Raw genomic sequence first — 144,179 nt, 5'->3', positions numbered from 1 at the left:
AATTGTGTGAAAATGTCCATCTTTAATTGAAAGTTGAGCTTTTGGATTGGGGAGCCCACAGAGAAGGCCAGGTTCAAATCCTTACTCTGCCTGATTGAGTGATAAAAGCTGAAAACCTCACAACCCAGGCCATCTGCAACAGTTTCTCTTTCTTTCCCCTCTTGCCTATCTCCTGCAAGCACTCCTTAATGACTGTGTCTTCTAAACCTATTTTGGAAAATTTTCTTTTGCACATAATATAATCTTCCGTATTCACAGGAGTTGTGCAACATGACAAAATGTCAGGAAATCTAGGCCCAATCCAATATATTTCAGAGAGACCTTCTTCCAGATCCGCCACCTTGTCCACAAGATTAATTTCCAAAGTCATCTTTCACAAGAGCCACATACAAACTACTTCTGAAGAGTATGTGCTAAACATCATGGTCCTGGAATAAACAGTCTCCAGCTGATCTGAAACGAATGCCATTTAGAGGCAGATGCTGGTGGTAAGTAGAGCTGGTTGCAAAATTTGATGGAACAGTTTCCCGTGGCAAATGCTGTATTTGAATTTAAATGTTTTGCAGGAATGTGTCAATTTTGACAATTGCTGATGAAATGGTTTTTGAAACAATTTTGGAATTGAAATGGAGTGTTTTGTTCTGACTTTTTTGTTTAGTTGATTATATTTACATTTTTATTATAAGATTTCACCCTTGTCAAAAATGATACGTTTTGAAAAGGTCATTTCGATGTTTCCAAAACACAATATTTTAGTATATCTTGTTCCATGAAATATTTCAAGAATTTGATTTTTCAGTCCTAGTTCATGATGATAACATTAGAATTTCTTATGGACTGCAAATGCCATTTCCTGATCACTTGTAGTGTCAGATATAAGTAGGCTTGGCAGAACTTGATTTTTTTTAAAATAATTTCAACAAAATGATTTTAAAGCATCTTTTATCAATTTAAATGTTTACAGTTGTGGGAAATTATGGGGTATAATTATTTAATGACAGTAGACCTTAATTAAAAATATTAAAGCTTTATTACCATTAACACACTTTTTCAATATCCTATGTCAAAATATATGAAGTAAATACCCTTAAACTCTTAAATTTTGCTTGAAAACTTTTCATACTTTGCCTATCATAGAATCATATCATAGAATCATAGAATATCAGGGTTGGAAGGGACCCCAGAAGGTCATCTAGTCCAACCCCCTGCTCAAAGCAGGACCAAGTCCCAGTTCATTTCTGTTCATATCATATCATATCTGTTCATTTCTATTATCGGTGGAAATACTTTTTCGTTGGTGTGTGTACAGTGAAATCAACATTTGCTGACATTTGTCAGTAGAAACAAAATCTTTCCAAGCATAGGGATAAGTTAAAGAAGGCAAGTTTAAGAATGAGTGATGGATACAATTTAACGTGTCTGTGCTATCACTATAGATATCTCAAAAGTTCATAGACCCAAAGCATGCTTAATGGAGAGCCTAAAAGATCAATATAAAGACAATTAGTCCTGCTGGTACCTTCCCCTCTTCCTTCTGATGTTGATTTTGTTTTTAGTTTATGGGATGTAAATAATCTTAATGAAAAATGAAGAAAATGGGTAGCAAGAATGCATCACCTAAAGCTGATACTCAAACTGTGGCTTGCGAGTCGCAGTTGGCTCTTTAATGTGTCTCCTGCAGCTCTTTGAAGCACATGATATTAAAACATGGTGTGATTTAATTGTTAATTAGGATGCTTTTACTACATTATTAACCAATTAAGTTATCAACTTGCACTAGGTTATTAACTTATTTGAGAGAATAATATATATATATTTCCCATCAGACTTTTAAAATATGAATAGCACTATAGTAAATGAAACAATGAATTCACACGACTGTGGCTTTTTGGGTAATGTTGTTGGCTAATTTGGCTTCTGGATCACTGAGGTCTGAGTATCGCTGATCTAAAGTGTATAGGGTTAGATTTGGTGTTTGAAATACAAAAAGTTACTACCGTGCAATAGCCGTGGTGAATAGACAACATCTAGCTGAGTTATAGTAAAGCAGCGGATGGTTATTTTGTATTTCTATAATGGTGCCTTTGTGATGCTTCGCCTAGAGAATTGAGTCCCAGTCTCTTCCCTATCGCGCTTTGGATCTAGGCCCTCGATCCTGTAATTGGAGCCACATGAGGAGACCGTGCGCCCACACACAGGGCAGCCCAAGTGTCACGCATCTCCCGGGACAGCCCTTATGCATTCCAGCGGAGCTGCCGGAAAGCAGCAATCACTTGGCTGCAACTGCACCTTCGGGTCACAGGAGACCGCTGAGCAGCCGTTCTGCCTCCCCTTTCGGCAACCACTGTGAGATCCCAGCCAGGAAGGGAGTAGCCGGGAGAAGGCGGCAGCAGCAGGAGACGGCAGCAATACAAGCTGCGGGGCCCAAGATATAGGCTCCCACAGCCAACAGAGAGCTGCACCAGACCGCAGGCTGCCAGCTACAACCTACCCAGCCTCTGCAAACAACCCCATGTACCCCACAGGCAACCAGCAACCCTCTCCCCTCCTTGCCTAGCAACTTCAGCCAACACAGCTACCCTGCACTCACAGGTATCCCAGCTCCCCCGACTTCTCCCCCCAAGCCACTCCCCAGTTCATCATCGGTGCTGGGCTCTCCTCAGCAACTACCCACTCCACAGCTGCTGAGTTTTGTGCAGCTCCTCATCCTACTCCTCCACTGGTTGCACCAAGGTGTATTGACCACAGACTGAAGTTCATGGTGATTTGTAAATATGCAAATCAGCTCATTAACCAGTTGCATGAAGTGTCAGGCAGGGAGCTGGCCAAAGCTTGTCAGCTGTAAGTACAGAGTACCACTGGCTTCCATGTGTCCACGTGGGCCAAGGGTCCTGCCACACAGATCTGACTGCAGGATGGGGGCCGAAGGGGAGTATGACACAGAACATGTGGGAAATAAAGACCAGAGAAAGGGGAACGAGGGGCATAAATAAAGCCCAGGGCTTGCTGAGGTGTCAGTGTGTATTATGGGCCTGGTTCAGCAAAGCATTTAAGCATGCACTTAATTTCTACTGGCATAAGCACACGTTTAGTGCTTGCTGAACTGGGGCCTCTGTTAGTTCAGAGCAATTTCTCTTTTCTATCGTGTACAGGTGTTGAATGAAATCCTGCTCACAATTATTAGCCATTGGCTGGGGCTTGCCATTGTCCTGTAGACTAAACTGGCTGACAGGCCCCAAATGAAGAGAGAACCCAGCTGTCTCCCTAAGGATGATGTCTCACCTGGGAAGCCTTTTCCCCCAAGGGAAACTCCATTGCTTGGGGCTTCTGGACAGCAGGGAATGAACTGGGTGGGACTTGGAAGGTCACCTCTGTCTCTCCACTTTTACAATTCATCAGCATTCTTTGAAGGGAAGATTGACACTGGGATGAGTCTAGACACCTTTTTCTAAAGCCCTTGGTGGTGGCTCTCACGGAGTTCAATGGGAGTTTTACCACCAATTTCCATAGGAGCAGAGCTAGGCCAGTGCCAAGCGCCTGCAGGATCTTAACCAAGCTTTCCGTCTGCGCTGTGATTATCCGCTGAGCCGCTTTAGCAGCACCAAAGGGTCCATCGGAAAACAGGCGTGTGAACCAGTCATCTGGACTGGAGCCTGGGAGAAGGGAGACGGCAGAGAATCCCAGGGCACAGGAGTGGAGAAGGCTAGTGATTAGTGAAAGGGGAGGGACCAGACATGAAAACTGTTCCCAGTGAGGAGAGACGGACCTTATTTCTGAGCAAAATAATGGCCATTCCCCAGCCCATCATTCAGGAAATCTCCAGCAGGAGCCAGTGGCATTAAAAAGTGCTTCCTTCCCCTGCACCCACCCTTGCGGGTCCCTTGATTGATCAGATCTCGGTTAGGAGAGAAACCAGGAGGATGAGCAACATGCCATATACCTTTGCCAGTGACCGAGACAACTTCCAGAAGAACCTGGTGAGGTGCTAAGAAGGGGTTGGAGCAAAGGGACATCCAACCCACTACGCAAAGAGACGAAAATGGAAAACAGCGAGAGAGAGAGAGAATAGGGAAGAGACCAATGAAGCCCCACCCAGTTCATCTCCCTGCCAGGACAGGGTGGTATCTTATTGTACATTTGCTAGAGTTTTGTGCTAGTCTATCTTTAAATATCCCAGTGAATGGGATGTCCCTTGGGAAACATTCACAGTCTGATGTGAAAGCTTTAATATTGCCCTTTCCTAGTTCCATCCCATTTGTCGTCCTCATGTTCCTGGGCAGCCCCCTGAACGCTTCCACTCCTTCCTTAATGTTTCCATCTTTCGCTTACTGGTAGACTTGTGTCCCCTGCTGCTGTAGTCGCTGCTCAGTCAAGCCACACAGCTCTACCGCCTTCATCCACCCTGATAATGTATTTGTTCCACCCTAATTGTTTTTGTTACTCTTTTCTGAACTCCCTCGCAAATGTCTTCACGGCAAATGGTGCCCAGAACTGAACCCAATATCCTGTGTGTCACACAGAAAGGATCAGTTACCTCCCTGCTTTGTGATGCCTCTGCAGCCCAAAAAGACATTGGCCATAGCCCCTGTTCCAATGATTGTTGAAGCCAATGGGAGTCTCTTCATTGACTTCAGTATGCTGTAATTGGGCCCATGATGTATTGCAAACTCATGTCTAGTTTTGTCTTCGTTGTTCTAAAGTGTCAGTTGCTCCTGCTTCCCAAGTTCCCCTCTTGCATTGTCTGTGTGTTTCAAATTATTTTCCCCAAAGGCACCGAGACAGTATTTTTCCAAATTGAATCTCATTTATTTTCTGCCCATGTTTCCATCTCTCTGGGGCCTTCTGTACTAGTTCTCAGTCCTTACTGCTGTTTACAATATCTCCTCATTTAGTATCATCTGTGAATTATATTAACATGCCCGTTAGTTCCTCTTTTGTTAATGAAGCAAAAAAAATTACAACTTAAACTGTTCATTAAAGCATGGGGCGGGGAAGTCTTAAAAATTCCTTTGTGTCTTTCCAATATGTGGCTTAAAAAAAGTTGGAGTTTTTTTGTTTAAGTTGAAATTGTTCAAACATCAAAAGTTGGTAAATGTATAAATGCAGAGCTGGTCTCTGTTAGACTTAAAGCTGTTCCCAGATGCAAGCTACACAGTGCATTGGCTGTGTATTGTGGAGATTATGAATATTTTCTGCAGTATTTTCCCAGCTTCGAACATATGTTTGAGTTCTTTCCAATGAATTTGTTCACTTTCCCTTTCTGACCTTTTGCATTTGCTTTCTGTGGCTGTTGTAGCAAATGTGTACTGGCAGGAATGATGCTGAAACAGCAAATTTAATGCAAATGGTCATAATAGTAACAGGAAGAAATTTTTTTCCCCATTCATAATCGTGAATCTTTGCACTGTAACTTTGATTGTCCAGATTTATTTTTGTTACACATCTCCATATGTTGGTCCAAGATTCTAAGAGTGATGGACCTAGACAAAGAATGGAACATACTATGGAAGCTTTGTGTCCTCTCAGAACAGTTCAAATTTCAAATTGAGATGATGGAAACAATGCTGGCAGCAAGCAGTTTGCTGGAAATTATGCAGCAAATATTGCAGTGCGTGAATTTCAGCAATGAGCAATTTCATGGAAACAACAATCTACTTGTGAATCGAAATAAAGCCCTGACTTGGATGAATAAATTGTTCTCTGAAAATAGTTCTAGTTCTCTTCTCGGGCAAGTACCACAGCTTGCTGGCATCTTCAGTCCTGGGTGTATCAGTGGTCGGGCCACACCCGCTGGTGCTGGCTAGAGACATCTTAAACCGCATATACTTTGGGAGTTCATACTCAGATTTTACTAGCCTACAGAGGCCCTTGCCTTGAAATCTGTCCCCTCTGATTTATATGGCTAGGTTTGCATAGCTGGACTGTGGACACTGCAGGTGGCAGCTCCTGTTCTACTGTAATTACAAGAACAACTGTGCCATAGGGATCTGTGCAGATCCACTATAAACAGTGAATTTGGTAAAACTATAAATCTTCATACCCTTGAGGAGGGAATTTGGTTAAAAAATGGCTGTAGGAAGACTTGAATCACTGATGGTAAGCTACACCTGGGCTCATTAGCTATTGGGAAACTTAGCTGCATGTATTTCTTTAATCCATCATTTAAAATGATTTTGCTTTGTTTAGATGTAACCAGCTTAGTCCTTGGCCCTGTTGTAGCTGCTGAGTATTCCACCCAGTCCAGGGAATGCTCAGGTGGTGCAAAGCTGGTGTATCTAGTTCTACATTATGTGACCACTGCCTCCGCGGAAGGGACAAGCTAAGGGTGGAGCTTGCAGTACTTTGCCTGATCCTCCACTGGCCCAGTGGTTGGCTGCAGCCACAGTAACTCTGAGCAGCCCTAAGGCTGCTCTAAATAACACCAGGGATGTTTTGCAGCCTGAAAAGGTGGGAGTGGAAAGCTGGCTTACAGCCACCTTCCCCGCCTCTCTGTACAATTCTCAGTGCAAATGCAGAGCAGCTGAGGACTGAACCTCATCAGTTTTTAAATAGCCCACTAACAGATAATAAGAGGCCACAGAAGTTCTGTAAAGACGTGGAACCAAGCAGAAGACTGACTAATCTGGAAAGGTTCTCACCCTGATGCCAAGGAAGGGCACTGCCAAACAGCCTGTGATGGAGGCAGCATGGGAAGGTTATAATCAGTCTTGCTTGTGGCACTCAGCTAGCATGCATGCCAGGCCTTTCAGTTAATTGTCAAAGCCACAGGGTACAGCATCTCCTTGTCGTGTGCCAGAGAAACTATTTCTAATGCGTTACGTCCATGGGGTTCAAAGCTAGTTAAAATAAAACCTTTCCCAGTTTGCCATTCTCTTGTGAAACTTCAGAGCCCTGGAGAGCAGTGTGCTCAGCCCATCTCTGTTTCTGGGCTAAGCATCAGGAGAGGTGCTCGGCTTCAGAAATGTCTGCTGATCTCATGGAAATGGGCATGGCTCCCTTTTAAAAATGCTGAAGTAGATGAGAGCAGGCTTACTTGTCCCTTGGTGCTAATTCTTTTCTTTTGGGGAATGGAAACCTTCCAGAAAGAGTGTCTCAAATCCGTAGAATGTGAAGCGCTAATGTTTGCTCTGGGACTCGGACATTAGTAGAGACAGTTGTGGAAATACATAAATCCAGTCGTCTCCTTAGCTTCTTGTCTGATGAGGCTCCACATTGGCTATTCCACCTCGGGCCAGGAGTCTTTTTTTTTTTTTTCACCTGAACCAGCTTTTGTTTTATGTCCATGTCCAAATGGAAGAATCCAACTTAGTGGGAGGCATTGTATTAAACATGCTACAGCTTCCTTTGGTGGTATCCCGCAGGCCCAGCGCAGAGCGTGGGAGAATTCCAGGAATCCCTGGTTTATCGGAGATCTGTCCTCCAGAGCTGCTGAGAGAATTTGGCTACGGACCTTGGGCTGAGGTTCCTTATATAGAAAAACACAGATGCTGTACGTGGCACGTGACACCCGCTCCAGCAATAGCAGCCACTAATAGTTTTCATTATAAAGGATGGATGCTCTGACTCTGCAGGGAGATTTGGATCCTTGCAACCTCCATGGAGGGCCATTGCCTTCACTGGGTGTCTGCAGGTGTGGAACTCACTGTGGGATCAAGTCTTTGCACAAGTATTTGGAGGACAACTACTCTTGGGTCCAATTGTGGATTCACCCAAGGGACAGACCAGCAGGTCCCACCTGCTCCAGTGCTGTGAGCCAAATAGCTGGTTCTTTGGTAGACCATCCTTTCTCCTCCCTTATCAACAGTTTTAATCATTTTCATAACGATCCCTAGCACAGCTAGGATTACAATTAGAAAATGTCAGAGCCTCGTTATCATCTAATTAGACTCACATTTCAGTGCAATAGAAAGAAAATCTTCAAGTGCTGCTTTGTGCAATGAAAGGAGAAGAAAGTGATGATTTAAACCAGCTGCAAGTGGCTGCATTCCCATTCCAGGCCTACATGGCCCCAGCATTGGACACAATAAAGGAAGAGCCTATGGGCTCCGGTCAGAGCCCTCAGCAACAATCAGTGCAAAACAGCTTCCAAATCAGTTTTGCAAGACTAAAAACTCCTATGTAGTCCAGTAAAAACAATCACACTGTCACGCTTGCCTTCTAACAGCTGAGGGGGTCACAGCAGCAACACAACACAAACCAAAATAAACTCACTCTCGCGCTGCCAAAAGGCCTTTATCGCTCTTCTGGGAGGGAGGGGAAGGCCTTTGCAAAGGGCCTTAACTTTTCCCTTTTTTTGTTTTGTTTTAAATTTGAGCAGAGAGCTGGAATCTTTCTCCTTCCCCAGATGCCATTACTGCACAGACTTGGGTTTGCTTAGGGGACCCATTTATTTTCCTTTATGAGAACTGAGGTAGGAAATGCAACAGGAATATAATGACTTCAGTCCCAAATGAACACAACTGCTTAACCCTTTGGTTAACTGGGCCCCCAAGTGCAAGTCGCCTGGAACTAGCTAATTTCCTGGGTTTGGTGACAAGCTGGTAGGGTGTGCTGGGCTGAGAGGGAGAGACTGTGGTCGTTATGGAAATAGGGCTTTTCTGGGATTCTGGAGAGGAACATGTCCTGCTCTGCCCCACTTCCCTGTGGGAAATTCTTGCCTGGTCCCTGCAAGCCAGCTTAACCTGCCCCCCCCTCCGTTTTTGGTCCCCAACCCCTACTTGGGGCTGGAGAAGCAGCAAGGGGCAGGCTCAACACTGGAGGGAAAGGGCCATGCCATACCTGTGCTGAACACGTGTCCCTCTCCTGCTGACAGCAGTTCAGTGCTTTACCTGCCTTAACGTTGGGTGCCCTAGTGAAGACAAGCCACCAGCAGCCACTGGAGCACTAGGTACTTTTTCTTTTAGTCCTGCTCTGAAAAGGTCTAATCAATACAGTTCTTCAAATGCCAGTGGCAGCCATCATCCAGCAAACGCTACTCCCAGCCATGCTAGCAACAGCGGAGCGGCAGTAGGGTGTCGTGGGAAGCAGAGGGATGGGCAGATTCTCTTCAACCCCCTCCTACCTGGATTCCATGCTAGCGAGCCTCTGCAGGGCCCTAGAAATCAGCTGCTTGTCCGTGCTTAGCCCCTGGGGACCTAGCCAGTTTCCTAATGGTTAAATATCAGCCATAGTCCACCCTGAACTGAAGCCATAGCCTCCTTGGGTGTGAGGAGAGTGGAGTCTGTGGTCCCACTCACTCGTACCTTACGTACTCTGCCGAGTTTGCAGCAATGACCTTTATGGTGCAACGTGAACACTTGTACTGGGAGCTGGACTGAGATGCAAACGAAATGTCCTGTAAATAATCATGATAAATACTTATCGCATATGTTGTGCTTTTCCATCTTCAAAGAGCTGTCAAAACCTTAACTGATTGATCACAGGCCAGTTGCTCGGTGTTTACAGTGAACTGGAATTTTTGGTCTATGACAAAAATTCATTTCCTGGTGCCAAAAGCTACAAAAGGCTCCGTTACCAGGCCTGTTGGGAAAGCAGGGTAGGGTTTCTTCTGAGGCGATTAAGGCTCATGTGACACTCCAGTAAATTAAAGGGAGTAGGCCCGTTTCCCTAGCCAGGAGGATGATACTGCCTGATACCATGAGGGGGAGTACGGTGGTTTTCTCACATTTCCTTTATTTCCTATTCTTCGTCCTATTGAGACTCTCTTTGAAATTCTCCTGGCATTTCATGCAGGAATACAGGAATTGCTAACCAGCTATTCTAGTACCAAATGCTTCAGTGGAGGGCCCACCCCCCACCCCAATGCTCTCTGCCAGTTGCAATACTGCTATGTGGGAAAAATCCTTCCCTCCACAGTTAGGGGTCATCTTATGAAACACGAGGCCTGCGAGTGCTTGTAATATTACATGAGAGAGCATCACTGAAGGTGCTGGCTAAAATTTTCAAAAGAGCTTAAGTAACTTAGGCCAGAGCAGAAGACTCCATTGAGGTGGGGCCGGGCTGGAGTTCTGTGTTTAAGTGAATCCAGTGACCTCAGTGCCCTTAGCAACAAGTGTGGAGGGACTGCAGCCTTTATTCTGGCCCAGAGGCTGGATTGCCATATGTAGGAGGAGTACACCGTCTTCCCATGCCCTGAGTCAAGGTTGGTTAATGTGGACTTTACCTCCCCAGCTGGTATGCATGCTAGTGGTGTAGACCACAAATAAGAGCAGAGTCCGCTCTTTGGGACCTTCACTCTGCATCAAGCAATCAATGGAAAGGCAAAAACTTTACTAAAATTGTGCAGGTCTAGGTCTCTTTGTGCAAAAACTTTTGCTCCCTGCACATTGCCGAGCAGGTCCTTTTGAAGCGGTGATTCATCATGGAAAATATATTTGGAGTGAGACTTGCTTTCTCTCTGATGTTACTTCACTACACTAAATGTTTTCTTTTCTGCTTCCTAGAAACCCAATGTAATGCTTGTCCTTGCAGAGACTCCTCTGACGGCTTGGCAAGTTCAAACAAAGAGGTGTTTAGGACGTGGACGTTGTATCTTAGAAAGTGAATGTCATGGACTCCGGTCCCGAGATGAATTGGGAGACGTTCCTATCTCAGACCTCCACCAGCCACCTAAAAGTTCATGGCAGTTTGAGACATTTAAAGAGACCCTGAGTCCACCGCTGACTAAGAGCACCAGCGTCTCCTCCAGCAAGGGGGATCTGCCAGCCACCACGAAGAGCATAAGTTGGATCTGTGCTCAAGAAGCCCTCACTTGACACCAGCTATCCTGCCAGTCACCATCCAGCTTCTCCTATTGAGAAGGTAACTCCAGCAACGCCTGAGCGCTCTCACTATCCTAGACTGCTCACAGTCAGTACTGGAACATAACCTAGAAACAGCTCTGCTGGCACTCATGGCCCAGGCCAGAGAGCTTATCTAGCTTACAGTAGCACAAAGTGTGTTTCTGCCCCTCCTAGTGGTTGGTCTAACTAACAGGATAAGAGTTTATTCCTGCCACCAGCTGGAAGAGTGACTTGACTCCTTTAGCTCAAGTGGGGATGCTTTTAGCTGTATGGGTCCAGGGGTCAAACCCCATTGCCAGCCCAGGCAAGGTCATTATTCAGCCATCCAAATTCATTCTGTAATATTGCTCATCGGCCTTTGACACTGATGCCTCACAAACTAGTCTGGCAGGAGTGGGCAATGTAATGCTAAATTGGCTTCATTGTGCCAATCCCATAACCTTATGAGTAGTAACTGTTCCTGCTAGTAGTGTGTTTGCCCATACGCGAGTGTGAGACCAAAGAGCACAGAAAGGGAATACAAGTTTGGGGGAAAAAATTGGGGATGCAAGGGGGTAGAGAAGGAGGGAGAAAATATGAGGAAAGGAAGAGAGAAAAGCAGGAGGGGTGGAGGGGAGAAAATAGAGGGGAAAATGGTCACTAAAGAGATAGAGGAAGACCACTATTGCATATGGTAAAGGAAAGAGAAACAAGGGAAGGAGCAGAATGGGAAAGACAAGCCAGGGAGAGACAGTAAGTCACTTTTCTATTTTAATGTTAATACCAACATGTGACAATAGATAGACTTTTTTTTATATAAAGTATGCAATCTTGAGTGGCCAAAAAATTCTGCCATAAACTCCTGCCAGACTCAGTCATCTGTGCATAATGGAGCTCTGTGTTTTACTAATGCAAACATGTGCGCGTGCGCGCAAAAAAAAAGTTAGTTGCAAATGACAAGAGTGTAATTTACTCCCTCCCACCCCCCCTCTGGCCTGCATCACTAAAACCTGGGCAGATGCCATGTAGGCCTGGTTCTGGCTGCAGCTTGGCTATTCTGTACAGCCCACTCCCAGAATTCACAAAAGCAGGCGTGGAATAGCCATCCAGATACAGAAGCAGCTCACACTTGAGTATATTCACCTCAACTATGAGTCCACCTAGAAATCCTGCCAATCCAGACCTTCAGTCACAGTGAAAGGTTGCCTGAAGAGCTGTCTGACACGGTGGTGGTGATCTCACGCTTATCAACCCAAGACGCTTCAACATCTGCCCTGACTACACTTCTGACCCATGGCCAAAAATCTCCTAACTGCCCTCTTTACCGTGAGATCTCGTGTGTACTCACAAGACCTTTGCACTCTACTGGTCACACCTACACTTGATCTTTTGTCTAGGAATGCATCTGGGTGGCATAAGATGCACCCTCTTATCCTTGTCAGATCACTGCCTCCTCCGCAGAGATGACACCTGAACTACCCAAGCACGGAGACAGCTCTGCTACCATTATCCTCCCCACATAACCTCAACTGAAACCAAGAGCACGCTCAGCAAAAACTGTACCCAACCAAAGGACCAAAGAGTGGAGGATTTTGAGATCGGCACCCTAAATCTGCATTAGGCCTTGCAGATCCCCATGATTCTGATGACTTGCCCCGGATAAAGCAGGAGAGAAGGAAACTCAGTTTGATGACACTGACCATAGCGTAGTACTATCTCCCCTCCGGAATGCAGGTGGGTTTACTGAGATGGCTCCAGTCCTTTTGAGACTTTGCAGGAAGTGGTGACGGACGTTGCCTGTCCCTCCAGAGCTGCCTGCCTTTTGGAGGCTTATCCATGAAGCCATGGGGGTTGGTGGAGAGGGAGATCATGAAATAACAGGCTCTAATGGATACAATACCCAGTGCGCTCTCTCCACACTCCCCCAGTGCCTGGCTGAGATCAGCTCCTGGATGAAGGACAGCTGGCTGACGCTGAACCTATCCAAGATGAAGGCAATGCTGCTGGGAAGAAGGAAACACTTTGGAGACTTAGCAACCAGCAAGAGAGATTTCCCTTGGATTGTCAGATCAGCCTGCAGCTGTGGGGGCCATCTGGCCCCCTTGTTGATGCCAGATACCACAGCACACTCGTCTATTGCTGCATATTAAATCCAATTTGCAATTGTGTTTTTCTGATTCCCATCGAACGAAGATTGCAACAGATAAAACTTTATCAGGACAGCTGGAAAACGGACCACATAGCAGCTAAGTGCTGTAATGCAGCACTTTTGTAAAGAGGCATCGACAGCAGAACAGGGTAACATCCATCAGCCACTCTTGCAGACTTTTACCTGAGTTAGCAGGCCAAAGGGACGTGGTAGCAGGCGGCAATATTATACCAACTGCCCACGCTGCGTACATCCACCCTTTATTTATATCAAATGGCATTTCAACCACTGTGTCCCTTTACTGCGATTAAACCCAGGCTGTGGGCATGTCTTCTCACCCTTGGCTTGCAGTAAGTCCAGCCCTTAGCGGCTGTTCTGTGTTAACCTGCCTGGGTTCCTACATTCAAATGTCAGAAAGCATCACTGTGATCATCTAGTCTGACCTCCTGGACAGTACAGGCCACATACATGGGTGTATTTTCTTCACTCAAATGATGAAAGGTCAGTGCTCGCTTGGAGGCGCTCAGAACAAGGCGCCTTGGGGAGAATGGCATTTGCATCCTGCCTCTCTGAGGCTGAAAGACTCACTAACCATTTCATGAACTCTTTGAAGGTAATTTCTTGGCTCTCTTCCTTTATCACTCAAATTCCGGGCCAGGTCCTGTAGCCTGGCTAAGTTCCTGGACTCAAGACCAGAGGGACATGATGGGCAAAAGTAGCTTTAAGATCTTGGACTATCTGGGGATTTGCCCAGGCCCCAGAAGGTTGCTACAATTTCTGTCCAGCTGTCCATGGTCTGGCAGTCAATAAGTCACATGTCTCATACTCAGGAAAGACAGGTCCACTTTAGTCTGGCTAAGGCATGATATTTTGATTGGTCCTTTGGGCTGCCAGTCTGCACTCTTCAGTTCCTTGCTAAGGGCTAGATACGGCTTTTGCTCAGTGCCATGAGTAGGGGGCACTGTGTGGCTGCACTGCTTGTGAAGGAATTGTTACTCATAGGGTCACAATTTCTCCCCCCATTGCTCCTTGAGCGGGTGGGAAGTAGAATAATTTGCTATAGCTTTTTTACCAATTGTGGCCCACTGTCCTCCTTCCTGCTGGCTCAGCTCTGCTCATCTTCTCTCTAGTCCCCCGTAGGGGTGAGCAATAGATCTGTACTCCTCTGCCCTGTGCCAAGGCCCTGGGAGTTCTAACACCGAGACAGGGTCTTATTCCCCCACAGCCTCCTGTATGGGTGCCTTACAGCCAGACTCAATCTTACCCTACGTTTATTGCACTTCTTACTCGTTGGCTCTTGCGGCTGAAATTGTCAGACCTCCATACAGTACCTATGAGCCTGTACGCTTTTGCATGCATCTGGTCTACGCAGTTGCATGTGCTCATACCTATATGCAAGCGTGAAAGCCTTGTCATTAGAAGCGTGCACGCTCACTCAGATGTACGTACCTTTTAAGAGTCACAGCCAATTTATCTAGGGAAAATTCCAGCACAGCAAGAATCTCATTTCCATCTTCTTTCCAGGTGGTCATGTTGCCACGGGGACAGTGTCTTAGCAGGTAATTTCTTTACACAGACTATCATCAGCCTTGGAAGTCAAGACCTCAGGAGGCTGGAGCTGGATTTCAAAAGGAGCTGGATAGTTACATAAATAATCAAATGTTCTGGCTACTCCATGTGCTAAGGTAGCTGTATTCGCATCCCATGCTGCAGAGTGTGAACTGATTGCTACTGGAATCTGGTGCAGGTTCAGTACTGCACAATTTAGCAGGTGTATTATACTTTGTTTTACCGTCCTGGAATCACAGAAATTAAAGATGGAAAAAGACCTACAGAATTAGGTCTCATCTAGTCAATCCCTTGTTTGTTCTCGAGGATTGTTCTCAGGTACAGCTGCAGGAGGCAGGGTATTGGACGAAGTGTCTGATTGGTAAGGCAAATCTAAGTTCCCATGTATAGTAATTTTCTTTAGCTGGATTCTGATTGTGAGTTAAACAAAGAGGTTAAAAGTGTTAATTATGTGGATACATCCCTCCTGGATTAAACAACAGAATAAGTACACTACAGAGTGTTTTTTAACAAGGGAAAGGAGGCAGTGGGCTGAGAATCTTTGGCAGCTGTCACATGTTTGGCTTTGATGATGTCAGTTTCGTCTGTTAGGAGCTGCTCCTCTTGCTACTGTCAGCTTTTCCTGGGGAGGATGAATTCATTGATACACTCTGTTTGCTGTCCACATACTCACAGTTCATGTGTTACATTTTACATAAAGTAAACTTAGCAAGAGGAAAACTCATCCGGCTGTTCTTCAAAGCTAATGCACAGTAAATATATTCTGACACTGACAGGTATTTCTTATTAAATAGCTCTGAACAGCTGTACTAGGTTTTGCTTAAGTGGCATTATTCTTTCTGAGCAGAGACAGTTCATTTATTAGTCATCCTAAAAGTCAAATAACAAATATTATTCTCTAAACCAACTAAACAAACCAGTTAAAAGAGGCTTGTCTGAAATGATTCAAGTGCAGTGTTTGAAAAGCAGCTGACGTTTTAGTGTCAAAATACCATATGGAGACTTGAGTGCTTTATTAGCATGCTTTGACCCAAGCTGTGAACTCTCCCAACACCTTCGAACAGGAAGGTAATATTCTTCCTCGGGTGCATGGGAGAATTCAGGAGCACATCTCTCTGCCAACTCTAAAGATGTCATTCTGGCATCGCTAAGAGTGAGCTGCAGTAATTGAGGGGGCTGAATAAAAATGCTGGCAGACTTTTCGATTTCTGCTGGAGATACATTTATGAAATAACTCAGCAAAGCTAGAGCTTCCCATTTACACAGTTAAAAATAAATAAAAATGGTTGTCTTGTTTTCACAGTGACTTTCTGCCCTAACAAAATATTTCCTTTCTTACAACCATTGGATTGGCTTCATTCATGTCTAATAAGGATGTGCCTACATTTTTCTGTGTGGGTGTGCATGTATGTGGGAGTTTGTGCATCTGTATCTTAGCCTTGGCATATCAGGACAGAAAATACCTCATTGCAGAAAGTCCACAAGGAGGCAAACGATTGTCAGACTAATTGATTTAATAGCTTACAGATTTTTCCCTTCACTGCAGAATCTTACTTGACTACAGTTCTATAAGATAAAGGCTGTTGGCCCAGAGTGGGACAGTAAAGACATCATTAACCACTCTAATGGATCATGGGTCTGAATTAGGTGCCAGGAAATTGGCCTGAGGAGTTGTGAAATGCAGCTACTCGGTGTTGTGATGGGACATTCACTGGAAGAGCCATTCAAATTATTCATTGCAAATAATTTATACAGCTGCTTTGGGCCTCTTTTTGGTTCACAAAATATTTGTGCTCTTACCCAGTTTGTACAAATGTTCTCATTATTCACAAGAAGTTTGGACAAACAAATTTTTGCCTTTAGATCATTCATGGAAAGTCTTCTGAATATACAGCCCTTTCGGTGTCTGGGCATGACAAGATCTGAAGCAGAGAATCACTGATCTGTGATGGTAAAGATGGAAAAGTAAAGAATTTAGCTTTGAGGTGGTGGGTCATTATTGAACATACAGAACTGATGGATATTGTGAACTCCCATGAACAGTCAGGCATCCTACAGTTGGTCTTCTACAGTATGAGGTAGCTCTCAGTAAATGAGGAAGCAGTGGTACAGGTTTGCTTTCTTTTAGTGTTGTCTCAATGACAGATGATCACTCAGCTATGGAGATTAATGTGAGAGGGGCAATGGTCTCGCTATTGTGGGGAACTTTTCTGGCTTATGAATTACCCCAGTGAAATGGGCTAGCGAAAGGGTCTGAGTCCTCATGCCCATGCCCTTTACCCAGAGGCCGGCCTGACCTCGAGGGCTCCCCTTCCACTCTCCTGTGTGGCAGAGTCCTCGGAACCCCAACAAGGCTGGGCCCAGGATTCCTGGGGGGCTCGACCCCCAACCTTGTCGTGGTCACTTAGGGCAGGGGCTAGGATGTCCCCACTGCGGGGTGCTCTCTCTGCACTGAATGCATCCCTGACCTGCTGATCATTACATATAGTTCAGAGCAAATACAATTTATTAAACAGCTGCCAATTAAAAAAAGTAAGGAAAAAATGGGAAAGGTTAAAGGAGAACACGTAACCCCGGCACGGGGACGTCACCACCAGCGTCTCTGGAATGTCAGGGAAGTTCAGTCTGTTCTTCACAAGTCCCAGGCCTCCTGTCCAGGCCCTGGCTGTGCTGCAGGGACGCTGCGGATCAGACATTTGCTCTGGTGGTGGCCACACGCCTCTGGCTTTAGGTGGCAGGACCCTTCTTCCCAGCGTTGCCCCAGCCCTGTTGGGGTTACGATCCCCCTCCAAGTCTGGCCTGCCAGGCCTCTTGGCTGGGGGGGTGGTGTCTCCCTGCGCTGGGCCCACTGCCCAGGGTCCCCCTCCCTCTCCCCAGCTGCTCCAGCCCCGGCTCCGGACTGCTCCAGCCCCACTCTGCCTCAGTGCTGCTGCTCTGCCTCCAGCTCCCTGGGCTGCTTCTCTGGCTCTGGTTGCTGCAGCTCTGCTCCCAGGTCAGGTCTGCTCTGCAGGCTTCTTATGTGACTCTGCTCCCAGCACTGACCTACTTCCCGGCCTGCTTTTCTGGCCCCTCTGGATCTGGCACAGCTCTGCTCCCCAGCTTAGCTCGGGCCCCTGCTCTCTCCTTAGCTCAGCCCCACTCTGTCTGACCCAGGCAATTCCAGCTCACACAGCGGACAGGACCCCCTCAGCCTCCTATCTCCCTGCTTAGCCTGCCCACCCCGTCAGTCAGGCTGACCTGGAGCATTAGCCTCTCCCCATTGACCCTGGGGACTGTCAGTCTCAGGGTCCTGATTCCCCATTGACCCTTTCCCTTACTTTTAGTACTGGGAGCTACCCAACCAAAACACCCTCCCTGAGTGTTCATAAGGGGACAAAATCTCCTTACATTAAGATGCTGATGCTGCATCTCAAGGGTAACAATTTACATGCTGATGTAATTCAGGACACTGGGTTGAATCAAGCGTTTCCTGCGTGAACTGATGTTTCCTCCCGTTTGTGAACGTTCTTGGGTTGTTGATCCTGCTGAGCCAAATGCAACTCTCTCTAACTGGGTATATTTTAAATCAGCTACTCTTTCTCCTCTTGAAATGGGTGTCTGAGCCCTCTGATCATGTCATTTGCATCTTGCAACGGAGAACACACATAGACTCTCTTTCATGGTAGGGCTTCAGCAAATGCTGTATGATATTGGAAATGCCAGCAGTTCCTTCATGGACATATCAGCGGTTCAATGTAATATACTAACCAATTCTGCTTCAGAGAGAGGGGGTCAGGGAGGCACTTTGGTTAGGTTGTTAGTGTTGTATAGTCTTGTTCTCTGCGTAATGATATGAATACTGCACTGGATTCCTAGTCTCAAAGATGCTTCTACTGCTGATAACTTGCATTAGGGAAAATGAAAGCTGGTATGTTCTTAGAACAGAATGATGAGGTAGAGGGAACTAGACAGCTGTGGTTCTGGAGAATAAAATTGGGGTCCAGCTAAAATGCAGAAAAATGGGTTTGGATAAACAAGCTGCATAATGTTGCACGTCCACCATTTCATTCTTTTCATGGGTGGAGCTGAATTCATGCAGACAGTTCGCCTGGAATTATTTTCACTTTCTTCAGCTGCGTAGCAGATAACAGGCAAAATAAAAGACTGCTCTGAAGAGACACACAAGTGTAACTTGAAGAGGCTCAACAATCCTCCATCAAGGCAGCATTAAAAAGGAGACCTTTTTCTTAAATCTGACACTGAGGCCAAATCTTGCTAATGAGGAACCCAGACTTGTGTTACCATGACAACTTGCTTGGTTTGCATGTATTGAAAGATAAGTTAAAGGTCCAACGCTGCCACCCTAGCTTCTGCTGAGTGGTACCTTGCTCCAGGAGTAGTGGAATTGCAATCAATGTGATTTGTTGAGGAGTGAAGGGCTAATCCGCAGGAATAAGGGATGCAGAAGCAGGCCCCTTGAGCATTATAGCTGAAGAAAATGAAAGTAAGTGCAGAAGCCTGCTCATCTGAATTTCACGGAATGGGACCAGTAGCACCCTAAGGCAGGGGTGGGCAAACTTTTTGGCCCGAGGGCCACATCGGGGTTGCAAAACTGCATGTAGGGCTGGGTAGGGAAGGCTGTGACTCCCCAAACAGCCTGGTCCCCTTCCCCTATCCGCTCCCTCCCACTTCCCGCCCCCTGACTGCCCCCATCAGAATCCCCCTGCTCCTTGCCCCTGACTTCCCCCTCCCGGGACCACTGCCCCCCCAGGACCCCACCCCCTATCCAATCACCCCTTCTCCCTGTCCCCTGACTGCCCTGACCCCTATCTGCACCCCTGACCCCTAACAGGTCCCCCAGGACTCCTACACCTATCCAGCCCCCTGGTCCCTGACCACCGCCTCCCAGAACCTCTGTCCCATGCAACTGCTCCCTGTCCCTTGACTGTCCCTAAAGACCCCCTGCCCCCTTACCATGCCAGAGCCAGCCACGCCTTTGTGCTGCCTGGCAGGAGCGGTGGGCCAGAGCACTGGCAGCGCAGTGCACTGAGACTGCATGAGAGGGGGAACAGCAGGGGAGGGGCCGGGGGCTAGCCTCCCCAGCCAGGAGCTCAGGGGCCGGGCAGGATGGTCCCGCAGGCCAGATGTGGCCCACGGGTCATAGTTTACCCACCTCTGCCCTAAGGAGTTCTCGGGACCTAGTACCGCGGCTTCTGTGACTCCCACTGAATTACGGAAAAGTTGGGGGACAACACCACCACTGAAACCTAGTAGTGCAGTTCAGAGCTACACATCAACCCTACTAGTCCCATGTCCACATCTGTCCCTTGTCCCCACTGCATATTTGCTCACCCTGCAACGGGGGATTCATCATCTCCCCCTCCCAGGCCTGTGGAGCAACTGCAGCCAGGTGCATCTCCCTCTTTCCAGGCCTGGTGTTGCAGGGAGGGAGGGGGGAGCGGAGCCACTCCTAGCTGGTGGGCTCTTTCTGCCCCCTCCTTGTTTCCTGTGATAACGGTGTCCGCCCCTGAGGGAGCTCTGATTGGCTGCTCTTCCCCACGCAGTGGGGAAGTGGGGAGGGGAGCCAATCAAAGGGGCTCCAATCAAAGGGGCTCTCCCCTGGACAGGGAGACTGGCTCCAGCACAGGCTAAAATTCCATCATTTGTGATGATCTTGAGTTGAAACCATGAAAATCTCACTCTAGCACCGTGATCTCATGTTGAATGAAAAATTGGTGGTGGGGGGGGAGGGGGAGGTGTTTTTGACGTTTTTGGAACTGTTTTTTGATTTTTTTTCCATTGAGAAATTGCTTTCAATTTTTTTAAAATTATATTTTAAAATATAGCCATGTGTTAAGTCTCACAATTAGAACAAACTGTTTCAGTCTTGCCCAGTTGAAATGTTTCTTTTTTTTTTTTAAATTGCACTTTGAGGGATATTTATACTTTTGTTTTCCTTTTGGTTTAGAAGAGGAAAATATCTTAAAATCGTGGGTTTCTGAACCGTGGTTGCACAACACACAGAGGCTCAGTGCATGCTTGTATGCGCTGGGAGTTTCCAGCTAGGGGCTGTAGCAGTGGAGCATTTTAAGGCACTCAGGGTCACAGGCTAAGCAGCGATACAACCTCTTACTGGTCTGGGTTGCACCCCAAACAGTGGGAACTAATGAGCTGGCAGTTGAGGAAGGGCCAAACTTTAGAAATATGGTGAGGGAATCATAGAATAGCATATCAGGGTTGGAAGGGACACCTCAGGAGGTCATCTAGTCCAATCCGCTGCGGGACAAATCCCCAATGTTTTCCCCAGATCCCTAAATGGCCCCCTCAAGGATTGAACTCACCTGAGTTTAACAGGCCAACGCTCATGCCACTGAGCTATCCCTCCCCGCAGACTGCACCAGGTCTCAGATTGCCGTCTGGATGCATGGTGACAGAGAGGGAGGAGCACCTGCTAGCAGGATGATATAAAGCTGTTTGGTGAAAGGGAGACCAAGATGTGCTTGCGAGTCTCTTTGCAGGCGCCCCCAGAAGTGAAGAACTGGAGGAAGCCGAAGCGATGGCCTGGGAGGGGACCCACAGGGGCAGCTAAAGGGCTGGGGAAATTACCCCAAGAAAGGGAGCAAGAGAGATTTAGGTTAGATATTAGGAAAAAACCTTTTAACTCTAAGGGTAGCTAAGCTCTGGAACAGGCTTCCAAGGGAGGTGGCAGAATCCCCGTCATTGGAGGTTTTCGTGGGCAGTGTGTGACTCCTGCATTTGGGACGCTTGGCATGAGCGTCGTAAGCTCCCTACAAGTGTGTGTGTGTGTGGGGGGGACCGGCAACTGGATTGTGGCCCCGTCCCCCTGCTCTGCACCAGGCCCCACTCCCACTCTGCCCCATTGCCCGAAGCCCCATCGCCCGCCGCTTGTGCCTCTCTGCCCCCGCACCCTTCCCCAAGTACCCCAATCCGCACCTCTCTGCCCTCTACCTGGAAGCCCCCCCCCACGCCACTCACACCTCTCCGTCCTCTCCCCTGAGGTTGCCCCGCCCGCTGCTCATGCCTCTCCACCCCCGGCAGGTGGGGGCCCATCGGGGAAGGGAGCAGAGTGGAGATGGGAAGAGGCGGAGCGAGGGCAGGCCCGGGGAAGAAGCGGATGAGAGAGAGCAGGGCCTCGGGGCAGAACATGGGTGGGGCCATGGCTCGGGCACCCTTTCGGGGGCAGCACCCCAAAGGCGAGGGGCCAGCGTGCCTTCAAAGGGAGGTGGGCTGCATCCAGTTTGGGGAGGCTTAGCCTCCCTGACCTCTCATACCTGCCACCCATGGGGGGGTTTTAAGAACTGGCTGGACAAACACCCATCAGGGATGGTCTAGGGCAGTGCTACTCAAAGTGGTGGTTCACGGACTGGTGCCGGTCCGCGAGCCATCGGCTGCCAGTCTGCGCTCATGTTGGGAAAAAAAAAAATTGCCAGTCCCCCACATCAGAGAGCTTGAGAAGCACTGGTCTAGGGTTACTTGGTCCTGTCTCGGCACTGGGGGCTGCGAGGTCCCTTCCCGCCCTACATTGCTATGACTCTAAGCAGTGATGTTAGGGCTGAAGCCCAGAGATAAAGGGCTGCTCTGTGCACAAAGGGGAGGGTGCCCCTGCATTGAGCTGCTGTTCTGGTGACGTTTTAAACCTGCCAGGAGCGGGCGAAAGACTACTTGGCCTGGGTATTTGGAGCATTTTGGGCCTGAGGCCTAGTCAGTGGTGCAACTGCTCTTCTTATAGGTGTCCCGGGCTGGTACTTCCAGAGGGAGGGGCGCAAGCGTCCCTGAGGGGCTCAGCCCATGAGTATGGGCAGCTTTCTGGGTTTGCTGGACTCTTTTGCTTAGCTTGGAAAGGAATTTCTCTGGCGTGGTCAGAGGGCTAAATCGGCCCAGCAGCTGGAGGGATGCTGGACAGCAAGAGGACACTGAAGCATGGCACACCTGATGTGGGTCCAGGTAAGAGGAGCCTTCAATATTCTTCTTAACTCCTTTGGTAAAAGTACCTTATCCTTTTTGGCTCTGCTTGGCTGCCTCCCCCATCCCTTTATCCCGTATTGTGTTTGGGATTTCTTCCCCTGTATAAGTTTTAGGAGCTACCTGAGAGACTGATTCAGAGTGGGATTGTGATCAGGTCAGAGCCTGATAAATTTTTGAGGACTGTTTAGAAGAAAGACACCATTATTTTATGTTAAAACTAAGCAGCAGGGAATCTGATTGCAATCTCTTCGGGGCAAGGACTGTCCTTCTACTGTGTGGTCCTGATTCTCTGTGGCTGGGGAATGGGGGAGAGCACAAAAGGTAGGGTTAAGCCACTTTTGTGCTCCCTATATTTGGGAGCTTTGCAGGGACCTGCTGGAATCTAGTGCAAGTTTAGAGCAGCCCTAGGGCTGCTCTAACCTACACTGTACTTCCCCATACCCTCTATGGGCTCTGGCAAGTAGAGAGCAGCTCTAATGCAGCACATTCTGATCATAAGCTGGCACAGAGGGCATATCGTGGGTATGAGCTTTCATGCCAGCTTTGCAGCAGTTGAAGAGATTCTCTGCACAGGGGATGTTCTTAGGAGATTATTTGCACCTACCCCAAGGCTCCTTTCCGTTGCTAGTATAAAGGGACTTCAGTGTACCTGAAAACTGGCCCCTGTGTTTGTGCAGTGCTCAGTATGATGGAGTCACAACCCTGGCTGGTGTTTCTAGGAACTGGTACTAATGAGTCAGAAGATGCAAGAGAGAAGAGATGTGCAGATAGTAAATCTGTCCATGGAAATAACTGAAATAATCATGCCTTTGTTCTGAAGTGCTTTGTTCCAGTGGATGCTGTTTAGATGATTATGAGGAGGTCCTTAGCTGTGCTGCCTTCCTTTGGTATTGCCAAGTACTTCATAATGCATCATGGTGTATGTGTTTCTCCTTAAACCGTGGGACAGCTCATCATTCATTATTACCCACTCATTCAGATGTTGAGATACAAGGTGAGTTTTTGACTGCATGCAGCTTTCTGCAGGAGGCTTTTAGGCTGATGGTGGCAAATTGTTACAATCTAATCACTTGCACAAGTTAAGTGCAATTAGTACTAAGCTTTTGGCACACCTTGGTTCATCCTTATTTAAAAGAGCACGACCCCTCTTCACACAGAATCCCCTAGGAGCTGCTTCATGAAACCGTTATATCAAAAGCCAGTAAAAAGAAATAGGTCTGTGTTCTCTAATTGTCTTCCCCGCCTGCTTTGGAGTTGCATCTTGTCCATGTCTCTGTCACCCGTGCAAAATAGGCCTCCTGTTCCCTTCTCATCACTGACAGCAGCATCCTGTGCCCACAGCCCTCTGCCTTGAGCAGAATCCTGTCCTTATCCCGCCTTGTGCTTCGGAGTAACATGCTGTTCCATCTCCCCTCTCACAATCCATACACCCCTTTCCCATCCTAGAGCAAGGTTTTGAGTGCTCTAGACGTCAGGGCTGGAAGGCTCCACCAGTTGCCCCCCTACTGTAACAATAACTGTTACTCTGTTTGTATTTTGCTTTAAATAAGTACTTTTTTTTTTGAGAACTGGTGAAATATCACAGAAGCTGGGCAGCAAGTGCATCGTACCCCAATGCGCTTGTAAACTGCTCTTCTCTTTGCTCCATTCTGGAAGTCAGTCCTCAGCAAACCCTGCGCTCAGCTCCAAGAACTGATTTCCTCAAACGCCAGCATAATTAATTTTTTAAATACCGTCTCAGCAGATCTATGTCCCTTGATAACCGAGTCGCAACAAGCTCGGGCCACGGTGCCACTTGGACAGCTTCCCGGATCTCATGGTAATTTCAAGATGATTCATCAGACTTTTACAAAGCAATCCTCCGTCCATTAATGAGTCCTGGAGCCTGTCATCCTAAGGGCACTGCTGCTTCTGCTCCTCAGAGGTAAGAGTCTGCAAGGTCTGCCATATGTCCCGTTGCCTGTGCCTAGAGCTTGTTACGGTCTGTAGCATAGTTTTCTTTCTTAAGCCTTTGCTTGTTGCTTAAAGACTTATCTACATAGGAACATCCAGAAAAATTAATCCAAATTAACAAAACGTGAATTTGAACTAGATTAGTTAAACCACATTTAATCCCCGTGTGGACGCTGTTATTCAGCATTAAAGAGTCTCTAATTTGGTTCAATTTAATTCACTTTGGAAGTGAATTAAACTAAACTGAATTAAGGACACTTTAATTCTGAGGATAGGTCTACATTTAAAATGCTGCAGCGGTGCAGCTGTGCCACTGTAGCGCTTTGAAGATGCTCTGTGCCAACGGGAGCCGAGCTCTCCCATTGGCATAGTTAATCCTCCTCTATGGGGAGGCGGTAGCTATGGCAGCGGGAGAAGCACTCCTGTCGACATAGTGCTGTCTACACTGGCACTTAGGTTAGTATAACAGTCACTCAGGGGTGTGCATTTTCACAATGTGGTTATACCGAAGTAATTTTATAGTATAGCCCTGCACTGAGTGAGGGTGTTCACACAGGGGTTTAATGCGGTTTAATAATCCACTTTAAATGCACACCTTTATTTAATGCATATTAACTTTCTGGATTGTCCTTGTGTAGACCAGCCCTAATTCTTTCCTGAGACCTCAGCTGAATATTGAACTTCCTCTCCCCCCCGCCACCCCATCTAGAGCATCTACTTATTACATTTTTAATTTGATTACTTTTGGAGTTTTTTGTTTGGGGAAATTGAGGAAAAAGGAATGGAGGTTGAGAGTGATAATCCATATTTAGGCACTTAAATAAATGGTGTTTTTTTTTTTTAAATGAGGTCTCCACTCCCACTTAAATTGAAGTTAACCCTGTTGGCCAATTTTCAATGAACATCAAAGACCATTAGAGCCATTTGTGGCTAGGCAGCTGGCCAGCAGGAATTTGGAGATCACTCATCTATCGTGTCTTAATACTTTTAATAAAACCACCCCCTGCCATTGTGCAGTCTATCCCGTGGTGTTCCCATCACTGCTCCCCTTGTCTCCCCACCTTTCTCCAGCTGTTTGTTGCATCACTCATGGCATTTTGTCTTAATCCAGGTGGTAAGGTCTTTGGGACAGCATCTCACTGTTTGCAGGCAACGCTCAAGCACGATGGGACCCTGCTCCAAACTGGGACCCCGGTCACCACCGTAATGACGATCCTACTCCCCAGTCCCTCCTTCTGCAAGAAGAGTTCCCACCATTGGCCATGGTAGGTGGACCCTTTCTTTGCCCTAAATGCAGCTGGGACAACAACCTCATCGTCACGCTTTACCCTTCTCTTTCAGTGTCCAATCAGAGTTCTCGATGGATATTCAGGTACTCGATGGTACTTTGTGAGGCAGAGAGGTGGCTTCTGCACAGGAGAACTGACACACAATAAAACTAGGGGGTTGCACAGTCTGGAGCTTCTGGTGGCCAAGTTCATTACACACACCAGAGACTCCATGCATCCCTCCATCGCCCCTTTCCCCCTGCAGCGTCCTCCCATCCCTCTATATCAGGGAAGCCCTGAAATTCCCCTGTGCCCTCCTTCTCCCCATCCCCCCATGCCAGGGGCTGTGTGACCCCATCTCCCCTGTGATACAGCATGGCCAGAGGGCAGCAGGAGAGTGATAGAGGGGAGATATGTAAGCCCCAGGATGATGAGAGCCTTATTCCCTGTAGAGGGAAGAAAGGTTGCTATAGATCAATTAGAGCACCTGAAGCCAATCACCTGATAAAAAAAAAAAAGTCCTGCTTCAAGCAGATAGTTGGAGGAGTTGAAGCAGAGTGGTTTGGTGTTGGAACAGAGAGCAATTTGGAGGATTTGAAGCAGAGTGGTTTGGTGTTGGAGCAGAGAGCAGTTTAGAGGAAAGTTTGGAGAAATGCTGTGGCGGGTCAGAAGACCAAGACTCTAGGTAAAGGGAAACCCAGCTTGTGCAGAGCAGAGGGACTCCACAGACAAGGGGTTGGGAGAAACCTGGCCCAAGTAGAGAGAAGGCAGGAAACCCCACAAGCTGAAGGGCCAGAGAGGGAAGTAGCCCAGGGTAAGGAATCACTAGTTCAAGTGGTTTGCTGCTATCCCTAGGGCCCCTGGGCTGGGACCTAGAGTAGTGGGTGGGTCCGGGTCCCTCCCCTTCTCTGGAATACTAGTGGGACAGTTGATACCCCAGATTAGGGGCGAGAAACGGTGCCCTGAACCCCCCACAAGGAGAGAGTGCAGGACCCATCATACTAGTGCCGGCAAAATTGCAACACCCCTTTCCCCCATACTTGCATCCTCTATTCTCCACCCATGCCATGGGCTCTGTGTGCACCCCCATGCCTCTCATCCTTCTATCACCAGGGCTCTGTGTGCCCCCACATTCCCTGTTCCCCACCATTGTTGTTTCATAGAATCATAGAATATCAGGGTTGGAAGGGACCTCAGGAGGTCATCTAGTCCAACCCCCTGCTCAAAGCAGGACCAATCCCCAACTAAATCATCCCAGCCAGGGCTTTGTCAAGCCTGATCTTAAAAACTTCTAAGGAAGGAGATTCCACCACCTCCCTAGGTAACCCATTCCAGTGCTTCACCACCCTCCTCGTGGAAAAAGTTTTTCCTAATATCCAACCTAAACCTCCCCCACTGCAACTTGAGACCATTACTCCTGGTTCTGTCATCTGCCACCACTGAGAACAGTCTAGATCCATCCTCTTTGGAACCCCCTTTCAGGTAGTTGAAAACAGCTATCAAATCCCCCCTCATTCTTCTCTTCCGCAGACTAAACAATCCCAGTTCCCTCAGCCTCTCCTCATAAGTCATGTGTTCCAGTCCCCTAATCATTTTTGTTGCCCTCCGCTGTACTCTTTCCAATTTTTCCACATCCTTCTTGTGGTGTGGGGCCCAAAACTGGACACAGTACTCCAGATGAGGCCTCACCAATGTCGAATAGAGGGGAACGATCACGTCCCTCGATCTGCTGACAATGCCCCAACTTATACATCCCAAAATGCCACTGGCCTTATTGGCAACAAGGGCACACTGTTGACTCATATCCAGCTTCTCGTCCACTGTAAGCCCAGGGTCCTTTTCTGCAGATCTGCTGCCGAGCCATTTGGTCCCTAGTCTGTAGCGGTGCATGGGATTCTTCCTCCCTAAGTGCAGGACTCTGCACTTGTCCTTGTTGAACCTCATCAGATTTCTTTTGGCCCAATCCTCTAATTTGTCTAGGGCCCTCTGTATCCTATCCCTACGCTCCAGCATATCTACCTCTCTTCCCAGTTTAGTGTCATCTGCAAACTTGCTGAGGTTGCAATCCACACCATCGTCCAGATCATTTATGAAGGTATTGAACAAAATTTGCTCGAGGACCGACCCTTGGGGCACTCCACTTGATACCGGCTGCCAACTAGACATGGAGCCATTGATCACTACCCGTTGAGCCCGACAATCTAGCCAACTTTCTATCCACCTTATAGTCCATTCATCCAGCCTGTATTTCTTTAACTTGCTGGCAAGAATACTGTGGGAGACCATGTCAAAAGCTTTGCTAAAGTCAAGGAACAATATGTCCACTGCTTTCCCCTCATCCACAGAGCCAGTTATCTCGTCATAGAAGGCAACTAGATTAGTCAGGCATGACTTGCCCTTAGTGAGTCCATGCTGACTGTTCCTGATCACTTTCCTTTCCTCTAAGTGCTTCAGAATTGATTCCTTGAGGACCTGCTCCATGATTTTTCCAGGGACTGAGGCTGACTGGCCTGTAGTTCCCAGTTTCTTTCCTTTCTGTCCGGGAGGTAAATCATTCATGCTAGCAATGTGTTAAACTCCATTGGGATGATGGGCAGAGCTGAGATGGGGGCTGCTTTGCTGGAATGGGTGCCATAAACCAGTACTTTGATCTATAGACAAGATAGGGGCTCCAAGTAGCCCCCATTTCCCTCTTCTGTTTGTCCAATTTTCACCCAGATCAATAGGATTCTGCCCACTGTTGCCTACAACATTCCCTGAAATTTTGAAACTGATTGGATGCTGTCAAGGCTGATTCCCCACTCTGGCACTTTGAGTGCAGAAGGTGGGGGCCTGCAAGGATTCTAAAAAGTAATACTGGCCACTTCAGGATTGTATTAAACTCCCAAGGTTACAGCTTCTCTCTGACCTTGGATTGGTAGATGCTGCCACCACCCAAGTGCAGAACTCCTTGGAGAGCCCAGGAAGGCGCACTTGGGAATTCCTTTCTGTGGGGTACCCTCAAGCCCTTTCACTCCCCTCCAGGGAAAAGCTGAGAGAGAAAGAAAAAGAAGAAAGGAAATCAGCTGTTATCACCAGCTAATTAAACAACATGCGCACAAACCTCATAAAACACAAAAATCCAATTCTGTTCTTTTAAAAAAGGTAAATTTTATTAATAAAAAAATATATATCTTGGAACTCAGATTTTAAAAGAGCAACTACAAGAATTAAACACCAAGAATCGCTTTCTTGAGGTCCAGCTTAAGGGTTACAAGCAAAACAAAAGCACCTGGGATTAGAACAGAGGAATCTACAAGCCATAACAAAATAAAAGGGATAAACCTAATCACGTCTTCCTAGACGTTTCCTGATCGACTTGCATATCTGGGGTTTTAAATGAGTAGTTTCTAGGTATGATATTGATGATTTTTTTCATACCTGGCCCAAGCTTCTTACAGCATAGCTGTTTGTCTGTCTGCCTCTCCCCGGGAGAACAACAGACAGACAAAAGGGGAGTTCTTTTTCAATTTCAAAAAGTTCTAGCCTTCCCATTGGCTCTTTTGGACAAGTGCCCACTCACTTTCTTTTACCTATGCATAGCAGTGAGACTTTTTAACCCTAGAGTAATTAGAGAATAGCTACGAAGAGGGATTTTATAGCTGCTGGCTGGCTGGGTATCCATAAAAGGGAGATACCCCCGTCCCTTCATTTATCACAGATGCAGTGCTCCAGAGTTATTGTGTTGCATCCACATAGAGACATGCCCTCCACTTGTCTGCAGGGCCTCACTTTGATCCAGCAATTAAGTGATTTGCCCAAGCCGCACACAGTGAGCAAGTGGCAGAGCAGGGAATTAGAACAGAGCTCTCCTGAGTCCCAGTCCAGTGCCTCCAATGAAGTGTGGTTCAGCCCTGAAAAGGGACTGCAAACAATGGCAGAGGTCTCTGTGGTTGTTTGCATCTCAGGGGTCCAGAGCAAACTTGCTCAGTTTACAAGGTTGGAGGGGGGAAAAAGCGTTTGCCAGTGCCACACGGGTGAGTCACCCTAGGCTCTGAGAGTCAGGCTGGGTTCTTTCTGGCCCATACACATCAGCGTTGACTCCACTGACTCCAATGAAGTGAGCTGTAGCTCACGAAAGCTTATGCTCAAATAAATTTGTTAGTCTCTAAGGTGCCACAAGTCCTCCTTTTCTTTCCACTGACCTGTGTTACAGATGCCAGGAGGTGCCACTGAGGTGTCTGCCTCTGAACAACGTGAGGTACTGTAAAGATTTTGCTGTTTGGAATGAAATCTTATTGCCTTTGGAATGGGGCCCGCTGCTTAGAACTCATTACACATACCGATCACCTGCATGACCTCCTCCGACCAATTAGAGGTGATGTCTGGCTGTTTCTCCCGAGGAGAGGCAGTGTTCCTCAATTGCTCAGTACTTTGTGCCCTAGCAGCTTCCTGACACCAGGCCGCACCATGTTACCGAAGTGCAGCTTTCTGTGTACGCCTCGGTCTTCCTGTAATTTAGAAAGGTGGCAGTTTTCAAGTTCACCTTTTACAGCCCAAAGATGGATTACAAGCAACAGAGCAGGCAGTAATCTCTGGAGCCAGCTGAGGTCTCTAGGAACGTTGTCTTGGAAAGATCTGTCTAGGTGCCTGGTCTGAGGGGTCGTGTCATCACCAAGTGTGCTGGAGACTCGTTTCTTTCGGTCTCATTCTTGCACTTCATTTCTTGGGCTTGACGGGCACATTTAAAAATCCTTAGAGAGATGGTCCTTGTTGAGGGAGGGGAGTGAATGTTTGGCAGCTGGATTTTGGGATGGGGATGAGGCCTGAAGGGAGGGAGTTTATGGGCAGGATTGCTAGATGAGAGGATTATTAGGAAAAAAGAAAAGGAGGACTTGTGGCACCTTAGAGACTAACAAATTTATTTGAGCATAAGCTTTCGTGAGCTACAGCTCACTTCATCGGATGCATTTGGTGGAAAATAAGTGAGCTGTAGCTCACGAAAGCTTATGCTCAAATAAATTTGTTAGTCTCTAAGGTGCAACAAGTCCTCCTTTTCTTTTTGCGAATACAGACTAACATGGCTGCTACTCTGAAACCTAGGATTATTAGGGGGGTTGGGATGCCAGGCAGTAGTGACGGGGCGTCTGTTTCTGGTGGTTAGCAGAAAGAGAGAACGGGGAAGAGTTACAGGAGGGTTTCCGTAGCTGGGTCAGAGCCTGGGACAATGCGCTTGTCACTTGGTTGATGCCATCAGTAAGCGATGTCATTGCTCTCTTATTCGGCAGAACGCTTTCATTGATCGTACAATGACACAATGCTTCTGCAGTTTGTCTGCCTGGCTGGTAGTCTCCCTTGCAGTATAATTAAGCAACTATATTAATAGAAAGGGAGTCTGCCCTGGTAATGTTCTCCTGTGACAGAGACAAAGCAGGCGCTTCCTTTAGAAGTACTGCAGTCTGCCAGTAGGAGGCAGAGGCTCTCATCCCATTAATGGTGTTGCCGTTCTGCAGCATGGAATTGTTTGAAACGCAAACAAAGCTTCCAGATCAAGCCCCTCTGGTCGCTGAGGGAATCTGTCCCAGCTGGGACATGAAACCAACGTTGCCAGAACCACGAAAAGGGTTGGGGACCTTTGCTAGTTTATAGCACCCACGCACTTGCTAGGGGCATCGCTGAAGTCAGGCCTCTGCCCCCAGGGAGTTTACAATCTAAAAGATGGATTTGACAGGCAAGTCAGGGTGTGGCTATGTTAGGAGGGGAGAAGATGAGGGTTTCAGAGATTAAGCCTCCATGTGTTTACGTGGGTCAAAGGATGTGGGTTTTCGCTGAAGTGGAACCCATTCATTTTTTTCTCAGGCAATGCGGCAGCTGGGAGTTCTCTGAACGAGAGAAGAGTGGAGCAATAGCCACAGAAGAGCTAACTAGGTGAAGCTTGGATAGGAGATGCTTTCCCTGCTCATAGGAAGGTTGCTTAAGGCACAGCTACGCTGCACGCTTCTTTCAGCGGCGTGTCGAGCACATACCTGCGTAGTGCCCCCTCGCGTAGCCAGTGAGGCATGACTCAGGTGAACGGAGTAAAGATGCACCTGAACGCTGTGGGCATGTAGGCAAATGTATATGCTGCACAGTCTCTACTCAACCGAGCCCTGTCTCCTTGTGTACACTGCTGCTTTTAGCAGTGTATCATCCTGCTGCCTCCCGCCACCACAAGAAAAGACTGCCCTAAAGGGGAAAAAGAAAAGGAGTACTTGTGGCACCTTAGAGACTAACAAATTTATTAGAGCATAAGCTTTCGTGAGCTACAGCTCACTTCATCGGATGCATTTGGTGGAAAAAACAGAGGAGAGATTTATACACACACACACACACACACACACAGAGAACATGAAACAATGGGTTTATCAAATCTCTCCTCTGTTTTTTCCACCAAATGCATCCGATGAAGTGAGCTGTAGCTCACGAAAGCTTATGCTCTAATAAATTTGTTAGTCTCTAAGGTGCCACAAGTACTCCTTTTCTTTTTGCGAATACAGACTAACACGGCTGCTACTCTGAAACCTAAAGGGGAAAGGCTCTGGCAGGGGGGAAGGCAGCTGGGGAAAGGCTTTCCCTCACCACGCTGAAAGGCTGTGGTGGCAGGGAGTTGCTGAAGCTTTTCCCCACTGCCAGAACTTTTATATGTATGTAAGTGGGGGAATGGTCCTGCTATTGTGGGGAACTTTCCTGGCTTCTACACTACACCGGTGAAGTGGGCTAGTGAAAGGATCTGAGTTCTCGCTCCCACGCCCTTTACCCACAGGCCTGTCTGACCTTGAGGGCTCCCCTTCCACTCTCCTGTGTGGCAGAGTCCTCTGAACCCCAACAAGGCTGGGCCCGGGGGGGGGGGGGGGCTCGACCCCCAACCTTGTTGTGGTCACTTAGGGCAAGGGCTAGGGTGTCCCCACTCCGGGATGCTCTCTCTGCACTGGATGCTTCCCTGACCCACTGATCATTACATACAGTTCGAAGCAAATACAATTTATTAAACAGCAATCAATCAATTTTAAAAAATAAGGAAACAATGGGAAAGGCTAAAGGAAAACACGTCACCCTGCTGTGTGGCATGGGGACATCACAACCAGCGTCTCTGGAATGTAAGTGAAATTCAGACTGTTCTTCACAAGTCCCAGGCTCCTTCTCAGACCCTGGCTGTGCTGCAGGGATGCTGCGGGTCGGACACTTGCTCTGGTGGTGGCCACACGCCCTCAGGATTTAGGTGGCAAGACCCTTCTTCCCAGCATCGCCCCTGCCCCATCGGGGTTACGATCCCCCCTCCAAGTCTGGCCTGCCAGGCCTCTTGGCTGGGGGCGTCTCCCTGCACTGGGCCTGCTGCCCAGGGTCCCCCCTCACTCTTCCCAGCTGCTCACCACACCCGGGCTCTGGACTGCTCCAGCCCCAGCTCCAGCTCCACCACTCGGTCCCAGCACTTTGGCTGCTCTGCCTCCAGCTCCCTGGGCTGCTGTTCTGGCCCCTCTGGCTTGGTTGCTGCAGTTCTGCTCCCAGCACAGGTCTGCTCTCTGGGCTGCTTTTCTGGTCCCTCTGGCTGGCAGGGCTCTGCTCCCCAGCTCAGCTCGGGCCCCTGCTCTCTCCTTAGCTCAGCCCCACTCTGTCTGATCCAGGCAATTCTGGCTCACACGGAGGATGGGACCCCCTCGGCCTCCTGACTCCCTGATTAGCCTGCCCGCCCCGTCAATCAGGCTGACCTGGAGCAAGGGCCTCTCCCCATTGTTCCTGGGCACTGACAGTCTAGGGGTCCTGATTTCCCATCGACCCATCCCCTTTCTGTTGTTACTGGGAGCTACCCAACCAAAACACCCCCACTAAGTATTAGTGAGGGGACAATAGTCCCCTTACATGTAGCTACACACCACAGTGAAAAGCCTGCTGAATTCACACTGTGGTATGTAGCTACGCATACCCCACATGCCGCTGCCAGTGGTGTGTAGTGTAAATGTTACCATAGATACCACAGCATTAGGTGTTTTAAAAACACAGGGGTAGGGTAGATAAACCAGAGCGTCACTAGTAAATCTGAGGTGGCATTGGAGTGCACTGGGCACTTGAAATACCTGGGCAGTAGGACTACAAGGGATGCTAAACATCACTAGAGATCTGATGGGGAATTGGACTCGCAACTGAGGCCCTACCAGTGCTCAGCCACGTTTGAAGAAGCAAAGGGATCACCATGAAGTGTAAAATCAGATTGCTACAGTCTCGTCTTCAGCATCGTGCTATATGTACATGAGACACAGACTTTAAGGAAACAGGACAGACGCTTTCTGCCTGTCAGCTGGAATGCTACAGGCAATCGCTGCACTTTAGTCATGAGCAAAGTCCAGCTAACAAGGAGGTTTACCCCCCCCTTTTTTTTTAAGCATATGTGGAGTGATACCCAATGTCATCAAGACGATCAGACAAAGACAACTTCAGTTTGTTGAACAAGTGAGTCACAGGAGCGGAGGAAGATCACCAAAGCAAGTGTTGCAGGGATGGGTACCAGGGGCAACCACAGTGAGTGTGGTTGGACTACGTGGCTGACTGGATGGGATCCAATACAACGCACTTAAGTCTGTGTGAAGACCGTGAAATGTGGACGAAGATTGCTGGTCCAAGGCTGTTGTGTTGTGTTTCCTGTTCTTTGTAGTGTGACTCTGTGGCACTTTGTGCTGTGAAAGGATGTTTGTATGTAAACAGCAAAGAAGGGAGAGGGGTTATTTTAAAGTGGTGCTTAAAGATGTATAACTATTTTCTTTTTAAGCCTTTTCTTATTACTAATTCTAATGTTAGATTTCTACCTCTCTCTGCATTCCCCTGTTTTGCTTTATGCTTTTCATTTGGTTTCTTCCCTTCCAGGGAAGAACTTAGTGCCTAGGAAATTCCACAACTAGACACACAAAGCACCAGCCATTGTGCTATGGGGAACACAGAGTTGCCAGTGGTCATTCCAAAGGTACCTCATCACATTTTTAAAATATGATTTTGTAAGTAAAAGAAAGCGGAATAATTGTTTTCTGGTCCCCTCCAATGTTAAACTGATGTTAGACTTTGTATTTGAAATGAAATCTTTACTAAATGTATTTTCTTTAGCAGCCAGAGACTGTGGCAATGAAGTTCATTGCCTACATTCTGCTTTCAACTAGCAGTCTTAATAGGAGTCCCTAGTGGACACTAGGAAAAGACAGTCCTGGAAAGCCCCAGGAATGACATCAGTTCTAAGTGGCAGTTAGGAGGAGAATTATTTTAATGAATACATTTCCTTTCAATTGTACGTGAAGAGCAAGATCCCATTAGAATGGGAAAGCAATTAGAGCTAATAAAGATGAACGCGCAGTGCTTGGTGCATGTGGAATAACAAACAGTGAAGAAAGGATTCAGGAGAGAGCTGACTCTAATCCAAATAAATGAGCAGTGATGAAAGGGAAAACTGCTCTGGTCTCCTACAGTGAGATGCACTTCCTCACTGGCTTCTCTCTCCCTATATTTCACCTAATCAGAGCAGCAAAAGGAACACACTGATTCAATCATGGGAAGAGAGAGATCAATGGGATCTGTCCACCAGAGAATTTAAGGCTGCCCATTGGCCCAGGGATCAATGGTTTAGCAATTCAGTGGTGCTATTATTTACAAAGTGCTGTGAGTGTATGTGACCCTGTACGAAAGCCAAACAAATACCAGCGTCTTAGGCTTTCTTGGGAATAGCCACAGTGTGAAGTGTGCGTGACTCCCAAACGTGCTCCCAGCCTTGAAGAGTCAAATGGCAGAAGCAGGACAACTGCAGCTGCCTTCGGTCACTTATAAGCAGCTTTCTGAATGGGATGGCGCAGAGAGCACTCACTTGCTCTGCGATTTGTTCTCTGACCCCTGGCAGGCCAGTAATCATGACGGCTTCCCTGGAGGTGTTCTGGGAGCGCCTCTCACACATCGGTCCACTGGGCAGGCAAGCAGCAGCTGGGTAGGCAGATGGCTTTGAAAACAGTTCCCTCCTGGGTTAAAACACAGCCAGCTGCCACAGCTTCAAATGTGTTATGGGGCATCTTGATGGGGTTTTCTGTCACTCATGTTAAGCTAACTCAACAGAGCTGACATGATGGGGTGGGGAGGAAACCCACATTTTTTTTGCCCACCAAGACTGGGCCTTGAATATATCACTGATTCACTAATGTCATCCTTCTGCTGGAAGAAAAATGTTCTCTAACAGCTACAGCCAAGAACCCAATAAACCAGTCATAGAATCATGAAAGATTAGGGTTGGAAGAGACCTCAGGAGATCATCTAGTTCAACCCCCTGCTCAAAGAAGGACCAACCCCAACTAAATCATCCCAGCCAGGGCTTTGTCAAACCGGGCCTTAAAAACCTCTAAGGATGGAGATTCCACCACCTCCCCATTCCAGTGCTTCATCACCCTCCTAAAGAAGTGAATCAGCTCTTTAAGCATCCCCCAGGAGGAGCTCTCCTCTTGCAGTTCACACACCCCAGCTGGGAGGCCACGAGACCTCTGCTAAAAAATAAAAAAAATCCCAACATGGTTTGGGGCTGCTGACCAGTGCCAGAGTCTTCAAAAACACGATGGCCATGGGTGCAAGGGGCTTCCGATTGGGATGATTTAGTTGGGGATTGGTCCTTCTTTGAGCAGGGGGTTGGACTAGATGATCTCCTGAGATCCCTTCCAACCCTGATATTCTATAATTGGATAATGGGCACTGCAGCTCTGTGGGTGTGAAGTAAACACTAGACGCTTCCCAATGGCGTCTTTACATAGGAGGCTTACAGGAAAAGTGGGTAAACTGATAAAGACCCAAGGATATTATTGGCTTTGGCAGAGTCAGTAATAATTAGCACTTTTCATCTTCCAGGCTCTCTGCAGGAGAGAGTTGGTAAAGTACAAAGAGCCCAACCACCAAGAACTGCTTCCATGTGCAGCTTTGAATGAGTGTTTCTGACCCTCTTTCTGCACTCAGACTCAAATGGGGAAGTTTTCAAAACAGTTCAGGGGCCTACCTTTCAAAAAGGAGCTCTGCGCTCAATGTGTTGAGGCCCCTGGACCGTGCAGCCTGGAGGGCTGCATTCAGGCTAGGCAGGGAATTTGGTGCTGTTGGTCCAGGGATGAGTTTGGTTCTAATGCTTTCCAGATCTCTGAAGTGGCCTTCGTCTGGGTGGGCTCTTTGCAAGTGCTCGGCCATTCCTCTCCCCATGTCAGGCGCTTTCCCTTCTAGCGAGCACTGCATTTGCGTTTGCAGTGCCCTGTGTTTCCTGCCCAGAGGTAGCATTTGCAGGATTGACGGTCTAGGCATTTATGCTGTGCTCCTCATCGCTCTGGGGTCTCAGCTCCTCTTTCCCAAGCTCGGTGACCCATAAAACCAGCAGTTTCTTCTCCAGGTTGCTAGGCACACAAGACAGCTCGAATACGGCTTAGGCTGCAGCCATGCCTTATGCCCGTACTCAATCAATGGTGAGCGCAAGCTGGAGTCCCAGTGGGTGAGGGATCCTTCCAATCACTGTAAGCGCTCAGTGACTCGTATGTGTGGGTGGGGTGCGGCGGGGGCACAGGGAATAGAGGCCCTGTGATTTTACTGGTCGCTCTAACCTGGCCAGGAATGAGAATCCCATCCCTGACCTTTGTGCAAGTCCCACTTGATGAAATCCTCCCCATACACTCAGAATCTTCTGTCTAGTGGGGGACGAGGAGGGTATTTACCCTCTGCCCCCTTTTCTGTCTCTCCTGACTCTCTCTCAGGCAGCCTTTACCTGCCCCTTTCCTTGCTCCTCCAGTCTGTGCTCTCAGGTAACTCTAGGCATGTCTACACTAGAAACGTAAGTTAACCCGTGTTAGGTCGACTTATAGTCACCACAGTAATTATTGCGGTGGTTCATGTCCACAATGCCCTTCTGTTGGTGGTGCATGTCCTCACCAGGAGCACTTCCACCGACTTAAAAGGCTCCACCTCCCCCACAGGCTCTCTGCTCCCCGCCGCCGGGAGTTTGGCTGCCCCCCAGGCTCTTGGCTTCCCGCTACCTACCAAAGCGGGGCTCCTGACTGTGAGCTCTGTGCTTGGAGTCTGAGCAGCTCCTAGGAGCCTCAGTGCAGTTGCCGGGCTCCCCGCACAGAGTGGGGAGCTGGGAGCCTCCAGGCAGCTGCTGGGTTGTGCCTGTCCCGCTCTCCACTCTGAAGTAGGCTGCACCCTGGGCTCCCCATGGGGAGCCTGGGTGCTGCCCAGAGTCTCCTGGTTCCCCTGAAGCTCCGGCCTCCCCTCTGGGTGTGGAGCTCCCTGCCAGGAGCCTGGCTGTGGCAGGGAGCTGAGAGTGGAAGAGCCAAAAGCAGGAGGGGAAGGCAGCTGGGCTTCCAGTGGCAGGGGCCAGCCTCACATCCAGGCTCTGTCTAAATGTTATAGATTCTTTGTGCATAACATCTCTAAGATAAGGCCTTTTCTATCCATCCACACAGCTAAAACTCTCATCTGGGCTCTCCTCTCATGTCTCAATTACTACAACATCATTCTCTTTGGCCTTGGCGAATGCAATCTTGTCTCCCTCGCATCCATTTGCAACGCTGCAAAGATCATTTCTCTAGCCTGTCATTTTGACCTCTTCACCCCTCACTTTGCATCCCTCCACTGCCTCCCCCTTCTCTATACATCTACCATAAGCTATAGGTCTTCCCTTGCAAGGCCCTTTCACTATCTCTCCCCTACCTATCAGCTGTCATTCACTAGGGCGATGTTGATTCCACCTCTGATCAGCCCATGCTCCCAGCCTCTATCACCCACTTGTTCCATTTTCAGAAACACACCTTTGTGCTTTACCCCACGGACCAGTGCTCCTCATGCTTGGGAGGAGCTCCCTGTAAATCTCCACAATGCTTCCTCCTTCAGTGCCCTCTTCGAAACACTTCTCTGTCATGATGCCTACAGAAATCTTGACAAGGGCTAGGCCCATTATGCTGACCAATACCACCTCATTGCTCCCCTGTGCTCCCCCATCTGTATGTCTGCATCCATCTGTTGTCTCATTTTATACTTGAATCGGAAGCTCTTTGGGGCAGGGTGGACCATCTTTTGCTGTGGTCACAAAGAAGTCCTGGCCTATGACTTACGGCTCTTAGGAGGCTTCTTGTTATTTATTTGTATTACCATAGCGCCTAGCTGTAGTCAGACCAATAAAACCCCATGGTCGGAGATCTAGGAAGCTGGAGGGTTCTGCCTCAGACTGGAGTGATCTCGGCACTATCTTCCTTCTCAATCATCTTGCCCCAAAAGGTTAGAAAAGTGTGATATCTGACAAGATCAGCAGCTTTACAAAGTTGCTCGAGCCCAGGGTCTAATGATAGTTTGCCTGACTGAAGCTGGCACGTTGTCCTGTCTAAGAGAACTGGTGACAAGCTATGACAACTAACCTCATATTGCCTCTGGGTCTCATTAGCCACAAGGGAAGCTCCCCTAGAATTGCTGCAAGCAGAAGTGTTTGAAACTCAGCAGACTGGAAAGTTCTCATTCCTTCCAGCCGTGTATCTGCCTCATGGAAACAGCCATGGCAGTCTGAGCTGATGTTATCTGCCCAAAAACAAAACAAAAAACGGGGGGGGGGGGCAAAATTTCTTGCTGAGAAATATATTCAGCTCTGTTTCCTAGCAATAGCAGCCTGGATTCAGCACCCAGAACAAACCTCTCCTTAGCCCTTGCTCAGATCTGGCCACACTGTGGGCCTTTCCAGGGTGGTAATCCATTGTCAGATGACCACCTGGGACAGCTCCACTATAAACCCTAGTGATACAGAGGCCCGTTGGCAAAGGATTCCCCTGTTCTTTGCAAACAGCTCTCACCTCAGACCTGGCAAACTCACTAAATCAAGCACATGTCTTTCAGGGTATTTATCCATAAGAGTAACATATAAGGTATCTCCAGAAAGCTCAAAAAGAAAAGGAGTACTTGTGGCACCTTAGAGACTAACAAATTTATTAGAGCATAAGCTTTCGTGAGCTTATGTTGCATCCGATGAAGTGAGCTGTAGCTCACAAAAGCTTATGCTCTAATAAATTTGTTAGTCTCTAAGGTGCCACAAGTACTCCTTTTCTTTTTGTGAATACAGACTAACACGGCTGCTACTCTGAATCCAGAAAGCTTGTAACTTGTGAAGATTCATACTCATTGTGAGATGTATGTACAAGTGGTATTTAAGAAAGAATACAGCTCCACTGAAAGTATGCTTTATGGACTAGGAGTGAAAGTTAGCCACCAGGGGATAATCTCTCTCGGTGTGGGCCCATTCAAGCAGGTGGGAGTTGTCACCCTACCCTGGCTATCTGGTGATGCAGTGCAGGGCTCAATTGTCCAGTCTTGCTCCAACCCAAGGCTCTGAATGGAAAAGCATCAGAGATAATGGCAAACAATCAAAACCTCTGTTTAAAAAAAAAAAAAAAAAAAAAAAAAAAGACCATTACAACAGCTGGGATCACCCTGGCTAGGAAAAGAGAACAGATGTGTAACAGGAAGAGGAGGAAAAACACTCAGTAGCTGGGATTTCTGTGAGTAGGCAGTGCCAGGGGCTGGATCTCACAGGGGAATGACTTGGGGGACTGGAGGGGGCACTTGATAACCTGCAAGGTGAAGACAGGGCTGGCAGAGCCTAGAGGAGAGTGTCTGAGTGGCTAATAGGCTGGTGGTGGTAGGGAACTAATACCCAGCCACCATGGGCCAGGCTTCTTCACGCCAGAGGCAGGGGCAACAAGGTGACTCGCAGTCCTGGTACTCTGAGAACTGTCACAACCCTTTGATTACAGAAATATTTCATATGCTGTCTGGAGCTTCCGAGAAGAGGCCCAGGAGAACAGAGCTAATGGACAAAGGTGGCAGGAGGGAAGGATGCTGCTAGAGGTGCTGGAACAATGTGTATAGCGGGGGTGCTGAGAGCCGTTGAACCAAACTCTAAACCCTGAATATGACAGAAACCATTTCAAGCCAGGAGGTGCGGCAGCACCCCTAGTTCCAGCACCCAAGGATGCTGCTGTGGCTAAGGCACTGGACTAGAACTCAGGAGATGTGGGCTCCCTTCCCAGCTTGGTCTCAGGCCCCCTTGTGTGGCCTTGGGCAAGTCACTCAATCTTGCTGCTGCCCTTTCCCATGTGTACAATCGGGATGACAGTGCTTTCTCCCACACTCTGACTGTCTTGTCTATTTAGACTGTGAACTCTTTGGAGCAGGGGCTGTCTCTTGCTGTCGATGTCTAGAACGCTCACCACAGTGGGGCTCTGATTGGTTGGGACCGCCTAAGGGTCCTCTAAGAATAGTGTATTCTAGTATAAAATCCAGTTCATCCAGGCACCCTACCTGCGGTATGACTGAAGCTACGAAACTCAGGCTTGTATAATAGATAGAAAACAAACAGTGGGTGTTTTGGTCTTGTCTCACTAGTTCCCTCTATTAACCCCATTTCGTATCATCCTGTAAGCAGAAAGAAAAGGAGTACTTGTGGCACCTTAGAGACTAACAAATTTATTAGAGCATAAGCTTTCGTGAGCTACAGCTCACTTATGCTCTAATAAATTTGTTAGTCTCTAAGGTGCCACAAGTACTCCTTTTCTTTTTGCGAATACAGACTAACACGGCTGCTACTCTGAAACCTGTAAGCAGAGACAGTCGAGTAGCTGGAGTGTAGCATGTTCACATTCTGCAAGCCTTTCAGATGGTGCTTGGACAGGTCACATGAGCTCTGATGTGAGGTTACATGCCTGGCTGCTATAAATAGGTATAGCTCTACTGAAGTCAAAGAAGTACTGATTCATACCAGCTGAGGATCTGGCTCATAGTGGCTGTACCGTGAAACTAATTTAATATTTTCATTATGTATTTTTCGGAACACTTTCTTAGAAGTTTTCTTGAAACTCTCCTCCCTCCCCTCCACCCAAATAATGGTTAACAGGCTCGGGTGTTGAAGCCTAGTTTTCCTGATACAGCAGAATGATTGGAAAAGTTTCAGCTACAGTCTCATCTCAATAGCATCCTCCCCCTCCCTGCATTCAGACCACCGTGTCCATTACTTGTCCATGACAATCTCCAGATCCTTGAAATTGCTCACTTGGAATTTTGGAGTAAAGAGGAAATTGCTCTGTTCTTTTCTCTTAGGCTAGCCCAGAAAACAGAGCCAAATGAAAAGCAGCAAGCGTGTGTCTTGTGGACATAAACAAGAGGAAAAAAAAATGTAGTTAAAAGGCTGCTGGGGCCTAAATCCAGGCAGATAAATTCCATAAGGACTCAACTTTGGTGGAAGAACCAAGAAATAAACCTGGAGAAATGAATATTTGATGTGCCATTACATGGCTCCAGCTACTTGCTGTGCCAGCAGTGGCCGGGAGAGGGGGCTAAATAGGTCCTCCCCACCTTCCCCTCCCACCACAGTGAGTACTTTGAGTGGCACGTTGCCTGTACAACCTTCTTCCCTTCTAGCAGATATTTATTTATCCTTAGCAGTTCTCCTGTCATGCAGTTTGTCACCCAATCAGGGCCCAGAAAAAATACCATGTGATTTAGCTGACCAATCAGATACTGTGCACAGATGACTGACAGGCACCTCACAGGCCAAAGTGTATTCGTCTCGATGACCTGGCAAGCAGTCACAGCTAAGGAGAACACTAAAGGAAATCGGGACTGATTCACAAACAGGAAAAAGGGCTAAATTAATAATGAATTTTTCTACCCACTCAAATGACGTCAAACCACCACACTCCAAAAAATGACCAATTAAAAAGCATGCGTTGGGCCCCAGCCAAAGATGCCAACTCTGTGGGTGCTCCAGGGCTAAAGCACCCACCAAAAAAAAAAAAATAGGGGATGCTCAGCACCCACGAGCCATCAGTAGGTGGCAGGAACCCATACGGGGTGCACAGTGAAACTGGAACGCTGAAAGCACCCACTTGCAAAAACAAAAATCAGTGCCTGTGACACACCCTCTTGTGCTCTGTGGCAGGCAGGATCTCCTGAGCCCAGGAATCAGCTATGGAGGGTCTGTATGAAGTGGAAAGATTCTGCTAGGCCCTAGGGCAGTGGTTCTCCAAGCCAGTCCGCTGCTTGTGCAGGGAAAGCCCCTACCGGGCTGGACTGGTTTGTTTATCTGCCGCGTCTGCAGCTTCGGCCCATCGCGGCTCCCATTGGCCATGGTTCACCGCTCCAGGCCAATGGGGGCTGTGGGAAGGGCGGGCAGCACGTCCCTTGGCCCGCGCCGCTTCCCGCAGCCCCCATTGGCCTGGAGCCACGATCGGCCAAACTTGCGGACGTGGCAGGTAAACAAACCGGTCCGGCCCGGCAGGAGCTTTCCCTGCACAAGCGGCGAACCGGCTTTGAGAACCACTGCCCTGGGGTATTCATAACTTTCTCTTTGGAAGGGGTCAGAGGGAGAAACAAACAAAGATAATGAGGGTTTGGATTTGATCACTGTTTGTCACAATGAATAGCTGCTTTTCCTGCTGGAGCTGCTGAGGGGCCGATACCACCCAGAACACATCTTACAAAACCAATTGTTTCTCCTGAACTATTGCCATGAAAATCATTCTTTTTGTAGTGGTTCCAAACGAGCTGCTGCAGCCTGGACGCATCGTTCTCTCCGGTTCATTGTGCTCAGCAAAAGCGAAAACACTTCGTCCCTGCGTTTCTTCAGAGAAATGTCAGCTATTTAAATAAATCAATGGCAGGCAGCCAGCAGAGAGGACATGTAAAATGGAGAATCCTGGAATTGGAGTGAAAGGGCAACACGAAGCACTCTTTCCCCTTGCTGTTCTTCCTTGTTCCTTACCAAGGCTGCGCGCCCAGGCACAAAATTATCTGGACAAAGACTAATAATCATCTAGTTGGGGAAAATATTGAGATCTCTACGGACAAATATAACCATCAGAGGAATGACGTTCTGGAACAGCCTTCCAGGGTCAGTAGTGGGGGCAAAACACCTAACTTGTTTTAAGACTGAGCTTGATAAATTTATGGAAGGGAGGGTCTGATGAGATTGCCTACTATGGCACGTGGCCCATCCATGACATTAGGATATATCGACAACAGCTGGAAATGGGACACTTAGAGGGGGAAGGCTCTGAGTTACTACAGCGATTTCTTTCCCAGGTGTCTGGCTGCTGGGTCTTGCCCACATGCTCTGGGTTAAACTGATCGCCAGATTTTGGGTTGGGAAGGAATTTTTCCCCACCTCAGATTAGACAAGACCCTGGGTTTTTTCTCCTTCCTTTGCAGTTTAGGGCCTGGGTCACTAGCAGGTTTGAACTAGAATGAATGGTGGAGTTTCTGTAACTTGAAGTCTTTAAATCAAGATATGAGGACGTCAGTAACTCAGCCAGAGGTAACAGGCCTATTACAAGAGTGGGTGGGGGAGGTTTAGTGTCCGACAACGTGCAGGCGATCAGATTAGATGATCATGCTCACGGCCTTAATGTCTGAGTCTGTGAGACAATTTTACAGCATCAGCTGTGTCTATAACTAAAGCCCTACCAAATTCATGGTCCATTTTGGTCAATTTCAGTCACAGGATTTTAAAAATTGTAAATGTCATGATTTCAGCAATTTAAACCTGAAATTTAAGTGTGTTGTAATTGTAGGAGTCCAGACCCAAAAAGGAGTTGCGCAGGGAGGGGGATGCTGCAAGATTATTGTAGGGCGGGTGCGGTACTGCTACCCTTACTTCTACACAGCTGCTGGTGGCGGGGCTGCCTTCAGAGCTGGGCAGCTGGAGCGCGGTGGCTGGTGGCCGGGAGCCCAGCTCTGAAGGCAGAGCCACCGCCTCCAGCAGTGCAGAAGTAAGGGTGGCCTGGTACAGTGTTGCCACCCTTACTTCTGATCTGCTGCCTGCAGAGCTGGGCCCTCAGTCAGCAGCTGCCACTCTCCAGCTGTTCAGCTCTGAAGGCAGCAATGCAAAAGTAAGCGTGGCATGGTCTGGTATTGCCACCCTTGCTTCTGTGCTGCTGCTGGTGTGGGGGGGGGGTTGCCTTCACAGCTTGGTACCTGGCCAACAGCTGCCATTCTCTGGCCATCCAGAGGCAGTGCAGAAGTAAGGGTGGCAACACCGTGACTCCCCTAAAATAACTTTGTGACCCCCCCTGCAACTCCCTTTTGGGTCAGAACCCCCAATTTGAGAAATACTAGTCTCCCCCATGAAATCTGGTCTTTTGTGTGCTTTTACCATTACTATGCCGATTTCATGGGGGGAGACCAGATTTCACAATCCGTGACACATTCTTCGTGGCCATGAATTTGGTAGGGCCCTATCTATAACTATTGACTAGAAAGAACGGTCAGGAACTTTACATGTGACTTCCCATGCTATGTAAAATAACCTGACCCTCCTCTCAAATAAACACTTTTTGGGAAATATGATTCATGCAGAAAGGACTATTTCCATAGAAATTTTAACCTTTGATGTGACTCTGACAACCTGCAATTAATACAGAAAACTGAAAGTCTTACAAAGGCCATAAATAAAAAGATTGAAGTTTCATACACCATCAACAAAGGATCTTAGAGACCAGACTGATTCCAGCAGCACAATGAGATTACCGCTGATGAGCCATCATGCTTTTTTCCCTCCAGGACTCAGTCTGCAATTGAAGAAAATGCTGGATGCTAACAGGAGACTGGCACACTTCCTTTATTATTACTACTGTCAGGCCCTGATTCGGCAAAGCACTTTGGCATTTCCAAAGTGTCCTTAAAACCCATTCACTTCAAGGTGGCTTCTTTAACACTTTTTACTAGACAGCGCCCTAGTAAGATACAGTTCCTGCCTGAAGAGCTCACTCTCTGAATGGACAAGACAAAGGGCGGGAGGGGAAACAGGCACAAAGAGGTGTAATGACTTCCACAAGGTCATGCGGTTGGTCAGTGGCAGAGCTGGGAATAGAATTGATTTGAATTCTTGCAGTGAAAATAGGCTCATACTCAACCAGAAGTTCTGGGCTCAGGGCACAGATTACTGGGTGAAAATTGCATGCCCAGTGTTACGCAGGAGATCCGACTAGATGATCATTATGGTCTCTTCTGGCCTTACTATCTATGAACTGAGGTCTTCTAATTCCCAGTTGAGGGTCCTGCTCACTGGACTACACTATTGTTTCTTCCCAGTGTAGACAGGAAGACGCACACATTACACAGAGGGGCTTTCTAATCCCATCCCATAACGCAGAACCTCATGTCTGGAAATTAACACAAACTCTTGCTCCCAACAGCAGCATTGGGCACTCCAGGGCATGGGCTTCTGGAGCCCCAGAATGTGCTGGTATCGCCATGGTGTGACGTACACTGCATAGGAGACACACCAAAACTGTTCTGTCAAAGCCAGCATTGCTCTGCCAAGCACCTGGTCTGGCTTCTTGAGCCTTTTCCCAGAGTGGACAGATAAGAGCTAGAAAGGCAAAAAGAAAGTTCAGTGTGGGGTTTTTTGGCCACATCTACAGAACAGGCAGGTTGTCGTCCCTCTCTACACAGCTTGCATGCCACCACATCTTGAACATTGTCCTCTGTTCCAAGTACCTCAATGCCAGAGAGCTGTAAACAACTTTGGAAGAGATCAGAGCATTACAAGGCTGAGGGACTGATTTACAAGGAAAGGTTGAGAAAGCCAAATATGTATAGTTTGAAGGATGAAAACACCAAGGAGGGAAAGGGATTGTTCCGGACCTCTCCTTTGGGATATGATGGGAGCCCCATCAATGCCATTTAAAACTAGGCTAGAGACTAGACTGTAAATCCTGCACTAACCCACAGAGGGGATGGGCTGCAGTGACAGCAGCTTCGGTGACACCAAAATATTTTATGAATTTGTGTTGATTTTGCTGAATTGTTCATTTCGAAAACCCTGGGGAAAAGAAATTCCAAACAGGTCAAAACAAAGCCATTCAATGTTTCGATTTGAAACTAGTTTTCAGTTTTGAAATTTCCTTTTATGTTGTATTTAAAAAAAAATTAAAATATTAAATATCCCAGATCAAAATGAAACTATTTGTTTGAAACAGTTTCTCCCTTAGTTTTTTAGAAATTGCCAGTGAACCAAAAAAATCTGTTTGCCCAGCTCTAATTCTAACTCCCTGATTATAGAAGCAAAAGCCTTGGGTGCACATTAGTAAGCTATAGGTTTAGTCTTCAGTTTCATAGTGAGGGGTGAGGCCTTTGGCTCCATGCCTTCATGCATCCAAAAAATACCCCAATAACTTATTAATGTACCTCCCACCGTGAATTACTGCTATGGCTTGTGCCTTGTTAAATGAGTTAATTTTATTTTTGAGAAACCTTTTTTTAAACTCCCTTTTGTAATAGTTTTATGCAATGATTCCTTCCACTATGCAAAATAGTTCCTAGTGAAATAATGAGAGGAAAATATTAGGGGGAAGGCTTAAAAACACCTGTTCTCTATTATTTTTCATTTAATTTTTTCTAATCCTTCTTTTTTTGTAAGGCCTATTTGGCCCCTCCTCCAGCTCTCTTTCCCCATAACTAAACCCTTAAGCCCTGCCGAGCAACCAATTTAAACGCATTTTGCCGTGTTCTCTCCCCCCGCCCCCCACAAAGACAAATGAAATCTGGAATATTGAGCAGCTTTCTGCTGGGACTTTACACTAGAAAACACATTAAAATGGGTGAAAGGGGGCACACATTGATGCTGAAAGGGCTTCTGGGTGATGGGTACATTTCTTTTTCAGCTGCCCACTCTCCCAACCCAAAACCTCTTCCCATGTCCCCAGAGGGTGCCCTTTCCTGGCCCTCCCCTATCCATTTATCATAATGGGCACAGGGATATGGTGTGTGTAATTCATTAAAAAGAGGCCCCAGATATGCGCCCTCGGGAGTTGGGGCACGGCTGTGACATCATCAGAAGGTCCAGCCAACCGGGGATGCCAGCGAGCCTCCAACTGTTGTGCATTAGAAGCATATGAAGGTTTTGGTTCCCTGCTGATTCTTGGGCATTGGTGCTGGAACTAGGGGTGCTGGGGATGCTGCTGCACCTCCTAGCTTGAAGTGGTTTCCATCCTACACAGGGTTGACAGGTTGGTTCAATGGCTCTCTACAAATTGTTCCAGCGCCTCTGTTCTTGTGCATCTCTATTAAGGAACAAATTCTTGGCTTTATAGAGCTGCTGAACTTCTCCCGGGGGACTAGCTTGATCCCAAGTCTATCCAGAGATACTTGTTTAGTCTAATTGTTCACAGTCCAGTGGTCAGCCTTGTCAGATTTGGTGATGGTGCTTTAATTCCTGCGCCATCATTGAGGAAAGTAAAAGTTAATTTGCATTACACAGAAATTGGTCATTGAGCAGGATGTGTTTCCTAACAATAGTTTCTCAGTCTTCAGCTTTTATTTACAAACAACCATCGTCCTATTCTAATTAGAAAGGGGGCCTTGCATGAAGTGGGGTGATGGAGTATTACCATTGAAGCACCTACTGTCATCCATGCAAAAGGCAGATGAGCAGGAGCCTAAGATCTGGGTTACATGAATGGAATGGTGTGCAAGGGAGATGCCCCTCTTAACTATAAACCCATGACCTGTAATAATGCAAAGGAGTCCTTTGAGTGCCTCTTTGGTGCAATACAAATGTGTCAGGCCTGACTGTTGTTGTACGTGTCAGGTATGTTGAAGTGTGGGATAAGGCAGCCGTTGTATTCTTACGGAGAGGACAGGCCATGATTAATGACTAGTCCCTGAATTCTCAGAAGGCGAGATGGAAGGAGGAGATATGGCCTTTACTGCTCCAGAGGGGCAGAACACCAGTGGACATGTGCAGAGCAAAGCAAAGTTGTCCTCCATATAGAAAGGCATGATCAATAGACCCTACCCTGAAGGAGCACCATAGTCCTCTAAGCCCGTTATGGGAGCAACCAGGTTTTAGCTGAGGAGGTGCTGCATATATATATAACTGTTACCTTCCTTTCCCCACTGCTAATTCTTTACATTCCTTTCCTTCTACTGTGTAGTGAACGATGCATCTTAGAAGCAAGTTAGATGTCAAGTTAGATGGATTGCAAAGAATGTGTGTATTATCAGGGAAATCCCAATTTGTGCTTTGCCTAATTACTATTCACATAGCTAACTACGTTACCTGTTTTTCAAGCTTATATGCAAAAGGCTTCCAGCCTAAAGCTTTGCCAAAATAAATTACAATTGGTCTTATAAACAATGATTCTTCCAGGAAAGGTTTGTCTGTATTGGGCATTAGTACCATTTATCATTGCTCCACTGTTTGGAGTTGACTGCCCTTTAAGGGTGAGATGTTTCTTGATTTTAGTGTGTGCAGAAGCATAGAAAGGACAGGGTCTTACCCCAAGAAAAATTTACTGAGAAGATGTCATTAAAGCTAATGAGAGTCTAGGCAGCTGCAGCTCATTACAGTTTGCCTGAGGCCAGTTGTAACTGAGACCTTTAAATATACATCATAGTCAAATAAACAACATCATATTTGAGCTGCAAAGTCTGTATCAGTTCCTGCACAGTCCTTATTGTTCGGCCTTATGTTTTGCTGAGAAAATGTTCTCTGCTCAGTAACAAACTCTGAAGCGAATGAGACCGTCACACTTAGGAGCGGTGGCAGGGGCTTGTTTCAATTTTCAGAAAACGCCCATTGAAATGAATTGATTGTGACTGTGGGAGTCACTCATAGCCCGATCCCTCTGCCCTCTTCCCTTCTGCATCTGACTGAATGGAAAGCAGCTTGAAGAGCAGCCTGCAATCATGCTGCAGATCATAACTTTTCAAGCAATAAGTCATTTCTCCTCCCTTTGGCTTCAGGACACGACTTTTCTGTTCAAAACAAAAATCAGCATTTTCTGTCACCACTGTTGGTTCCTGTGAAGCATTTAGCTCAGAATTACAGATTTATGAGGTTGAGGGTTTCCTATTCAATTAGCAGAATCCAGAAGTGGCACTTCCCTTGAATGCAATGACAGAGCTCTTGTCTCACGCTGCTGGGTAAGCAAAAGGTAGCTTGACAGTGAGAGCAAGCGAAAGTAGCATGATGCTTTCTTCTCTTTCTGTGCTGACAGGTGAGGCTGTGAGGAAGCCCCAGTTGCATGAAAGTGAAGAAGAGAGATGGGAGGAAGGGAGAGATTCCAAAGAAGACAGCAGTCACTGGAGAGAGTTTATGGGTATCAGGAGTACAAGGCATAGGGATAGGTGTAGAATAAGGACATGAGGAATAACTGGACTTTTTGGCATAGGCCGTGGGGGAGGGGGGTTAACATTATGGGGAGGATGTAGGTGAGGGTTAAAGCACTTCATGGAGAAACATGGGTAAGTTCTTGCAACCCCATCTGATCCTATCCAGCTATTGAAAAGCTGGAAGAAGCATGGCTGGATCTTCGGGGCTGCCTCTCCCTGGGAAAAGACTCAGGGCTTCCGGAGCCCCAGAATGTGCTCCAGAAGACTCAGGGCTTGTCTAAATACAGCCTGTAACAGCTGCTGGGGAAGCACAGTAGCTCACAGTGCTGGGTTACCTCTCCGCCTTAACAAGAGTGAACTTTGCTGAAGATTAGACTGTGTATCAGCTCCCTGCCACCCCAGTCCATCTTCCTCGCCAGCAAACTCCTCAAGGCTCTCCTGGCTCAAACTTCAATTAGCAGGTAACAAGAAGGTGCAATGCACAGCCCCTATCACTGTGCATTCACAGAAGATATTAAGTTTTATGGTCTTCTAAAGAGTCAGTACATTACTGCTTATTAACTTAATTAGGGGAAATATACCCTGCCCTTCAAATACAGCACTGACCTGGCTTATAATAAAAATAAAACAAGTTTATTAACAAAAGGACATTGGTTAAGTGATACCAAGTAAAAGGGATAAAGGTAGAAATGGGTCCAAGAAAAAACATGCATCTAAAAGATTAAAACATAATCTAGAAAGATATAGTCTTTATACAAGATTGTGTCTCACCCACAGTCTCCTTTCCAGTTTTTACTGGCCAGGATCCACCAAAGAGATCAAATCGCCTGGTTTCTTGTCTTCTAAGGTGAAGGATCAAGATGGAATCCTCTGTGTTCCTTATATCCCTAAAGGGACTGTCTGTTTTACAAGCCAGGAAGGCTTCTTGAGGATTCAGTCTTCTGTGTCTCTCCAGGAAGTGGGAAATAATTTGATATATCCCATCACTGTATGCAGTTGACTTCCTCCTTATGGCAGTTCATTGCCACTGGCAGGCATGGTGGGGGGCAAGGAGGCAGATCCAAGTCTGACCTCACTGCCTGCCCATCTCTGCCCCTTATCTCACATTGCCAGAGGGAGTGGTGAGGGTTGGGCATACAGCTGCTGTCCTATCCCCTGCCCTGCTCCTGGCCCATGGCGCAGGGACCATAACATAGCTGTGGTTGAGTGTCTTGCTTCTCTGCATAGCCACATCAGGGGCCAGTTACAACTTGGCTCTAACAAGGCCCTTGAATAGGCTATTTCTTTGCAAGGGCTAAGGGGAAGACCACACAGAATTCCAGCCCAAGAGCCTGATGCTGACTATTACAGCAGGATGCTGGTGGCCACAGTATAATGGGCTTGTTCCCATTATAATCTCCACTTTCATTGCTCATAACTTTTATCATTTGGGCTGGAATTTTCCAGGCTTGGGCTCTTTTTTTCTTTTTATGGCAAGTATTCAGCCAAATGGTTTGTGTGTGTATGTGTGTGTGAGAGAGAGAGCATAGTGAACAACAGACTTTTCCCATTATAAAAATATAAATAATATTGTGACCTCTGTTTGAACAGTTTTTGCAGTGAAATGGCTAGTGGCCAGCCAGCTGAGAGCTGATGTTTGGCAGGCAAGTAATTCCATCAAATCAAACCCAGTTTTCTCCGGAACAGCCGCAGGCGCTACCTCTCAATAAGGGGTGACACTCCTGGATGTTCTGGGGAAAATGGGGTTTGGTTTGACTGAGTTCTGGGCCTTTCACGAAGGCCTTTTGAATATGGATAGTACAATGAGGGGGTTTTTTAGCAACACTTGGAAGGAGAAAGAAAAGGAGTACTTGTGGCACCTTAGAGACTAACAAATTTATTAGAGCATAAGCTTTCGTGAGCTACAGCTCACTTCATCGGATGCATCCGATGAAGTGAGCTGTAGCTCACGAAAGCTTATGCTCTAATAAATTTGTTAGTCTCTAAGGTGCCACAAGTACTCCTTTTCTTTTTGCAAATACAGACTAACACGGCTGCTACTCTGAAACTTGGAAGGAGGTGGCTGTGCTGCGTGTTAGTGTGAGGCTAACTTAGGTACGTGCTCAAATGCTTGGCCTCCTGAATTACTCGGAGCCAGATGGGACCTGTTTCTGGTAAACCCTGGTGCTAGTGAGAGGTAGCCTGTATCTGGTGCTTTGTCCACCAAAATGCCTCCCTTGCTTGGGCACGTAGTGAGGAACCAGAAAGGCCTGAGTTCCATTCCCACCCCAGTGACCAGCCTTAAACATTTTAGGCACTTCACGGCCTTTCTTGAGGGCCATTTCACAGAAGATGAGTCAATACCATTGCTCCCATTTTACAGGTGGAGTAACCAAAGCCCAGAGTCGCATGCAGGACAGTATTCCAAGGGGACCATTCAGATGTGCAGCCGGGCACTCAGGTGCTGTGCTCTGGGTGCTGCTGCTAAAACTAGAAGGGTTCTCAAAGCTGCAAGTGGGCTTTGCAGATCTCCAGGGAATGCGGCTATTTCTGCAGGGCCCTGACCCAGCCCCTGTGGTCAGCATCCGGGCAGCATGAGGCTCCAACTGAAGCCAGTGCAGGTCTGCTCCCTGGCATCGACCGCCCTGCCTGTGTTATGCTGCGCCCTTTTAAGCTGCTCCTCCATGAGAGGGTGCCCAGCAGTTGGTTCTGTGACCAGAACTGCACCTTAACCCCTTCTTCCTCACCGTGGGGTTTGAACACCGCAACACAGGGTCTCACTTGAACCCACGGGTGCTGGGCTGTCTGGCATTTATATCCTTGAGCGGGCCTGACCCAAACCCAAGCGCCACGTGCACTCTGGATGCTTTCAGCTTGCAGTGGCCTCTCCTCCGCCTGTCGATAAACGGGAAGCTCCAGATGCTGAGGCCACCTGGACTGCTCATATATCTCATCATTGTCCTGGTGAAGAAGACTGTAGGCAGTCCTTCCCTGCTATGGTCTGTCTGACCATCTAAACGTTGCTGCTCCTATCTACACAGGAACACTTACCAAATTCCTCAGCCCTCCCGCAGCATTTCCAGTGTCCTGCCATCATCCCACGATGCCCGTTGCCTAGTTAGTGCCCAGCATGGGTTTCCCTTCTGGCAGCACCAATTCCTCACAGTTGCCAGTGTGGGGGACAGGGATAAGAAGATGGTGAGTCTTGAATCTGGTCTCTTCAGCCAGGCCTTTTCTCAGGAGATGTGCTCACTTTGGAAAACCACATAATCTACCATTGGGCCAGAAATCGAACCATCGTAGATAGTATTTGTATTCCAGTAGCACCAAAAGACGCTAACCAGGATTGGTGCCCCATTATTATGATTGTCCATTATTTGTATCATTGTAGCACCTAGGAGCTCTTCTGATGGACCAGGACCCCATTGTGCTAGGCACTGTGTGCGCAGAGGATAGACCGCAATCCCTGCCCCATAGCATTTACGCTCCAAAAGACACGACGCACTAATATAGACAAGCAACTTACCGGAACACAGACAGCACAAGTTCTTTGCTGTTTCCCCTTCACCTTTACCCCCTCTCCCTGCTAACCTTCCCTCTCTCCAGCGGCCGGTCAACCCTCTTTGCACTCATTGCTTAGCTTCAGTATCCTCTTTCTATCCACCCTGCCACCCCTTGGGAAACAGTCTCGTTCTGGGGCAGTGGGTGTGTCTCCACTCCAGTGGCAGTTCGCACCCTTGTAAGAATGCCCAAACCCTATTGGCGGGTACCAGAATGGTTAAAACTGACACACACACCCCCTCACATACACACTGTGTGTGCCAACTGCCCCACTGAATGACTCCCGTGGGGCCTGGGTTGCTTCATGTTTGCTTAAGAGAAGCATTTTCCACCCACTCCTCTACAGGGCTCACAGGGCATCCATTCTGTCCTCCCCTTAGCCAATCACACTACCTCATACAGTTAAGCAGCACAGAGTGGCTGGTTTCCAGGTGGGATGGCCTCTGGGAACTGCAAGCACTCCACAGGTAACAGTGGGTTTGCAAGCGGGGGAAGGGATCCAGGTTCCTTTCCAGAGAGGTAGTGAGGGTGGTCGGGTTCAACAGCTGCCAGGAGCAGTTAAAAGATAACAGTCTTATAATGGTGCTTAGTATTAACAAGAGGACTGTTCCCCCTCGGCCCTACATTGTCCACTTAGGCATTAAAAGTGCCTTTGACGTATTACGAGCATGTGGCAGATGAGTATATTGTTCTAAAATCTTTTAGGTTTTTTTTCTCCCATCACCCAGTCAAGAACGGGAACTGTCAAAGACCGCAGAAACTGCACTTTAAATTCTCCAGCCATTAAACTATTTGGCAAGTATTTCCACCCACATTCCTGAGTACTGAAGCTTCTCTCACTCAAAGCCCCAGGCTGGGAGAGGGCGGAGGAAACACCACTATGTCTTTGCTCTCTTATTTTAACAATGACGGCATCAGGTTATCTCAGCACCTTCTTCGTGCTAACCTCGCCCATCATCCGTCATTTACAAGGCTTCCGCTGTCAAAGCTCTGCCATGTGTGACATCCATCCAGTCCTCGCCCAATTGGGCTCTGCAGCAGAATCCCCCCCTACTTCCTATCTGCCCTGAAGAAACACACACAAAGAAAGATCTTGTGCATTTCTCCAATTAATGCAATTAAGAGAATTAACGTTTTGGAGAGAGCGAGCGAGAGTTTTTCATTTTCTTTTTATTTGATTAGCAAAATTCCCACCGCACAGTTTGTGCAAATGAAACCCAGACTCTGTTCCATTGTTCTGAAGGCCTCATGAGACTGTTACCTTTCAATCTCACACACTAATGTGTTTATAGTTAAAGCCCCTCCAACCCCCTCTCCTCCCGGGTGGCTCGAGGAAGTATCCCAGAGTCTTGATTAAAGCAAAATTTCTTACAGAGTTCCTCAGCATGTGAAACTGCAGGGCCAAGGATAAGGGCATGGTGGAACCTTGCAGTTGGAACTGGATGTTCTGTTAGTGCCTCCACTAGCCGAGTGTCTGGATATGATTACTAAAAGTTTGTCTCTCTGTCCTTCTGTTGCCAGTTTTGTTACATGGGGAGGGATGTTGCAAAAAGACACAGGATTGTGTCTTAAGCACCATAGAATTCTTTGGAATAAGATCAGGAAATTAGGCTATTGGCCCCAAAACCGATCTCCCTGTCACCACTTGGACAGAGCATCCCAGAGATGGGTTGTCTACTAGCCACTTCAAGGGGACGGTGGTGTCGGTGTTAGTGATGTGTCCCTGCCTCCCTCTGCCTCTCCAGCCACTGGAGATGAGTTCATGTCACTGAGCAATAGCTATTTTTGTCAGCCCAAATGGGAAAGCCTCTTTTCTGTGGGAGTAGCTTAAATATCTGCTACTAAAGTAAAGAATGAGGAGAAGCCGCCTTACTATTCCACTACAGGCCTTGTATTGCCAACCCCAGGCTTTCAAAAATTATAAGCCAGGCCCTAAAAAATGAGAGATAAAAATGCATTTCAGAGTAGCAGCCATGTTAAGAACTCCTTTTCTTTTTTGCGAAAAATGCATTTGGGGTTCTTTTAATTTGCTTTCTGCTTTCCAAGCCTTTAGGGTGCACTTGGGTCATGTTTTCCACCTATTCTCCCCAACTGTGAGAGCTAGAAACTTACTATATGTTTTTAATGAAATCTGAGAGTCTCTTCTAATCACAGGATTCCAGGAGCTGGGCCTTTAAAAAAACACCAAAATATTACCAGACTCAGTGGAAAATCACAAGAGTTGGCAACATTGCTCATTTCAAATGTTATAGGTGGATGAGCATAGTGTTGGGGGTGGTGGTGGGGGGTGTGTGTGTGAGGACAGGTGAGGTCCCAGTAAGGGGTAATCAACAGAATGCCAGGGGAAAATAACTGTTCTAGCCTTATTCAGGTGACACCATACATCTCTCTCAGGGCCACCCTGTCCACAAGTGGGAAGGGGATTTGTGAGAGCCAAGCTACCTTGTTTCCCGAGCAAAAGTTTGCTGATCTGAAGACCTGGGCTCTCCAGATAAATAGAGTAAAGTTAGGATACAGTGGCCGGGACACTGCCTGTTTCATCATTTCCCAGTCAATGTAACCACAGAACATGTCCATCTTAAACCAGCTGTCACGGAGTCCCCAGGCGATGCTCCCTACGAAGCCAGGCAGGACTCTGGGGAAGTCTCCTCTCTGTGAGCAGCCTGTCTTCAGGGCAAAAAGCTCACACGGCTTCCACCTTCCTGGGTCTGACCTCGGAGCATTCAGCATCCTCTGCCCCTCCGTGCGCTTCCCACAGTGAGTCTGCCCAGGCAGGGTCCTGGGGAAGCCAGAGGGTTCTGCACCCCAACTCCGCAGTCAGACGTGACTCTCAGCCAGCCAGTAAAACAGAAGGTTTATTAGACGACAGGAACATGGTCTAACACAGAGCTTGTAAGTACAGAGAACAGGACCCCTCAGCCGGGTCCATTCTGGGGGGCAGTGAGCCAGACAACCATGTCTGCACTTCACTCCATGTCCCCAGCCAGCCCCAACTGACTCCCACTCCAACCCCCCCTCCTCTGGGCTTTGTCCTTTTCCTGGGCCAGGAGGTCACCTGATTCCTTTATTCTCTAACCCCTTTAGCTCTCACCTTGCAGGGGGGAAGGGCCCAGGCCATCAGATGCCATGAGACAGAGTGTCAGCCATTTATGTACACTGACCCTTTGCTCTGTAACAATTACATCCCCTTATCCCACCACCTAGAGACTAAGAAATGCATAGAGGAAACTGAGGCACCCCTACAGTATTCAGAGGAAACACTAAGAACAATCACACTTCGGCACACCATGTTCTCCCACTCCTCTCAGGAAACCAGTTTCTTGAACCTTTCTTCTGGGTCTGATTTTAAGTTGGATATGATCAGAGCACAGCCAACTTTAAACATGCTTTCAAGAATTAGAGGTGACCAAGGGATCTGAAAACAGAATGAAATGGAGGTAACTGGAAGAAGCTTTGATTTTATTACTTTTATATTCTACCCAGTTAAAACTCCAGAATCCTGTAAGAACAGACAGTCCAGCATAAAATGTTTGCTTTCTAGTTTCCTCCAACCATAGATTGGGGATTACTCCCCATAGTGCTGTGGCTGAGTTGGATGGTTTCAAGATGATCAATTTTTGAGTTACTTTCTGATAAAGTGAACTATTTTCTCCCATAACTCGAAGAAGGCTGAATTTCTGTTCCTCAAACTTACTTAAATTACAGGCTGAAAGTTATGAGCAAGGGAAGAGGAGTTATTCTGAAGTTCAGTACGTAACCTTAACTGCAGTGTTTGCTGGGGTGAACACCACCATTAGGAAAATCACATTTTATAGTGGCAATAAACAGTTGTGGGCACTGCATGTGTTAGTATAAAATGCATTTCTAGGTTCCTTCCCGGCTCCCAGTCATGCACATTGAGAGTGCTCTATAAATAACAATAATAAGCATAATTATAGCCTGGGTCCTGGCTGTGCATGAATCTCCGTTACCTGCGCACACTGCTACTCAGCAGCAAACTGTCTCTATCTTGCGCTCTCAGTGCCGCTGACTACTCAAAGGGGGTGGCTCAGGATTTCAGAAGAGCCTTTCAGCAGAGAATTAACGTATTTGACTGCAGAGCTGATGCAATAAAATGCCCCTGATTGCTTTTGGATTCTGCCGTCCAGCTTCGAGCACACAGGAAAGGGAAAACTTCCCTGTGTAACGTGCGTGGCCTAATTGCAGCCTCTTATGTCAACAGCCTTTAATGTTTCACTTAAGCTTTGTGTTCTTAATATGTAAAATCTGTTTAGGTTTTCTAATTCTTGGAGCATGTGGTGGAAAGTCCTCTAACCTGCCTGTTGGCTTTTTGTCTCATTTCTGCTCTCCAAGGACCCCTGAGGGGAACGTAGTGCAGACTCCAGTGATAACCAAGTCTGAAGAGCTCTTTAGCTAAAACCCTGAAGGCCACATGTGCACTGTAGAAGCACCTAGGACCACTGTCCAGCAGCTTGAATGAGGTCACAGGCAGCTGCTATGAAGCAATGAGCTAAAAACGGTTCAAGGCACATTTTATTAACCAACATAAATAAATAATCTGTTTAACAATAAACCCTAAAGCTGTGTCATGCCTGGAATTTTCTTTCAAATAAATATGGAGCCAATTGCTCTCACCCTTTGTAAAACATATTATTGCAAACACGCACTCTGGAACTGGAGCTTGAGAGCAACGAGTGGGGTAGCCCTGGGATTGCTGTAGTCTATATTCTTCCCCAGCTACACTGTTCATTGGCTCTATCTGCTAGACCACAGTGCTGTGAGGTTCCAACATGTAGCTCCATAGCAGCTGGTTCTGCAGCTGCTGCATGGGAATGATCCCAGATGAACCTTTATGAAGATGCAGGAATGAAAGTCCCAGTCTCCATAACGGTTCAGCAGTGCTGGATTAGAGCCATGCAAACAATGTTATTGTTTGAGTAAATTGTTCTGTGAATTTAGCTCCCCATTTTTGTGTTCATGAATATCTAGCGACAAGCTGGGAATCTTCTCAGACTTGTTCCCTGTTTGGAATAGTTCACCTAGGTGTTTGTGTGAAAAAATGTGAAGAGTGGATTATTCCCCACACTGGCTGGATCCCCTGGATCATCCTGGCCCATGTGTTTGCTGACACCCTTGAAGAATTTTAATAGATTGGTGAGGCATGATTTCCCTTTACAACAGCCATGTTGAGTCTTCCCCAACATACTGTGTGTGTCTGATAATTATGTTCTTTACTATAGGTTCAACCAATTTGCCCAGTACTGAAGTTAGATTTGCCAGCCTGTAATTGCCAGGATCGCCTCTAGATCCTTTTTTAAAAATTGGCATCACATTAGCTACTCTCCAGTTATCTGATACAGGGACTGATTTAAGCAATAGGTTACATACCACAGTTAGTCGTTCTGCGATTTCATATTTGAGTTCCTTCAGAACTTTTGGGTGGATACCATTTGGTCACGGTGATTTATTACTGTTAAGTTTATCAAACCTACTCTGTTGACACCTCAATCTGGGACAGTTCCTCAGATTTGTCACCTAAAAAGAATGGCTTCAGTGTGGCAATCTCCCTCACATCCTCTATAGGGAAAACCAATGCAAAGAATTCATTTAAATTCTCCACAACGGCTTTGTCTTCCTTGAGTGCTCCTTTAGCATTTCGATCATCCAGTGGCCCAAATGATTGATTGGAAGGCTTCTGATGTACTTAACGAAGTTCTTGCTGTTGATTTTTGTGTCATTTGCTAGTTTTGGCCTGCCTAGTTATACTTTTACACTTGACTTGCCAGAGTTTATGTGCCTTTCTATTTTCCTCAGTAGGATTTGACTTCCAGTTTTTAAAGGATGTCTTTTTGTCTCTAGTTGCATTTTTTTACTCTGTTGTTTAGCCATTGTGGCATTTTTTGGTCCTCTTACTGTTTTTTTTTAATTTGGGGTATACATTTAGTTTGGGCCTCTGTTACAGTATTTTTAAAAAGTTTGCATGCAGCTTGCAGATGTTTCACTCTTGTGACTGTTCCTATTAATTTCCATTTAACTAGCATCTTCATTTTTGCAAAGTTCCCCCTTTTGAAGTTAAATGCTACCGTGGTGGGTTTATTTGGTATTTTGTACTCTACAAGGATGTTACATAATTACATTATGGTTGCTATTACTCAGTGGTTCAGCGATAGTCACCTCTTGGACCAGATCCTGTGCTCCACTTAGGTCTAAATCAAGAATTCTCTCTCCCTGGTGGGTTATAGGACTAATTGCTCCAAGAAGCAGTCATTAATGGTGTGACGTTATTGACATAATCTGGGCCCGTATAGATCATTGTTGCAACCAAGGTCCTGTAGTGGCACCAAATCTTGTATAAAGGGAGTCAAATAAGGTATCTAAGACAAGGTTATGGTTTGGTGGTTATGATTATGCTGTCTGTGTATGTGTATAATTTTTGTAGTTAAAGTTATGAATATTGGCTCTATACTGTCTGTATTTCAAACTTGTGCTATGCTTCTGGGTGACACCCCAAACAAGTTGGTGTCAGCTCTGCCTAGCCTGCTTGATGGCCCATTAAGGGCCATCAGCTATACAATTGACCCATTGAGAAAAGGCAGATATGCCTTGCGACTCAGCAAAGTTTGCAGGGACTTGCCCATGTGACTCCAAACTCCATTTTGCTGTAATTTTCCACAGTAAGAACAAAGAGGTGTCCTTATCCCTGGAAAAGACTATAAAAGGCTGATGCCTCATCTCCATCTTTTCTTCAGTCCTGCTTCATACATCTGGAGGAACTTGGCTATACTGAAGCTTTGAACCAGGGACTGAAAGACCCATCCCAGCTGGGGATGTTCTCCAGAGACTTGATTTGAACCTGCAGTTTATTCCATCACTGCTACAAGCCTGAACCAAAAACTTTGCCATTACTGTATGTCATTGATTCCATTTAACCAATTCTAGCTCTCATCTATATCTTTTTCCTTTTATGAATAAACCTTTAGATTTTAGATTCTAAAGGATTGGCAACAGCGTGATTTGTGGGTAAGATATGATTTGTATATTGACCTGGGTCTGGGGCTTGGTCCTTTGGGATTGAGAGAACCTTTTTTCTTTTACTGGAGTATTGGTTTTCATAACCATTTGTCCCCATAACAAGTGGCACTGGTGGAGATACTGGGCAACTGGAGTGTCTAAGGGAATTGCTTGTGTGACTTGTGGTTAGCCAGTGGGGTGAGACCAAAGTCTGCTCTGTTTGGCTGATTTGGTTTGCCTTGGTGTGCACAGAAACCCCAGCTTTGGGTTGTAACTGCCCTGCTTTAAGGAATTTGTCCTGAACTGGCACTTTCAGTTGGATCCTGCGAGAACCAGCATCGTTACAAATGGTGTCTAGAAATTTTATCTCGGCATCTGATCTTGAGGTAACATGTACCCAGTCAATCTGGGGATAGTGGAAATCCCGCAGGTAAGTAGGGCTTTAAAGGTAGAGACAAGAAGCTTGTATCTAAGGTGGTGGAAAAAGGGGAGCCAAGTGGTGGGGCTCAAAGAGGAGGTCTGACATGATGGAAGTGACCAGTTAGAAGAGTTATTTCAGCAGCGGTGTTTTGAATGGATTTGAGGAGCAGTCAAAGCCAGGTTGCAGCAGTCAAAGCCAGAGAGGGGGCAGTTACAGCAATTGAGATAATAATAAAGAACAACTTTGGTCATCTATGCAGAGAGGACAGGTCAGATCTTGGAGATCTCATGAAGGAGAAAGCAGCAAGATTTGGATACAGCCTGGATACAAAAATGCACAGAGAGTCAAAAACAAAGAATAGATTATGGGCCTGAGTGACTGGGAGGATAGTCATGCTCTCAAAGGTGAGCAAGAATAAGGGAAGAGGAAGAACTCCACTTTAACCAAGTTTCATTTCTGCTGCCAGCCAGACATCTGTCAGGAGAGATCAGAGAGATGTGTGGGATTGGATGGAGGGAGATAAGTCCACAGTAGAGAGGAAGGTCTGTGATTCATGAGCACAAAGATGGTGATTGGAGTCATGAAGGCATCAGAGCCCCTAGAGAAGGTGCAGCAGAGGCGAGCGCTCTGTGGGATGATCACTAAAGATCAGGTTCACTGAATGAGACACTGAAGGTTCCATCTGGGATAACTGCGAGAAGACAGAGTTGCGAAAGCCAGTGGAAAACAATATTCAAGAACTAGGGAGTGGTCAGCCACGTCTCGGGCTGCTGACCATTCAGAGATTGCAGTAATTGCAATCAGGGGACCACTCAGAGTCCCCTGATTGCAATTACTAAGCTTATAATAAAAAGAGTACCTGAAGAAATCGCTGGGGGCTTTGGTACTCTGAGAGCAGGCGAGTTGAGAAGGGAACATTTGAGAGCAAGAATGCAGGAGTTTAGAAGGGCGATTTTAGGACATCTTATTATATCCCTGTTCTGTCTTGCAAAAGAAAGAGCTTTCCAAATGCAGGCGACATGAACACAATGACTGTGGTGAAGCGCACTCCTCCCCCCACCCCCTGCCCCCCAAACCACGAGTGATGTCAAAGAGGTGACTCTGGGAGACAGAGCTGAAAACACGGCACCCTAAAATGTCCACCTATTTAATTCATCAGCACTAAATGATGCTGAAGAAGCACATCAGCGTCCTTCTCCACTGCAGAAATTGTGAGCCGACTAGAACTGGAAACCCAACCCCTGCAACAAGGTCTGTGCAGGTGTCTTTTTGGTTTATGGAAGTTCAGATCTCAGTTGGGGGGTGGGAATTAATTAAACTAGGGACTGGGGGAAATCCAGCAGTAGTTTTGAGAAATACTCTGACCTGACAAAGACATCTCTGTGCTACAGGTGTCAGTAACATGAAGATAGCTCTGTATACACTATAGGACAGGACAGAAATTGCAGATGAACTGGAGGAGAGCTGGCTGAGATTACAGCTGTGAATTCAGGAAAAGTAACTGGGGGTTAGACTAAGGAGTTAAACACAAATAGGCAGATGGCCAAAACTAGTGTAAATGTCTATATACAAATGTAAGAAACTTAAAACAAAAAGAAGTGAACCAGAATGCCTGGCGATGGAAGAGAATCCTGACAACAGGCATTACTGCCACATGATGGAATGATCAATCAATGGGATGCTGTAACATCTGGCTCTGAACTACCCAGCGAGAGCAGGCTAGAGCGCAGAGATGGGGGTGGAGAGAGCAGTGCTAAATCTAGCTCCCACTCAGAGTTTAACATATAGGCATGGTCACTCCTGTGTCAGCATGACATCATCTCATTAGCACAGCCACGCCATTAAGGGTTATGTGAGACCTATCCTTCCAGACAGTCAGACCACGTACAAAGGGGAGATCTGCAAGTCTCGGATGCACTTCTCCATCTCTCTGTTTTTAACCTTATAGTTACAAACACTCTCTGGGCAAGGGCATCTAAACAGCTGGAGGTCTGTAATTCTCCACGTGGAGCTGGGCCCTAGCCAAAACGGTGAGGTATCTACCTACTGCATTCCAGTCTGGTTACTAGTAACCAGTGTCTGACAGAGTCCAGACAGTGCCACGTTCTCACTTGGACAAAGCCCTTTTCATGGTGCTAAAAAGCCTCCTGGGGCCTGCGGCTTTCTGAACAATCAGCAGCAGCATTCAGCACTGTCCTCCTCCATCCTGTGCCCCTTGGCTTCCAGACACCAGCGCTGTTATCAGGTCAGGTCCTCCGTGAGTCAGCAGCAGCCAGTACCCTTCTGCTGGAGAGGAGCCAATTTCTGAGCAATGATTTCCAATACCTGGGGCTTGTGGTCAGGTTGTGTGTGGAGAGGATTAATGACAAAGGCTTCTTGGGGGCTTAAGGGATCTGGATCTAATTTAAAACCAAAACAAAATATAGGAACTTAGGAACGTAAGAATTGCCATACCGGATCAGACCAGTCCCGTATCCTGTCTCCAGCAGTGGCCAGTGCCAGATGCCTCAGAGAATGGTACAGGAAAACTCCTAGTACATAGTTATGGAATAACCAGCCCCGCAGAGGGACTTTCTTCCTAGCCCCTGGCTGTTAGTCGTTGGTTCATGCTCTGAAACACAAGGGTTTATATCCCTTCTATATATTTTTATTGTGTCCTCCTTCACTAATGTTACCGTAGATGTTTTTATTAGCCATATAAATGTCTGATCCTTTTAAAAATCCTACAAAGCTCTTTGCCTCGATAATATCTTGTGGCAACGAGTTCCACAAATGAATTATGCATTATGTAAAAACATGTTTCCTCTTAGCAGTTTTCAGTTTTCTGCCTGTGACTTCAGATGGCTATCCCCTTGCACTGGTATTAGAAGGCAGGGTAAACAGGAATGCACAACTTACCTTCTCTATACCATGCATTATTTTAGATCTGTATCGCAGGGTGGGCTGGCCCTTTAAGGAAGTTTGAGCTAAATTATATTTGTGCAATGGACTTGAGCTTGGGTGAGTGGGTCAGGTGACCTGTATCACCTGATAACAGCCTGGGGCAGGACTTTCTCTAAGAAGAAGTTTGCTCCAGTAATGAAGAGTGGGAGACAGACTTGCAGGGAGGTTTTTCTGGAGGGGCTGTAGCGTGAGAGAGAAGCAGGGAAGGTGCTCTGCACTCCAGCCAGATAGAAAGGCCTGTCTGGAGCTACCTTATGTGAGAAGCAGAAGAGGTAAAAGAAAGAGGCTTGGGGTAGCAGGAGCTGGGGTTTTGCAGAAGAATGGGTGAGCCCATCAAGGGACAGAAGAAACTGTGGAGAAGGGGAAAGGTTCATCTTGATGACAGAGGATGTGGAAAAAGCTAATGTACTCAATGCTTTTTTTGCCTCTGTTTTCACTAACAAGGTCAGCTCCCAGACTGCTGTGCTGGGCAACACAAAATGGGGAAGAGATGGCCAGCCCTCTGTAGAGATAGAGGTGGTTAGGGACTATTTAGAAAAGCTGGACGTGCACAAGTCCATGGGGCCGGACGAATTGCATCCGAGAGTGCTGAAGGAATTGGCGGCTGTGATTGCAGAGCCCTTGGCCATTATCTTTGAAAACTCGTGGCGAACGGGGGAAGTCCCGGATGACTGGAAAAAGGCTAATGTAGTGCCCATCTTTAAAAAAGGGAAGAAGGAGGATCCTGGGAACTACAGGCCGGTCAGCCTCACCTCAGTCCCTGGAAAAATCATGGAGCAGGTCCTCAAAGAATCAATCCTGAAGCACTTAGAGGAGAGGAAAGTGATCAGGAACAGTCAGCATGGATTCACCAAGGGAAGGTCATGCCTGACTAATCTAATCGCCTTTTATGATGAGATTACTGGTTCTGTGGATGAAGGGAAAGCAGTGGATGTATTGTTTCTTGACTTTAGCAAAGCTTTTGACACGGTCTCCCACAGCATTCTTGTCAGCAAGTTAAGGAAGTATGGGCTGGATGAATGCACTATAAGGTGGGTAGAAAGCTGGCTAGATTGTCGGGCTCAACGGGTAGTGATCAATGGCTCCATGTCTAGTTGGCAGCCGGTGTCAAGTGGAGTGCCCCAGGGGTCGGTCCTGGGGCCCGTTTTGTTCAATATCTTCATAAATGATCTGGAGGATGGTGTGGATTGCACTCTCAGCAAATTTGCGGATGATACTAAACTGGGAGGAGTGGTAGATACGCTGGAGGGGAGGGATAGGATACAGAAGGACCTAGACAAATTGGAGGATTGGGCCAAAAGAAATCTAATGAGGTTCAATAAGGATAAGTGCAGGGTCCTGCACTTAGGATGGAAGAATCCAATGCACCGCTACAGACTAGGGACCGAATGGCTCGGCAGCAGTTCTGCGGAAAAGGACCTAGGGGTGACAGTGGACGAGAAGCTGGATATGAGTCAGCAGTGTGCCCTTGTTGCCAAGAAGGCCAATGGCATTTTGGGATGTATAAGTAGGGGCATAGCGAGCAGATCGAGGGACGTGATCGTTCCCCTCTATTCGACACTGGTGAGGCCTCATCTGGAGTACTGTGTCCAGTTTTGGGCCCCACACTACAGGAAGGATGTGGATAAATTGGAAAGAGTACAACGAAGGGCAACGAAAATGATTAGGGGTCTAGAGCACATGACTTATGAGGAGAGGCTGAGGGAGCTGGGATTGTTTAGTCTGCAGAAGAGAAGAATGAGGGGGGATTTGATAGCTGCTTTCAACTACCTGAAAGGGGGTTTCAAAGAGGATGGCTCTAGACTGTTCTCAATGGTAGCAGATGACAGAACGAGGAGTAATGGTCTCAAGTTGCAATGGGGGAGGTTTAGATTGGATATTAGGAAAAACTTTTTCACTAAGAGGGTGGTGAAACACTGGAATGCGTTACCTAGGGAGGTGGTAGAATCTCCTTCCTTAGAGGTTTTTAAGGTCAGGCTTGACAAAGCCCTGGCTGGGATGATTTAACTGGGACTTGGTCCTGCTTTGAGCAGGGGGTTGGACTAGATGACCTTCTGGGGTCCCTTCCAACCCTGATATTCTATGATTCTATGATTCTATGATTTAAGTTAAAAGAAAAGGAGTACCTGTGGCACCTTAGAGACTAACAAATTTATTTGAGCATAAGCTTTCGTGAGCTACAGCTCACTTAATGCACCAGATGAAGTGAACTGTAGCTCACGAAAGCTTATGCTCAAATAAATTTGTTAGTCTCTAAGGTGCCACAAGAACTCCTTTTCTTTTTGCGAATACAGACTAACACGGCTGCTACTCTGAAACTTGATTTAAGTTGGCATTGAACTGTGATGTTCTAATGAACCAGAGCCCTGGAAGGGGTATTGTTTGCCTGGCAATGGGCTGGGTGCAGGAGCCCCAAATGGGGAAACTGAGGCAGTAGCATAGGGTCTGATGCCAGATCTGGTAAGACCCTGTTACAGTACCTCTATGTTCCTTCTTCATCATCTTTCTAAACTAAACAGTCCCATTCTCTCTTCACCCAAGTCTCCCCAGACTCCTGTTAGATCTAGCGGCCTGTCTCAGAACCCCTCTACTTCTGCTATGTTTTGCTGCAATAGGGTAACCAGAATTGAGTACTCTTTTCCAGGGGTGGGGCATACCATTGACTTATGCAACAGTATGACACTTCCTGGTCTATTTATTACGCATTTGAGCATCTTGCTTTCTCTCTTGACCACTGCTTGCACCCTGAACTTAAGGTATTCATTGAGCTGTCCAGGTCTCTTTCCTGAGTAGTTACAGTTTACTTAACTGTAAGGATAAATCATGTGTAAAGATAAGTCAGCTTATTCCTTTCTATGGGGGTGTTAACTTTCATTCATCTACAGTGAACTGCCTTGACTCATGGCGTCCCTTGACCCGGCTTTGTTAGATACCAATAAGTACCACAACCACAACCCCTGCCCAGCACGCAGGAGAAGTTCCTCAGTGTGAGGCCAGTAGAACTAGCTTTTAACCGTTTTTTCTCATGTTTGAATAGATGTTGAAGATTGGGTGGCTACCTACAGCCAGTTGACATCTGAGGCTGGAGAATACTCCTGGTATTGGCTGGAGAGGAGAACGCTGGTTGGTTGGCAGTGATGCTTTCTTCTCTGCTGCTGTCCTCTTCGACTCATCCTCCATCCTGGCTTCCAAGCACTTCTCCCATTGGCCGTAGTGATGACCCTCACCTGGCTCTCCCTGCGCCATTCTGCTGATCACTACTTACTTATGCTGGAGGTAAGACTGCATCTCTGTCTCCCTCCCACCCTGCTGCTGTGCTGGCACATTCTGGTTCTGCAGAACACACACATGCACCCCTAAGTAGCCGGACGATGGTGCCCCACTGGGACAACTTACAGTAGAGGAAGGTCTCCTCTTGGCCTGGAATCAGGGGGTTACAGAGTCTTTGCAGGGCAAGAGAAGGGAAAATGCAACATGGGCTGGCCACTGGCACTCTCATGCTGCCAAAAAAATATGAACTCGTAGGCAGTTGCTCAGCTTGGGGCATTGAGTCCCTTCGAGGGAAATGGCAGCCCTAAATTTATGTCATCAACTCAGAGGCTATGGGTAGAATCCTCTGTGAAGACCTCACATGAGCTGCTTGATGCTATAATTGTCGTGTGCCCAAGCTCCTACCCGCACATGTCATGCTGGTATAGATGTAGCTACATGGATTGATGATGCCATGTCCATATCCACACCAGGCGTTACACTATCCCTCACTACCTCTGGTGCACAATACACGACTGATTTTGTACTCCCCTCCTCCGCTACGTCTGTCAACACTATCCACCTAGAAATCCCACCCCTCCTATTAACCTGTCAGGGGTGAGGAAAGTGGTTTCCTGGAGTCTGCAAGTTCCCCACCTGCCAGCACCAGCAGCTATAGGCAGCTTCAGTGCTGTCGGCCAAAAGGCCTAAGAGCTATTAGTAAAGTGCTAACTCCCTGCACTAGTACTCCAACTGATGCTGTAGATCCTGGAACAGAATGAGCTGGCCCTTTAAGAAAAGGCATTCTGGGAGTTGTAGTCTCCAGGGACCATGTGATTATAAACTGAGGGCTAGGCCTGCTGGGAGAAAATGCATGCTATAAAAGCTAAGCCCCTGCACCCCTGCCAGAGGAACCTAGAGGAAAGTAGGCAGTCTCTTTGCTTGGAGACTTGAAGGGAAACAGCTGTGGCTTTTAGCTCTTTCCTGGCAAGGGCATGAGATGGAACCTGAGTGGAGCTCTGGCCAGAAGCCGGTGAAAGGACCTAGGGGCTGCCAGAAACTACTGTGGACCCCTGCAGCCAAAAGAAATGAGGCTTTAGGGGAACCCGTACAGCTGCGGGGTGGGCAAGGGCTGTTGTGAACCCTGGAGGAAGAGCTGCTTGTAGATACTAGTGTGAGAGCTGTAGAAGACTGAGAAGCTGTGGGAGGGGAATGGGGCGGGACTTCCTGTCTGAGGGTGGGAATATAACTGGTCTATTAATAAACCAGACCCCAGAAGAGGAGATTTGATTTGGGAGCAAGAGGTGTGTGAGTACTCCTCAGGAGCACAAAAGGTGGGGGTGAAAGGCAAGGAAGAGGGAGTGGGTCGTGAACCCTTCTCCCATATGACTTCCAGAGTGCTCTCCTCTGCATCCCCTGTCTAATGTTAAAATGCCTATTTGCATCATAGAGCTGTTTCTCTCCAGTTCACAAGCAGAGCTGGTGCCCTCTGGGTTTATTGACGTGTGTGTGTGTGTGTGTGTGTGTGTGTGTGTGTGTGTGTGTGTAGGGGTGCAGGAGACTCTGTGAGTAGCTAAATATCTGAATGCCTTCACTTGTGCCCTAGGCTTGTCTTGCTTCTGAGTACCTGGAATAGTCCTGGAGCATGCCAGGGTGCTCACGAAAAATACTGCCTGGGAAGCCAGCCACATACCCATGCACCTTGGCAGGGCACATGTCCCAGGTTGAGGTGGGTGTACCCATCGCTCAGCTTTCATCCTCCCCTCCTGAGTGCCCAGTTCCTCCTACACCCCCTTTCTGGGCACCAGAAAGTCTGTTTAAGCCATTGCAGGCTTTTGGGAATGCTGGTCTTGATGTATGCATCTTGGCACCGAGTCTCACTTTATCATGCCAATAAACTGATTAGAATTGAATTTACAACTGGAGCGCTCATGGAATTCTTTGTATGAGCCTAAGGGGAAAGCTCTTGGTTTTTATCATGCATTTCCCTGTTATTTCTCCCACTTAAATGAGAGAAAAAAGACATTTAAAATTCTCCAATACCTCGGTCCCCAGCTTCCAAACTCAGAGCTCTCCAGTGTAGGAGACTAAAGGAGGAGAGGCCACTGAGCATGCAGGACCCACTGGGGGACTCCACCTGTGGCTACCTGCAAGGCCAGGCGGACACACAGCTCTTGGCCATGGCAGGGCCCAGCTCCACCTCAGTTCCCGAGCCCTGCAGAGTTCCTTCCTGAGCTGCACCCAAGGAGGGGCATCTGTCTCCAGAGGCAGCACTCCCCCTGCCGTCTGCTGGGCCCAGGTCCTCAAAGGTATTCGGACATCTAACTTCCATTGAGGTCAGTGGGAGTTAGGTGCCTAACTACCTTTAAGGACCTTATTCATAGAGTCCAAGGCCAGAAGGGACCATTGTGATCATCCTGTCTGGCCTCCCGTATCACACAGACCAGAGAACTTCTCACAATAATTCCTAGAGCAGATCTCTTAGAAAAAACATCCAATAGCGATTTAATAATTGCCAGCGGTGCAGAATCCGCCATGACCCTTGGTAAATTGTTCCAATGGCTAATTACTCTGACTGTTAAAAATTTATGCCTTTTTTCCAGTCTGAATTTGTCTAGCTTCAGCTTCCAACCATTGGACCACGTTGTACCTTTCTTTGCTAGACTGAAGAGCCCATTATTAAATATTTGTTCTCCATGTGGATCCTTACAGCCTATAAGAACCAAGTTACCCTTAACCTTCTCTTTGTCAGACTCAAGGAGCTCCATCTATTTAGCTTATCGCTATAAGGCATGTTTTCTCATCCTTTAATTATTCTTGTGGCTCTTCTCTGATCCCTCTCCAATTTACCAACAACCTTCTTGAATTGTGGACACAGTGTGCCAGCCATGGTCACACCGGTGCCAAAGAGGAACCTGGATCTTGATGCCTCTCGGAGGAGGAAAAGCTGAGCAGACCAAGCATGTGGGGAAGCGACAGAACGTGACTTTATTCTTAAAACCCTTCCCCCCTCCTCCCCGGCCACATTTTCATTTTGTACCCCTCTGATCCTAGTAGTTAGCCAAAATTCAGGGTCCTGCAGGTTGTTCTGGTGAGGAGACATTGATGGAGTTGGGTATCTCTGACGCAACCCTGTTTATTCGTAAAGAGGGTGCACAGTCCTCTTTCCCCAAACACAACAGAACACACAACTCCAGTCCCCTTTCTAGCCACCGTTTATTCCAAGAGCTCTCTCTTACCTCTTTCTCAGGGCCATGCTGCCCGTGCTTCTGTGGCTGTGTCTGGTGCTTCCTTGCTGCCATCTCTCTCTGCTTCTCTGCTCTTTCTGCCTCTCCTTCACAGATGTACACAGCATCACACACCAATAGCCAAGGAACCCCCTCCGTTCACATGTGCCTTTGTTTTGGGCGGTGAGCATGCCTGTGTTTGGGGCAGAGGCTACAATTGTTTCACCTAGCTAGTTCAATAAAGGAATTTAAATTGTTTCTGACTTGAAGGGCGGCTGTTACACCTCATGGTTTCCATGAGGTTTAACCAAACTCATAGCGCTATCTTGGCCCCTTCCCCATAGTATCTGAGCACCATTTATCCTCTTGCCTGGACCCACCCACTCCTACACTGCTGTGCCATGATAAAAATGTCCTCTCTAGCCTTAGAGCTGGGTGTCAAGTTAGACAGTCCCTCTAAGGGAGCGATTGCCTGGGCGTGAGGGTCCCGTTCACACTGTATGGTGGTAGCACCTGGAGACCAGGCCACTGTACAAACATAACAAAGATGGCCGCTGCCTTGAGAAGCGTATGGTTTACAGAGTAGAGTAACAGTGAGTGAGGTTGGTGTGGTAGGGAGCACACACACAGAGCGTGACAGCTGCCTTTTCCCGCCCTGGTGTCAGAGCAAATCCTGTCTCACCGACGTGGAGTTCCCATCGCTCATGTAAGTGGAGGGGACGATCCAATTTCTCTTAATGTGAAAACACTTGTATCATTTTCATTGAATAATTTAACAATTCCCAAGAAATGTCTGTCGATTGTAAGTTATTCTGAGCAGACACCAGTAAATAGCAGCCATTCATCGTTGTGTTAGGAATCGGTAATTAAAAATTATGAGGTAATTTCAACCAAAAATGGAAAAATTCTAAACAAAATTAAATAATTCTCTGGGATCACTAGTAAATGACACCATTGTTTTATTTATCAGTGGCTACAAATTACCAAGCATTCTCTGACTGCTCTCCCTCCTGCTTTGTGTCTGTGTAGCTCCCTGTAATTTGTTTAATTGCTAATTTTTAATGAGTAGGGTTTTTATAACATTTTAGTGTGTTGTTTTTTAGCAGTGGGTTTTATTGCATTGTGCAGAGCCTAAAGCACCTTGGTGCAGGAGCAATTTGGCAGTTAAAATTATTATTATTTATTTAAATCCAACCCTCCAGCCTCTTTAACCATTTGGCTGAATCTGTAATCACAAGAACTATGTGGTGGAAATGCTCCGTGCTGAAATCTCAGGGCCACTGGGCTGGCACGAAGGAGACCTGGTTCTGTTAGTGACTCTGTGATCTCGGGTATGTCTTTCCTCTCCCACTCATCTGCCTGTCTCTCCACATAAACTGTCAGCTCTTCCAAACAAGGGCTGGCTCTTGCTAGCACAATGGGCCTGGATCTCAGCTGGGCCCTCAAGGTGCCACCATACTAGCAATTATAAATCACTATCTTGCCGCCTAAGTAGGGCACTACTTTGAAAGGCAAAGAGTCAGCGCTGCAAAGCGCCGCAAAGCCAGCATTTGGCGCTGGTTTTGCAGCACTGCAAGGAACACGTGCAGTAGTAGCATGCTGCTAGCACTGATCGTTGTAGTTACCTTCTAACCAGTCCTGCAGCCCATCTTCACGTTCCCCAGCTTAATGGTACCTTTCAGGTACTGAGTTCTTATTTGATAGCACCCACAGGTGTGCTTGGAGTGCCACAGGAACACTGATAAGTTAGGCCCCTGCCCACCAACACCTGGAGGGCAAGAGCAAGGACTAATGTGGGCCTCAGACATGATTTATGCAGCTGCTCAGCTTAAGCAGGTGGCCATCTTGATGGTTTAAAGGTGTTGTCTGTACTGTTCTTAAAAATGATGTGTATTGTTTTGTGTGTGTGTGTGTGAGAGAGAGAGAGAGAGAGAGAGAGAGAGAGAGGTGCCAAGCAAGTGCATTTAGAAAAGCGACCAGGACAGATCCTGTGCTGTATCTCTCAGGAGGTGGAGCTCAGGGGTGGTAGCTCTAGTCCACCTTTACAACTGTGGGGTTTTCTGCTCTCCCTAGGGCACTGCAAGTTACAACAGTCCCAAGAGCTGCTCTCACTTACACTGGCTTCCCCAAGTTGCTGGTCAGAGCACTCTGCCCTTCCCAGTCGCTCTCCTGGCATGCTGGGGCTGCACAGAGGGGAGTTTCCCAGGGGGGTCACCTGGATCCCTCTGTGATGCCCCGATGCGGGTACAAAGGAGACAAGCTAGGTAGTTACATGACAGCATAGTGGGAGGAGGCAGGGGAATAGGGACAGTTAGCTCAGTGCAGCTGCATTCTTTTTATTTTCAGCGATGGAGGTTTTAGGCTGGTTTTGAATCAGATAAGGGGTCTGGAAAAGGTGCCCAGACCGGAGTGTCTCCTTTCATCTACACAGAGAGGGTCTCTGTGATGTGATGATGCATTTTGTGCATTCAGCCAAAAATCGCACTGGCCTCTTTTGCTGCCGTGTTGCATTACCAGCGCCTGTCTGTGCTAATTTGCTATGCACCATCACTCCAGGGGAACGGCTGCTTTCTACATTTCTCCCGGTAAGTGACACACAAGCCTCTGCCCACTGGCCAAGGGTGAGGGAATCTCCCTGCAGAATCTCTCTTCTCCACCCGCCCTCCTCTGCTCCTTGGAGATGTAATGGGGCTGAGCTCTTCTTATGACTAACAAAGAGGGGCGGGAAATGGGCTCTGTTGGTTCATTGCTGCTGTCCTTCCACTGAAAGATCTGCAAATGCAAGCACCACCTTGCTTGTGTCTGATCATTTCCCAGGTGACAGAGCTGTAATGAGCAGATCCTTTTATTGTTTCCATTTAGCCGTTTCTCTGTGGGATGCAGGAGTTGAGCTGTGGGATGAAGTTGTTGCCACTTGTCCTGGGCTTTGCAAAAAGCCCATCTCAGGCTGTTCTGCACTTTATGGGCTATTTAACCCCGCTCCGTCCTCTGCCCTCCCCAAATACAAATCTCCTTATAAAGTCCATTTACCAGGCAATTGCCCTCAGATTGTGATAGCTCCCACTTTATGATCTGACCAAATCAGACACCAGATGGAACAAGGAAATCATTTGTTTTTATGAAGAGGTTTTAACGAGAACTTCTCCCTTCCCTCAAGTCCTAGGAAATAACTGGTTGACAAGTTTAATCCTTTGCTGGCATCTGGCCTGTCTACTTCCAGTGAAACTGCTGTTTCTCAGGTACCTTTCCAGGCTGGGAAGCACCCAGCTGCAAACAGCTCACCTCCCGAAACAGGAAACTCCATGTGCACCATCCTGCTCTGGTAGTGCTGCTATTGGGCAAGAAAGGACAAGAGACCCCAGAGGACCTGAGGCATGTAGGTGTATGAGTCCCCAGTTAGCTGGGGAAAGGTCTGAAAGGGAAACTGACTGGATTTATTTATGGAAAAATGTTTTTTTAAAAAGCAGCGAAGGAATGAGGGTGGCTGTAGTATTATCAGCCCCTGAGCGTTCCAAAATCATGAATCCGGCTTTCCAGTGTCCAGGAATTTAAAAGAATAATAATAATTTTTGGCTCTTTATTTGCCTTCATTGCTTCAAACTTTTGTCTGCAACCAGGCTGGCTAGAAACGTCCTCTTTCTTTCAATCAAAACAGAGATGCTCAATCGCATCCGTGAGTGGGGCCTTCTGAAAAATGCCCGGTATCTCAGGAGCGGCAAGAGAATTGGCAATGCTGCCCGGGACCCCGTCCCCGGGTTAGGGAGAGCTCAGAATGACCTCATCACCCCATGAAGCCAATCCTTGCCCTGGGCTAGAGAGAGAGAGCAGAGAAACCCCATTACCTGAGCCAAGCTTCCTTCAGCTCATGGCTAGATCCCACTGCCCCCGGGAGTCCATGCTGTGGAACTGGAGCAAGGGGGCAGTTGCTCCCCAGACCTTCGTTTCCCCCTCTCTCTCCTGACTTCTTGCCTCCCCCCCCCCCACTCCTGACTTTGCAGGATATGACATAATCCCATATAACGTTCTATAGGCTGATGCAACTTTACACCCCCCCATTCCAGAATCTTTCTGCAGCGTCGCCCCTGCGTGCAGGGTTATTCAGAGTTCATGACAGCTGTGAAAAGCAGCAGATGCTTGTTTATTTTAGCAGGGGCAGGAACCACAACTCCTTACTCAGACAGCCTAAGCGCTCAGTTCCAATGGGAGTTTATATGGCCAGCATCTGCCCTCTGCTGGTGAGATCCAGACGTGCATGGCTTATTCCCAAATTTCTGGCACAGAATAACAGAGAGAAACCATATTTGATCCCCTGGTGGCCCCTCCCTGGCTGCCAGAGCCAGATTGTTCCCTATAGACTGTTCTTTGAGGCCTCATCCAGCCTAGTTTTAAATGTCCTGGCAATCGGGCTGCCCTCCGCTTCCCTTCAGAGAAGCTGTTCCTCAGCCTAATACATCCTGCTCACAGGCATGTGTTTGGCATTAATTTTTCTTTGCTTAATTTCATCCCATTTAGAGATGGTAAAACTATTCACCGTGAACAATTTATCCAGCAGGTATGGCTGGTACTTTCTGTTACTGAGCTGTCAGGGCAGAGCTGCCCCTCCCCCCGCATCCTTTTGAATTAATCTTTTCCCATTGTTCAGTGAATACAATTTATGACCATATTTGAGCTCTGGGTTGTTTGCAAATGGTTTGTAGCAAGTGACTGGTCAACTATTTGATGTTCAGAATGATCTAGGAAAGCTTTGGGATGGGACATGTGGCATTGCTTCTGTTTCCTGATTGGATAGCCTCATCTCCGTAAACTACTTCTGCTTCCCCGCCAAACAAATGTAAATTAATCCTCACACAAAATTTGGCTTCTCGATTTAAATGAATCTGTGTCACGAGCTGCAAGTTCTCTCTTCTCGAACAAAATTTCACTTGGACGCACCTCCACAAAGAATAAACCAATGCAAGCAGGTGGAATCCAAACCTGGTTTCTAATTCTGTCTGTTCTCCTTGGGGTTTACACATTGTGAAGCCAGTTTTGGAATGCCTTCCCTCTCCCCAGGTACCACACTAAATAATCTCCCATCCCTCTGAGATGCGTAAACACCTCAGATATTTGCAGACTGTTATCATGGCTCTCACCCAACACACACTTAGTTGTTGCCTAGTCAAGCTTGACAGTTTCAGCTCTTTTAATCTTTCCTTAGAAATCAGTCCCTCGGGCCCTTTAATCTGTTTTCTCCCCCTCCCCTGCCTTCATTTGCCTCCAATTTGTTGACACAGTCTCGATGCTGGGTTGCCCAATTGAACACAGTGTTACAGGTGCAATCTCACCAGTGTCATGCAGGGGCTTCCGGGAGGGATGATCGCCTCTCTGCTCTATGATCTGATGCTTCTTCATTTGCAGCCCAAAATTACATTAGCGTCTCTTTTTGCATATTTGTTCTGTGTGGATTCCAGAGCTCACAAATTGCACTGAAGCCCTTTTTACGCTTTGCCTAATGATGACAAACATACTGGAATACTCACAATCACTCATTTGAGGATGGCTTTGCCAAAACCTTCCTATTCCAAGGAGTTTTTGTAGTGAGTGTGCCGGGGGGGCGGGGAGGAGTTAGACATGGCAGGTTCTCACCTTTTTTAATTAGAATTGTTCCTGTCTTGCAAGAGAGATTGGAGGTTATTATTTATGGTTGCAAGTCGGTTCAAAAAAATTCCAAGCACCATCTGTTTGAGGGAGAACAGGAAGAATTTCAATATGCTTTAGACCTTGAAGAGTAATGTTTGTATAACAGGCTCATAAAATCAATTTCTAATAGTTACAGGTACCCCCTTAGGAATTTAAATAGTCTGTTAACAAAGTTAGTCCATCTGCCAAGTAAGTACATTAAGCGTATGCATAGTATTACGTGTATATACACACGTGCATGAGCTTGTGTGCCCCCCAACACACTGTACAGCACACTCATGCGTGTGCACTGTGTAGATACATGCACAGTGCATGCACTCACTCAGGTTATGTATATAAAATAATCCCTCAGCCAGAGGTGTATATGCAGATCCAGACAGGAACATCACGTGTCAAACCCGAGGGCCCTGAGCTTTTATCTAGTGCCCCTCACTAACCTGCCCTGAAATACTCAGGCACCAGGGGAAATACTTGTCCCGATACTCAGCCTACGTCCCATTCCAGTTCTCTTCCTGCCGGGCCTACCCTCTTCTAAATGGTCTCCCACCAAAGCTGCCTAGCTGTCCATCCTGCGGCCACTTAAAGACGGATGGGGCCATGACCACGGTGGACGGTTTCACTCTCCACACCCCGCTGCGAGCTCCTTCCCTTTAGACTCAATGCTGGGAAGTCCCTGCCTCCTCCCTTCCTCCCTCCACCCCCAGCCTCTGCTGCAGGCCCAGCTGTGTAGAAGGAGGGGCAGCACCTGGTACCCGGGCAAGATGGGTGTTGTTGAGGGGGCAGGCACAGGAGGGGGGGTTACCTGTGGGTGGGAAGTAGACCCTTATAGAACTCACTATAGGCCAGAGTCCTTAACCAGCCTTTCTGTCAGTGGCTACAAACTTTCCCTCGTCCCCAGCACAATGCCCCCACTACCCAGACCCTGAAAACTTAGCCAGTCCGCAGGAAGCATCCATGGGCTGTAACTAGGAAGAAAGGAAAAATGTAGTTTGAGTATCAGTCTCCCACTAGGTGTCACGGTGAGGGGCAGCAACAAACTGCACCCTCTGCAATGTGTGCTTGTTTCCCTGAGGCAGGGCAGAGTCTGGTCCTCTGCCCGCACATGAATTTGTGTCTCTGCAGAAGAGGATTCTCCCCAGTGCCTGAAAGGGATTGATTTCCCACCAGATGTTGGGGGAATAGTCTTGGCCCAAGTCGGTGGCAAGTACCGAGGTGGAAATTGATGTTCAGATGTGGGAGGTTGGGATAGTCTGACCCACAGCTGGACTCAGCCTTTTTGTCCAGGGGGCTGTATTTTGCTAGTTCTTCTGAGCCTCGCTAGGAGATTGTGGGAGCATCTGTCACCATACTGGGGGTTTGAGGTCACGTGTTTGCAGCTCCCAGTGCCTGATGCAGCAAAGGGTTGGGCCCCCTTTCCGGAGATCGTGTCATGGTGGGAAATAGACTGGCTGGAGTCAGAGATTTTGGGATGGTCTCAAAGGATTGAGGAGAAGAAGCCATGTGAGATCCAGCTACTGAAGGTTCGTCTACACTGCAATCAGAGCTATGACTGCCACCTGTGTCAGCAAACCCACACAAGCTTTGATCTAGCTAGCTCCAGTAACAATAGCCGGCAGCGTGGCCAACTGCCATTCAATTAAAGTCACCGGATGGACCTTGAAAAGTCACTCGATGCAAAAAATTGCTAACCTGCTGAGAGCCTGTATTACGGCTGCTCTCGGCGCTAGTTCGGTATGGCCTGTCCCACTTCTAGCTCCTCCCCTCCTGGCCAGGGCCTGGCAGCAGCAGCTGTGGGACGAAACTTCTTCCTCAGCTACTTTGCAGTGGCCTGGTGCCTGCTGAGGGTGGCATGTATCCCTATCAGAGTGGGCCTGTTGATCACAGCATGATTGGGATGATGTCTGGGATTGAGGCTCTGGTGCTCTCGCACATGGCGTCTCCCAAATCCTAGAGGCTAATGGGTCTTCAAGGCCACTCTATGTTTCCATGGTTTGTAAGAGCCCCCAAGGGGCACTCCAGCCATACAACCCTTACCTCCCCTATACCAGGGGTCAGGCAGGGGAGGGCGTACTGTGGAATCAGCTAGGCAGGATTCCCCGATACCAGGGAACTCCCCAGCTGCCTGCTGACGGCAGCTTGAAGTGCCCCTTGTTCTGTTTGAGCAGGACTGAGCCCGTGGCCCAATGGTTCATGGTGTTGTTAACAATCTCTTTGTGCTAACATTTGTCCTTGTAGAAAATCTGCATTCCCAGCTCCTCCACAGAGCTCCTTCGCTCCGGCGTGTGCAATGCGGTGCCAGGCTTTCCACACTTCCGACCTGACAGAGAATATATTCTGTATAAGCGATAGCGGGATATTGGATTTTTGACCACGTCTCTCTCCCCCTGGGAACAGGTGGTTTCCATTTATGTATCTTCCATGAGAGTCAGTCAGGGTAGTTACATCTGTCAGTTGAGCGCCGCAGGTTTGTGACTTTTGGCAGAGAGAGGCCCTGGGAAATGAGCCATTTGTGTTTTCTTGGGCCCATTTATCCTGTTCGTTCTTGAGCTGTGTCCTGTTTTCACTGGTTGTAAGGCAGGTGCTGCTACCTGGCTGTGGGCTACTTCTCTACATGCACAGACTTATGGATGCCTGTTGCAGATGCTGTTTCTTCTCTTCCTTCCATTCTGGTTTGTTCCTTTCCAGGTGCTTCTGCCGTTAGTAGCCAGAGTCCTGATTTTAGCGGTTCATTTCAGCTAAACACAAGAGTATTGATCTCTGATTTCTGTTCTAATATTAGAAACTTCTGCTCATTATTTTGTAAATCTTATCCTGCCATCCAGGAGATGGCTTCTGAGTCAAGGGAGGAGAAGTGCTGTATTTCTAGAAAACTTTAATTTCCTTGAATCACGGCAGTGTTGTTGCATGAATAGAGAGAGATGCTGAGATACATTCCTCCTCGTTCCTCTATAATTATTTGTGGTGTTTTCCTTTCTGACTGTTATTCCAGTAATTGCAGACGGTCTCATTCCAGACATTTATTCTTTCTGTGAACATCAACATGTTGGTTTTTGTTCTAGTGCCCCAGTCTGTGGCTAAAATCTGGGAATGGTACTTCAGGGTCTCTGAGAATATTTTCCTTTTGGGCTCCCTGTGTCCTGAGGGCACTGCCTTTGCGAGCTGGGATTTGGCATTCTTGGCCATGCATAACTGCTGCCAGGGATGCTGATTGGTGGGTTTCATATTTGTATTTATTGCTGTGTTTTGCGCTTTACTTTGTTGTTCTCCATGTCCGGCGAAAGGGCGAGAGGCTGGCAGTTTAAGTGACAGAGGGGCTGTTTGGGTTGTGGACAAACCCACAACACTCTTTGCGCAGAGGTTGTGCTGTGTGTCGGAGAGCGTCTCGGCAGGGCTGTAGGGAACAATGTCAGAAGGCAACAGCTAGCTGACTGCCCTTACGCACAGGGATTGGAGCGGGGGCCTGGCTAAGGTGTGCAGGGGTCTGAGACAGCTCTGGCAGGGAATGACACTAAGGCACTTCTGGATCTGTTTGCTGCTGCTGGGGTTTGCTGAAGGCTGGAGTCAGAGTGCTGCACACACAGAGAGGAGGAGGCCCTCCCTGCCCCAGAGAGATCTGGTCTAGGACAGGAGAAAGGAAATGTGTGGACACATCCATGGCTCCTACATAGCCCCACTTGTACGGCATGCAGCCAGACCCTGGAGGGGGATGCTTTTAGTCTCTTCCTCTTGGAAGGTCTTGCTTGTTTTATTATCAGTGAGTTTTACAGCCCCACTCCCCAGCCCCATGAAGCGTGCTAGGCACTGTATGGCACAAAGAACAAGACGAGGGCCGCACGGTGAGGAGCAGACAGTCGAACTCACCTGGCTTTAAATCATGACTCTGTGACAAGTAAAGTGAGCAAGTCGCACAGCTCCTCTTGGCCCTTTTCTCTGGCACAACCCCTGCCGACCCCCTACGGTATTTACAACAGCTCAGAGCTGCTTCTCCTCCCACCGCTCTCGCCATCACTGAAGTGAAGGACTGTAACCTCCCCTCCCACGGGTGCACCTTTTAGCCCTCTCACCGGTCCCCCATAAACAGCCTCTCCTGCACCCCCAGCTCCACCCCGGCCTCCGGTGACATGAAAGGCTGAGCAACTCCCTGCCTCTCCTGACTAACACAAAGCAAAGGGCTGCTGGCCTCTTCCCACCCCCCACGCTAATACAGATCCAGGGAAAGCAATGGGCTGTCAGACGCTGGCATGGAGACACAGAGCAAATACATGCAGTGTCATCACTTGGGGATTTCTGGCCCCTTCTTTTGACACCGGCCCAGTGCTGCATCTCCGCTCAGGAACATCTGTTTCTTTTGCTTGCCGTGTCCAAAGGCAGCAGGCTGCGAGGAGAGGAGACGGCTTGCGGATCACAGGGCCCTGCTCTTGTTGCTCTCTAGGCAGACTCTTCCCCCCCATCCTGATCCATTTAGAGGAAGGCAGCAGAGCTGGTGGGAAGCCTCACCCCACCCCCCCACCCCCCGCTGCACTCGTCTCCTTGGGTTTCACTTCAAAGCGCTCTTGCAGCTGCCTGGCCCTTGGAAACACGATGGCGACTGTGACACAGGGGGAGTGGTGGGGCCTATGGTGCAGGGACCTGGTACGCTTTGCCTTTTTCCTTTTACTCACCTTCAATGTGGATCGCAGCCTATCCCCTCCTCCCCACGCCCAGGCTGCCTTACCCAGCAGACTCACCCGAAGCCTGGCTCCTGGCTAAAGCAGAACTGTGCATGGGCCCATCTCTCTGGATTTGAACATTCTCAGTTACTCGGCGACAACTATTAAGTCATATTTGCTCTACGGACAAGTCTTGAGGAGCTAAACAATGGGAAATGCCCCCCAAACCCCAGCCTCTGCCTGGGGACAGGAAAAATGGGGACCCCTGCATGCACTTGGTTATAGATCTCTGGGGATTGTTAGAAAGAGGCAGGGACAGGGTGGTCCCCACTGGGAAGACAGAGAGCAAGCAGAGGAGATCTGGGTTTTGTGGGTACTCCTGCAATGCACAGAGTGGCTGTTGGGGGTAGTGTGCAAAACTGGCACAGACTCTCCACTTGCCCTGCCCCCATCGTGGTGCCACTCGGTGCATGTCTTCTGCCATGCCCTATGTTACAGCAGCTTGAGGGCTGCTTAGTAATGCCCGCCGGGCATCAAAGGCACAGCCTGGGATCAGCATTGCAGACTCGCAGCCTGACCGTGCCTCCTCTTCGGTAACTACATGCACGTTCCTCTTATGCCAACGGCAAGGAGGGTATGTGATGTACAATCGCTTGAACCACGGCGGTTGCAGGCTACTGAAGGATCCTCCTCATTTGGGAGTGATCCTTGGTGGTCCATTAACTCAGCTTTTGTACCCAAAGTGCCTGGGTGGTGAGGCACAAAGAGGGCCCAAGACACCAGAGGATCATTAGTAACTAAGGGCTGCTATGTTCACCTAGACGTTCATCCCCAGCTAAACGTCCCTTGATGGCTTGGGGACAAGAAAGGCTAGAACATAAGAACGGCCCTACTGGGTCCATCTAGCCCAGTATCCTGTCTTCTGACAGTGGCCAGCGCCAGGTGTCCCAGGGGGATTGAACAGAACAGGTCATCACCAAGTGATCCATTCCCAGCTTCTGGCAAACAGAGGGGAGGGACATCCTGTCCATCCTGGCTAATTGCCATTTGAGAACAGACAAGACGTGCTTGCATGTCCTCGGACTCTTCTGCCCACTATTTTAATTGGGTTCAGTGAAACAGGCAAGTCATGTGGGGCCACCCAATAGCTTCCGTCCGTTCTTCCCAGCTGTTCTCAATTGCTGTATTTCCTCGTTCTCTTTCACCGCCCTGATCCCAGGCGTTGTTTTCCTTCGCTGCTTCCAAGAATGAGGCACCCACTGTTTGTGCATGTAGAATCTTACTTTTAAATCCAGGATCCTGGAGAGTTGCCAAGACGTGCTTGGTGTTGTCAAATATTTTGGCAACTCATGTCTCTAATTTAGTCTCAAACATCTTCACTAGGGAAACGGCATCAGCTGAGCAGCAAGTTGACTCCCTGCATGGCTGCTGAGTGAGCTGCTTCCCAGACATTCGCCGGGGAAGCAAAGCCAGAACGACTTGGCTCTAGTGGGCTGAGTTAGCACGAATATCCGGCGTGCTCTGCAGAAAAAGGAGCAAATGTTTTCACAAGGTCGTCGTTCCAGTCCTGATGGAGGAGTGACCTCCCTTTGTCCCTGCCTGTCCCCTTAACCCCAGTGCTTGGGTGTCTTTGAAAAGAAAAGATGTCACGTAACTTTTATTACATCCGAAAGAAAATATCCCCTGGGGGAAATCTCAAAAACTGTCTTCTTGGCAATATGTCTTTACAGTATCTGTCTTCCTCTTCTACTCTAGTCAATGTCCCTTTCAGCTATTTGTCTTTCTGTGGTCCTGGCACATGTGATATGCACAGCCATGGCCCCATTGACAGTCTCGAGAGTCTGAGAACTCGCCTGAAAGCCTGGTCTCGGGCCAAGAGCCCAAGGTTAGGCAAATATGTGGATAGCTTGCAAACAGCCCACATATGTTGGCTTGAATGCAGCTTTAAGAATCAGGTGTGTGATCCTTTTAAAGGATCCGTTTTTTCCGACATTCAGCAAACGCACAGTCCTAGATCAATGCTGGGCTGAGAGAATGTTTGTTTGCTAATTGGTCAGTCTGAGCCTGCTAGGAAAATGAGTCTGTGGTTGGTAAAAGACTGAAGGGAGCTAATTAATGGCCACCTAAGCAAGAGTGTCAAAGGTAAGTATCAAACTAGAGAGCAGATGTTTTCACTAGAAAATGTTTCCTCGTCTTGGATGCTGTAGTGATTAATCAAACAGTGCCTCCAACAGTAGGTGGTGCTGTACCTTTAAATTAGTACCAAACTGGAGCCCTTTCGGCATGAATGACTGCTGGCCCTGTTTTGGGGGTTCTTGAGCTACTTCATAGCTTGGATGATCTCTTAATAGGGTGCATGTGTCTCATGGATGCCAACCTTCTCATTCATAATTGCCCAGTCCCATCATCACTCCCATGGGCAAGCTCCTAATCCATACCATATTCATGGCACCTATAGCAATTGCTTTCATGGAAAAGTCCTCTCAGGACAGTATTTTATATATATTTTAGCTTCTTTTAAAGCAGCTAGAAACAAGGAGGGGGCCAACTCTTCGGAGACCACTTCTGGCTCACAAGCCACAGTGTGGTGTAGTAAGATGAAGTTTTTGGTGAGGGTTTCCCAGCCGCCTGCATGTGTTGCGGTGATCTGTAGTGTCCTCAATATATTTTATCACAGACAATATTTATAATAGGTGACAGTGGCTTCAGGATGGCTGCAGCACCTTGCTCTTAGAGAAGATTTCTGGTCATGCATACATGACAGGAACTTGGGAAGACTTACCAAACCTTGAACTCTGACTCTCTGTGAATAAGGAGGCAGAATACCTGACAGTGTTTGTGCATGGCAATGCTTGGACCCATAATAAGGGTCTGTCCCACAGGAGTGCTGGCAAGAAACTGATCTGAGACTGGCCCCAGTCGTATGATCAAGGCCAGGCTTCCAAAGACAAATACCCTTATCACATGACTGGAATCCGTTTCCACTGACTCTAGTGTTTACTCTTGCAAGACATCCTATATTAGGTGATAGATAAAGATTTCAACCAGGAAAATGATGAGTCTGAATCTCTCATCTACTATAGCAGATATAACCTTCCCTTTGAAAAGGAATTAGAGGAAACGTCTTATGTGGCGTGCAGAGACAAGGCACCATTAAAAGTCCAGAGGGGCTGCAAAATCTCCTGAAAGCCTGGTCTCTAGCAGGAAGAAATGGTGCTGGGTTTTTAAAATCTATTTAAGATGTGGTTCTTCTCTGAAAAGGCCTCTGTCATAATGCTATCATGGGATTCTATTTATTAAGTCTTAATGATTCCAAATCAGAAGTGCTCATTTTACAAGTCTAAATGCTCTTTTCTAATTGTCAGCTATACAAATTCAACCTGGGACCTGAAAGTCAAGCTGGGTTATTTCCTTCTCAAGCAGCATTACCAGTAAAAAGGTTCATTATGCCAAATTATGCAAATAGTGCCAACCTGTGCAACCTCTCTGTAACTGATTGGCATTTAATAAACAATTTTATTTTTATGGCTTTAAAGAATAGAATCCAACTTTCTCTCTCTTAGATCTTTATTGGCTCTACAGGGCTAATGGAAATAAAAAGCAGAATAACTGATTTTATCACTAAAATCTACAAATATGGTCTGATAGATGATCTATTAAGTAAAAAGGTACCATATGTGTACAATCACTTTTCAGAATAGAGTTGCACTTTAAGAGAGAAAGGGAACTGATTTTAAGCCAAGTCTGACACACCTGCTTAGCAGCAATTGCAGGTTCACTTTCTTTATAAGAAAACAACCCAGCCGTGGGGAGAACTGGGTCTTGGAATTCATTCTGAATCCAGGTTGGCAAGGCGAGGATCTTCTATTGGTGAAGAAAAGCACTTTCAAGCTCAAATGGGTGAATTGAGAAAACTTTTTAAGGCTAGAAGACCCCCATCTAGTCTGACCTCCCGCATAACACAGTCTGGAGAACTTCACTCGGAGCTGAGCTAGAGCAGATCTCTTAGAAAGACATCCAGGCTTGATTTAAAGACTTTAGATGATGAATCTACCCTATCCCTTAGAAAGTTGTTGCAATGGCTCATTACCTTTGCTGTTAAGAATATGCACTTTATTGTGACTAAGGTGTAGACGGAGGAGGACAGAGAAGCAGGAAACTGGAGAGCACATGTGACTGTAGCTCAGTGACAAAAGGCAGCATGGTCTTGGAGATAAGGGATTAGTTGTGAGTTGGGAGACCCAGGTTCTGCTCCCACACCTACCACTGACTTACTGTGTGAGCCTGGGAAAGTCTGTTTCCCTCTTCCATAATTTTTCTGTCTTGCCTATTGTAAGATCTTCAGAGCAGGGACTGTCTCTCACTCTGTGGCTAATACGGCACCTAATATAATACATTATTTTGGGGCCTTCTGGTGCTACTATCATACATATAATTAATAATAATAATAATAATAAACAGAAGGGAGAACCCAAGGGTGCTAGTCAGTCACACCCAGCTGGTTGCATGATTTCTCAAAGGTTATGAAGGAGATTAAAATAGCAAATGGTTTGCTTTCTGGAAATGCTGCCATGGTGTTAGTGATATTGGTACGTGAGATAACTTGATCAAAGCAAGACGGAGATGTCTACACGTGCTACAGTCGCACCTCTGGTTGCAATTTAGACATACCATTAGATGCTGAGTACTGCCAACCCTGAGCATTCAAAAATCATGAGGTTAAAAAAAAATCTTACATTTTTAAAGCCAAATAGTAAATGTTGGGTCCTTTGCCTTCTGGTTTCCAGGCTTTTAGGGCTCACACTTTCCTTTGCCAGCACAAGGGCAAGAAACTAATTTCTTAAAAAACAACAACCGCAAACTGAGATTCTCCCATAGGCACATGACTCCAGGAGCTGGGGCTTCTAGAAGGACAACAAATGGCATGAGAGTTGGCAACACTGCTTTCTGGGTTTCTGGACACACACACAGCCATTCTGCCTTCTCAGCCGGGGTGACTTCTTTCAGACCAAACCCACAAAAGAACAAGTGCGTGTGAGAGAGAGCACAGTGACTCACTGCCGCATTCTGCAGATGAGTGGAGCACAACATGAGAGCTGCTTGGCACGCAGCAGGAAGGTTCATCTCCATTTGCAGGGGCTGCACAGGAGAGCAGGAGGCCAGCTCCTTTCAGCGACAAAATTGCACCCTCTACCTGGTTCTGCAGCATTGCCGAAAGAAATCAGACTGCTTTATGGTCAATGTTATTTTTACTTTATGTTTGCACATGTGCAGCTCTGTGCAAATATTTTAGTCATCTACTAATTCTCTGCCCTTCTGGCTTCCTTTTGATGAGCTCATTGCATGTTGTGGTACTCCTCACTTCCTCCTTGTGCGTTAGCCGTTCTCCTTCTTTCACAGGCGGGGACCTGCCCGAGGTCGCACAAGTGGGCAGCAACAGAATTCAGGATTTCCTGGCCTTTAGTGCTATGCCTTTGCCACAAATCCATCTTCCCACCACCACTACTGCCTGTAATGTTGAGTGTGAGGGATAGGCTTTGTAGAGAAATGCCAAAAGTATGTTGTTGGGGTTTTTAAGTGGGGCATGTGGGAATTGTTAGCAGAGTTGACGACAGTTGAAAAAACACTTCCGAAGACAATCTTCCCAATGAATCAGGTGTCTGGTGGTCCCCGCTGGTGAGAGGCTGGCACTTCAGTTTCCGTCTCGGGCGCTGGAGTGCATTATCTGGGATCTCAATGCCTGGACCTTGGTTGTTAAGCCTGGGTCAGACCCAAGACTCAGCTGGAGTGAGCCCTTCTGGTTGCTCAGGGTTAATGTTGTGTTGATCGTCAGCCTGTTTGTTTGTTTAACTTGCTTTCTGGTGTGATTAGCACCATGCTGATTTCAACTGAATTGCACCAAGAGCAGAAGCCTCAAGGATTTTCCCCGGACACATGATGTTAGAACTGGAAGGTAAAACCACGTTTGCTTGTGCTTATTGGAAGTGTATGTGGAAAAACTGGAGGGGAATAGTATGGAGAATGATGGGAGAACTTATCATTAGTTTAGGTAGTGCATGTAGGCACCAGCAGGGGAAGGTTTTCTCTGAAAGGGGGCTCAGGAAATAACATTGAAGTAAAGAATAATGGCCTTTCTCTGGGACACTGAGAGCCTTAAATCCTCCATTAATAACTCACATCGTTATTGCCTTGTCTGGAAAGGGCCTTGCACACGTGCATGGCTGTATGAAGGATTATCAATAGTTTGTGGTTAAATGAAATATTCTCATCTGATGATGTGAAAGGCAGATGGGGGATTGTTTGCTCAGAAGGTACATGCTGGGGGGGGGGGATTGCCTTTCTGCTCATTTTTGGGAAGAGGCACGTTCTTATCTGTCTTCTAGCACCTGGGCCTTAAGGAAGGGCGCTGGTAAGCTGAAACAGTAAATAGGATAAACATGGGAGTGGGGTCTGATCTGTCTGAGGCCCATGGCAGAGCAGCAAAGTGTGGAAGAAAGAGTAGAATAGCTGGCATAGCCATAAGCATTTGCAATGAGAGGAGCGACAGTTATAGTAGCAATAGTATTATTCCCATATATACACCAGCATGCTGCTTGGACACGCGTGCATCAAATAGGCTTGGTTAAAATATCCCTCCTGACGCTAATTGTAGCTCTCCTGGCATGTTCCATAGGGTCCGTATCTCCCCTCTCCTACACATTGGGAGTGACAGCATGTGCAATTGTGGTTGGCTGATGGAATGTTCTATTAGGGCTGCAAATGTTCCATCATCAGCCCTGTGGTCTCAGCCATGCCAGACGTCTGCAGATTGAACACTTATCTCTGCCGTCAGCAGAATGGTAGGACTTGTGGTCAGGTAGGACTTGGGGAAGCTCTGCAAGGATTCTGTGACAGCAATGGTTGACTTGTTCCCTGTGCGGGTTGTAACTATGACAGAAGAAGATGCTGTGGTTACAGCAGATTTTCCAGTGCAGCTGGAGCAGAGATTTTGGAGCTGTTTTGTGGTACGGCTGACAGGCTGCTCTGACAGCACTGATGTATGGGGTCCTGGAAAATGGCTCCAAAGCCAAGTTAGAGGCACGTTGTTAAGATGCTTGCCACAACTTAGCCTAGCCCTGCTTTTAGTGTGCACAACTTTTTCTGTCATCATTCTTGTCAAGTCTGCGTCTTGCTAGGCTCTCTGTGAAAGAGAGCGCTGCTATTCGTGCATGGAATCTTGTGCGTTAGGATGCGTGTACCGGGAACCAGCACAGACTCGGGATTTGGGAGGAATAATTTCCCCTTGCCCCTGCAAGAGATGGACTCGTCTTGCTAATAATCCTGAGCCATGCGTTACTGCAAGGCTTGTTGCCTTCGTTCTGGAGCTCTTGGGCTTCCAGGGGATCAAGACCATTGCAAATAGAGGTAAAAATCAGAGCTAGACCGCGGGCTTGCTGCTGAGAGTCAGCAGAAGTTTGAGGGGCAGAGGGAGGGCGGTAAGCACAGATGTGGTGATGATGCAGGGCCTGGCAATGGCATTGATGGTATTCTAAACGTGTTTACTGTAGACAGGGCACATAGAGGGTGCATCAAGGGTTTGAAAAGGTTTTCTAACTTTCAGCTTTTGGGGCTAAGAGGGTGAGGTGATATCTTCTACCGGACAAGCTTCTGCTGGCGCGAGAGACCCGCTATTGAGTGACACAGAGCTCTTCTTCAGGTCCGTGTAAGCTGGAAAGCTGGTCTCACCAACAGAAGTTAGTCCAATAAAAGAGATGACCTCCCCCACCTTGTCTCTCTAATATCCTGGGACTGGCACGGCTACAACAACACTGCATGCAACCTTTGGGGGCTGTAATTGTCAAGGCCTGGTCCCTGCTGGAGGCCAAATCGGAGAAATTGAGTACAATCTGTTCAGGTGGGGTTTTTAGTGAAAAGGTGGGGGTGGGGGAATCATTTTTGCCATTCTATTTTTTTTTCCCTAGGCTGCTCTAGTGCTTCACCTGTTTGGGGCAAAAGCTGAAAATAGTGTTTAGATCAGACACATATCTTTTGCCGGCCTAGAGAAAATCCATTTTGTATTCGTTAGAAAGACTTAAGATTTAAAAAAACATACTTTGGTCATGGGCACTTTAATTTTTTCCTACACCGTGATGGCAGGGTTCACTCTTCCCCCTGGGCCATTAACAATTTCCCAGCATTCTGTTCTGTGTATGTAAGAAAGTGGAGTAGATTTTTTTTTACTTAATGTACAAGAGCATGTGGAATGCATTCAGTGAGGGTGGGGATGGAATGAGGCAGACGAGGGAAGGAACCCTGCTTCATTCTATATATGATTACATCCACACGCAAAAGAAAAACACATTAAAAGAACATTAAGGTTGCAAAGTCAACTCTAAAAAGTTAGGACATGCCAGAAATAAGGTTGCTGGGGCAACCTTAATTTGGCCTCCTGGTGCACATGCGTTATGATACAGCCTTAAGTTACATCATCACATACTGTTTTTTTTCCCCACACGACCCATTGAGTGATTGGAAAGTTATTCAATGTTTCTTTTTATCCTCCACATTCGAGATCTGGTCCCAGGCTTCATTTACTGCACGCCATGCAAACCCTGCTCTGAATTCAAAATTGTGAATTTCCTCCTAGGGGTTTCTATGGTGCTCTCATCATTGTGTCTGAGGGCCTCACAAACATCAGTGTGAAAAGAGGTGCTATTATTATCATCCCTATTTTTTACCTGGGGAGCTGAGTCACAGAGAGATGAAGGCCAAAATTGTCTATCAGTTCTGGATGCTCAGACTGACACCTAGGGCCTGACTTTTGTTGTCAGAATACTGAGCGTTTTTGTAACGCGTTATATGTTCCAAGCAGAGCTCCAACTACTTCAGTTGCAGTTGTGAGCACTCTGCACTTCTGCAAACCTGGCCCCAGGTGTCTCGTGTTGGGCACCCAGAAAATGAGGAACACGCAGTTAGTGGCCACCTGTGAAAAGTCTGACGCAGGTGACTCACCCAGCACCACAGGAGCTCTGGGATAGCGTCCAGTTCTCAAGGGACACTTTAAACTGCCTTAGCAGGCCCTCTTTTGTCTTCCTGCAATCCCTTGCCTCATTCACTACACACGTTTCAGCTTCCACAACAAATGAGGCAGTGGTCCTGCAGATAACCGCCTCTTTTACGACACAACCTTGATGCACTCCTAGAGCACTTTTATCCTGTGCCTTGAAATGAGGTGGGGTCCTGTGGAAACATAGCATATGCCCCCACAATTAAAAACTGTATCATAATGCATATGCATAGGCAAACTTGGCCAAATTTGGATGCATTTTCATTGGGACTGTAAAAGGCACATCCCTGATACCGGGGCAACCCACTGTTACATTTCAAAGCATTGAGGCTGTGCAACGAAACAGTTGTAAGAATATTGTTAACATGGACAAACCGATGTGTTTTTTCCTGACCCGCTTCTGAGAAAAGACTGACTTGTTTTAGCTGAAACTTCCCAGAGAAATTCAGTGTGGCATGAACCATTTCAGTACAAAGGGATGAAGTCTGGCAACATTAGGAGAAGCTGGGAAAAAGGCTTCTTATAATGGGCAGTACCAAGCAACCTTAACTATAAGTGGTGCTACCAGCCTCACCTATAAAATTGCAAAACTCCCTCTTATTCTGTGACTGTGCAATGCCCAGCACAATGGGGCCCCAATCTCAGTTGGGGGTGGCCTCTAGACCCTGCCATAATACAAATAATAAATGGAAAGTGTATGTGGAAAGAGGCAAGGCTCCTTCAATTTCCTGCTGGCAGGGACAAGAAGCTGTTCCTTGGTCAGGCCACGTGAGGCCAGAGCTACACTGTGAGTATAGGACAGTGAATGAACCTGCTATGGGCTAACCTTATTTCTCTGAACTGGGGCTGTTTGTACCATCTACCATGCATCCCATTCTGCATGTCTGGGCTGATTGTTTATACCACAGCCAGCTGCACATGGTGAAACCAGCTTTGCAGCCCTCAATGCTTTTGATTTGGCACCTGCCTGTGCCTGCTGGCTCCCTTACCAAAAGGGCACAGCTAATAATTTCCAAGCATTTTTGCATCCCCTCCTCTTTTTTCCCCCTTCTTTTTGAAATTGGAGGGCACCCCAGCAAACCCGCAATTCCTGCTTCCAATGGATGAGTGGACTTGCAGATTTGCCCTTTACAAAAGGGAGCCTTTATTGTGTGTGAAAGTTTGCAAAGAGGCTTGTGGTAGATGGGCAAGGCAGCTAGCAAGCAGATAGAAAGCCCTCTGCCCCACACAATTGTCACTTCTCGCAGAATATTTCACTATATACCTTTTCTCGCCCTACTGCATTCCTGACTTATCTTTAAATTGACAGGTTTCAGAGTAGCAGCCATGTTAGTCTGTATTCGCAAAAAGAAAAGGAGGACTTGTGGCACCTTAGAGACGAACACATTTATTTGAGCATAAGCTTGTCTGCCTCATTTACAGCTGCAACATTTGGAGTTTGCCCCCAGTGGGAAGAATGCGGCCGTCATGAGATCTGTAGGAGACAAGAGTCAGGCAATAAAATTGGGTTGCTCTCTCACAGTCTGAGATGGGTGGCATTGCTAGTCTAGCGGCAGGTGTTGTCAGGGAACCTTTGTCGGCACAGCCTGCGAGGAATCTTCCGAGGCACAGAGAATGTAGCTCAGCAGCACTTTCAAAGACTGGGCTGCAACTAAATCAATTTCCTAGTTGCTACAAGGAATAATGACTCCCTTGCCTCCCCAAGTCAGAGTGGCAACTAGTACTGTCCCTCTGACGTACTGGATAGCCACACTTGGCTGTTGGAAAGACTCACCACACTTCCGTATAAGACTTCCTGGCAGCTGAATAGCTCTGCTTGACCAGTGGCCTCTAGTGCCATTATCTGTGTTTTGCTGACTTGCTATTTGCATCTCCCTGTTCACCTCCTTCATTGTAGCCACACAGAAGACTGACAGGGCTGCCATGTGTGCCATTATCACCCTCACTAAATTAACCATCACCAAAGTGTGTTACATCCACCATGCCTAGACCCCCCCCCCACCTCTGCATTACTCAGTCTGCAGAAGATGTGGTCACCCCATTTTCCTGACCCCATGCTAGAATCCATAGCTATGTTTCTTTTACAAAGGATGAAATAATCTGGACGCTGTTGCTCTCTGGAAACCATTTAGCACAGGACGTGACTGTTAATTTAAGTAGATGACAGAAATGTGAACTAAGCTGCAGATAAATCTTCAGGCCGGCTCTTTGGGTTTCACTCTCTGTTGTTTACACATTACAAAAATAATCACAATGTATTGATTTCTGAAGCCCTGAATATTTTGGTTGGGACTTGCTTCTCTCTTACTGCATGTCGATGGCAGATGGTTCTACTGTTCCACGAGTATCACCTTTCAGAGCTACTGCAAGTGAGACACAGATGTTGCTAGGTCTCAGGTAAAGCCATCAAAGATGGAGGTTCAATCAAGTTTGACATCATCTTCCACTGAAATCAACCTGAAGGCAAATGGCTTGGTTTTGATTAGCAGCCTGCGGGGTTGTGCCTAACCTATATTGGGATTGCTGCTGCTACTTTACCTGAATTGCAAAAATCACAGATGGTAATTATAACGATAAGTGCTTACAGATTTCCTAACAACAAAGATAATTTGTTTGCTCTATGCCTTGTTAGAAGGGGAATTTTGTTCTGGTAACTGGGTGGCTTGTGAATCAGCCATTGGCCTTTCACCTCTCTGTCCCCAGCTTGACTGCAGCCCCAAACACACAGTGATTAGACACTGATCTGACGAGAAGGGTCTTGTGAAAGCTTTAGGTAGGAGTCTACTGTTCTCTGCTCCCCCTCTACAATCTTTCTTTGGCCAAAAGTGACGTGGAGCCAAAGACAATTATGGCAATGCTGCAGAAGTCCTGGCCTCTTTGGAAGAGAGGATCCCTCCATAGAAGAAGACTCTGGGTAGGCCACCTGGACCTTTTGCACTGCAGATTTTTGATGGAATACTTATGTCAGTCATGGATGTGAAGAGATGTGATCCCTGACAGCATGGATCTGCCAGAAAAAAACACAGATTTGCAAAAGCAGATTTGTTGATTGGCAAAACCATCGTTTGTTTTGCTTGAGGTGGAGAGGGAGCCTGGAATGGCTATACCAATAAAAATGCAGCTATGCCAGTGTAAACTGCATCCCCGCTAGGAGCACGTATACTGGTACAGCTAAACCAGCAAAGCATTCCTAGTGTAGACCTGGCCTTAGGTTATAAACCCCTTGAAAGTAGCAGACCATCCTGTTTCTTCTTTGTTTTCATGTAGTGCTAAGCACATGGTCCACTCTTAATAAATAATATGTGTTAATCATGTTTATGGAAGTTGGAAAGCGTCCTGCATGGAGGAACCCATTGTTCAACTGATGTGTTCAGAGATCATTTCCGGTTTTGAGCTAGTGGACTTCCATGTGCCGTTCAGACACAGCGCCTGTCACGACTGCCTTTCTTACTAGAGGAGCAGGGTATCTCTGGTCTTTGGGGACATGTCCAACACATCCAGAGCTGTGATTTGCTGCTTGTGTAGATGTACCTGCACTAGGGGCAATCTAGCTAGCTCACTAAAAATAGCAGTGAGGGTAAGAGGTGCTGGAACAACCTTTATAGCGGGGGTGCTGAAAGCCATTCAACAAAACTGAAAACCCTGTATCTGGTGGAAGCCAGGCATCCGGTTGATATTATTACTTCAAGCCAGGAGGTGCTGCTGTAACCCCAGCACTCCTAAATCCAGCACCCAGGTGGGGGAATGGCAGTGAGGTCGCCCAAGCGAGTACATACCCAGGAGGTTCAGGTGAGCTTGGGCAGCCCATGCTGAAGCCTGTGCTGCCATCTCCTCGCTGCTATTGTGAGCGAGTTAGCTAGAGTACAGCTAGCGTGGCTCTGTCTACCCAAGCTGCCAGCCACGCCCCCGGCTGCAGTGTAGCTGTAACCTGTGGCCGCACGTGAGCCCAGCAGTGGCTGGGGGCTGTAGCCTCAAGTGAAAAGTGCTCTGTGAAATCCCAGAGGCTGGATATGTAGCCCCAGGAAAGCAGGGGAATTTTCAGCACACTGTCCCCAGAGCTTTGAAAATTCCAAAGCTTTTCAGCGCAACCAGTCCCGAGCGCTCCTCGTCATTACTGCGTCCCGAGGACAAATCCCACAGAGTGGCTTGCTCATGGTCGCACGGGAAAGCTGTGGCAGAGCCCTGGCAGAGCCCAGCTGAATGACTTAATGGCTTCTTCTGCATTAGCATTCTTCAGTGGAAAAAATTTGGCCCTCGTGTGGGGAGGGGCTAGTAAGTGCTAATGTCTGTTAGATGCTTACCTAGACTTTTGCTCAGTCTCTAGCCTTAAGAAATGCTTGGCAAATGCATCGTGTTTTGCTTCCAGTTAGAGGGGGAAGGCAAGGGGAACTGAGCTCAGAGGCGGAGGAGAGCTGACTTGTCAAAGCCTTGGAGATTAGTGTGCACCTCTGGGAGGATGGACTAAATTACCAGTCAGGCCTTTTCCATGCCTGATTTCTGTGGGCAAAACCCAGCTTTTACTCAGTCCTTACTCAAGCCCAAACTAATGAAGTCAGTGAGAGTATGGGCATGAAGGCGGGGCCCTGTGTTCTGGAGATTCCCGTTGCAGATTAATGGCTTGTAAAATGCAGTAATGTAGTAAAATGTAGCAAACCCAGGCTCCTTCCCGCTCTGCTGCTAAACCACCCACCCAACTTTCTTCCAGTCTGCTGTCTCCCAGAGTGCAAGTGAGCGAGCTGGCAGGATGGCTCAGTGTCTGTCACTGCTGAAATCTGGGCCTCTTCTCCCTTTGATCAAGGAGTGAATGCTGGGAAGTCAGCTTCTCTTCCTGACTGACGGTGACCCAGTGCTCGAATTGTTAGAGGAAGGAGAAAAGGCCTGTCATAAACAGGCTGCTGTTGATCTCAGACAACTGGACACTTTCCCTGTTAGCTGTGACTGCTCTCCTACATTGGATATAGGTTTACCTGTAAATTAGAACAGCTAGAGGCAGGAGTTTGGAGTCCGCAGCTGCTTGTGGAATATATCCTGCTGTACCTTCTCAGGCTAGAAATCCTGCCGTATCTGCACTGGCCACGGTTTGGCTTAGGCTCGAAGGGCAGCATTTCACCCACTGTATGGGCCCAGAGATAACGGGCATGATGTCCTGGGCCTTGGTTTAATCACAAGGACACAGTTTGTTGGGTGCCCGCTTTCATTTCCAGCTGCTCCTTCTGACTGCCAAGTGAGTTCGACGAACAAAGGAATTGCCTCTCTCCAGCAGGGATTGGCGAACAAAGGTTTATGGTAAATGAGCTAATGAGATTAATGCACATAACAGCTCATTCTGTTACCATCTCCCTGTCCAATATATGAGAATCCTCCCAATTTACAGTTTCCTGTTACAGCATCACCATTAATAGAAGAATCAGTCAAATTGAGGGGTGTATGTGCACACGTGCGTGAGATAATTTTATAGCGCGTAAGTCTGAAATTCATCCATATTTCCCTGCTAAGCCAGTTTTGGACATAGGAATTCATGGGCCCATAACATCTTGAGATGTTCCAGTAGGCGATTTTGCTCTTGCTGGTATTGGTTGCTTTCATGATTCACAAATTGTGACTGTAATTAGAGATACCAAGGTGTAGAAGTACCAGCATGCAGGGTGAGTCTTTATTGGCTTTTGGTAGCCTATATTTCTGGAAGAGTAGGAATATCATCAACAGGTTTGGAGAACTGGTGATTTTCAGTCGGACAACTGTAACAACACTCATGTCCATCCAGAGAGTGGCCGTGATATGATCTTTCAGTATTTGCCTGTTCCATGTTCCTATACCTATTGTCTTGCTTCTCTGTACTGAAGAACCACTGGTCAGCTGTGGTTTATTTCCCATGGAAATACTTTTGTTATTAGTTTGCCTTGCAGTTTCTGCCTGGGATTGCATCTTCCAGCTGTTTATAGGGAACAGTGCTACAAAGGTTTCAGAGTAGCGGCCGTGTTAGTTTGTGCTGTAGCTCACGAAAGCTTATGCTCAAATAAATTTGTTAGTCTCTAAGGTGCCACAAGTACTCCTTTTCTTTTTTGCGAGTACTACAAAAATGTTGGTTCATCAGTAGTTGGGCAGGTGACGTACACTTGTCCGATCCTCAGACAGATGCTGGGATCTCACCCATCAGCACTGACTTTGTCTAGTGAGTGCATCATGTTTTGGACTGTTTTGCTTTTTCTATTTCTGTCCCTGGACCATTGGCTTTGATACCTGAAGACTCAGCTGTACAGGTGTGTCCATTGTCACTGTGCACTGGTAAAACTGAGGGAATGTTCATAGAATCATAGAATATTAGGGTTGGAAGAGACCTCAGGAGGGCATCTAGTCCAATCCCCTGCTCAAAACAGGACCAACACCAACCAAATCATCAATGTTAGTGTTACACATGCTCCACATGGCATTTTTAAAAACAACTGTAATTCCATCATTTCAAATTCAATTTTTATCCACGTTTGCCAAGGCCTCACTTCTTGAAGGGCACCCTGGAGAGGCCAGATTTGGATGTTGACAGTTCAGACGTTTTCAAATGATCAGTCAGGGTGCAAAGTGGCATCACTTTTTTTTAGGTCCAAAGCTACTCAACAGAATCAGGCCAAACGGAGAAATTTTCAGAAAGGCCTGAGCGAGTGAGATCAGGGTTACAGTAGAAATAGTCTTGGAGCCTTAATTATAGATTATAGTGGAAATAGTTTTGCAACCTTAATTGAGGCTTTCCCAGTGTACAAATAGAATTGAGCCAAGAGCCAGGGGAGGGTGGGGATGGAGGATACAGTGGCCGGCAGGCCCTTGCTAATAGGCAAAGAGAAACCTTTAAAGACCATGGGCTAGATCCTCAGCTGCTGTAAATGGGAGCACCTCCACTGACTTCAGTGCAGCTACACCTATTTCCACCAGCTAATGCTCTGGCTCTATCTATATGTGTGAATCCGAGGCTTTTACTTAATTTCTGCTTCAGAGACAAACCTCAGGAGCCTTCATAGAGCCCTCAAGTCTGTCATCACCGCCTACAGCAGAAGCTCATCTTTCAAACCATGAGAGTGCCCTGTTTGTGGTAGCTGTAGAAGTGTACGACCAGGCGTCTGAGATTTCGTATGCATGCAACTGAGATACAGGGACTGGGTGAGCTTGTAATTTCCTGCTCTGATAAACCTGGCAAACACCAGCACAAAGGGTCATTTTCTTGGTGTAGACATGCTGTTTGCCCTGCTTTATCTTTGATTGAATTATTATTCTTTGTGTTCAGATTGGCTTCCCCCTCTGGGACTGAGTCACTCTGGTTAGATCCAGAGATCAGTGACTCAGAGCTGGGTCTGGCAAGCTGCCCCTCCTCTGCTCCAGGAAAACGATTCTCTGTTATGAATGGTAATATGATAAACTCGAGCACTGCTCTCAAGGGATAAACGGCACAGATGAAAACTGCCGACCTACAGAGAGACCAGTTTAAAGAATACAGATTGTGAAATAATGACACAGCATTAGCCATGGACAGTAATGGGATAGATTAATTATTGAACAGGAATTGGACTGGAGAGAACAAACCTACCTCCTCTGAAAATCTTCTATCCTTCCTCTTTCAATCCCGTGAAAAAGGTGAATTTCTTTCTACAGTTAGACCTGGGGATGGAGCAGTGAATACTGCACGGAACTAGTGTGACTTAAAAGCCTCCCTTTTTGAGGCTACAATCTAGTTCTGAACCATCTCACAGGAGTTCCTACTCAAATCTCTCTCCTCTGCACAACAGTCCAGTGTCCAAAATGCAAAGCCCTGAGTATGAAGTCCAGACTGCATTGTACAACACAGATCTTAAGCCTGAGCATCTGCCTGCTGGAGTTCCTCTCGCGCTGGATGAGTGTCCACCAAAAAGTCACATCCAGGGGCTCAGGCTGGGTCTCGGATGCCTGGGTGAACAATGCCTGTAAAAGAGTTGCTCTTGCACTTCTGTATCTGGGTGGTACAGACGATAACAGCTATACACATCAGGGCATGCAAGATTCTGAGGAAGAGTTCCAGATGTCAGCTGTGCATGCTGAGACGTTTTGAGATCCGGAAGGACTCTGGGAAGAGGTTCATCATCCTCTCATGACAGAGCTACTGTTCCCAGGCCAGTAATGATGATGGAAAGTGATTGTAATATCTCTCTGAGCCCACGGATCGGTCCTGGGATCCACAGTGACACTGGAAAAGGGTTAAATGTTGCAGTGACCTGGAAAAGGCTTCCCTTTCTATCTCTTGTGTTGCACTGTGTGTTACTAGAAAATTCTGTGTCAGGATAGTTTTAATTTAAGCCTTCCCGAAAGAGAGCAGAATTGCACAGGAGCTCTGGGTTTACCCCAAGGTGCCCTTCCCAGAGTCATTACAGAATAAAACACAAGAGAAATGGGTTACTTCTCTGGCTTGGAAGGAGTTGGGCTGCTTGGACAGGCTGAGTCCTTCCAGGATCCTGCTTTGGCCCATGGGAAAGGTGGTGTTTATACCCATCCCTATTTCCATCAAGCCTTGGCAGAAGTTCAGACTACAAATCTGAGTGCCAAGATGGACTACAATTCCCAGTCTGCTCTGCACCCCCGGTTCTTGAAGATAGATTGGCTCAGACCTATACAAATCCTGTCCCTGGGTGGCCTTATTCATTCTCATGGCTTCAGTTACCATCCCTGTACAAAATATATCCCAAATCCACCTCTCCCCGTCCATTCCATCACTGGATCAGACATCTCCAATGGGATGTTGTGTTGCCAAATGGAAAATGGTGAAAATGGAATTCCTTTTCTCTCTCCCATTCTCTCTTGTTATTGGTAATTCCACTGGCCTTCTTTGTCCCAGGCTTGCAAACTTGGCATCGTTGACTTCCTTCTCTCCCTTCCCTCCCACATATGAAAGCCATTACTAAATCCTGTCACTTCTTTCTTTACCTCCAGAATTCATTCCTCCCTCTCCATCCCTGTTGCTAAAATCCTGGCCCGTCTCCTAGTCCTCTCTCCCCTCTACTGTAACTTCCTTTTGCCTGGACTCCCTGGTTCTTAGATCACACCTCTGAAGTCCAGCATGCTGTAGACCATCTTCTTTGCCCATCGCTCAAGCCACATTACCCTTCCCTGTTTCAGTCCCTGACTTCAATTGGCTCTGAATCAGACTTTTGGGGAATAGCCCAGATGTAGTGTGCAGGGCCACAGATCACTGACAGAAGATGCAAACTGTCAGTGAGACTGAAGTTCACCACCTACACGCACAAGCTGAGGTACCATACAACATAGAAGTACTCTGTGATCAGTGTATGGTGACCCATGGACTTAAAATGGGTCCTGTTGCAGAATTTCCAAGTTCTGTTTTCTCATTCTTTCCAAGGTTGATGCAATGCTCGGTTCTTTACTTGAGTGGACCGTACTCCTTTGCCTTCCTGGTGGTGGTAACTTTCCGGTATCCTTCCTAACTGTCGACCCAAGTGATCGTCATAGAGTTTAAGGCCAGAAGGGACCCCACCAGATCCTCTAGTCTGACTTACTGTATATCACAGGCCACCAACACCACCCTGTACTTGCACACTAACCCAATCACTGAAATTAGACCAAAGCACTACAGCCTTTAGGAGACTAAACTATTATGTGCCATAGACCTGGAATAGGAGGGACCAAGGCACACCAATGCCCAAGGCCCCTACAATGGCAGGAAATTAAGTCAGATGAACCTAGCAAGAGACCTAGACCCCACACTGCAGAGGCAGATGAAAAAAACCCCAAGGCTGCTGCCAATTTGACCTGGGGGAAAATTCCTTCCTGACCCCACATATGGTGATCAATTAGACCCTGAGCATGTGAGCAAGAACCAGCCAACCAAGCACCCGAGAGAGAGCGAATGCTCAGTCAGAGCCCTGGCTCACCCTTGTCCAGTGTCTCATCTCCAGCTGTGGCCATCCCTGAAGCTTCAGAGAAAGGAGAGAAGACCAAAACCAAAAAACTCCGCAACAATGCCAGAATACATTGCGGACTGTGACAGGGTGCTGGGCAAGAACTGCTGACTCAGCCCTCTGTTACACCTCTGTCACACCAGCACCATTAAGGGAAGTAAATTGGAGCTGGCTAGAGAGAACCTGCACCTTATTGGTGAATGGGAGACACTGCCTGCCCAATTAGCCTGGGGCTAGATAAAAGGTTAGGAGGAAGGAAACCAGGGGAGGGGGAGCAAGGGGGAGCAGAAGCAGAGCGATAGCTCTTCCCTTCTGAGTGCAAACACTAGAGCCCAAGCTGTGTATGGTGACAAGATGGTTGGAGCACAATCTGTCAATAAATGACACCAGGGGTTACTGAACTCGAGGGTCTCTGAGTGACTTTGTCAGCACAGCAGGGGCAGGAGCCAAGAGGGCCCGCAGTGCCCTGCTACAGGGAGGAAAAATCCCTTCCTGGCCCCTGCAGCTGACTGGCTGAAGTCCTGAAGCATGAGATTTTAGGAACATGTCCCAGAAGGGACCCTCAAGTCTGCTGACCCCCACTCCTTCCCCCCAGCACAAGCAATGCTACATTTGTCATACAATCCTACATTTGTCCTGCTTTCCCTTCAAACAAATTAAGTCGTTTTCCCTCACAATGCCTACTGGGAGGCTGCTCGAAAACTTCACTCTTCTGACCATTTGAAACCTTCTAATTTTCAGCCTGAATTTGTTCATAGACCATTTATCCCATTTGTGCTTGGGCCAATGCTGTCCTTTAGCTTAAAAAGCTCTTCACCCTCCCTGACGTATTTATGGAGAGCAATCATAGCCTCTCTCTGCTTTCATGCAATAGATGGAGAGAGGAACAGATACTATAGGGATGGGAACATTAGAGATATGGTAGATGGGGGCTTGTTCTCACTCTGCTGAGCTCTGAGTAATGTGTATGAAAGGTGGCTATCTATTTTAGCAGTGATGGTGAGATTTTCAGGGGCTCAGCATCCATAGGGCAGGACCAGAGTTTTGTGAAGCTCAGACCTCATTTAGGCACCAAAATAGGGGCAAGTGTTGTCCCCCCCCCAAAATGCTCTGAATCCAGCAGCCACAATTGTGCTATGGATGGCCAGATTTTTAAAAGAGCTCAGCTCTCAATGGTCTGATTGCTTTTGAAAATGTGGCCACTTATTTTGGTCCCCAAATAGGTGTTGCAGCCTCTAGAAAAATCTGACCCCAATTATGGGGGCTGAACTCTTCTGGAAGTTTTGGCCTTGGTTACAGAAGATGCGCACCTGTCCATTCCCCTTTACTGCCTGTCCCTCTGGGAAGGATGCAGAAATGAAATGACAATTTAATATACAGCCAGTTAACCCTTGATAGTGTTGCATTTGTGTAGCACTAAAGAAATATAAAAGAATTGTTCAATGCACCTTGACAGTTCCTGTTTTAATGTTCTTATCAGGTTTATTTCTTCTTTTATCAAGGCTTTTGCATTGTGCAGGGAAGATTCCTCTCCCTCTTTTCCTAGTTTATCTATAATTCAGTACGTTTTTACACTTAGGTTATAATTGACTTTTCCATGCTGCAGTAACTCAAACAATAACTAATAATATTCAACAGTCTATAGTGTAAAGATTTCCATTTACTCTTTTACCTAACTCTGTGAATATACTGCACACTATCTCGCACAGTTAATATTAAATTCATTTATATTTATTCTCTATTTTCCAATATAATAATCTTACTCTTTTAAGTGTTGTATTTTTTGGGGGGGCTATTCTTATCTTTTGTGACTATTCTTAGCTGGCCAATCATGTGAATACAAGCCAGCTACATTTTCAAGTACAAACACAGTTGGATTTCTTCCTCGTGCTCCATCTGTTGGGCTTGGTGGAGTCACCGGTGCCATTTTGTTGGCTTGCCTTGTGGTATGTTTGATTTTTGGGAGGCTTTCAGAGGGTTCTGGGTTTGGAGCACAATAAATATGTATTGCATCTGATAATGTTTTTGTCTGATCTAATAGGATCTTTACGCCAACTCATTGCCCTGTGCCTCCCATTGAAGAAGGCTGTTGGATTTGTTTCCTGTAGCATTGCCAACTTCTCTTGCTGGAAACAGCATCCATAGGAATCTGAAGAAATTTCATCCAATGATGGATAGAGGTTCACGTTCCAGCGGTAGGGCTGATCATGTGAAATGTTCATTCTCCATGGCTTGGGATTTTGATAGCCCAGTTTGGGAAAGCATCCTTTCCTATCATGCCATTGTGGGAGGTTTGTGGTGACTGCCCCTGGGTGCAGGGGACACTGCAGGAAGGTGGAAAGCCCAGCATTTGATTGGCGAGCCAAGGAGCGTCCAGTGAAAGGAGAGAGAAGAGACAGCCGAAGGGGAATGGGCAATGGTGGCTCAATGTTGATTGGGAATAAATAGTGAAACTAGAAAGCAGATGCAGGGACCCTGTCCCTGTTCCCCAAAGCCTGCCATCTAAATGTTAGACATGACAAAATTGAGTAGAGCAGTCAGTAGGAAGGATATAGGATGAGTGTTACGGCAATCGGAACCAGGAAACAGGTTCCTTTCCCTATTTCAAAGTGACCACGAACCACAACCACTGGGGCAGGTTCAGACAGGACTATTTGGAGACTTGGGATTCAGATTGCCATTCTCTGTTTGCCCCATCTCCTAGGAGTTTAATAATGGGCAATGAACAGATTCTCAGAGAATCGCTCTGTCTGAAGGACTTTTTGTACCAGAATAAAGAATATAATGCAAGGCAAAGACATGGTTCCTGTAATGCCAGTATAACAACCGGTAATGGAAACTTAAGAAATCACATGACCCCACTAGCTCTGATGCTGGGGGGGGGGAGAATATAATCAGGGGTTCAGCGGGAGGAGCAGAAAGTGGGGAGAGTGGGGAAGATGGGAAAACTGGCTCTCATCAATTGGAGCACAAAGCAATACTGGGACTGGTTTCCCTCCTGTCGCTCCAATAGACTCTGGAAACCCACCTTCCAGCTGCAGTTACTGTGAAATGGAATTGAGCCCCGAGTGGGAACACCTGGCTCTGGGCCCTTTGCCATCTCCGAGCTGTGGTTGCTATTTATTTGTGAGAGCTCAAAGTAAATAGCTGATGACACGAGCAAGGGACTGCTGCTCTGAGCCTATCAGGAGAGGCTATATGGCCTCCATTTATCTCCCTAATGGAAGCTGAGACCGGGGATGCATTGGAGCTGGGATCAGTTGTGAAAGCAGGCGGCTGGCGTGGTATTAACTGCAGTTGTGTTGAGCTGTTGGGACTGAACTCTTCCCTGTAATTATGAAAAATGTCCTGCACATGAGGAAAGCGGCAGGTTTGCTCGCTGCGGCTGCTGCTCAGAAACAATGATTTTCCCAGACAGCTCTTCTCGAGAGCGGTGGGGGAGCCTTCGTGATTTCATAGCCAGCCACCCACAAAGCTGGCTTGCTCCCACTGGTGCCTTTGCTGCAACATTCCTCCTCTTCACGGCTAGTTAAGGGCTAGCTGGGTTAAACGAGCAGCCCATTAATCTTGGCCCTGCTGAGGTCAGAGTCGTGGGACACACACGCTGCACTGCAGATGATTTATCGCTGTCCTGGGCGTGTGCCCCCTTTTCTTCAGAGTCGCAGCCAGAGTTGCCCAGATCTGGCTAGTCACTTGCCAAAGGCTGGGTGGATGGATGAGCAAAGAAGCTGCCAAGCCATCCAGCATCCATTTTACAAAGGAGACACCTTCTGCAGCTGCCTTCCCTGTAAATTACTCTTCTGGGCATGTTGATGACAAGCGCAGAACTTCCTGGAGACACAGAATTACCATAGGATGAACACGTAATAGACTACATAGACACGAGGCTTCAGGGAGAAAGGACAGGCGTGGCACAGGCCTCTGAGTCTGGACTGCTGGGTTCTCTTCCCAACTCTTTCACCCAGTCACTGTGTGACTGTAACCAAGTTGCTGCTGCTCTGTGCCTCAGTTTCCCCATTTGTAATATGGGGATAATTCCCTTCCTCACGGGGATGTTTGTGCGACTAAATTCATTGAACTTTGTGCAGGACTTTGAGAGCTTGGCATGGAATTACGATGCAAAGAATTATGATAATTATAATTAATGATAATTGAGAAAGATCAGACTGGAAGCTGCAGCCATTCTGGGCCCTTCTAAGAAGCAAGATTCCTGTGAAGATCTCTGCAGACTCCCTTGGTGTGAAACACATAGACTATGGCTGGACGGAGCGCCAGTCTTGCTGCAGCCAGTGGCCTTTGCTTATCAGCCACAGGAACTCAGTGCTGTTTCTCTGGTTTGTGTAACGATGTGTTTCCCTCCTTTTAATGTTCATTTTGGCCTCTGATCAGAAGTGTGCACTATCTGCCTCTTATTAGGCTGCCTGCTGCTATCTGCCCCGGGAGCAATCTCGGGGTGAATGAATAAACACAACAGCATTTAGCAGATCTGAAAGGAGATTTAATGATAATTTCTTCCTTTAAATTGTACATGTTCATGTTTTCAGCACGCTGGAGGCAATTAAAGTGGAGCAGAGCTGGCAGAATGAGAGGGGAGATGCTCAAGGAGCCTTCACTATGGAACTGTAATAACAATTTAGATGCTATTTAGATACAAGTGGCTACAAGTCGGATTTCTATATTGAATCAATCGACACAGACAAATGCTTTAATATGGAAGCATTTGTGTGAATGGGGGACTGGGAGGTGGGAGACTGGCTTTTAGAGCCAGGTGGGACCAATGAGGTTGAGTTCAGCATGAATTCAAAACACCCAGTGCCAGCCAATGCGGGACACCGGGAGACTTGCCTGGAACAAGTGGCTATCATTGCCGGTCTGGGATGGCTTAGGCGCCGCATCGGTTGGGAAGGTACTTTTAGAGCCTGGCTGGTTTTCAGATCCTTCTTTTACACTTTCCAGAGGAAAGCACTACTCTGTATGTGGGAGATCCCATCAGAGATAAAGCTGCAAGTAGCCGGCCCCAGCCAAGCTCCTCCCACGCGTACGTTCCCTCCCCACTCCCAGTTGGCGAGAGGGATGGGGGACACTGGAGCATGCTTTGCTGTCCTTAGTTAATTGAGCCACTGATGTTTAGAAAAGGTTATGTATTTCTCCTGATTTTTTCTTTTAAGGCTCTGACACAGCTTTGTTGCAAGAGTGATCATAAAGCCCCAGCTGGGGAGTTGGAGCAAATCTTCCTTGACGGTGGGTGTTTTTCTCAGCTGCTCTGATGCAGCTCCAGCACGAAGCTTGGACCTACTTTTTATGTCTGCTTCCCTGTAACGGATCTCTTTCCCCGCTGTCTAGCGCAGGAGTGTGGGGGGATCACCAGCCACGCTGGCCCTCCGCGGCCTCAAATTTGCCCTGAGAAAGCAGTGGCAGGGTCAGGCAGCGACCTAAAAGAAACGTGAGGGCTGGTCCTTCTGCACAGGTCAGGGCATCCCCGGCCAGTCCACCTACATGGACTATTCTCTTGCACCATACCCGTCAACTGAGCCTGAGTCCAAGAGGGCTAGAGGAAAACAACAGTTCTACCCTCTGAGCTAGGGGAACGGACTTCAGCTTAATCAGAGCCAGCACCTCCCTGCTTCTCTGTTCCCAATGCTGCCTGGCATGCATGGCAAATCACACCAGATTGGAGGGTGGTTATTCATGTGGTCTCTGAACACTGACAACTAAGCTGAGACCAGGACACTTGCTTTACTTGTGACCTAACTGTGATTTTTTAACCCAGATCTCTATAGGTTAAAGCTCAAGGAACTATTCCACTGAGCTCCAATAACCACATAGGTCTTGCCACCACATAGGTCTTCCTTTGCACCTCTGCTTCCTTCCAAACAGTGAGTGACAGGCAGTTCACATTCACATAACTGCCCCTGCTCTAGAGATGAAGCTATTCCACTTCAGAGGGAACAGAAATTCAGTTCCAGTGTGGGTGCTGGACTTGGAGCAAGAGACACAAGAGTCCAGTTTAGTGTCACTTTCCCGCGGGCTGCGTGAAAATCTAGAGCAGGTTCTCATTATACGGGTTCTCTGAAAGTAGCACAGCAATATTGCTTTGTTATTCATCTATCGTTCTAGATAATCCAGTGTGTTTCAGACTCAAAGCGGACCCCTGGCATGCCCCAGCGAGGAGGCTGTCAGCGGAGAGGTTTTCTAGAAGGAGATTTTGGGCACATGCAATGACCTGGGAATCACTATGCAGATTAGGCGGGTTCTTGCTGGATCCGAAGGTCTCAAATTCCTTGGCTTGCTGGTATGATTTCAAGCCAGTTCCCTATTCAGAGCATTCAGGATGTTAGCTGGGCTGCCCACTCTCTTGCTTTGGATTGTTAGAGGATCAAGGCATGTTCATGAAGAATTTTTAGAGCAGGCCTGAGATGTTGGCACAAGGAGGACACTCTCACCTGCAGTTTGGAGAAAGACGGCAGGACACAGCCTCTGTTAACAACTAACTCTCCCTTGAACCATCTGTGCAGTTTCTGATCTTTAGTGAGGAAGCCTGGTCCAGTGGAAAAAGCACGACTGGGCACCGGGAGATGGATTACTCCTGTATCCTCTATGACTGTAATATCTGAGCACCTCCCAAGTGTTTATGGATGTATCCTCACAATCCACTTGTGAAACAGCGGGGAGTAGTATTAACTTCCTGTGACAGGGAGGGTATATAAACCCACTAACTGGACAGGAGAGAGGTAAGGAGCAACTCTGGACTAAGGAGGCCCTTCCTGCTGGGATTGGAGGCAGGATTTAAACGGCAGTCAGACAGCTCAGTCAGAGGCTGGCAGGTGAAGGAGAAGGATGTGTTCCGGGAGCTCCAGGGAAGGACATGAGCCGAGCCTGCACCAAGCCAGCGAACGGGGGAGCCACATCATCTGGAGACAGGGACCAGGGCTGGAAGCCCAGAAAAAGCTCTTCCCAGGAATGGCTAGTGGCCAAATGGGATGCAGAATGGGTTAGGAAGTGATCCTGGGAAGCTGACTGGAGACAGATGCAAGACACCACTGGGTGGGCGAATCCGAACTAGCCTACTAGGGTGCTGGGTCAGAACCTGGTGGAGTGGAAAGGCCCTGGTTTCCCTACCGTGCCCCAGGACTGTACCCACTGGACAGGGCTCTCGCTGAGGACGAATCATTGGTCATGACTGCCACCATGGGCCCTAACTGCTAGTTGGGAGAACCTGCACCAGCTCACACCTCCTTGTATGGGTCAGGTTGGGCATGTAAAGTCTGCTACTGTAACCCAGTACAACCGGCCATGGGTTGGATGCTCAGCGACTAAGCTGGGAACCACACCACTCACAGAGTGGGAGGCAAGGGGTATGCCAGATACCCACTGGAATGAAAAACAATATCCACAAAGGAAGAACTCCGTCTGGTGCTGCATCTGGTTTTTGGCTGATCAAAGACAAGGAGAGAAAACGGAACCAAATCCACTGTGAAGAAAATGTCAAGGCACTTGGCACAGCAACTCAGCCCTGCCCCCTGGCATCTCCTGCCCCGTGCTGGCTTCCAAACGTCTTGGTCTCCAAGTCTTTGGGCTTACTCTGTACTGCTCAGAGGGGGGCCTTGGTCCTAAGACCCACCTCTGCCTCATTTTTTTTTCTGCCGAGGCATATGTGCCGAAGGTTTGGGTCTGATTGTCACCATCTTCAAACTTGTAAGGACAATATGCACTGGTATGTCAAATCAGTGACCCTAAACAGTCCACCATCATTGACAGACGGCTGGAGAAATTTGACATTGACAGTCACACACTCTCTGAAACCAGACTAGCTGACACAGGTTCTCTGTGCAAGATTCATCTCACCTTTTTCTGGGATGGAAAAAGCAAACAAGACTGCCAGGAACACAGGATAGGTTGTGTCGTCAAAAACTCATTAACACCCGTGGTTGAATGTCCCATTGCAACATCAGTAAGGATCATATCTCTAAGAATATCTACCACGGCTAGCTTTGCCAACATCATTAGTACATATGCCCCAACAATGTATTGCATCTCTGAAGAGAAGGACTTGTTCCATCAGCATCATCAATAAGCTGTCATCTGGTGAGCGTCTCCGTCTGCTTGGAGACTTCAACTCTAGAGTCAGTTCCAATCAGAAAATGGGGCAGCTACACATTGGCCACCATAAAGCGGGGAAAAATGAATGACAACAGGCAAGGACTACTGGAGCTCTGCACCCACTCGGGGCTTTGCATTACTAACACCTACTTCAAAGGGGTGACCTCTGGAAGGTCTCATGGACACACCCCAAATCTGGACATTTGTCACCAACTGGAGTTCATTGTCACCTGTAGAAAACACCTCCTATAGGATGATCTCCATACTCAGTTCACAGTGCAGACTGGGACATGGACCCTATGCTTGTATGCTGTGAAATAAGGCTTTCACTGTGGACATTCCTTCACACCACACAAAGCTGTTGGCTGAGCATTAATATCGACAACTCAAGAGAGTAAAAGGAAGGTGTCTCCAATTCACTCTGACTCTCAGGGAAGCTGTCTCAACAAGCACCTCCCCTGAATGCTGATGCAGCGGGGAACACAGAATGAATACCCATGCAGCAGCTTTTGGTAAAGAGACTATACAAGACAAAGACTGGTTTGCAGCATGCTCTGAAGAAATGCCTCCAGTTATTGCAGCAAAATACACAGCATATCTCCAACGCAACATCAGCCCCTCTCCTGAGACATGTTCTAACCTTAGCGTGGCTAAGGGTGCATGGCAATGAACAGCCAGGCAAGGTGCTCAATCATGCTGGTTTGCTCTGTGCGAGAAGGCATAAATGACCTTTGAGAATGGAGATCTACGAGGTAGGTATGATGCAATCAAGAAAGCGATAAATCCTTCAGCTAATCAGACTGCCCAACTCATATGCAACGATGGGTGAAAATGAGCTTGAAGAGGTAATCACCTCTCTAGCATCAGGAAAGCCTTTAGGAAAAGAGGGAATTTCAGCTGAAGTACTAAACCAAGGAGGACAGGTTGTGTTTAAATGTCAGCACAATGTCTTGTTTTCCTGCTGGAGGGAAGGAGGTTTACCACAAGGCATCAAGGTTACCAACCTCATAAAGTTGTATAAAAACAAATGAGATCAGAGTGAGTACAACAACTACCAAAGGAATCTTTGCTTTGTTGCTGAGTTCCCTTCAGCCCCCCAAGGAAGAGGAGTTATGCAAATGGATTCCTCCCATCAGCTGAGCAGCAGCTCAGAGCACACTGGGGAAAGAGAATAACAAACCCTACTAAGAAAGAACTATATTTTTGTGCTGTTTGAACTTTGGGGGCCAGGTTTATTAGGCATAAGCAGGAGGTCTCCAGTGCTTAGCCTGGGTTAGCTCTACAGGACATACAAAACTTGCTTGCAATAGAAGTGTCTATTTCCTTTTAAACTTAAGACTGTAACTCACAGGTGTGTGTTTACCTGCTTTAACTGTGTACATTATGCTCATTTCCTTTTCCTATTAATACAGCTGTGTATATTTTATTATAGGATTAGCTACAAGTCTTGTCTCTGGTGTGATATCTAAGGTGTGATTGACCTGGAGTAAGTGACTGGTCCTTTAGCAGTAACAGTAACCTGAATACTGTTGTAATTCTTGGTGTAAGGGACAATCTATCAGAAAGGCAGGCTCACCTGGGTGGCGAGACAGATCAGAGTATCCAAGGGGACTCTTTGTGGCTTCATATTTAGACTGTTATAGCACCTGAGGAGTTTACATTTGATAAGTGGTTGGTGACATCTATGTATAGAACTTGTAACCAATGTGGGGGTTTGTGCCCTGCTTCATCACCGTCTGCCCTGAGGTTGGTATTCTTGCTCTTGAGTCACTGCAAGGCACCCTGACAAAGTCTAAGAGCGAAAAAAATTGTCAAACACCTGCTGATAAGAGAACTTCTTTTCACCTCCAATGACATGCTGGTCACACTTCGTGAAGAGGTGCTCCAGCAACTTTGCAGTAGCTTTTCACTAGCTTGTGATGATTTTGGACTAACCATCAGTCTAAAGAAGACAATGATTATAGTACAAGGTGTGCTGACTGCACCACAAGTTGTGCACAGCGTCTGCTATCTAGGGTCAAATGTTTCAGATAACTTATCTTTAGATGATGGGCTTAATTGCCTCCTCAGAAAGGCAGCCACCATATTTGGCCAAGTGACCAAGCACATGTGGGGTAATAGAAAATGCTGACATTGATCACCAAGATACAGGTCTACCCGACATGCATTTGGTGCACACTACTGTATGGTGATGAGACCTGGACTACATGACCATGAGAGAAGGCTAAACACCTTCCGCTCTTGCCATCTTTGTCATATTCTAGATATTGAGTGTGAAGCCAAAGTTCCTGCCACTGAAGTACCTGAGAAAGTAATCACTAGTCACTGCTAATCACTAGTCACTGTTCTCAAACTCAGACATCTCTTTTGGCTTGGTCACCTGCACCTGGTGGATAATGGACACATTCCATAGGCTCTCCTATATGGAGAACTTGTAGATGTCCCAAGGCTACTGGTCCAATGTGGGCTCAGGTTCAAGGACATTTGAAGATGACTTTAAAACTTTCAACATCAACACCACAAGCTGGGAAAATACAGCTAGCAATGTGCTACACTGGAAAGCTGCACTGCACCAGGGAGTCAGAGGCTGAAGAGAAGTGGTTGAGAGAGAGGAAAGCTGAGAGAGCAAAGAGAAAGGGCAGGTCTACACTACGGGGGAAAGTCGATCTAAGCTATGCAATTTGAGTTACATTAGTAGTGTAACTCAAGTCGATGTAGCTTAGATCTACTACGCTACCAGTGTAGTACCACTGGTAAGTGTAGACAAGCCCAGCAGGCATCAAGTGCTAGTAATGTGCTGGCTTCTGGCCCTGTGCCTTATCCCTGCATTATCTGTGGCTGGGACTGATGCTCGACAAATGGACTTTTTAGCCACTCGTGATGCTGCAGCATGAGACACAGCAACTGAACTGCTTTGACGCTTACTTCATGGTCTTTTGAGATGGACAGTTGCCATTCATTTAGCAGATTGGGAAGTGAGGCACAGGGAAATTAAGTGACCAAGGTGTGAGTCTATGTCAAAGTCAGGAACTGAGCCCAGGTCTCCTGAGGTTTGGTTCAGTGCCTTTATCGCAAGTCCTGGCTGTGACCCAGACTTGCTGTGTGAATCTGAGCACTCCTTCACCTGCTCCTACTTACTGCCATCCTCCCATCATCCCTTTCCCCCTTCTTTGTGCCCATTACCATTCTCCCTTCCCTAGAGACAAGTTGTTAATTCATCCCTGCAGACTCCCCCACTGTAGGTTGCTAATCACAGATCCTGAATGCCGGAATGAACGGTGTGATGCAGCGGACACCCATGAATCTATAACGAGGCTCTGCTTCAGATTAATTGGTCATTAGGTCAGAATACCAGCACGTTACCAGGAAACAACTTGTCCTCAGTACTGCTCTGACTTTTTATTTGTCTCATTTTAAATGTCTCCAAAGGCTCCATTCTCCCTCTTTCCCTCTAGCAGGAGGAAGGAGAGACCTCCATGCTAAAGAGATCAGGGACAGGCTCTGGAATTCCTCTGTTCCCATCTCTGAAGACCAGCCAGAGAGTTCCTGGTTTAGGCTGGAGGGGAGGCCCTGGAAATTCTTCCAGGCCTCTGCAAATCTAACATGTGCTAATCTAGCCAAACCTGAGGTCCTACATCTAGGAATAAAGAACGTCAGCCATACATACAGGCAGGCGAACCATGACTATGAACGGTGTTGGTGTCGTGCTAGATAACCAATGGAACACGAGTTTCTTATGCAGTGTTGTGGCTAAAAGGGCTAACAATCCTTGGGTAGGGGAATATTAGGTAGGAGTAAGGAGGTAATATTATCTCTCTCTATAGCACTTGGGGAATGGCACCTCTGGAATACTGCGTCCTGTCCACACTTCTAAAAAGGATATTCAAAAATTGGAGAGGGTTCAGAAAAGAGCTCCAAGAATGATTTGTGGTATGGAAAACATGCCTTACAGTGAGAAATTTAAGGAGCTCAATCAAATTAATTTATCAAAGAGGAAGTTAAGAGGCGACCTGATTGCAGGCCGCACTGGGAGAAGATATCCAATATCAAGATTCGCTAGCCTGGCACACAAAGATCTAATAGGATGCAGTGGCTGGAAGTTGAAGCTCAGAAAACAACAGATTGGGAATGGGGCACAAATGTTTAACAGTGAAGGTAATTAACCACTGGAACAGAATACCGAGGGATGTGGTGGATTCTCCATTGCTTGTAGTTTTCAATCAAAACTGGGTGTCTTTCTAAAAGATTTGCTCTGGAAAGCCACAAATAACTGGGCTAGATGTAGGACTCACTATGTGGAGTTCTCTAGCCTTCGTTATGCAAGTCAGACTAGAGTCAGGTAATCATACTAGCCTCTCCTGGCCTTAAACTGCATGAATCAAATGAGAGAAATTCAGAGCTGTTTCACACGGATCATTTAGAGATCACTCCTGTTGAAGGAGCGGAGTTTGGGGTATGCATCTGACCAGTGTTCTGCCTCCTTGTGATCTTGCTCCTGTACCTTCCTGCCATGGAGGAGGACAAATCTGAGAAGGGTCAAAGTTAGCCCCACACATGGAATTTCTGAAATACACCTTGTTTGAAGCCAGACCTGTTCCTTGTCCTTGGGAGCCACAAGCGAACCCGTCTCAGCTCACAGGAAATAACATGTTTTACAGATTTGCTGCTATCAACAAAGTCAAATCACAACTGTCCCCTTTAGAGGCTTTGCGCCATAGGTGATTCTGTGGCAGGGGGTTCAATGAATTATCCAGACTAAAGGACGGTCTCTCTCTCCGAATCACCTCCCAGGATGCTATGCTCAGTAGCTGTCAGTACCTAGGATAAAGCTGGCTGGATGTGGAAACAAAGAGTCCCAGGTAAGGGCTTCTGGCGGTGGGGGAGGAGGGAAAGATGTCCTGTCCAAGTCCTGCTTCTGAGAACACAACACTTGAGGCGGCTATTTGCACCAGCCTTTCCCGAACAGGGCCCACTCGGCCTACCCCTCCTCCTCTCCCGAGAGAAAGAAGCGGCGGTGTTAAGTCCCAGGACACCCCAAAGCCTAGGTGCTTGGATTTCAAAAGCATGCAGAGTTGGCCCAACTCTGCTCCCATTGAAGTCGAGGGGATTTTACCTGAGCAGGGTACCAGCCTGGCAACTATGTACTGGCATTGGCATGGAATTGGACATTGTAAATAGAGTTACTCTGTATTGTATCATTGGCATGGCAGAGGGTATTACAACTGGAATTATCTCCAAACTGTATCATAGGCATGGTACCAACATGGCAAGTATGTACATAAGAGCTGCCACACTGGGTCAGACCATGATCCATCTTGCCCACTACCCTGTCTCCGACAGTGGCCTGTACCAGAGCTTCAGGGGGAATGCACAGAACAGAACAATTATGCAGTGATCCATCCGTCTTCCAGTCCCATCTTCTGATAGCTTCTGGTTTAGGGACACCCAGAGCATGGGTTTGCATCCCTGGCCATCTTGGCTAATAGCCATTGATGGACCTATCTTCCGTGAACTTATCTAAATCTTTTTTGAACCCAGTTATAGTTTTGGACATTGCAACATCCCATGGCAATCAGTTCCACAGATTAATTGTGTGTTAGGTGATAAAGTACTTCCTCTTGTTTGTATTAAACCTGCTGCCTATTAATTTCACCAGGTGACCCTTAGTCTTTGTAGTGTGTTAAAGTGTGTTAAAGGATAAATAACATTTTCCTTTTCACTTTTTCCACACCATTCATGATTTTATAGACTTCTATCATATCTCTCCCTTAGTCTCTTTTCTAAGATGAACCATCCTGATCCTTTCAGACTCTCCTTTTATGGGAGCCATTCCATTCCCCTGATCATCTTTTGTTTCCCTTCTCTGAACCTTTTCCAGTTCCACTCTATCCTTTTCAATGTGGGGTGACCAGAACTGGACACAGTATTCAAAGTGTGGGTGCACCAGGGGTTTATATAGTGGCACTATGATATTTCTGATGGATCTGCACTCGCACTGTGTTGGGCATTACAAATGGGATTAGCCCCCTGGCATCCTTGGGTCGATCCTGAGCGCTTACAAACCATTTTTGCCTCTCTGCTTTCCAGATTTTACTGAAAAGCTCCAACTTTTCCCTCCATTTCCAAATGCACAGTAACATCTCAGCTCCTCTGCTTGGAGCTCCCGGAAGGCACAGGAAAAGGGAAGGCTTGTGATAAACAGATGGGGATTAGAGGAAAAAGTCAAACCAAACCAAACCAAGGAATGAGAATGAGAAGAGAACGAAGTGCAGATTCCTGACTGTTGGGGAGAGAAGATTATTACGTTAAGAGTGGCTCCGAACTCCCAATTCTCAGGGCATGAAACCTGCACAATTTAAAGTAGTCAAAACAAACCTTTTGCCGCTATTTATACTTTAGCTGCCTCCAGGCGGCAAAAACTTGACTCTATCGTCCAAGTCTAATAGATTCCAGGTGTTTTCCAATAAACTACCCTCCGCCAGTGAGAAGTCTGAGTAAGCTCACAGCACCTTTCAATTCCCCCCTCTCTCGCACTGTCCGGGGGGAGCTCACCCCAGGAGGCAGACAACCTTGAGCAAAACCCAAGTCGCCTCCCCTGCAGGATGACATGTACACAGGATTGCTCCAGGCCCTAGTTCCTTCCTTCCAGCCTCCTAGAGAAACCCCAGCGAGCCATTCACTCTAGTCAGATTGCATAGCTGAAAAGTGACTGAACTGAAACGTTGGCAGCAAATCAGACCCCTCTTAGGGGGAGCTTTTCTAATTAACGAGGGGCACATTGCAGTTACATGATTTAACTCTTAGGAAACGGGCTCACTCCCAGGTGGATAACACCTGTGAGCAGATTGGTTTGGGGGGCTGCGTGGGTCACAGAGGGGGCAGTAGTGCAGGAGGTCAGGGAAGCTTTCCAGCAGGAGAGTAGGGCAAATTTGGACTGTTCTCTGGAGTAAATCCCAACCTGCCCTGCCTCCCTAGTGCCTGGCTTCTCAGGTACCGGCTCTTGACCCAACTCTTGGGCTGGAACCCCTTGGAAGGAAAGCAGATTGGCAGGGAGTGGAGACAGACCGCAGAGGGTGAATCCCCATGATGACTGAACCTGGTGATATTCTAAAACAAAAAGAACGAGGAGTCCTTATGGCACCTTAGAGACTAACAAAGAACTCACAACCATGCTCATAGTTGTTTCCGTCACTTCACACTGGCTCAAAGCCATTTTAGGCTTCAGAGTGACTTTCCTGGATTCCTATTGTATAGTTGGAAGGATTCAATTTTTATCAGTAAATGATGGTAAATGTCGATTTCCCCAAATACACAAAACGTGTCGAAAAAATATCTGAGGGGATCTAATGCGCTAATCTCAGGACTGTTTCCTATGACACAGCAGCACCGGGATAGTGCTAATGCTAATGCCATGTCAATAGAGTGCCAAGGCAATGTGTTGTTTCCAAAGGAAATGCTATACCAGTGCCAGTGTGAATGGCTCATCAGGCCCGGTGCTCATTATTACTACTCTGGAGTATTTGTATGTTAGCCCTGACGTGCCTGGCACTTTACAGACATGTAGCTATGCCTCCTGCTCCAAGGAGTGTATAGCTAAATTAGACAGTATTTCAGTGAACAGAAGAACGAAGTGAGTTTTGGAAGAGGCACCTAATATCAGTGAAAGCAGATGCTGATAGGTCAACAGAACAGAAGCCTGTAGACTAGAAGGCTCCGTAACAGAACCCCCCGCTTTCCGAGCACCCGCCAGGCTCCAGACCCGTAGCCTTGGGGCTGCAGAGGCAAGTCTGTGGCAAGATGCAGAGTGACTAGAAGGGAGCCAGTACAGCCTTGCGGCCAACTGCAGATGGGAAAGGGCAGCCCTGTGTCATGCTGCAGTGCCACCTTAGAATCCAGATGTCACAGTGGTCTGAAATGACCTTCATCTCCAATAGACAGCACACTTCCTGCTCTGGTCCCTCCCCATCATGTACCAGCTGCATCATGTGCTTCCCAGGTGCTTGTTAAACCCAACTGTTGTCTCTTGTCTGAAATTAGTTTGTAAGGTACTTGGAGCAGGAACTGTCTCTTATAATGTGCCTGTATCGTGCCCAATGCAATGGGCCCCTGATCCTGACTGGGGCCTCTGGGTGCTGCTGTCACAATACAAATGTAGGTTCATTAACTCTGTTGAGCCTGCACTGACCTGATCACGTCTGCATCACTGGCAGGCACAGGGAGAGCACAGCTCAACACAAAGGAGATGTAGATCCGAGTGTCATGCCCATCTAACCACTAGACCACACTCCCCTGCCAGAGCTCGGAATAGGCCCCAAAATTCCTTGTTTCTGACAGTCTCCTGCTATCTAGCAGATAGTTATGTAGCCTAGTGTATGTCAAGAGCCTTCCAGGAGCTAGATAGACAAGTTGCACTGGGGTTCTTGACCATCCAGGTTCAAACTCTGCTGACAACTCATTCAGCATTTCCTTATGGTTGCAGTTGAAATCTTTGGTGTATTTAATTCACAGAGTGACAACATTTCCATAAAACCAGGTTTTTATTATTTAAAAACATAATCTGTCGATTATGTTTAGCCAGGCAGCAAAGCCCTAGGTGTTCCTCTTTTTGGTCGTGTGTCACACCTGTTGCTGGCCGGGGTCGTGCACTGGGAGGTTTTTAGGTTGAGAGGCATATATTGGAGCAGAGGAATGGGGCATCGAGCCAGGCTGCGGAGAGCATAGCAAAAAGCTCATCCTCAAAAATAATAATTGCTGACAATCATCAATGACTCGTACATCCATGAGAATTTTCAACTATGAGCCAGAGTTGTGCATGTCTGTATGCGGGCGGGGCATGTCCTGGTGGTAGAATAAACAGATGTTGCCGTAGAATTTAGGGGGTATTACTGTAGAGTTCGATCCCATTATGCCGCGGAGTATGTGGGACCCTGGGTTGATCAGGGGAAATGTCCTTCCTGACCTCTGCAGTGATTGGATTAGCCTCATTGTCTCATATCTGTTTTTACTTGCATATCAGTAGGGTCCAGAGCTCCACGCATGGACCAGGTGCCCCATTGTGCTAGGTGCTCTACAGACACAGAACAAAAAGATGGGTCCCTGCCCCCAAAGAGCTTACACAGAAAATGGAATCAAATTGCATTGATAGAGAATGCTCGCCTAGCTGGTATCTTGCTTGGCACCAGTTTGAGGAACCTTGCAATGCTGGGATCTTGGCTAGGGCATCAGCCGGGCATTTGGATGATTGCAAGTGGGCTCCTTGTGCAGCAGAATATTACTTGACAGGTAAGGGTGGTGGAACAGGATTCTGAGTGGGGAAGGCACCCACAGTTCATGCTGAATCCTCCCTCCTGCTTTTGCTACATCCCCATGACTGGGGAGAAATAGAAAGCAAGAAGTGGGCGGGAAGAGGGAGAGGTGACTGAACAGCATGTCGCTGGCACCCAGCAGCCTGCTGAAAGCTTTATTACAGAGATAATAAAGTTCAGGTAGAAATTGTGCACAGCTGGCAGGAACTGGACTGCAAAGGAAGCTGCTAATAAGTTTTCCTTTTTCCCTGCTTACCCAGAATTTCATCTGAACAAGGAAACCACCCCAGCTCCTCGGAGAGCAATTTCCAAGAATTCATTTCTGTTCTTCATGCTTGCTTTCTCTTTCATCCAGTTAAAGATACATAATTGCATGAAACCAGCCCTGAGATTAACTCTTAATACAAAGCTCAACACAGGCCTGAGAGCATGGAGTGTGAAGGCAGGAACGTGAGCAGGGAAACCCCATGGTTTTTCCTTTCCTCCCTCTCAGGGCTTGGTGCAGAAGTGGTCCCTGAGTCCCTTGGCTTTGGGGTTGCAGAGGTGAGAGTCTGGGGCATAGTGCGGCGTGACTAGAAGGGAGACAGTGCGGCCGGGGGGGCAGATGCTGATGGGAGAAGAATAAACTGATGTTGCTGTAGAATGCAAGGGTTGTTTCTGTAGACTTTGATCCCAGTATGCCACCACACCATGTAGTGTGACCTACAGCTCTAGGTTGGATATTAGGAAACTATTTCACAAAGAAGGTGGTGAAGCACTGGAATGGGTTACCTAGGGCGGTGGTGGAATCTCCATCCATAGAGGTTTTTAAGGCTCAGCTTGACAAAGCCCTGGCTGGGATGATTTAGTTGGGGTGGTCCTGCTTTGAGCAGGGGGTTGGATTAGATGACCTCCTGAGGTCCCTTCCAACCTTGATATTCTATGATTCTATGTGAAAGGTCCATTCTCCAGGCTCTGTTTCCAGTTGGGAATCCCCCTACCCCAGAGGGAATCTCCAGCACCAGCTCTGTGCGCTTGATGGCCCAGCCATGTCAGTGGAGCGATGTAAAGAGGCCTCGGTGGAGTTGAGAATCAGGCCCTGTCTTTCCCCGTGGCTGTCTGACAACTTTAAAAATACTGGGATTCTGTGTGATTTTGTGTCTCTGAACTAGCCAGGTTGCAAACTTTGAGCTCTGCTGCACTAGAAATTCTTCTGGAGCCCCACTACTACCCCCATCCAGCAGCAGATGAGCCACATCCGCACCCACTTATCCCCCAGCACAACAGGAGACGTGTCCCCCTTGTTACTCCCAGCATGCGGTGCCAGCTGAACACACAGGCCTGGGCCCCCAATGTGGGCGCATGGGGCAGCCTCCTCCCGCTTCTCCCTGCACAACAGATCTGTTCTCCACCCCCCTTACATCACCTCAGCCTGGCCCCCTCCCACTGTCCTTAACCCTAGCCAAGGCCATCTCCCCACTCGCCCTTAGCCCAGCCTACTGCTGTGGGAAATTCCTCCGCAATCTGGTTTTCTGTTACATTCCTTGTACGGTGGCTGAAGCAGGAAACAGAAATAGCTGCTGTTCAGTGAGTACGCTTTACAGACTGGCCTATTTTTAACCCCTTCATTGATTTGCAGGGGGCTGGCACACTCCTGAATGGTGCCATACTCCTTTAAGTGCCAGTGTCCCCCGGGAACATTAGCGCTTCAACAGGGACAAGTTTGCTGCGCGTACTTGGTGCTTTACATTCAGCAGCGCTGTGGTGGTTTAATTACACACAAACTGAGTCACTCAGCCACTCCTGCAGTCTTACACTGTGGGTTTAGGTCTGTGTGTATAGGCAGATGATCAAATAGAGGTACACCTGGGCAGATGTATGTACATATACACATGTGAACACAAACACTCTGTGTCCAGGTTCTCTCTTACCCAGCCATGCCTACTCCATGTCTGGGATCTTACACACACACACACTATGTCCAGCGTCTCTCTTACCCAGACACACATGCACATATACACTGTGTCCTGGATCTCTCACCCTTGCACTGTCTGGCTCCTTCTCTCTCTTACACATACAGACTGTGTCCAGGATTTCTCTTACCCAGACACACATGCACGCGTATCCTGTGACTTGGATCTTGCTCTCACACGTGTACTCTATCTGGGATCTTCCATACATAGAGACACACTGGGTCAAGGATCATATACAAACTGTGTCCGAGGTCTCACACAGAGACACAGGAACACACACACACACGTGATGTCCCGTAGAACTGTCCGATGCGTACACAAAACAGCTCCACGTTATCTCCAGAGCAGCCTCTGCTGCTTGCAGTAGTTTGAAAAATCATGTGGCAGAGCACCAGTGATGGGGCCAGTGCTTGGCAGGAGCTGGGCCCAGGATGACTGTGCACATGCTCAATCTTATCTCCTTTCACATGGAATTCCTGTGACACAATTAAACCATCTCATTAGATGCTATTATTTACTTAAAAGGAGCTCTTGTGCCGGATGCTGGGGCCTGGCAACTCAGCCTCTCACACATCATTTGTGTTCTCTCAACAGCTTTGAAGTAGGACAGTTCCAGCAGCACTTCTACCCTTTGGCGTTTCCCGCCTGCCAGGGTGGAGACAATGGACGGAGAGTTTAGGGGATAGGATTGATGTGGCAGGGCAGTTTGAGTCTAGTCTTAGCCCAAGTCCATATCCTGGAGAGCTTTTCCCAATGCTGTCATCACACAACAGCCAGAGGAGGGTACCAGGTGTGACACTGCACCCCGTACTCTTCACAGTGATATTATGATGTTAGGATTGTGGCATAATTATGATGCATTTTGTACAAGATAAGTCATGTGAGGTGTCATTGGAAAAGTGATGATTTGCTGAATATGATTATCTTATTTGTATGCATGGATTATTTTTGTATCTGAAATTATGAATATTGACTAGGGTTCTGTAATTCAAATGGGTTTGCTCTGGAAAACTCCCATAGCCAGCCTTTCAGGTACAATAATGAAGAAGCCAGATGCGGCTGATGGCCCATCAGCAAAGACAATGGACTGTGGAATAGCTTAACCTTCCTGTGGGCTTTCTGGCCAGCCTGTAAGCAATGGCTGCTATAACACTGCAAGGTCATGTGACCAGATCACACGTCTCCGGACTCCATCTTGGGATGTCAGTATTTTTCCACAAACCGGTCTGGGAACCAAGTTTTGAAACAAAGGGTTCCTGCCATATGCTAAAGCTATATAAGGCGGGGAGTGACATCATCTGTGGTTCTTCACTTCCCACATAAGAAGACTCCTGGAAAGACCCGAGGAGCAAACACTGAACTGGAGAAAGTGCTGGACCCAGGCTAAAAGGATTTCTAGCCTGTGCATGAAAGACCTGGGGATTCCTAGCTGTAAAGCAAATGCAGCTTTCCCCTTAAGAATCTGCAGCCTGCTTGTATCATCTCTCGGGGTGAGAATCTGCTAGTTCATATCCTATCCTTCTAGTATTTTAGAGTTAGTTTGTGTTTTGTTTATTTACTAGGTAATCTGCTTTAATCTATTTGCTATCACTTATAATCACTTAAAATCTATCTTTTGTAGTTAATAAATGTATTTTATGTTTTAATCCAAACGAGTGAGCTTTGACTGGAGTGCTTGGGGAAAATCTCTGCTTGATTACCACAAGCGTTCATTATTCTCTTCACACTGAGGGAGAGGCGGACTGGGTATTAAACCCATATACTGGCCAGATTTGACCAGGGCAGGATGGTACTGCTCTGGGGTCCTAGGCTGGGAAGCTGGTGGTTAGAGAACCTTCGTGTAACTGCAGCTGGGTGTGTCCCTACCTGTGTGAATGCTGGTGAAAGCGCAGGCTGGAGGGCTTTGCAGCTTGTCACAGCAGCACAGTGTGAGAAGGAGCCCAGCCTGGTGGGCCAGGGGGCTCAGTGGTACCCCAGTTCCAGGCGGCACCCCAGGGAAAACCTGTCACACCGGGCAGCTCACCCCGGCTCAGCTTGTCACTCCTAGAAGGGATTGTGGCCCAGATCCTCAAAGGGATTTATGTGCTGAAGTCCCAGTGAAGAGTTGGAATTGGAGACCATCTTACAGAGCAGCAGGGACTGAGCTGTGAGACATGGGCTGTTCACTCACCGATCTGATGTACTCTATTTGAAATGCCCAGCCTGAGCCCCAGGCATGCTACACACATTATCAATGGACCAGCATGCCTTCAAAATCCACGGTCCCATTCCCAAAGCCTCACCCTGCATGCTACCTTCAGCCCACCACCACCCTGCTGGGGATGCCAACAAATCCAAGCTCTGTTGGACCAAAAGGAAAGAGCTGACTCCAGAGCTATGGCCCCTCGCTGCATGTCGCCCCTTCCCATCTCAATAAGGGGACTGTGAGTTGAAGTGCCACCGACAACTGCTACTGCCACCACAGCATCCCACGTGGCAAGAAGCAGGGAGCCAGGTCCCAAACCACATACCAGGCCTTTCCAGGATGAAACCAGCACCTGGCATTCCAGCTGGAAATTGATTGGGGGCCAGAGCCAGATCTCAGAGCATAGTTGCACTCTGCCCTGGGAGAAGCACATGTGACCACAGACTAGGACTGCAATGTCTCATGACTTCCGGGAACGGGGACATGAGCCATTGGTCACAAGCTACAGCTACAAGGTCAGCATGGCAGTGGGAAAGGAACGCAGGGCTCCTCTGCTGAGCCACTCTGAGCTCAGGTACTAGGAGCTTGCATCAAGGTGCCACATAATTACCACTGACTCATGCTACCGGCTGGCTCAAACCAGGACATAACGGGTTAGAGCTGCCCTTAGGTTGAGGGAAGTCTGCAGAGAAACTCTAGGAACAGCCAAATGTGGGGAGAAAGCAGAGGCCGATTGATATGTTTTGTTGGTGTTATTTAAGTCACCAGTAAAGCCACATTCCAGGAAGGAAGTAGATTTGGTTGTATATGGTCTGCTGTGTGTATGCTCCATTCAGAGCCAGTTGGAACTTCTCTGCTTGCAGTTGGCTTTGGGATAAGGGCATTCCCCAGTGAGGCTATTTTTGGGGAGCCATCCCCCTCTACTTCTTTCCCCCCACAAATCCTAATCTCCCTTCTCCCCCACCAAATACAATCAATGTCTCCACTGTCCTTCTCTCCTGTCCCTTGCCTTTCCATCTCTCCCCCTGTCCTTTTGCATGGTGTATGTGCATGTCAGGCCTTGCCTTCTCTTCTCCCTACACGTTTGTGTTGGAAGGAGGCCTAGCAGACAGGACATTTCCCAATTCAGGACAGCACGGGACGCCCAGAGCTTCTCTCTGTTTCAGTCTAGGCTCAGCTAGCAGGAGTCTCTGTCCATGTGTTTAGACCTCAGCATCCCTTGTACTGCCCTGAAAATTAGGGGCCTCCTTAGCCCCAGTCCCCAAAGCAGATTTGGCCTGATCATATTTATCAGATCATGTATTTGAAAAGTGTGATATTGTTCACACAGTTTAAATGACTTGCCCAGCTCTCCCCAGAAGCCACGTCTGTGCAGATACAACCAGTAGGTTGGCCAGGCCAGGCAGACTTCTCCACTGTGAAAATCCCTGGAAGGACTCTGCACTCATGGCAGGGATCTCCAGCAGGTATTCCTGAGTTGCTCACCACAGGCTGCAGGGATTATTCTGATTTTTATTTAATTGTATTATAGCAGCATCTACAGGGCTCAGCCAAGACTGTAGTCCCATTGTGGTAGGGGCTGTACTACATACACCTAACAAGAGATAGACCCTGACCTGAAGGTCTTACAATCCACATAGAAAAGGTGGACAATGGGTGGGAAGGAGATGCACAGAGAGGGGATGTGACTTGCCCATGGTCACACAGCAGGTTATCAGCAGAGTTGGGAACAGAATCCACCTTTCATCTGGAGGTACGTGCCATGCATTGCAGGGGTCTCCGGTGGGTTCTCTGGAGGTACTTTCCATACACTACAGAGATCTCTGGTGGATGCTTTTGGAGTCATTGGCCATGTGCCACAGAGATCTCGGCAGGTTCTCTGGATGGAGAACTTGTTCCACCACGAAGATCACCAACAGGTTTTCTGAAATCACTCCAAATCTGATGGAGCATCTCACAAAGTCCCAGGTTTCCGTCAGCTGCTGCTTCTCAGCTGCTGCATCTGCCAAATATTTTGGGGAGAGGAGCCAAGTCAGGCAGTTGGGAGATAAATCTAAACACTCTTTGGCTGCACTGGGCCTTTGCTCTTGATTAATGGAACTCAGAGTTTCTTCTTGCATTATGCTTCTTCCTGAGTGCTGGGGAATCTGGGTTTACAGCCCTGGTCTAGTGTTTCTCTTAATTATACACTTTGGGTATTTTTGCACACATACACAATTGCTTGTGGATGTGCTGTGTGTGCGCATTGTGTATGTGTTAAACTATGAGTATGGGAGTACATGGTCAAGCCTTTCTCGAGAGGTGTCACCTTAACAGTCCCTTGTAATAAAATGTTAAAAGGGGCTCGCAGGTCTCCTCACAATAGTTTGCTTTGGGATTGCTTTATTTTTAGCCAAAATAGTCACATTAAAATGAAATTTGCTACAGTAAGTCTTATGGATATTAGAAAAAAATAAATCCAGAGAATATTAAATAGGACAACACCCTAAATATTAAAAAGTGGGAAAATGAGACGTTCAGATGGTTGTTATTTTATTATATCCATGAAGCACCAAAAATGCCCTAGATGCTTGAAAAGGCACAAAATACAATGCCTCCCCACTAGGAAACCCAGAGGGAAGTAATATATGTAAAGATTTGAATCTCCTTTCTTTTCATATACACAAATCCATGCATGTGAGAATGCAATTCCAATAACACCTTAATTCTGACACCACCACCACCCCCCCGAGTCACCAAGAAACATAGTAGTTAAGAAGAAAAGGAGGACTTGTGGCACCTTAGAGACTAACACAGCTGCTACACTGATAGTAGTTAAGGACAGTTTTAAAAGACTTAAAACACTTGTTTCAAAACATAAAGTATAATACATCTACAGTAACTATGCCTTGCATCAGACTATAAAAAATACCCTTCAAGGTGTATTGCACATGCATCTTCTAACTGCAAAATGTTACCGTTTTAATTATTGAATTACGTCAAGAACTTTTTTTTTTTATTTAATAGTGATCCTAGTACATAACCAAGATGCATCTTCCTACAGTTCTTCCTCTATTATACTAAGTATATAATGCCTAAAGTAACACATTAGCCTTACATTAATTATTGTACTTCCTGTACCATGTCAGAATTACTGGATACATTGTTGAGCAACTGTATTACTATACCAGGAAAAAAGAAAAAGGGGGAGTGAAAGTTAAGATTGTAATTGGTAATTCTGATTTTCCAATGTCTAGCTTTGTGCTGGAAAATGTATGAACTATAAGGAAATTCGAATCTTTATGTTCACTATATTAACTTCTTGTTTCCAGGTTTAAATGGTTGGGGTTCTTTTTTTTCTTCTCTTGGAAACATTCTTTATAGTTATTTATTCTTTCTGTTTATGTAACTTCCTCTAGCAGCCTTACCGTTAAATTAATTAAGTTTTTGTCTAGGAATTTCCTTATTGTTTTTTTTTTTAAATCGAAATAGAAGGTATATTAAGAGCATAAATTAGTGCAGGTCAGCATGGGCTTGAGCACATCAAACATTTTTCTCTGAAGGATCCAAGTTCTTCTCTGGCTCCAAGATCCTTCTCCTCTTCCCAGATAAAGTTGGGTGTCTCTTGTGTGCAATCCCTCTCCACAGACCCAGCCCAGCTGCTGCTCCTAAGATTCGCGGCTCCTAGAATAGAGCTTGGGAACTCATCAGCCCCAGCTGTTGGTAAGAGATGCAGAACCAGCACCCTACACTTGATTTCAGCTGGAGAAGTCAGTGGCTGGTGAGTGGGAGGGAGGGAGGGAGGGAAGAGTGGGCTGCATTCTGTTCATGATGGTTTGGGCACATATGTTTTTTCAACTCACACAGTCTTATGGAGGTAAGACAGGGTGTGCTGACTCGCTTTCAGCAGAGAAGGATTTGTGTGCACAAAGCACTGAGTGATGGGAACAGCTGAGTGGTGCCTGCCCATCTCTCCTTCCAGCTGGCACATCCCAAGCCAAAGAAAATGTGAGATTCTGGGGCTGTTCTGCCTGCCAGCGGCTGTAGTCCATGCAGTGTTTGAAAGCTCATCCTGGACTGACACTAATCTTAGAAGCACTGCGTGGGCTGGATCTGCTGAGTTAGCCATGCTCCATACCTGTCCATGAGGCTCTGCCTCGGTCATCTGGAAGGGGTGTGTGGACTAGGGACCCCGGACTTGTTTCTTTCTAGGTGGCTGAAAGGCGCTTGGAACAAGGGTAGAACTGCCTCTGTTCGATACAACGCACGCTTCTCTGGCAAAATGCCATGTTTGTAAGAGGCAGTCATGGAGGGAAGCTCCTCTGTGGAAGTCAGCTCCTGATGGGCCCCTGCAGAGGGGGCTGGGGCCAGGTCATGTTGTCAGTGGGGTGGGAGGAACTGCTGCTACCTGGACCTTCCCTCTTCCCTCACCCCCAGCAGAGGGCGTGCACTGGGACATGGAGGATTTTCTGCAGCCTTTGCTCTGCAATAGCCACCACAGAGTGACTTTGGAGGCTGGGGTGTGAAGGATTCTTTCCCTGGCTCCCTGCTGAGCAGAGCTTGTAGCTCAAGGCTGAGGCTGTGAGCTGCTGCCTGGCTCCTGGGACTGACTGCACAGTGCTGGAGGGTGTTCCAGCAGATCCTGCGCGGGACACCATGGTCATCTGGCTGACCCTTAGGTTCTGGGAGCTGTCGGGAGGAAGATGCAGGACAGAGTGGGACTTGGATTGGGTCTGAACATATGTACAGGGATAATGAGAGCACTTGGAAAGTCTGCTGGGGGGGTTTAACAGTTCATCTATGACTTGTGAGGTATCATTTGAAAACTCATAAATTGCTGGTCAGTATTCTCCTGATCAAATATGTGTGGCAACACTGTATGCAAAGTTATAAAATCCCCCTGTATGATGTAGAAAGAAAAGCCCTGGGTAGAGACCGTCGAATCGTGGAAGTCAAAGAATGGCTACGCAGGTGGTGTCGGAGAGAAGGCTTTGGATTCTTTGACCACGGGATGGTGTTCCAAGAAGGAGAAGTGCTAGGCAGAGATGGGCTCCACCTAACAAAGAGAGGGGAGAGCATCTTCGGAAGCAGGCTGGCTAACCTAGTGAGGAGGGCTTTAAACTAGGTTCACTGGGGGAAGGAGACCAAAGCCCTGAGGTAAGTAGGGACGTGGGATATCGAGAGGAAGCACGAGCAGGAGAATGCGAAATGGGAGGGCTCCTGCCTCATACTAAGAAAGCTGGACAAAGAGCAAGTTATCTCAAGTGCCTATATACAAATGCAAGAAGCCTGGGAAACAAACAGGGAGAACTGGAAGTCCTGGCACATTCAAGGAATTATGATGTGATTGGAATAACAGAGACTTGGTGGGATAACTCACATGACTGGAGTACTGTCATGGATGGATATAAACTGTTCAGGAAGGACAGGCAGGGAAGAAAAGGTGGGGGAGTTGCATTGTATATAAGAGAGCAGTATGACTGCTCAGAGCTCAAGTATGAAACTGCAGGAAAACCTGAGTCTCTGGATTAAGTTTAGAAGCGTGAGCAACAAGGGTGATGTTGTGGTGGGAGTCTGCTGTAGACCACCGGACCAGGGGAATAAGGGTACGAGGCTTTCTTCCAGCAACTCACAGAAGTTACTAGATCACAGGCTCTGGTTCTTATGGGAGACTTCCATCACCCTGATATCTGCTGGGAGAGCAATACAGCGGTGCACAGACAATGCAGGAAGTTTTTGGAAAGTGTAGGGGACAATTTCCTGGTGCAAGTGCTGGAGGAACCAATTAGGGGCAGAGCTCTTCTTGACCTGCTGCTCACAAACCAGGAAGAATTAGTAGGGGAAGCAAAAGTGGATGGGAACCTGGGAGGCAGTGACCATGAGATGGTCAAGTTCAGGATCCTGACACAAAGAAGAAAGGAGAACAGCAGAATACAGACCCTGGACTTCAGAAAAGCAGACTTTGACAACCTCAGGGAACTGATGGGCAGGATCCCCTGGGAGAATAACATGAGGGGGAAAGGAGTCCAGGAGAGCTGGTTGTATTTTAAAGAATCCGTATTGAGGTTACAGGGACAAACCATCCCGATGTGTAGAAAGAATAGTAAATATGGCAAGTGACCAGCTTGGCTTAAGAGTGAAATCCTTGCTGATCTTAAACACAAAAAAGAAGCTTACAAGAAGTGGAAGATTGGACAAATGACCAGGGAAGAGTATAAAAATATTGCTCGGGCATGCAGGAGTGAAATCAAGAAGGCCAAATCACACCTGGAGTTGCAGCTAGCAAGAGATGTTAATAGTAACAAGAAGGGTTTGTTGGCCCTTGGCCATTATCTTTGAAAACTCGTGGCGAACGGGGGAAGTCCCGGATGACTGGAAAAAGGCTAATGTAGTGCCCATCTTTAAAAAAGGGAAGAAGGAGGATCCTGGGAACTACAGGCCGGTCAGCCTCACCTCAGTCCCTGGAAAAATCATGGAGCAGGTCCTCAAAGAATCAATCCTGAAGCACTTAGAGGAGAGGAAAGTGATCAGGAACAGTCAGCATGGATTCACCAAGGGAAGGTCATGCCTGACTAATCTAATCGCCTTTTATGATGAGATTACTGGTTCTGTGGATGAAGGGAAAGCAGTGGATGTATTGTTTCTTGACTTTAGCAAAGCTTTTGACACGGTCTCCCACAGCATTCTTGTCAGCAAGTTAAGGAAGTATGGGCTGGATGAATGCACTATAAGGTGGGTAGAAAGCTGGCTAGATTGTCGGGCTCAACGGGTAGTGATCAATGGCTCCATGTCTAGTTGGCAGCCGGTGTCAAGTGGAGTGCCCCAGGGGTCGGTCCTGGGGCCCGTTTTGTTCAATATCTTCATAAATGATCTGGAGGATGGTGTGGATTGCACTCTCAGCAAATTTGCGGATGATACTAAACTGGGAGGAGTGGTAGATACGCTGGAGGGGAGGGATAGGATACAGAAGGACCTAGACAAATTGGAGGATTGGGCCAAAAGAAATCTAATGAGGTTCAATAAGGATAAGTGCAGGGTCCTGCACTTAGGATGGAAGAATCCAATGCACCGCTACAGACTAGGGACCGAATGGCTCGGCAGCAGTTCTGCGGAAAAGGACCTAGGGGTGACAGTGGACGAGAAGCTGGATATGAGTCAGCAGTGTGCCCTTGTTGCCAAGAAGGCCAATGGCATTTTGGGATGTATAAGTAGGGGCATAGCGAGCAGATCGAGGGACGTGATCGTTCCCCTCTATTCGACACTGGTGAGGCCTCATCTGGAGTACTGTGTCCAGTTTTGGGCCCCACACTACAGGAAGGATGTGGATAAATTGGAAAGAGTACAACGAAGGGCAACAAAAATGATTAGGGGTCTAGAGCACATGACTTATGAGGAGAGGCTGAGGGAGCTGGGATTGTTTAGTCTGCAGAAGAGAAGAATGAGGGGGGATTTGATAGCTGCTTTCAACTACCTGAAAGGGGGTTTCAAAGAGGATGGCTCTAGACTGTTCTCAATGGTAGCAGATGACAGAACGAGGAGTAATGGTCTCAAGTTGCAATGGGGGAGGTTTAGATTGGATATTAGGAAAAACTTTTTCACTAAGAGGGTGGTGAAACACTGGAATGCGTTACCTAGGGAGGTGGTAGAATCTCCTTCCTTAGAGGTTTTTAAGGTCAGGCTTGACAAAGCCCTGGCTGGGATGATTTAACTGGGACTTGGTCCTGCTTTGAGCAGGGGGTTGGACTAGATGACCTTCTGGGGTCCCTTCCAACCCTGATATTCTATGATTCTATGATTCAGGTATGTTAGCAAAAAGAAGAAAGTCAAGGAAAGTGTTGACCCCTTCCTGAATGAGGGAGGCAACCTAGTGACAGAGGATGTGGAAAAAGCTAATGTACTCAGTGCTTTTTTTGCCTCTATCTTCGTGAACAAGGTCAACTCCCAGAATGCTGCACTGGGCAGCACAGCATGGGGAGGAGGTAACCAGCCCTCTGTGGAGAAAGAAGTGGTTCGGGACTATTTAGAAAAGCTGGACGAGCACAAGTCCATGGGGCCGGATGTGTTGCATCCGAGAGAGCTAAAGGAGTTGGCGGATGTGATTGCAGAGGCATTGGCCATTATCTTTGAAAACTCATGACGATCGGGGGAGGTCCCGGACGACTGGAAAAAGACTAATGTAGTGCCCATCTTTAAAAAAGGGAAGAAGGAGGATCCTGGGAACTACAGGCCAGTCAGTCTCACCTCAGTCCCTGGAAAAATCATTGAGCAGGTCCTCAAGGAATCAATTCTGAAGCACTTAGAGGAGAGGAAAGTGATCAGGAACAGTCAGCATGGATTCACCAAGGGCAAGTCATGCCTGACTAATCTAATTGCCTTCTATAATGAGATAACTGGCTCTGTGGATGAGGGGAAAGCAGTAGGTATGTTGTTCCTTGACTTTAGCAAAGCTTTTGACACAGTCTCCCACAGTATTCTTGCCAGTAAGTTAAAGTATGGGCTGGATGAATGGACTATAAGGTGGATAGAAAGCTGATTAGATTGTCGGGCTCAACAGGTAGTGATCAATGGCTCCATGTCTAGTTGGCAGCCGGTATCAAGTGGAGTGCCCCAAGGGTCGGTCCTGGGGCCAGTTTTGTTCAATATCTTCATAAATGATCTGGAGGATGGTGTGGATTGCACCCTCAGCAAGTTTGCAGATGATACTAAACTGGGAGGAGAGGTTGATACGCTGGAGGGTAGGGATAGGATACGGAAGGCCCTAGACAAATTAGAGGATTGGGCCAAAAGAAATCTGATGAAGTTCAACAAGGACAAGTGCAGAGTCCTGCACTTAGGACGGACGAATCCCATGCACCGCTACAGACTAGGGACCGAATGGCTCGGCAGCAGTTCTGCAGAAAAGGACCTAGAGGTTACAGTGGATGAGAAGCTGGATATGAGTCAACAGTGTGCCATTGTTGCCAAGAAGGCCAATGGCATTTTGGGATGTATAAGTAGGAGCATTGCCAGCAGATCGAGCGACGGGATCGTTCCCCTCTATTCGACATTGGTGAGGCCTCATCTGGAGAACTGTGTCCAGTTTTGGGCCCCACACTACAAGAAGGATGTGGAAAAATTGGAAAATGTCCAGCGGAGGGCAACAAAAATGATTAGGGGATTGGAACACATGAATTATGAGGAGAGGCTGAGGGAACTGGGATTATTTAGTCTGCGGAAGAGAAGAATGAGGGGGATTTGATAGCTGCTTTCAACTACCTGAAAGGGGGTTCCAAAGAGGATGGGTCTAGACTGTTCTCAGAGGTAGCAGATGACAGAACAAGGAGTAATGGTCTCAAGTTGCAGTGGGGGAGGTTTAGGTTGGATATTAGGAAAAACTTTTTCACTAGGAGGGTGGTGAAACACTGGAATGCGTTACCTAGGGAGATGGTGGAATCTTCTTCCTTAGAAGTTTTTAAGGTCAGGCTGGACAAAGCCCTGTCTGAGATGATTTAGTTGGGGATTGGTCCTGCTTTGAGCAGGGGGTTGGACTAGATGACCTCCTGAGGTCCCTTCCAACCCTGATATTCTATGATTCTATGACGTTATTGACACATGTTCCAAACCCCACTGCCCTGTCCAAACAGAAGTCATTAAACAGAAGTCCTAAACAAAGGAATGCGTGCTTGCCTTAAATTGCATTTAAGTGGTAAATAGAGTCATCAAGCAGGAAGGGAAACAAAGGGAACTCCAACAGGTGAAAAAATGCAGCAGGGAACATCCTCCACATAGGCTCTGTCTCCTGGTTCTCAGCTAGAAATGCTTTTCAGGAGGGGAACTGAAACTATAAAAAGGTGGGACAAACACACCAACGTACCTGAAAAGACAAAAGGAAACAACAGTTGGACTCTAGGAGAGGGGACCTGACCTGAAAGTTTGGTCAGTAATCTGCTGGAGCATGTGGTGAGAAATTTTGCTTTGCAACTAAGATTGTTTCTTAAGTAGACGCTAGCAGGCATTTTATCTTTGGTTTCCTTGTACCCATTTCTGACTTGTATGCCTCATTCTTGTATTCACTTCAAATCTCTCTCTTTGTAGTTAATAAACTTTTTATTGTTTTATCTAATCCAGTGTGTTTAAATTGAAGTGTCTGGGTAACTCTATTTGAGGTCATAAGCTGGAATAATGGACTTAATATATTTGTACTGCCCAGGAGAAAGCTGGGCAGTACAGAACATATGTTTCTGGGGGGAAATCTGGGACTCGGGGTGTGTTGGGGCCACCCTGCAGTAGAACCAAGACTGGTGAGAGCCAGAGTGTAGCTGGAAGGCTGCAATTGCACACACATGCTCAGGCTGTGGCTTGCACGCTGGAAGGCTCTTTATGAGTGACCCAAATGAGAGCTACTTCAGCAAGGCATTGTAAGGCACCCAGGGTTGCAAGGCAGGGTTGACACAGCCCCCTTCTAGTCTGTATCATGCCATGGTATGTCACAGATCCTCAATCGTTTCACAGCCCAGAACTGCAGTTGGGCTTTTCACCCTCATATTACCTACGAGGCCCTGTTGGATCTGCCGCCAGCTCCCCAGACCTCACCCTCCCGTGGAGCGTCTGAGTTTCAGGTTATTTTACCTTGCAGATGGATTAGCTGCAGTTGGCCAGGTTGAATTTCATTTTTTCAATACTTCTCCCCTCACTAGGCCCCTTCGCATTACTCCTCGGTCTGTCTGCTGGTGTCTGTAACACCTCTCCGTGTAATGTCATCTGAACATTTAATTAATGTGCTGTTTGTTCCCTCTTCTAGATAATTACTTGAAGGTGTGAGATAAAGCCAAACCTCACACAGACCCTTGCGGCTCCAAGCAGCTCTTTCCTGCTCAACATGTTATTGTTACCTTTTGCTTACGGTCCTTCAGCTCGTTTTCCACCTATGTGGTACTGCACCTATCCAAACCAGTTTGAATCAATTTTTTCAAGTAAGATGTCATGAAACAGATACACCATTAAAGGCTTCACTAGAAATCAGGGTTTATGACGATACATTCTTCTATCGTCTCCCAATCTACTAGGTTTGTTCCCTCCCAAAAGTGTGACCAGTTTTGTCTGGTACGATTTGCTCTCCATAAACCAAAAGCCGTGTGTGTGTGTGCGGTGGGGTGGGGGGCAGCTGGCATGCTAGGGGTACCAGTGGCCATAGTGCCATAGACGATGATCTTATGAGACCTCGCAAGCTATACAGGTTTGAGGTGGATTAGAAATGTGGGAGACTCCAAGGAAATCCCAGGTGCTGTGGACATGGTGTTGGAGATTCAGTAAGGAGTCTTTTTCTCTCTAAGTCAGTCTTTACCCTCATACTTTTGTACAGTGTTGGTTTCACAGTGGTGCTAGGATCCTCTTTCAGGGACGTGAAACTGGGGCCCTGCCTGTTTGTGGTCATTAAATGTCCTTTTAGCAAGAGGTGATAGCACAGGTGTCCAGTGTGAGTAAAGACCTCCTGCCTCCCTGAATTCCTCTTGCAGTTTAAACTGGAAACACAAGTCTTCACTTCCTACCCTAAACAGTGGCATGGTTCTAACGCAACTGCCAGGTTTCTCCCCAGAGGTGGCTGCATTTCAGTGCTGGGTGAGTGATTTCTGGGATTAGAATCAGTTTGTAAGGTGCTTTCTGAGCTGTATAAAAATAAAGATAATCGGCGCTGCGTCTCCTGTTGGCTCTGAGAAGCGGGGGCCATGTGCACGTTGCAGGCAGCTGGCATTATGGGGCTGGATCCTGGCTTCGGCTGACTCATCGCATGTGCAGTGGAGGAGGGGGCCACAGCCATGTGTGCCACATACTGTGTTTTCTCCAGCACTGGCCTGGAAAGCAGAGACACAGACACTCTCCATGCTGGGTTTGTGCATTACAAATGGGTAACCAGGAGGGGTGGTTCAGGAGCCTTGAGATGGGAGTGATTAGAAGGGGGCCTATGTATGTGAGCTCTAACCCTTGGTCTGGTTGATTACACAGCGTGAAAGCACAGCCTCTCCCTCCCTCCTGCCTCCCATGGAGGGAAGGATGTTAGTCCAGTTTGCAGGGCTGTGGAACACAGCCCCCTTCCCCTGGGAATGCCATGACTGTGGCTCTTAGCCAACCTTGTGAAGCAATGGTTTTAAAGATCTCTCATGGAGCGAGGCCAGAGCACCTGGCTCACCAGGGAGCAAAAAGCAGGGTTGGAGGAGGAGGAAAAGCAGCCAGTCAGATCAGGGAAGCTGAGCGCTAAAGGGGAGAGAAAATAGCCAGGCCCAGGGAGGAAAGGGACCAGGAGATCACTAGGTTTGCAGCAAGGCTCAGAAGGCAAAGACTAGCGCTAGGGGTGGGTCCAGAGAGCTAGAAGAAGGCAGTGATTTACAGATAGGGACTCTGTTACTTTGTCTACAGATTATGCTCCACAAAGGCCCTCAGGATAGTGGGTATGGGATTGCTGATGCACATGAGCACAGAGACTGCCAGGAGATTAAAGGCCTGTAAGGCTCCCAGCTGAGCTTTAAGGGAGTGGGGGTTCATAATCTCAGCAGGGAAGAGCATGGGGGGACTCTATGCATTCAGGAACAGCTTGGTGCAATGGAGCAAATGCCTCTTGCTTGCATGGACCGTTTCCAACACCTGCCCTCTTTGCTGTCCCATTCCCTGTCACTCTTGTCTAGAACCGTTTAGCCATCTGAGGATGCAGGAGGCAAACACTTCTCTTCAATCACACATTGGTACATGGTCACAACAGGAATAGGTGAATAGTTGTGTGGTAGGTCCCATTCCAGTTTCCATTCTGCCCCTATGCCCACTGTGTTTCAGACTTATACAAGAGCATCTCTAGCCTCCAAGGAGTTTCTTTTGCCTGCTCTCATGTACTGCACAGCCTTACTTAGGCACAGTGTTGGAGAAGAGACAGTTAATTGCAAAGCTAATTTAACTGCACATAAGTGCAATTGCAGCCTTTCTTAGAGGCAATACAGGGGATGACACAGTTACTTATGAAGCTAAATTAGTTGTAAACTGAAGTGGGCTGTATATATGCCAGCAAATTTTCACTGTACACCTACTATAATCACAAATAACCCCTTAGATCACTTTAATTGAAAGAAGTTAGCAAAACAAATATTTTCTCTTTTACTGTCTTGTCACCTTTTGGTTGGGACTTTAGGAGGAGCCTAAAGGAGTTAGGAGCCTGTCTGTTGAAAATCACAATTTGTCCATTTAACTGCACTTTGTGTATAGTCTGTTTCACTGGTGCCCCTGTCTCGTCAGTTAGGCCCTGGTTCAGGAAGGTAACCCTATCCAGGAAGGGCTGTTAAGCACGTTCTTAAAGTTAAGCACAGGTTAAAGTCCTGTCCTGAATCAGGGGCTTAGTCTTTCCCTTGCTGAAAAAGATCATTATGAACATCATCAGGAGCGTGAAAAGCCATTGTAATTTTTCATTTAAAGCAATTTTAAAAAAGAAAATTCAAGCCTTGCTATTTAAGAGGCTTGATCAGAAACTGAATTTTTGTAATTTGTCACTTTCCGACCATTTAAGCTGACAGTCAGTGTGCCTTTATCATTCTCTTAATGTGGGTTTTTTTAATGCAATTAATAAATATTCTACAGCATAAATAAATATTCTCTGTCCAACTTACTCCTGGTCAGTCTGTTCCACTGGCACCTTGCAGACTGTAGAGAAGATGGATGGTGGCTGAACGGGTTTGGTCTCTATTACCTGTCTCTCTCCAGCAAGGCACAATGTGTCATGCAGGCACAACACTAGTTTGCTGCTCTCCAAGAGCAGCAGAGGGGGAAGAGAGATGAAGAAAGTAGGAGTGTGGGAGGAAGAGAGTTCTGTCCCAATAACAAAGAAAAGGCCGCTGGGACCATTTTCTGAGGTTGCTTTTACATAAGTCATTTTGATTCAAATTGCTTGGAAAGCAAAGGAAATATCACAAAAAAGGGCCTTTTCTGGTATAATTTATCCATCCTCCCAAACCATCTCCATTGTGGGAGAGAGAACAAGCTTCCCTCCCCCCTTGCTCTGTTCCCTGAGTCCCCTAAATGCAATGCTGACACTTGGGGGGTATTCCTTTCCAGCCCTCCCTGCGCCGCTCTCCACGCTGCATGTAAATGGAGTCCTTTCTAGCTCCTTAATAGGAACGACGCTGCATTGCTTATTGTCTATTAACTCGAGAGGCGAACACATCAGCCTGCGGAATCAGAAACGTTTACCATGAAAAGGAAGAGCTGAAATCCCATTTTCTACCCACTGCTTGATGGGAAATGGTCTGTCAGTGCCAGCCTGGACTCTCGGCGCAATGGCTGAATTCATTAGGAAGCACACTTCAGAGTCAGCACTTTTTGCTGGTGCTGAACGCTCTTCTGGAAAGAAAAAGCATTTCAAAAGCAAAGGGGTCAAGGTCTGTGCAAGAAATCCACTGATTTCCTCCTGTTTTCTATTGGCAGCATCCAATTCCAGTGCCTCTGTACCAGACACATACTTTCCCTTTCACAGGGGCACCTCTGGGAAAGCAGCAGCTGGGAAATCAAAAGTTCCAGCACCATCCAGAGACCACACAGAAGCCCCCCACCTCCCCGCAACATGCCACTTTAGTTCTGGGGATTTAAGTTTCCATTAGTGTCTGTTTGGTAGCCCTTCTCCTTTACGCCAGCATTTCCATGGTTGCTTAACTTCACTGCATTTCATTAGTGCTGAGGTTTCCATCGCTATTAGTTAGTCTCTGTTATCACCAAAGTGATTTGTATGGTTATTAGGCTGGGTGGCTTGTTACTCATTGGGTTTTTTTGGGCCTTTCCACAGCCCTCCCATGAGAAATGTGCCAGCCGGCAGCTTTGAGTGCCCTCGGTCCTCCCCCCAACAAGCTCACTCGTTGTGTTCAGCGATCCCTCTGACAACTCCTTTCAGCACTCGGATTCGGATTGTGAGATACCAGGGTGACAGGCCTGTGAAAAAGGGGGTTCTCAGGGCAGTTCAGTCACGTCTAGCTCAGTCAGAGTCTCCCCTTGCCAGTCTCCTAGCTTCCCAGCTCACCACCTCTCGGCCACTCAGAATACAGTGGAAAGATCCAGTCCTTCCCACCACTTCCCTTCAACTTCCACAGCAGAACCAGCTATGTCCTCCTCCCCTTCAGGGTATCGCACAGTGCTGCAGCCGCCTGTGTCTCTTGTCCCAAATCCCCCTTTCACGATGCCCCATTTTGCTTTCTTCCACTGTCCTCTCCTTCCCCTTCCTCCAGGTCAGGCCTTGTCTTGGAACTCCCTCCCTTCTCCACATTCCCATCCACCTTCTCCTTCATGAGACCTTTCACTTTCAGGCCTGAAACACAAATATTCCCTGGTGCCGCTGATGTCTCCTATGCATTTGGCAGGTGTGGGCGAGGTCTCCATCTAATTCCCTGACAGGGAGCATATCCTACCCTGTGTTCCGTACAGGACTGGGCACGCTGACACCCTCCATACACAAGCATCATCTGCAAGACCAGAATCTTTGGTTCTTCTAAGGCAAGTCCCAGACCTTGAAACTGCCGCTTCTTCCTCTCACCAGTGGGACTCCCAGGGCTCAGAGACCACAGGTAGCAGTCCTAAGTGGTGGCGAGGCCTATCTGGATGCTGGGTCAGATGGCATGGGCCAGACCCCATTTGTCACTGGGATCCACGCCTCCTGGTGCCTTCTGGCCTTGGGCGAAGTCACTTGCTCATCTCCATTTTCTCTCTTTGCCAAAGTTTTATTAGGCATGATGACAGTTTAACCAGACAGAAGGAAAACACTGCAGAAAAAGTTAGTGAAGGGGGTGTGGGGTTCAGGCTGCAGGGACGGCCGACCTGTCCTGTCATGCTTGGTGTAGACAGTGCCTGCTCCATGGACAGTGGAGGTTCTGTTTTGTATCACAGGTTTCAAACGTCCTTGGAGGGAGCAGTGATTTATGTGAAGTCTCTTGTTTGAGGGAAATAAACCTTCGACCAGACCTGACTGAAATCTATACTGCTTAATTTTCTGTGGAATCAGGATTTTACCCCTATCTGAGGATTTTGCTTCTTTTCCAAGAAAAACAACCACCCTCTTTCTCATAAACAGCCACTTTCTCTCCCATTTCTAAAGTGAGAGCAGCTGGGAAATGGTCTCCTCTTTCTCAACAGGGCCATGTGCTGCATGCCGCATTCTTCCATTGGCCCAAAACAAGAGGCCTTTGGTTCACAAATCACTGATCTTTCTACCAATGCCGAAGCCAGAATGTCTGCTGGGAAAGTCAATAGTAATTAATTAGCTTCAAACTTGGAGATAGAGAAGAAGGAGACTCCCTCTCCCCCCCTTTAATGAGAATAAAAGGTGTTTTAGTTTGGTAGAGACATGTCGGGATCCCCTGTGACACCCCAGTTCCTTTGTAACATGAGCAGGGGAAAAGAATTTAAACCAGAACTAAAACTCAGAAACCGTTGCTCAGTGCAATTGCTGTATGATGCCTAAAGGGGCAGCACCCGAGGTCACCCCAGGAATAAAGTGCATGGTAGAAATGCCCAGCTTGCCTCTGGACATGTCCAGATAAGCAGCAGAAATGAGGAGCTGGCAAATTAATCACCCGTGAAGCTGCTGGAAGCCTGGCCAGGTCATAAAGAGGACAGGTAGAGCCGCAAGCCAGGTAACATGGAGCTAGTTCAGAGCTGGAGGGAGGGAGATTGATAAATGTGCTGTGTGAACGTGAGGCAAGGAGGGATCCTGTTTGGGCAGAGAGGTTAGTGTTGAATAGGAGAAGCTGGAGGCAGGAGAAGACGACAGGATGGGCTACCATGAGATGAAGGGAGATGGCCTAGAGTCAAAGCTACCAATCTGACACATCCAGGGCACCCTATCTATCAGCCCAGGCCTAAATTGACAGCACAGCTGTCTATTCAGGAGGTGAAAGCAGGAGCTTTGCACTGAGAAGGCGAATGAAGGGTTAAAGCCACAGTTTAGCAGAAGCGGTGTGTTTGCTTGGAGAGCCATGGTTCAGTGTGGAAAGGGGACCCATCAGAGGGACTACAGCTTGGAATATAGGGTGGGGGAATTGGATGGGGACTTGGTGAATTCCTGGAGGCAGATGCCTGGAGGCCTTGGCTGAAATGGAAAAAAAACAACCCAATGAAAGGCAAGGAGCAAACAGCAAAGGGAAGTGAAACAGAACCAAAGAAACCCTGACACTGGTAGAAACTGGCTTATGCTCAAATAAATTTGTTAGTCTCCCCTAAGGTGCCACAAGTACTCCTTTTCTTTTTGAGGAAGAGGATAAGTCACTCAACCCAGGAGGCTGCAAGGAAATGAAGATGCCAGGCTGGGAGACTGCAAAATGAGAGGGGAGAGCTGCATAAATCGTGTTTGTCTGATACATGTTCCCTAAATGCTAAGTGTTCCAGTCCATTATAAACTGGGGTAATACTAGGAAGGAGGGTAAAACATTAGTGGGTGACAAAAGGAGAGAGTGGTAATTATAGGAGAAAAAATGCCCAATGGACTGTCCTATGGAGGCACTGGTCATGGCTCCATGGTTAAGATGATTATTTTATTTGTATTATCATAGTGCCTCGGAACTCTACTTATGGAGCAGGACCCCATTATGAAATGTTTTGTATGGATACAATGCATCCTCCCCATGTAAGGTGTGAACAAATGCTGGATTTGCTAGTAAACCTGTTAATTAATTACAATGTGCCCTTAGGGAATTTTTCTGAGTCTCTCCTTTTCTTGTCTCTCTAGTTAATAACCAGCTTGTTGCTAATCCTGTGAACTTTCCAGATAGTTAAAACTCATTCAGAACTTAGGCATAGGCTACTTTTTCATGGGGGGATGACAAAAAAAGCTTGCTTTTGATTTAAAAAAACAAAAAGGCTTTTTTTGGACATGAATATTTGCACAGAAAATAGCTGTTTCTTTTGAAAATTTCCTGTTTTTTCCAAAAAGAAACTGAAATTTACAAATTCCTTTCTATCTCTTTAAATCTGAATCTAATCTAAGATATTTGTAAAGTTCCTATCACCATGATATTCAAGTAACAACATCTGGATGATCTCTGTGGAGTCCAGTGGACCAGATGCAGCCTGCAGCTGTCAGGAGTTCTAGAATACATGGCTCTCTCTGTATGGTAGTGTATGGGAGGGATGATATAGGATGGACCTGAGATATTCAGTATGATAGGGACATTTTTTCTGTCTGTTTCACCTCTCCTTGATTCTGGATTAATTGCTGAATGTGGTTCTTCAGGCTTGTCCTACTGCTGATGTTATGTTCCATTTAACCTGTAGGGTTGTCCTTTTTTAATTTCCCCTCTCTTCCTGAAATTCCTCTTGCAGTGGCCCTGGCATCAGCAAGTTCCATGAAGCAGGAAAAGAGCAGCTCTGGAAGAGATGAAATATTCTGAGGAAGCTTGTGAGTTAATCCTGAAAGGACTTTCTAATTGGTGATGTTCTTATCCCTTTCAGCTCTAGGAGATGCTGGTCCCAATAGCCCTAGAAGGGGAACAGAGGGAGGGACTCACCAGACTCCACACAAGGGAAATGATATAATTAGAGCTGTTTGGATTTAGAAATTAAAATAATTTGGGTTTGCTCCGCAAGGTTCACACAACGTCAGCCTCCATGAGGCCGATAAGAAGCAGAGGTGTCTGGGGAGTGAGGGCTCTGACAGCTCTCCCAAATAACACCCCCTCTGATGGAGCACTCTGCTTTTATTTCCATTCTCCATTCCTGGTTTGTTGTTTTGTTTCCTCATGTTCTAAACAAATCTGCATGCGCTTCCCTAAGGCTTGGTGAAGAGGCTGCGCGCAGGGGCTGTCCCAGGGCAAACTGCTTTCTCTTCGCAGCTTCACAGGCTTAGACTTAAACCTTCTATCCCTGTTGTGCACCCTTCTGGCCCTCTGAATGCAGCCAGTGTGGCTCAGCACCCATTGGGGGGAATCTGTTCCTTGCTAGGATTTGAACTCTAAACCCTCAGATCCAAAAGCAGCAGCTGTTGCCTTGACCTGGCAGAGACTGTCCAGTCACTAGCGAGTGAGAACAATCAGCACGGACCAGACTGACCCAGCACTGCCCAATGCCGCTAATGCTCAGAGAATAACCTAATCCTCAAGAAGCTGATATGGTATCCAATGGCTGGAAGGGATGCATTGCAACCTCCTATCTAATTTGCTGCCTACAGCTGCTCTTAGGTCTCCTAAGTCTTTCCTATTCCCTAGAAAGAAAAGGAGTACTTGTGGCACCTTAGAGACTAACAAATTTATTAGAGCATAAGCTTTCGTGAGCTACAGCTCACTTCATCGGATGCATTTGGTGGAAAAAACAGAGGAGAGATTTATATACACACACACAGAGAACATGAAACAATGGGTTTATCATACACACTGTAAGGAGAGTGATCACTTAAGATAAGCCATCACCAGCAGCAGGGTGGGGAAAGGAGGAAAACCTTTGGTCACTCGATTACAGACCTAAGAGTGGCTATCCTTCAACAAAAAAGCTTAAAAAACAGACTCCAACGAGAGACTGTTGAATTGGAATTAATTTGCAAACTGGATACAATTAACTTAGGCTTGAATAGAGACTGGGAATGGATGAGTCATTACACAAAGTAAAACTATTTCCCCATGGTATTTCTCCCTTCCACCCCACCCCCCACTGTTCCTCTGATATTCTTGTTAACTGCTGGAATTAGCCTACCTTGCTTGTCACCATGAAAGGTTTTCCTCCTTTCCCCCCCCTGCTGCTGGTGATGGCTTATCTTAAGTGATCACTCTCCTTACAGTGTGTATGATAAACCCATTGTTTCATGTTCTCTGTGTATGTATATAAATCTCTCCTCTGTTTTTTCCACCAAATGCATCCGATGAAGTGAGCTGTAGCTCACGAAAGCTTATGCTCTAATAAATTTGTTAGTCTCTAAGGTGCCACAAGTACTCCTTTTCTTTTTGCGAATACAGACTAATACGGCTGCTACTCTGAAATCTGCCCATTGGGTATCTGTGTTTGGGATGTCTTTCCCCCAAGACCCTTGCATTTTTCCAGCTTAGTTACCATCCTGATTCCTTCCCCTATTGCTAACCTTCCTAGTTCCCTTTGTATTATTTCTGTTCTCACTGGCTTTTGCAACACATAATCTTCAAATGCAATTAATATGCTGGTTACCCTTTTCCTCGTTATCAACGTTCATGGTGACTATGACCAGGCCCGATCCTGGTCCCCATAACAGCCACTGGACTTCTCCTCCAGCTCATTATGGCGACATTGCCATTGATCCTTCTACTCTTCAGCCACAGTGACAGTGTCATATCCAAGCCAATTAATATTTTTTTGAGCAAGGTTTTTGAGAGACCCTGAATCACGAATGCCTTGGTGAAGTCCAGCGAGCTCTAATCTGCCAGTTCCCTTCCTCCACTCAGGGTGCAAATGCTATGGAAAACAGCAATCGAGTTTGACTGGCACAGTTTCTCCATAATAAATCCCCTGTTTTTATATTGTTCATGGCTCTATTATCTCCTGGGGGCTGACATTTCTTTTTCTTAATCTCAGGTCTCTGTTGTGTTCTGTTCCGAGTGTTTGAAACTAATTTGCAGGTTATTAATTGTCAGGTTCTCTCTTCCTTTTAGTTTATTTGTTGAGAGTTTGAATTCATATTTCCTTCCCCATGCACAAATCCTCTGAATGTTTTGCCAGCACTCCCAGGGCCAGATTCTCTGCTGGCTAAACGGGCGTAGCTGAGTCAAAGTCAATGGCACTGAGCCCCTTTCCATCAGCAGAAAATTTGGCCAATAATTTTTTTCTTTATGGCAGCGGTTCAGTATGTTCATTAGCAAATTCCCTTAATAATTCAGGATGTCCATTGTCTGGAGCAGCTGATTTGTAGATGTTTGGTTTGTCCAGACTTCCCTTACCAGCATTTTATAAGTAAGTGTATTTACAAGGTCTTCATTACTTCCTAACTGAGCGTGCCTCTTTAGTTATCTTCTTAAAGAGCAATTTTAAAAAAAAGCAATTCAGTAACAGCCATTTTAATGCCATTCATTCATTCCAGCCCCTGTCTTGTTTATTATCATCTTACTGTCTCTCTAGCATTTCTTTTCCCTCGGTCCCTGTAAAAGCCCATCATATTCCGTGTAACCTTTTCATTAGCACTAACTCATTCTGCTCTTTAGTTGTATTATCTTTTCCCTGTAGCTTTAACAAACTCTGTATCCTTGTTTTTGGTTATTCCCCTGCCTTCTCGCCTTCCTCATTTCCAGTCCTGGTTTGTCCTCAGATCTGCAAGCCAGTCCCTTGTATCAAATATGGGGTTTTTTTTTTTGTCCCTTGTATTTTCCTTTCTGAGAATAAATTGTAACCATTATCTTTTAGGATGCTCCAGCCCTCTTCTAAAGCCATAGATTTGGCACTTCAGCCCTTTGCACCATGACTTTAAGGTTTAAATTTCCAAAATTTGCTTTCTTGAAATGTACCAGTTCTCAGCCCATCTCATGTGGCTGGATATTTGTCTTATCCATATAAATCTTGGATCCTTTTTGGAATAGTCTTGACTTCAATGATATCTTGTGGCAGTGAGTTCCCCAGGTTAATTGTGTGCTATGCAGAAAAACAATTTAAATTGGAGGCTTTTTGATTTCAATGACTGTTACATTATTTTTATATTGTGTTAAAGGGTAAATAGGAGTACCTGGTTCACTTTCTCCATACTGTGCATTGCTTTGTATATATCCTTGTCATATCCCCACTTGTTCTCTGCCTATCGAGTCAAAATAGTCTCAGTCTTTTCCATCTTTCCATGCCACTAATCATCTTCATTGCCGATCTCAGATTTCCCTCTATTTCTGCTGTATCTTTTTTGAGATGGAGTGACTGGAACTGAAGTTAGTATTCCAGGTGAGAATGTATTACTTATTCATAGATTCACAGAGTTTAAGGCCAGAAGGCTAGATCTAGATCGTCTAGTCTGAACTCCCTTAAATCACAGGCCATTACATTTCACCCAGTGACCCCTGTACTGAGCCCAATAACTTGTTTGGCTAAAGCACATCTTCCAGAAGGACATCCCGTCTTGATTTGAAGACAGATTTATATAATGGTATTACAGTATTTTTAGTATTATTTTCTATCCCACCCTTTATACATCCTATAACAGAGGTGGGAAAACTATGACCCATGGGCCACATCCGGGATGCTCCTGCCTGACCCCTGAGCTCCTGGCCTGGGGGGCTAGCCCCCGGCCCCTCTCCTGCTGTTCCCCCTCCCCCGCAGCCTCAGCTCACTGTGCCACTGGTGCAATCCTCTGGGCGGTGGTTGCAAGCTCTTGCCGGGAAGCGCAGCTGCAGAGCTGCGGCCTGACCCGGTGCTCTGTGAGCGGTAGTGTGGCTGGCTCCAGCTGGATGGCGCAGCTGGCTGTCCTGGTGCTCTGGGCGGCACGGCTGTAGCGCCGCCAGCCACCGGTGCTCCTTGGAGTGCAGTAAGGGGGCAGGGAGCGGGGGGGTTGGATAGAAGGCAGGGGAGTTCTGGATGGTTGTCAGGGGGCGGGGGTGTAGATAGGGGTCAGGGCGGTCAGAGGGCTGGGAACAGGGGGATTGAATAGGGGCAGGGGTCCCCAGCAGTCAGGAGAGGGGGGGGTTGGATGGGGCAGCGGGGGGGCAGTCAGGGGCAGGGGTTCTGGGGCGGTCAGGGAGAAGGGGTGTTGGATGCGGCAGAGATCCCAGGGGGGCAGTCAGAAATGAAAGGAGGGGTTGGATGGGGCTGTGGTGGGCTGTCAGGGGACAGGGAGGGGTGGACGGGGGAGGAGTCCTGGGGGAGCCATCAGGGGACGGGAGGGGTTGGATGGGGCAGGAGTCCCAGGGGGGCCATCAGGGGACAAGAAGCGGCGGGGGTTGGATAGGAGGCAGGAGCTGGGCCAAGCCTGGCTGTTTGGGGAGGCACAGCCTCCCCTAACCGGCCCTCCATACAATTTCAGAAACCCGATGTGGCCCTCAGGCCAAAAAGTTTGCCCGACCCTGCCCTATAACATTTCATTTCCTTTTTGAGCACTTCTACATGCTGTATGGACATTTTTACTGACGTCTCATCAGTGATACCCACGTCTTTTTCCTGAGTGGTCGCAGTTCATCTGGAACCAGCCAATGTGCAGGAGTAATTCAAAAGGTTCCTACCAA

At 47.3% G+C, this 144,179-nt stretch overlaps 1 long non-coding RNA gene across 1 annotated transcript; it reads left to right on the top strand.

Moving 5' to 3' along the window:
• The first annotated feature begins 63,851 nt into the window (after positions 1-63,851).
• On the top strand, positions 63,852-102,008 carry LOC122455731. Its single transcript, XR_006274171.1, has 5 exons — positions 63,852-64,004; positions 66,770-67,008; positions 86,408-86,489; positions 91,005-92,496; positions 101,556-102,008. It is a non-coding gene; the product is annotated as an uncharacterized LOC122455731 (long non-coding RNA).
• The last annotated feature ends 42,171 nt before the right edge of the window (positions 102,009-144,179 follow it).

Source organism: Dermochelys coriacea, chromosome 9, assembly GCF_009764565.3.
Source record: "Dermochelys coriacea isolate rDerCor1 chromosome 9, rDerCor1.pri.v4, whole genome shotgun sequence".
Lineage (NCBI taxonomy): Eukaryota > Metazoa > Chordata > Testudines > Dermochelyidae > Dermochelys > Dermochelys coriacea.
Note: the sequence above shows the minus strand (reverse complement) of the source record. Positions and strands in the feature narration are given on the sequence as shown.